The following is a 144,179-nucleotide window of genomic DNA, read 5'->3' on the forward strand; positions in this document are numbered from 1 at the left end:
AATGTACTGGCTAGAACATTACCACCCCCAGAAAACTTCTCCTCTGGCATTTTCTATTAATTACTAGGAGGATAATTCTTTATCTCTACTGAATGTAATGAATATACCAACATCACATAAGGAGGCATGACTCCTTATGTGTATAAAAGTTTTTTTTAAAAAAGTCTTTGTCCACCTTCTTACTTCTCTGTTACAGTTCTTGAAATAATACAAAGTATCTTTTCTTTGGGTCCTGAATTAATATAATCTGGAAACCATAAAGTGTCTTTATCATTTTCAGTTTTCTTGTCTACTGAAATATAGAAAACTTCTTAAAGACATAAAAGTTGTGCTTTCTCTCTCTTCCCCTCCTTTCCATCTTACCAGTAAAGGGCAAGAGAAAGATGATCTTTTCTCTAAAAACATCTCTCTTTAGATACCTCAACTATTGAAATACTTTTCTGTTTCCTCCTGCCCTTACTGTCTTTAGGCCAACTCCAAAATCTCATAATTCTGTAATAATTAAAGAAAAGTCTGAGCAATCGCATAATAGTTTTTGTGCTGATCAGTGCTCAGCTTATATGCCTGTCTGACTCCCTGCTGAAGAGACAGGGACATCTGTGTTTGTTCTTTTTCAGTTAATTTCTCATGTAACAGCTGGGATAGGCATAAGAAAAAAGAAGTAGGGATTCACCACATAGTTGATCTGATAGCTTTCCCCGGAGTTCTTATTATGAGAAAACAGAGGAGGATGATATTCAGGTTAGGCAGAGGAGCTGGCCTGAACACATGGGCCATGTTTAGGTTGAAGAGAGAAGTCTCATCATTTTGTGTGTTGGCCTGAAGTTGGGCAGTGGTATATCTTATAGTTCTTACGAGTATGACTTCCTCTCCCTGATTATGAAAGGACCAGCTGAGCCCGAAATTTCCCTGCAGCTACTAACCTGGATTGTTTTTCCTCTAACTGCCTCTATGATTTATCATTTGAATATTTTTCCATACTTTACTTTTGCCGTCCTTCTATTTCCATATGCATACTCTTACCTGTCCTAAAGTCTAGAAAAATTATCTGCGAGATATAGATGAAGTTTAATTGTTGAACAAAAATGTAGATTAATGTAAAAACCTATCTCCCAGGAGTCAAAAGACTTCATTTCAATTTCAGATTTACCACGAACTGAAAATCTTGGCAGAGTCACTAACCTTTACATTTATGAGTTGCAGTTAAAAATACTTGTCCTGCTTCTTGAGGTTCTTTTGCGGTTGGATTGAAGAATATGTATATTTCAATACTTAGAAATGTTTATAAAACACATAAGGTGTTAATCACTGTGGACACACACTCCAAATATCCTTTCTTAAAGGTAACAAATTACATAATATTTAAAAGTTCTTAACCTTTCTATTTTGTATCACAGAAAAGCTCACAGCTGAGGAAATAAATGATGGGTACTTGCAGAAGTACAATGGGAAGATGCTAAGTTTCTCTATGATTTACAAAACTTGTTTGTTATTCTTTTAGTTTCATCCTTTTAACCAAAAGATTTAAATTTTTCAACGTATACATTTTTGAGGGCTACATGAAAAATAAAAGACACGTTACCTGACATTGAGGGTTTTACATGTTGACAAGATGATGTGCCTACAAAAAAACAGAGCTCTAGGATGGCATGTATTTCCAAACCATGTGCAACAGAACACTGGTATGCCACAAAATTTGGTTGATCCTATCAATATTCTGTATTCTAAAATCAATATATTCCTGTTTCTAAAAATAAGTAAGGAGCTTCTATTTCAAGTTGTGGCTAGAGCCCACCTCCCTCATAAGACCCCAATACAATGAGAGCATATAAATAATTCTATAGGAACAAACAAAATAGAGAAGGCACTACAAAAGGAAAATATATTTTAATATATCATTTGCAGATAGAAAATATGCAGTCTGTTACCAGATTAAATAAAGTTATTTCCAGAATAAGTGAATCTACCTGCCTGGTAGAATCCCAGAATAGTCTTAATTCAGTGTAAATGGGTGTCATTGAAAGTGGAGGGGAAATGGTATTGGAGTATAGCGTGTGAGGGTATCTATAGCACAGCTAGAGCCATTCCACACTACCCAGTGCTTTCCTCCCCTCTCCATCCCATCCTTGCATATGGGAAAAAAACAGGCCAGCCATGTACGCTAGTCAAAAACCTATTGCTCTATGTAATTTGTCTGCTGACATTGGAAGGCATACAATAAATTTGAATTTTTAGAAAAGGCAGCCACGAGAAACTCAAAAAGGATGATATTCAGAAAAAGAGATCATGATATTATAGTGTGGAAATAGAAACAGCTCAGATATTTTAGTTTGCAACGATGTAGTTGAGAAATTTGCAATGCTTTTCTATATCTCTTAATAGAGTCTCATGATGTTTTCTGAGAAAGAAATATGTGGTTCAGTAAAAACAGTGACTTCTTGAAGGTCAAGTGGTTGCTAAGCAGAGCATTCTGGGTTAAAATCCATGTGTTAGGGACTCTACACCCATCCTTGGCCCCACTACTTACTACCGATGTGTCCTAGAGCAAGTTATTTTCTCTAAGCCTCATTTCCTTAACTCTACATGGAAATAATTATGTTACCTACCTCAGGGAGCTGTTGGAAGATTTAAAGAAAACAACATACATGAACCATTTGGCACACTAGCTGACACTTAGAAAGGTCTCACATGTTAATAATTAGCAGATATCTATATTGTGTTCTTTATACCAAAACATTGGATCAGAGACAATCTAGCTTACTATAAGAATAATTTTTCCTTACAAAACAGTATAATATTTTTAGATTTTCCAAAAATGTTTTCTTCTAATGTATCAAAATATAAACTAGAATATTCCGAATGTTAAACTTCCTCTTTGCTTACTTATTTGATGTACATACATACACACATATATATCTGATTTGTTTAAACTGTGTGCATGTGTGTGTGTAGAATTAAGCAAACCGGGTAGACAAGTCATACAAACAGAAACAAATAACTATTCAGAGATATTTTTGTACATTGGTCACTGAGGAAACATCTATTTTAATATACTTTCTATGACTCTTCTCCTTCATGGGGACTATAGGATGAAAGTTTTAGAAAACTTGCAAAGATAAGGTACTTATGTTAAAGGAACAATGAAATTATTTGAAGCAAGTTTTTAAGATGAAATATTTCCCAAATACATTTCTTCACTTTTACCAGTTATAAGTGGTTTAAAGGTAACAAAAGAAGTTATTTTCAAAACAACTGGTTTCATTCAGACACACAGTTTAAAGAACATATGCTATTATTTAAGGCAGTTTACATATAGTTACCAGCCCCCACATGACAATACTGTAAATTGTTTTCGTTCTGGGCATAAAGTTTAGAGTGTAGTCTCAGGGGAAAGGAGATTATTGAAACTGCTAGCAGTATTCAGCAGTACTGTGGGAAAGGTACAGAGAGAATGGCTGGATCTCTGCTGGGATGGAGATAATATGTGGCCAAGAACCCAGAGCCTAAGTGCACATGTCCTGTCCTCTCACAGTCATCTCTGAAAGCTACTCAGAGCAATAGGCAGAGCCAAAGGATAGACCAACACAAAGCCTTTGCTCTTTCTTTTCAATATGCTCATGTCCCAAACCCTGTGAGTTTCTTGGGTTGGGGATGCTAAGATTTATTTCATGCCCCAAAACCAGGTCAAAGAGAAACTATGTGAAGGAAAGAAACTTGCTGCTTCTTAAGCCCTGAAAGGAACTCACGGAAGCCAGAAGATCCAAGATTTTCTATGGCCATCCTTCTAAATAGGATCAAACACTTGCCTTCTTATCCTCCTCATGTTAGCCAGAAAGGTAGAAGTCTAAAAGACAGAGAAACCCTAAATATAGTGATGGTGATGTCTACTCTAACGATGTCATTGAATTTGGTCTTTCCTTGCCTTAATTCTCAGTATTTCCCTCTTCTGGATGTCAGGGGATTGGATAGGGAGCAGAGCCCAATATGAACATGTTTATCCAAATAGAACAAGATTTGAGAGAGCTGTCTGTCTTTATATGACTTCTTTCTGTGTCATTATCTTCTGCACAAGTCTGGTATATGAACCCAATACAAATATTTGGGTTGGTAGGTGTCTTAGTCTATTTTGGTGGCTATAACAGAATACGAGAGACCAAGTGGCTTATAAACAACAGAAATATATTTCTCACAGTTCTGATGTCTGGGAAATCCAAGATGAAGGCATTGTGAGGGCCTGCTTCCTGGTTCATATATGGTGACTTTTCCCTGTGTCTTCAAGTGGTGAAATGGGGAAGACAGCTCTGTGAGATCTTCTTTATAAGAGCACAAATCCTATTCATGAGGGCTCCACTCTCATAATCTAATCCCACTCCACCCCCCCGCCCACCGCCAAAGGCCCCATCTCTAATAGCATCACATTGAGGGTTAGGGTTTTAACATACAAATTTCTGAGGGGGACTTAAACATTCAGTCTTTAGCAGTGAGATTTTATATACAGCTGTATAGGTAAACTGTGGTCTTATTGACCAGCTCTTATGTTTCTCGAAACTTTAACATGTACCTTTCAATCCTTTTAATTTCCTTTTATCAAATTCCTGTCATTTAAAAAATTCACATAAAACTGCACTATTTAAAATTGCTTCTTTCAACACTTAAGAATACCAGCAACAATTAGAAAGCAACATGTATATTTTTGCCTGAAGAATATATTTTATGTCAGAAAACGGCCTTTTTGCGTGTTTTTTTCTGTTAGCAAATAAAAAATTCCTGCCTTTATCCTTAACATCAAATATTGCTCATGATTACTGTTTAATACTGTGTTTCTTCCAGTCTGCACTAAAGCCACACGGTAAAGCAGCTTTTGCATAAACTAGGTCAGTCATATTCATCTCCAGTTAGGGGTCAGGGTTTTTTGAACCATTGCTTTTAACTTCAGATAAAGTGGCAGAGAAAATAATTTCTTGCCCACTGGAAAGCACAGAAGGTAGAATTTGCTACTTCTACTTATTTTCTCTGGGTGGCTAGAGAGAGTTAATTATCAGGCTTAAACAAAATAACCTTGATCAAGGAGCTTATTTAGGAACCAGGTTGAGCATCTTGATAATATACTGTTTTTGTTTTTAATTTTAAGGTAATGTTTGTAATAGTTATTAGGTATAGTTGCACATAACTTTGCTCATTAAACCAGGTAACAATTTCAACCATATACAGATATACAAGCCCACAAATTTAGATGCATAGTGAGACCAGAGACATGTTCTCCCTGGTGGGAATGATGTAAATAGAAAAATCAGATTGGAATGCTTAAGTGCCTTTGCTCTCCAACTCACCTGTCATATCAACAATCAAATCAACAGGCATGGATCAGTTGCTTGCTGTGTCCCATATATTAGCTGGGAGCTCTATATTAGGCAGCCATATAATTTTTGTATTGCACATTGTTTCTGCTTGTTTGATGTCCAACATTTACATTGCAACCTCATTAGCTTAGACTCTCCCATACTAATTTTGAACTGAAATAGAAATGACATATAAAATAGATTATAAAGAAAATAAGTAGTTCAGAATTTTTTTAGTGTTGTAAAAAGCACTGTTCATAGTTAATGGACCGATTGAATGAGTCTTTCATTCACCAATTATTTACTTAATAAATGGTAGGCACTACAGTAGGCATTATTATCATAGAAGAAAGACAAGGCCCTGTCCTTGTGGAAAAAGTAAAATTTGCTTTAGCTAATCAATAAGGTGGTGAGCACAAAGTTGCCAATCGATGACAGTCATTTTGTAGAATCAGCCTTAACACACCACCCACCAACAAAAAAACTATTCTTAAAGTGAAACTTCTAGCCAACTAACATTTTTATTTCAGTTAATTTGAATGGGGGAATCTTGTGTTAATAACTGTTTGCCAGAGAATAGGGTCTGCAGTCTTTCTTTTATAGATTGAAAAGTTGATGAACAAAAGCGTTGAATGACTGATCCTTCGGTTATTGCTGCGTAAAGTTTAAGCTCCAGTTAGGAGGACTTCATAAGCAGCCTAATCATGAGGCTTTAAAGTTGTACTGACTGTAATGCACACTAAAAAAAATAAATTTCTGTCACAACCAGGTACCACACATGCATATTACTGGAACAAAATATCCATGAAAAATTCACACTTAGCACATACAATATGACTAAATACCTTCTGTCTTTTTCCATTTTATTTTTTAAATAATGTCGGTTGCAACCCAGTACATATATTTCACAACCCACCAGTGAGTATTAATTCAGTGAGCAAAAAAGAGATGAATATGTTCCTGTACATGGAAAAGTAAATATGGCAGTTTCTATGTGTGTATTTTTATTATGATTTATTAAAATGTTATCATTTTCTTGTAATGTGTGTAAGGTTTCACAAGTGATTGTAAATAATCCTAATTCTTTCCTGTGACAAGTTGTTTAAGATATGCACAATTTGTTCTTCATACTTTGAATTCATTAAGCACCTATTTCAGAGTTTCTTGTAATATCTCTTACAAATGATGTTCATGGTATGTATTTTTTCACTTCATATTTTCTCAGAATCTAGCACGTTGCCTAGTGTTAAAAGGAGTGTGTTGAATAAAGGAAAGAATGAATAAATTTTAAGTTTTGCCTTCCATGTTTTGTTGGGTGAACTGCACAGTAAATTTGCCTTTGAAGGAAAATTGAACTGGGCTAAATGGAGAAGAGCCTTCAGAAGGGGAAGCATGAGCAAAGACTTGGAGATAGGAAGAAGCACTGGCCATTCATATATACACAGTGGTGAGGTGGGTCCTAGGACTGACAGTGGATGAAGGAGCAGAACATAGTAAAGATAATATTTGGGGTGGGAGTAAAATATGGTGAGGAAGGTAAATGGGGCAAGGAAGGAGAGAGAAAATGAAAGCTGGATATGTTGCCTATTGTTGAATGCTCAATTCTGATTGTCCCATATTTAACATGCCAGCCTGCCTAGAGGCATTTAGTGGCTATGTGTTGAAGCTGCCCCATTCCTATAATGCGGCTATTAAGCCATTATCATCAGGGCTGGCAGAGCAATATCCACTGATGTAAACAAAGTTTTAAAAAATATGGGCCTCATGTACTTAGAATCAGTACTTAGAAAGGCATCTTTTAATCATCTTATCAAAAATAGATCAACACATTAAGTTTGTATCTTTCATAGCATTTAATCAAAATTTATAGTTATTTTGTTTAATTTCTTCATTGTTTCTTGCCATTCCATGAGATGGTAAGCTCCATGAGGTCAAAAACTTTCATATTCACTGTAATTAATCCTCAGGAATAAACACAATGCTTAGCACATAGTAGTTGCACAATATTGAAAAAAATGAATAAATGGAATGTGTACACAGATACCCATCACAAAAGAAATGGGAGACTAAGCATATATAACATTGTGTGTGAGCCTTTTGTTTTGAGTTCAACTGGAAAGCAAACATCCCCTTACTGAGCAAACACAACAGAAATTTTGATGTGATTATAGCAAGCCAAAACACAAATTGTCTATTCTAGCATTTGCTGAGTGGCTTACAGGGCTGCCAGCAAATCCATTAGAAACTCAGCTTATCTTCCATGAAGAAGAGGGAAAAATTGCTTAAGGCTGAATTGTTTCTTTATTATCTGGAAATGAAATGAATTTTTTCCAATTAACGGTATGGTAATTTTGAAAAATTTTATAAATTCAACATTTGATGTATATGTCCATGCTTTCTATTCCATATTTCTACTTTCAATAAAGAGCTTTGCTCTGTTTTATGTAAAAGTCTTTATCCCATGAGCATCTTTTGATGAAGTAATCTTCTTGCTATTTAATATAATTAATATTAGAAAATTGCAGATGAAAGCATCATAACAGAGAGGTAAAACACAATGCTTTGGAGTGAAGTATATGAGGTTTGAATCCCAGCAGTGTGATTTCATGCAAGTTATTATCCTCTCTGAATTTCAGTTTCTTCTTCTGAAAAATGGAAGTAATAAAGCAATACCGTAGCATTCTTACTAGGATGAACAAATAGCATATGTAAAGTCCTGGGCATAAACTATGAAACAAGCCTATAGGAGAAGGTATCAAAAAAATCTTAAATTTTAATTTCAGTTTTTAATTAGAAAGCAAGAAATAGTGGGAAAGAGGAGCAGGGAATTATCTTTTTTTTTGAATACTTCTAGTAAGAAGCACTTGTTAAAGTTCTTTTTTTTTGAGACTAAGTCTCACTCTGTTGCCCAGGCTGGAGTGCAGTGGCGTGACCTTGGCTCACCTTCACCTCCTGGGCTCAACCGATTCTCCTGCCTCAGCCTCCCAAGTAGCTGGGACTATAGGTGCGTGCTACCACGTCCAACTAATCTTTTTGTATTTTTTTTTAGTAGAGATGGGGTTTCACCGTGTTAGCCAGGATGGTCTCAATTTCCCGACCTCGTGATCTGCCCACCTCAGCCTCCCAAAGTACTGGGATTATGGGCGTGAACCTCCGGGCCTGGCCAAAATTACTTCATTTAATTAGTCAAATAGAACCTTTCTCCCATTTTCTGTTTTTCTTTACTTCTGGAATTCCTGTTTGACTGATACCTCTCCTCATTCTATCTTCTATGTCTCTCAACTTCCACATTTATTAATATTTCTTTAAATGTTTTAAAATCTCTATATCTTATATGTTCTATTTTGTTTTTCTTTTTGATCTAGCTTTGGTTCAAAAACGGATTCTATTATTAATCTGCTGCTTAATTCCTTTAATGACTTTTAAACCTTATGTATTTCTCCAATTTTCCTTTAATTTTCAAATTTGTCTTAACATTTAGACTCCTTTTTTAGAGCAGCAAATCATTTAAAATATATTTATTTTAAAATCAGTTGCTCTCTCATTCAAACATATTAGTGTGTTAATTCTCCTCTTTTATGTTTTATTCTTTTTTGATCAGCTGCTTCTCTTTATGCCTTGTAATGTTTGAGTTCACGTTTATTTTTACCCAAACTTTTTTCTGATGGAATCTCATGTGGCTTGGAGTGTGAGACTGGCCTCTCATGTGTGTTTGTGTTTATATTTTCTATATTTGTTTCTTGGTTTTGCATTTTGACACCAAGAAGTTGGTACAAATTGAAGTGTTAAATTTTCCCAAGGTGTGATCTATTTAAAAAAAATTATTATTAGAGACTTTAAACAAAATCTAGATTCAGAGAAGCTAAAAATACCTTGTTGCAGACTTTTCCTAATGGGTTGATCCCTTAGACCCTGAAAGTGCTACTTGCAAAGGATAAACAAAGCCAAAGCCTCATCCCCTATCCTTAAAACCTCATCTTCTATCATTGCAAGTCATTAATACATTTGTGCTAGCCATACCATGTTCCAGAATAAGTAAGACCTCCCCCACCACATGCTTAAATGGGATATATGCAGCCCCTCTCTCTCTCTCTCTCTCTCTCTCTCTCTCTCTATATATATATATATATATATAAAACCTATTTTGTATAACTCACTAAATTCTTCTATTACTTTCCTCTATGATGAACCCCCCAATGAATGTAATGGTAGTATAACGGCTTTCAGATACCTAAAATTTAAAAATCTTTTGAGATTGACTCAGAAATTTAGGGATCATTTTATTTTGATTATTATAATTTGTGCTAATGTCAAGAACCATATCATGAATAAACAAAATGACTTGGCTTGCAATTATTCTTAAATAGACTTTTATTTTTCAAGAAGTATAAGAAATTTGGGAGCAAAAAGTTAACTCAAAAAGAACAACTGGGCAGTGTTTCTGAGTAACCAGTATATATTTTTTAATTTGGCCCATTTTTTTTTTTTTGCAGTCTCTCATCAGTACTTGAATTATGGATTATAGAATCTTAACCCCAAATGATTAATCAAAATTAAAGGGGCAATCTTTATCTTTAATATTGTCCTGCCAAATACCTTTTCTTTTTAAAGGAATCTTAAATGTAAGAACATGTTAACAGATAGGAGGGAAATTTCTGTTTTATTTTATAATTTCAACTTTTATTTTAGATGGAGGGAGTACATGGGCAGCTTTGTTACATGTATATATTGCATGATGCTGAGGTTTGGGGTAAGATTGAGCCCACAATCCCAGTACTTAGGGTAGTACCCAGTGGTTATTCAACCTCCTCCCTCTCCCCCATCTAGTTTTCTGCAGTGTCTATCCGTTGCCATCTTTATGTGCATGAGTACACAATGTTTGGTTTCCACTTACAATAAGTGAGAATATGCAGTATTTGTTTTTCTATTCTTGTGTTAATTAACTGAGGCTAATGGTCTCCAGCTGCAACGATGTTGCTGCAAAGGGTATAATATCAATCTTTTCTTGTGGCTATGTAGTATTCCATAGTGTATATGTACCACATTTTCTTCATTCAATCCACTGTTTGTTTTGTTTTATTTTGTTTGAGACAGAGTCTCACTCTGTCGCCCAGGCTAGAGTGCAGTGGCGTGATCTCAGCTCACTGCAACCTCTGCCTCCCTGGGTTCAAATGATTCCTGTGCCGCAGCCTCCCAAGGAGCTGGGATTACAGGCACGTGCCATCATGCCGGACTAATTTTTGTATTTTTAATAGAGACGGGGGTTTTACCATGTTGGCCAGGCTGGTCTTGAACTCCTGACCTCAGGTGATCCACCCACCTCAGCCTCCCAAAGTGTGGGATTATAGGGGTGAGCCACCATGCCCAGCCTCCAATCCACTGTTGGTGGGCTCCTGGGCTGATTCCATGTCTTTGCTACTGTGCATAGTGCTATGATGTACATATAAGTATGTGTCTTTTTGGTAGAATGATTTATTTTCTTTTGAATATATACCTAGTAATGGGATTGTGGGGTTGAATGGTAGTTCTAAGTTCTTTGAGAAATCGCCACAGTGGCTGAACTAACTTACATTTCTACCAATAGTGTATAAGCATTCGGGGGGGTGGGGAGGAATTTTGATATACCTGTACCTAAAAGAATAAAAGCCATTGCCCAGAGAACACAGATACTAATGATAAATGACACCTTAACAAACAAGAAATCTCAGGCTTTTAGCTAAACTACTGTTAATTTCTGAAGAGGGAAAAATTAGGATTCTTTATGTTATTTGCTTATATTTATTTATAATTTGCAAAGATGAATTCCTTGTTTCTATAAGAAAGGCTTGTGTCATAATTAAAGTCATCAAGCAACTTACAGGTTTCCATATCTCTCTAAATGTTACTCAACACTGAGGAATTTAGCATAACGGATACATTTCAAATGCTAATGATCATAATCAATATAGAAACTCTAGCCTAAAAGAACATTTAACTAAAGAAAAGCAAATTTATAAATGGAAAAGCAGATGTTAACAGGCGTTTGAACTTTACTCTTACACACTGAGTTGAGCAAAGAAAGTGTGGTCTGCAGACAGTGAATGAGGAAAATAAAACCAAAAATTCCTCCCATATCTACATCCACAATCATATTAAAAATTTCCAGAGCTTTGATATCAAAGTTAAAATTTCTCCATTAAAATAATAAAAATAATGAGCAATTGCAATGCTATTATAAATAGGTAATTACTAATATTAACATGCTATCAAAGCTGATGTGAATATAATTAATATAGACATTTTGGAGAATACTTGGCAGTACTTAGTGAAACTAATTATGTGTATTCCCTAGAACCCTGAAATTCTGCTCCTAGGTATTCACACTTCAGAGAAACTGTCACGTAGAAGCACAAAGAAACATACGGAACACTTATTGCTAAGATTGGAAGCCAACATATTAGTCATTCCAGGGAAGAAAAAAGGTAAAATGTGGCAGATACCTAAGATAGAATACTATACAGAATTGAGAACAAAATTAACTAGATATACTTATGCAATATGGGTGAGGTCTTCAAAACATTGTTACATGCATTTTTCATGCAAGAAAGTGAGAAATAGAATGAGATATATCACAAGTATATATGAAATTTAAAACATACATAAATCAATGCCATATCTTATTCATTTATACACATTTATACAAATAAGCATATACAAATTGAAGATAAATATACTGAAGGGTAAAATCTCCTAAGATAGAAACAGGATTTGGAATAGGAGAAGGGAAAATGGTATAATGAAACAGAAAAGCTAATGAAGACAAGCTTTTCTATTGGGGCCTTACCCAGACTGCTATCAATAGCATGTAATAGATTAATCATTAAGATAATTTTGTACAACATATTAATATGTTAGGAATAAGGAGACATTCAATATATACAAGTCTTCAAAAATAAGGGATTACCAAGTGACTGTGAAATAAGTTACAAATAAAAGCCAGGTGTAGTGGTTCCTGCCTGTAGTACAAGCGACATGGGAGGCTGAAGTGGGAGTCAGGTTCAGAGTCCTTCAGGTAAGAGCTGTCCTGATCTCATCACAGAGAAAACTCAGCAGAAGTTTGTGGATTAATGGCGAAGCTGGCCTTCCCTGCACCCCGCTCTCGCCGCCGCGCTCTCCCTCCCTCCCTCTCCCCCTTTCCCCCCTTCCCCCCTTCCTCCCCCTTCCCTGCTTCCCCCCTTCCCCCTTCCCCCCTCCATCTTCCTTCCTTCCTTCCTCCCTCCCTCCCTTCCTCCCTCCCTCCCTTCCTCCCTCCCTCCCTCCTTCCCTCCTTCCTCCCTCCCTCCCTCCCTCCCTCCTTCCCTCCCTCCCTCCCTCCTTCCCTCCTTCCTTCCTCTTTCTCTGTCAGGCTAGAGTACAGTAGGCCTGTCAGGGCTCACTACACCCTTAACCTCCAGGCTCAAGTGATCCTCTCACCTCAGCTTTCCCTGTAGCTTGTACTACAGGCAGGTACCACCACACCTGGCTGGTTTGTTTATAGAGATGGAGTCTCACTTTGTTGCCCAGGCAGGTCTTGAACTCTTGGGCTCAAGTGATCCTCCCGCCTTGGCCTTCCAAAATGCTGGGATTGCAAGCATGAGCCACTGCACCTGGCCAGTATGTACTTATCTTAACTTTTCTGTGTTCTACATGTAATGAAAAATGCATGTATTACTGTAGTCATGCAGAGGGAGGAGTATAGGGAAGAGCATACCTGAACCACTCTCTTTAAGGGACAGCAAGATTTAATTGAAGACCAAAGCCATTATGAGGCCAAATATATTTTATGCCCAAACAGAAGGAACAACAAAAAGCTCTTCCTAAATTTTGAGGAGTATTATATTTTACCTTAAAAAAATAACCAAATGAAAATCTATATACTTAACAGTGTATCTAAGTAAAAGTTTGCAGATACACTGCTTTTCAGTGAGCACTCAATCCCTGGAGGATATCAAGATAAAAATGATTGGAGGTGTTTTAAGCCCATGAGTCCTTCTCCAAAATTAACTGAAAATCCGAGTTGTTCAAAGTATTTTTATTCTTCAGTTTTTGCGTTCTTAGTTCTTTAGCTTTTAATGATTTTTGGGGAGAACAATATTTTTCCTCCTGGGATCAGAACTTTTAATTGATCTGGATGCTTAATTTAAATTTCTAGCATTAAAATTAAAAGCCAGAATAATACCAGACTAAGGTCTTAGGATAAGGTTTTACTAGTCAGAGAATCTCAAAATCATTGTCTTCTTCAAAGAGAAAAAATGACAGTAAAGAAGGAAGGCATAGGTAAAACATGAATGAAAAGCTTCTAGGGTGTTTCAGAAATTTCAGTGACTTTCACTCTAATTTTGAGGCCAAATTACTTCAAGTAGTTTCCTTCGAAATTGTCATCATCTTAGAGAAGCAAAGGAAAATAGAGAAAACATGTTGAACACATGTCTCGCTCCTTTGGCTGAGCTAAAATTAGAAGCATAACAGAAGAATAAAGTTTTTCTTTAATTTGGAAATTGGAAAGCATTCAGTATGCTGTATGGTCATGGCCATTTCATTTAGAAAAACACTTCTGTTTAGGATATATATTTTTAAATTTAATGAGATGAAGTAATATTGTTATGGGAATACAGTTATGTGAAAGATACATTAAGGGAGACGACTGTCTTTAAAATCATCTCTTCTATGCCGCATCATCCTGGCAAGACAACAGCTCTGTCCTGTGTAGTTCACTGAGTCCTCTCCACATCAAAGTGCTTAAAACCAGTCACCCATTTTAGTAGCATGCAGTTAAACTGATGATCCACCTGCCTCCAAGATATAATCAGGAGTAACCCAACATATGCCTGTCTGTTTAACCCCCTCAACCCTGAAAGGCACAATTCATGGGTCATCTTTCATTACCTGCACTCCATGTAGCTTTGTACAGCCTCTGCTCCGACTCAATCTTACATCCAAACATGACATTCTAATTTTTTTCTCCATAACTCATGGTCTGTAATCAATAAAGCCCTTTGTATCCTCAACTTCTTCTCTTAAGGCTCTAAATAAAATCCGGCTCTCTTTTGAGGTCTCTGCTTGCCCTGCAGAATTCTCAAATGGTGGTTGTATTTTCTCTCTCACCTTATGTGGCACTGGACTTAGAGATTGAGTAGATGTAGTTCTGGCTCTTCACTTCTCCTTCAAGACAATTTCTCCTACTTTTTTCATATGCCAGCTCCATTGAAATGCCTATGGTTAAACAAAACCCCATTAACCTTCCTTGCTGCAGTCATCTGCTCTCCTTTTGGTAATTGCTCCCACTCCCTCCATTGAAGATTTTAGTACCTGCTTAATCCTCTTTCGCCACCACTCCTGTCATTATAACTGATGACTTCAGTATCCACAAAACGATCCTTCCCGTATTCTGGGTCTCCTCACCTCCAATTATCTTGTCTTCTAATGACATCAGCTAACCCATTTCTATGATTAGACCAAAGCTATTGCCATTTGCAATAACAGCATTCGTTTTATAATCTCCATTTTCAATGTTCCATAGGCAGACTCCCCTTTTATGGTGCCTCCCTTTATTTTTGTTGTTCCACCAGGCCCTCAAATCCATTGACACACCACATTAGCGCTCTGCATGACTCATTTCCTCACGTTCTTCCTTATCAGTCTTTGCTTCATTAGACCGATCACAGATAGCTCTCTCATCTTTGTTTTCCTTTTCTCCCTTCAGTCGTACCAACTTGATAAGACCGCCACACTGACTGACCCATCTTCTTAGTACCTACAATTTAACTGGAGAAAAATATTCAGGTTGACTGATCTCACTTAATTTTTTTAGTAACAGAGTCTCTGTCATCTAGACTAGAGTGAAGTGATGTGATCATAGCTCACTGTAGCCCTGAACTCCTGGGCTTGAGCAGTGCTTCCACCTTAGTAGTCTCCTGTGTAGCTAGGACCACATGTGTGCACCATGACATCCAACTGATTTTCTATTTTTAAAATTTTTTGTAAAGACAGGGTCTCACTATGTTGTTGTCCAGGCTGGTCTCGATCTCCTGGCCTCAAGCAATTCTCCCATCTCAGCCTCTCAAAATGCTGGGATTACAGGCATGAGCGACCACTCTTAGCTGAACTCAGTTTAAAATTATGACCACAAACCTTTAGTTGGCCACTGGGTTATCTAGAAATCCTTTTATATTTCCCAAGTCAATTCACTCCCTCACTTTCTGAGACAACTATTTTATATCTTCTCATTTCTCAAATTTTTAACAGTCTTCCTCTATTCTTAGCTAATAACCTTGCTCCATATTTTACTATTAAAAGAGATACAATAAGAAGGTAATGTCTCTATAGTTCTAGCATTAAAACTACCTACTTTCATCTAAACCCGTATACCTTGTCTTACTCCAACTGGAACAGATGACTCTCCAGGCTTCTATTTAAGGTCCATCTCTCCATATATACAGTAAATGACATTTCCTCTGACTCACTTATGAATATTGCTCCTGCACTTGATCCTTTTCCATCTTAGAGAATTGATTTCCTCCTCCCTACTTAATTTTTTGATTCTCTACGTAAAAATTCTGCGATGTCTTTTTTTTTTTAAATTCAACTTTTATTTTAGATTCATGGGGTACATGTACAGGTTTGTTACATGGGTATATTGCATGATGCTGAGGTTTGGGGTACAATTCATCCGATCACCCAGGTACTGAGCATAGTACTCAATGGTTAGTTTTTTAGCCCTTCTTTCCCTCTTTCCCTCTCTCCCCTCTTTAGTAGTCCCCAGTGTCTATTGTTGCCATCTTTATGGCTATGAGTATCCAATGTTTAGCTCCCAATTATAAGTGAGAACATGTGGTATTTGTTTTTCTGTTCCTGTGTTAATTCACTTACAATGTCTTCTATCGTAAAAAATTATCTTATCCCGATATCTTTATCCAGATACCACCCCACTTTTCTGCACTCCTTTAGAGAAAATGTCCTAAAATATTGTCTATATTCACTATCGCTGTTTTTCTTTCTCGCTTTTGACTCTGCTCTAATCAGGATTTGTTTCCATAAATTCATCAGATCTTTTGTCGTTATTGTCACCAAGTAAACTTCACCTTGCCGAGTCCATTGGCTTATCTTTCTCCTATTTTATTTGATAGTAGCAAAATCCATACTTGACTTCTTCTGGAAATACGTTCTTCATTTAGCCTCCAGGACAATATTCCCTTTTTTTATTCTCCTATGCTCTGGTTGTTCTTTACCATCTCTTTTGGTGAATCACTCTCATCTTCACAGCCTCTCAATATCACAGATCTTAGATGTTCAATTCTCAGATTTTTCTCTTTTCTATCTACTTTCACCCTATGTACTCATCTAATTCAATTGCTTTAAATGCCATCTTCAGCCCTGATCTTTCTCATGAAATTCAGACTCATATTCAATCTCTGCACTTGGATGTATAAAAGACATCTCAGATTCAATCCACCAAAAGTGAAATCTTGATTTTCACTCTGCTTTTTTCAGTCATCTCCATTTCAGTAAATGGATATTGCATTCACATAGTAGCTTAAGGACAAAAAACATAGAATCATCCTGATTCCTCTCCTTCTTTCACAATCCCCTCTCAATTTCAATCCAATTTAGTGGCAAAATGTGTGTGTTCTCTCTTTAAAATTAACTGGGATCTAATTACTTTTCATATCTTCTTTGATACAAATATACTATTATCTCAATTGAACTATTACAACAACTTACTAACTGGTCTTCATCCATTTGCTTTTATCTCCCTACAATCTATTCTCTCTAAAGAAGCCAGTGTTTCTTTAAAAAATGGAATTCCAATAGAATAACTTCCTAAGCTCAAAATTTTCCAAAACCTTCCCCAGCTCACTCAGAATAAAATGCAACTTGTTAACTTAGGGCCATACGTGATTTATTTATCCAAACTCTACTTTCTCCTCTCATACCTTATAGCTAGCGTTCTCTCATGAGCTCACTGTACCAGCCATACTAGCTTGCTGCAACCATTCCTCAAACAACAAGGTATGTTCCTGTCTCAGGCCTTTGAATTTACTAGGAACAGTTCTCTGACTCTGAGTTCTCCCTTATCCCTATAACTTACTGTCTCATTTTATTTTGGTCTCTGTTCTCAAATTACCTCTTCTGTGAGGTCTTTTCTGACCACCTTATATAAAAGAAGACCACCGTTATTCCGTCTATCATTTTATCTTGCTTTCATTTTATACCATTCAAATTCACTGGCTTTTATTTATTTTGATCACTGGTCTCCTCCAATTAAAATATAAGATTCATAAGGGTATGAACTTGGTCTTTTTTATTCACTGTCACTGCTTATTATCTAGAAAAATACCAGGTATGTAAAAAAGAGCTCAATAAATATTATTGCATGCATTGCATGCATTGCATGTATGAGTGAATAAATCCAGGAATATCATTTGGCAGCATGCAAAATAAACAGCAATTTTTGTTTAATAAAAAACCTTTGTACAATTCTTATGGTGAGAATAAATAACAATGATATCGAAGTCTTATTTCCGTAAGTTTTCTTTAAAATGAAAGTAAACCATAGTCTTGGACTTCTATGCATAGAAAATGAGACATTGAGTGGCTGTTTAGAGGAAGAAGGGACATTGTAGTCCTAAGTTAGAAAAGTTCAGAAAGTCTATTTGAAAGTGGCACTGATAATATGCATTTGAAGAAGCCATAGATTTGTTCTATAAAATCTTTAGAATATATAGAGAGATTACAATAATTGTTGAAGAGAGTAAATATTAGAGATATCTATATGGAGATTTTTAACCTGTATGATTCATGACATGAAGTTATAGTGCTTATGAAGGGAATTTCTTTAAGAATACTTATCTCTGCATAATTCTAAATATTCTGTACTTTGGACTAAATCTCACACCTCCATTCTTATCCAACAAACTGTTTCACTATAACTCAATGTATTTATTCCCAGAGATTATGACACAAAGAATGTCGTTGGTGAAAACTATACCACTCATTTCATGATTCAGTTTCAGACCCTCCACTCTTACACTGCCCTATTCAGTCCATTGATGTTACATCATTTGTCAATATGCCCCCATTTCTTTACATCCTTCCTTACCTGTTTTAGCTGTTAACAGTCTCATTACCAAAACTTCCTTCCATACCCATCTCCCTCTCTCCTGTCTTCTTTATTTTCAGTTCTTGTCTTTTGGAAAAACACCAGCACTAGTAAAGGCAACAGTCCATTTTTTTATTGGCTGCATTTGGGAAGCTGAATTTAATGGAAACATACATGTACACATTATGCTGGCAGATATTACTTTACATTTGTAATGACCAACATCAAGTGGACCTTTGGAAATGCCTTTGCTGGTCTTCTTGGCTGTATTTTTTTTTTCTTATCTCATTCATCTTTGCTCTTTATTTCCTTCCTTCTGTATCTTTTAGGTTTCATTTGTTTTCCTTTTCCATGTTCTTGTGATGGTTTTTTCAATCATGGATTTTTGTGTTTGTAAACTTTTAATATATGCTTTTGAGGCTATAACCTACGCATCTTTGGGGGAGTTTAACTGTATCCCACAGGTTTTTATATGCCATATTTTCATGGTCACACTCAAACTATTTTATAATTTCCATTGTGATTATTTCTTTGATCTATTTTTAAAAAGGTCACATATTCCAAACATTAGGAGATGTTTTCTAGTTATTTTTATTAGTTTCTAAGTTAAGTCCCCTTTGTTATACATGATTTAAAGCCTTTAAAATTTTCCGAGGCTTTAAGGCTGATCACATGAAACATTTTTTTAATATGCTGCAGGTCTATTTGAAATGACTTTGTACTTTGAAGTTATTTGATATTTGTTAAATGGATTGTTTAGGTCTTCTATAACTTTATCTGTTCTATCAGTTACTAAAAGAGATGTGTTAAAACCTCTATGATTTGTGTATTTCCTATGAAGTTATATCTAATTTACTTAATATATTCTGAGATTATGGGATGGACGCATACAAATTTAAAATTGTTACATTTTCTAGTAGACTAAAACTTTTATCATTATGAAATATTCTTATTTTTTTCTGGTAGTTCTCCTTGTGTTAAATTCTACTTTATCTAATATTAATATGGCTATATATCTTATACTACCTTCCTTTCCTTTAGAATTTGCCTGAGATACGTTTTTTCCCAACTTTCTGCTTTTGACTATTTTGTGTTCTGAGTAAAGATGCATTTCTTGTAGTTTCTATAACAGATGCTGTAAGGTTCCATCCATGTTCCTTTGGACAACATGACCATTCCTGTGCATTTCTGCTTATCTTCCAATAGCCAGCATTTGTGTCACATTTTGGAGAGCTGGCCACAGCCTGAGGGAGCAAGGAAAAGATGTTCATGGTATGCTATTCAACATTGTCCTGTGGAATTCTAAACAGTGCAATAAAGCCGGAAAAGTACAGAAAAAGCATGCAGATTAGAAAAAAGCATACAGAATAGAAAAAACAAAACTGTTCTTATTCACATATGGCATGACTTTCTACATAAAAAATCTCAAGAAATCTATAAAAATATTTCTAGAACTAATAAATGGGCTTAGTATGGCTGAAGTATGCAAGAACAACCAAAATTACCTGTTTTACTATAGATGAGCAGCTAATAATTGTAAAATAAACCATTTACAGTATTTCCAAAAATTAAATAATTGATATAAATATAACAAAGCTTGTATAGGATCTGTATCCTCTAAATTTTTAAAAATTCCAATAAATGAAATCACAGAAGATCTAAATAAATGTAGAAACATAGTGTTTATAGATCAGAAGACTCAACATAGTCAATTCTCCTCAGAATAATAAAAGATTTAATGCAGTTGCAATCAGTATCTAAGATTTTGTTTTTAAATATGAAAAACAGATTTTACAATTTATATGGAAAGACAAAATAGTCTAGCCAAAATAATACTGAAAAGGAGGAATAAAGTTGGAGGAATCACATCTGGCTTTAAGACTTACTATAAACCTATAATAATTCAAATGATAATGATAAAGCAATGAATACCTAGATTATTGAACAAAGTAAAGTGATCACAGATTGATTTAGAAATATGGTCAACTAATTTTTGACAAAGGCGCAAAAGCAGTTCAGTGGAGACAGAGTAATCTTTTTAACAAGTAGTGTTGAAAAAATTGAATATCCATATGGAAGAAAAAGAACAATGACCTACATTTTATAGCTTGTAGAAAAATTGACTAGAATAGTCATAGATCTAAATTTAAACCATAACATTATTAAACTTTTAGAAGAATATAAAGGAGAAAAATCATTGTGACCTAGGTTAGTCAAGGAGGTCTGAGGCGTTACAGCAAAAGCATAATACATAATAGAAATAAAAAACCACAATAAACAGGACCTCATCAAAATTTAAAACTTCTGCTCTCCAAAGTTCCTGAGAAAAGAATAAATATTAAGCTAAGGGCTGGGAGAAGATATCTGAATATGACATATCTAATGAAGAAATTGTATTAACATAACTCTCAAAACTCAATTGTTTGATTTGTAAGAAATCAAACAATTCATCTTTAAAAAATCAGTAAAAGACTTCAAAACATTTCACTAAAGAGGGTAGACAGATTGCAAATAAGGAAACTAAGTTGTGTTCTATATACTAAACAATTAGTATAAACTCATTGCAATGCAGATATAGCCCACTTTGCAAAACTGACTGCCCAAGTTACATTAGTAAATTGGCATTTCAAAGAAATTATAACTATTTGACGAGAAATTTCACATGAAGTTTTAATATTCAGGCTTTAAAGCAAAATACAGTGCTAAGTTACAGAATTCATAAACACAATCTTTGGCTTAAAAGTTGAACTTTTGAGTACCTATTACGGTAATGATGAGAACTAAGTAAAGACTGATTAAGCACACAAAAATCGGGGAATAAAATATCCTTGCTTTACTCTTTGTTAAATGTCACTTTCCATAAAAATTGAACAAACTATATTCTGGATTTCATATTTTAGGTTACATAGGCACATCAGAAATTTCGTATAATTTTCACAATCAATACTACTTTAGTAAACTTCTTATTTCATCAATGCTTTTAAGAATAAATAGCAAGATGGTAATTTTTTACTTAGCGCTCATTTGCTTACAACCCTTTCGCATATATGGCTCCATGGTTTCTGATGAGAAATCCAAAGACATTTGAATCATCGTTCCCCTCTAGGTAATGTTATTTTTCTTTGATTGTCTTCAGGATATATGTCTTTAGCTTGTCGGCAGTTTGATTATAATGTGTTTGTGCATAAATTATTATGAGTTTAGAAGTTTGGTGATCTCTCAATTTAAATTGATAGGTTCATGTCTTTCACCAAATTTGTGAAGTTTTCATTCACTATTTCCTCAAATTTTTTTTCTATGTTGCAGTTTTTATTCATCCCTCCTTAGACTATAATAATATGAATATTTATACTTTGTTATTGTCTCACATGCTTATTTTAGAAATTTTTTTTTCCTCTTAGTTCTGAGTGAATGCTTTTTTTTGACAGTGGTGATTCTTTATTTTTATTTTTATTTATTTTGATTTCAGTAGCTTCAGGGATACAAGTCGTTTTTGGTTACATGGATAAATTGCGTAGTGGTGAAGTCTGGGATTTTAGTGCACCTATCAACTGAGTAGTGTACATTGTACCCAATAGGTATCTTTTTCCTCCCTCACTCCCCTCCTACCCTTCTCCCTCCTGGGTCTTCTATGCCCATTACACCACTCTGAATGCCTTTGGGTACCCATAGCTTTGCTCTTACTTATAACTGAGAACATGAGGTCGTTTGTTGATTCCTGAGTTACTTCACTTAGAATAATGGCCTCTAGTTTCATTCAAGTTGCTGACAAAGACAGTATTCCATTCTTTTTTTATGGCTGAAGAGTATCCATGAATGAATACTTTTTATTGACCTATGTGCAAGTTGTCTGGCTCTTACTTTATTATCTCCAATTGTCTATTGAACTTGACTACTAAAAGTTTATTTTAGTTCTTAAAATTCTATTTGGTTATTCTTAACATCTTCTCTTTGAAATTTTCTTTCTTTGTTTCAAAAGCATTCACTATAAAATATTAAAGCATATCATAGCTGTTTTAAAGTGCTTTATGATACAGTTCTGATATCTGCGTCATCTTGGCATTGACATCGTCATTGTCTTTTTCTGGTTCTTAGCTTACCAAGTAATTTTAGATTGTCTCCTGAACATTTTGAGTATTATGTTATAAAACACTAGGTCAGCCCAGGCATGGTAGCTCACACTTATTACCTCAGCAATTTGGGAGGCCAAGATGGGAGAGGATCACTGGAGCCTAGTCTGGGCAATATAGCAAGACCGTATCTCCACAAAGTTTTTAAAAAATTAGCCAGGTCTGGTGGTCTGTGCCTGCTGTCCTAGTTACTCAGGAGGCTGAGATGGGAGAATTCCTTAAGCCAGGAGTTCAAGGCTGTAGTGAGCTATGATCACATCACTACACTTCAGCCTTGGTGACAGATCAAGACCCTATCTGAAAAAAGAAAAAATTTGGAGTCTTCTTGAAGTCCTGTGGGAAATTTTACTTTATTATTACTTTTAAATTTTGAGCAGGCCCTTGGTGTGGTTAGATTCAGGCCACAAGTTTTGACTAGACTTCTGTGATTATGGTTTCAACATTAATTTCATTTTCAAACTTTTTGCAATGTTTTGCATATCTGTTCCATGGTTATACTACTCACTGGCCATTTGGGGACCTGAGTGGTAGTCTATTCCATTGTTTACTTCTCAAAGTCTATGGAATTCTGTTAAAATCAGATCCATGTATACGCAGCTTGAGAGTGAGGCTGAAATTTCAAAGACAACTTATGGGGTCACTTTCATGAATGTTTTTCTCTTTTATCCTTCTTCTGCTTTATGGTTCTGCAATCCTTTCCTTTTCTTTGCCCTTGTCAGAAAGCTGGGATTTCATTTGCCCTAGTCTATCATACATTTCACATGATTGTGCCTGCATCTTGCACTATGCAATATAAAGATACACAGAAATAAAAAGCAATGAAGATTTGATTTATCCATTTGAAATCACAGTTTTTCTTATAAGAAAGATTACTCTCTATAAGAAAATTAGGCTCTTGTTGGCTCCTGTCTTTGCCATTGTTGGTGCCACCACTGTTGGTGATTGCTTCAGGGCTGAGGTGAGAAAAAATAGAAGAAAAAAGAAAAGAAAAATAGAGAAATTTCATCATCTTTTTATCTCCATCATAGTGTCATATGCACAAAAGGCATTCAATATGTGTTTGATGAATAAAATATATTAGTTTATTCATCCAACATGTTGAACAAACATGTTTCGAACATTCATTAAAGGTCACGTACTGTGCCATGCACTGGGATAATTGTCACACATAAATGAAAATGAATTTCATTCATTCTTTTCTGACTACTGGGAGACGCTTTTTCTCTATTTGAGCCAGAACTAGAGACCTTTTCCTGGAGCGGCCCTGTTAGTTTTGGATTGTGTTGAGTTGAGATTGTGAAGACTAGAGGAAAAAAAAAAACGATAAACTAATCAATAGTTCGGTGGTACTTTCAATTCCAGTCGTCCAAATCTAGCAGATATTATTTACTCTCCATTCCTTAAATAGCTACTTCATGCATTCTGTTCAGTTTGCATAGCTGTATTTAGTGAAAGAGACAGGATAGAATGGGCTTACTCTTTCTCACCCGGAAATAAACTACCATGTGAAACACTAAAATTTTTTTTAAGTGTTATCAGTGTTGTGAGTATCTTATTTTTACATCATTAAAATTTTAAAAGGATGGAAATGGAGGAAAGGCATGGAGATTTTTATTTTGGGGTTGATTAGCTTTACTCTGGTACATAAATTCTTTCATGCTGTAAAATTAGCAAAAACACATTGATTATTTGAGGGGCAATCGTACCAACATGTGCCTTCTCTTTAGATTCTTTAGATTTAGCTCTTTAGATTTAGCTCATCAATCTGAGAACATTGCTATCCTTACGTGTTTGGATTTCTATAGAAATAGGTTAGTGATGGTAACAGAAACTCCAAGATGAATGCTAGTTGCAAAGCATCTAAATAACTCTTTATAGCTTAAACCTTCACCCATTTTACCTGTGACAATTAGCCCAGTGCATGGCATAGTACATGACCTATAATGAATGTTCAAAACACGTTTGTTCAACCTGTTGGATGAATAAACCAATATATTTGATTCATCAAACACATATTGAATGACTTTTTCTGTGTAAGATACTATGATGAATAGAGATAAAAAGATGATTAAAGCATGATCCCTGAAATCCAGGGACTGTTAGAGTAGGAAAGATAGAGATGTAAATAACTCTTATTATTATAGGGCAGAATGAAACAAGTAAGAAAGACACTGGGGAACTCATCAAAAGAAAAAAATCTGAATGGGAGTATAATATTTCTATTGAACCTCATTAAAATAACACATAAAACCTACCTGATTAAAGTCAGCATAATTTCATTGAAAAAAATACTGAATTTGGAGATAGGAGAAAATGAATTTCTTTCCCTAGTTATGCTACTATTTGTCTCTTGTCTCGCAGTCCATAAACTGTGTCAATTTCCATCTCCATATCTGAAAAAGAAAGAGCTTATCCATATGGTCACTCACAATACAAATGTATTTTGTAATGCATAAATGCTCCGTCAAGAATTAGTAAATATTGATGTTTTGATATATTCATTTCTGATTTTTAAAAAGAATATAAAACATCACAGACATAGTTAGAGCCTCCAATCATTCCTTCCCATCTTCTTTCCACACAGGGAGTTACTATTTTTAAGTTGGTTTATATATTTCTGGTTTAGCTTTAAATATTTTGAGTACATTTTGGTCTGTCTACATTATTGTGTCATATATTTTTATAGTTTACATACCTTTTTGGTTCATTTTAAACAGGGTCGTGCTCTGTCACCCAGGCTGGAGAGCAGTGATGCAATCACAGCTCACTGTAGCCTCAAACTCCCCGGCTCAAATCCTCCCTCTTCAGCATACCAAGTAGTTGAAACTACAGATGCGCACCCACCATGCCTGGCTACCTTTGTTTGTGTATTTATTTATTCATTCATTCATTTTGTAGAGATAGGGTCTAGCTTTGTTGTCCAGGTTGGTCTCAAACTCCTGGCTTGAAGTGATCCTCCCGCCTTAGCCTCCCACAGTGCTAGGATTACAGGCCTGAGCCACCATGCCTGGCAACATAATTTTTATTATACTATTAATATCCTTTAGTAGCTTGCTTTTCAGAGCGATGAAACTTTGTTTTTTCATTTAAATGTATATACTAGTGATGTATTCTTTTGGATACATATAATCTAATTTATCAAATAGTAATACATTATAAGAATATACCATAATGTACATTTCTACTGCCTATGGATTAACATTTAAATTTCATTACTATTCTTTATTAGAAATCATGCATATATTCTTTACATTCTTGTTCCCATATAATGAATTCTCTATCACACATCTGGGACTGAAATTGCTGAATGCTAGTATATGTATGTCTTCGAGTTTAATAGATACCAAAAAAATATTTTTCAAAGTAATTTTACTGTCAATGTTTGAGAATTGTGATTTATCCAAATTCTCAAATTTATCAAAATTTTACCCTCCATTAATGTGTTTAAACAGTGGAATATATAATTAAATTTTCTGAAATTAAATTCTTCTTATAGTCTTGAAGTAATCCTTACTGTATGTATGAGACGTTGCTAGATTTGAAGAGCTAATATTTTATTTACAAATTTTGTGTCTGTATCCATCAGTGATATTTTTTTCTAATATTATCTTTGTCCAGCACCAAAGTTTCAGTGGTCTTATCTTATCTTTTGCTTATCTTATGCTTATCTTTCTGCTTTCAGATAAGCTTTGAAATTAGAGTTTATCTGTTCCTTGAAGATTTGGAAAAATCCAGAAAATCATCAAAACCCATTATTTTCTTCTGAGTAGAACTGAGATGTCTGTTTTTCTGAAGTCATTTGGAAATGCATTTTATTTTCTGAAATTTAGTTTTTCACTTAAATATCCATGTTTACTGGTAGCAAGTTATTTGCAAATCTTTCTTATTTTAAACTTTTATCTGCTCCGCATTACTGAATATATTGTAGCTCTGTCAGCCTTTAAAATGTAAATACAATTAATTTTCTATTATTTTTTGTATATTCATCAATCTCAAGATAGGTCTGTATATGTTACCTTTCTTTCAAATAACCAGAATTTTATTCTTCTGTTTCTCTATACTACTTATTTTTGCAATTAATATTATCTTTGCTATTTTTCCTCATCCTATATTTTTAAATATACTTTGTTATTTTTCTAGCGTCTTGACTGTAATACTCAGGTTATGAATTCTGAGGGTTTTTTCTTTTTAAAATACACAGATATAAGGCTTTAACGATTTACTTATCAGTTCTTTTAATATGGTATCTAAGAGCTTATTAGACTAAATTTCTGAAGAACTGTTTTGTTGCATCTCACAAATTTGAACTGTGTATTTTTCATCGCTCAGTTATAAGTACTTTATACATTTGATTATAAAATTTTCTGTGCATCAATAGTTACTTAGAAGTGTATTTTTACTTCTTGTATGTATTCTTTGGAGGAAGATACTTATTATTCATTTCTAATTTTATTGTGTTATCCTCAAAGAATGTGACTGTATAAACAAATTTTCTTATATTTCGTGAGGAATTTCTGAAGAGTTTCTCATATTTGTTCCATGGAAGAGAAGACCAATATGCCATCTAAGTTTTGGTTCAGATGTTGAAATAGAGAATACTGCACATGTGCCAAAAGGAAAAGATATTTAATATGTTACTTATGTAATGAGGCCCCGGAGAGAGAAAGGCAGCCACCTGAGCAGGTTAAAAAATATCTCGAGAAAGTAAGGAGGAGCATGGCTTGGGGGTCCTATTGTTTCTTTGTGTAAACACTTCATGAAAGTTGAGTTCAATACACACACACACACACACAAACAAACACACACACACTTCTCATGCAGTTCTTTTGGAAGCCCTGTATGGCTAACATGTCTTTAATAGCCAGTTGCGCATTGACTTCTGCCAGAACCTCAAAGATACTGAGGTTAATATTCTTTTTTTTTTTTAAATTTTTTAATTTTTTTATTTGAGACAGAGTCTCGTTCTGTCGCCCAGGCTGGAGTGCAGTGGCGCTATCTCGGCTCACTGCAAGCTCCGCCTCCCGGGTTCATGCCATTCTCCTGCCTCAGCCTCCTGAGTAGGTGGGACTACAGGCACCCGCCACCGCGCCCAGCTAATTTTTGTATTTTTAGTAGAGACGGGGTTTCACTGTGTTAGCCGAGATGGCCTCGATCTCCTGACCTCGTGATCCGCCCACCTCGGCCTCCCAAAGTGCTGAGATTACAGGCGTGAGCCACCGCGCCCGGCCGAGGTTAATATTCTTGTATAAATATTTAGATTAATTTGCCAACTTGGTATACTGCGTCTCTCAGGGCATCTTATCAATGGGTGAACAAGGTCTAAGCTTTTAATTTTTGGTGGTAATATCTTTCTGTACCTGAAACATCAAATAGAATGAGAACAATTTGCTGTGTCTGTCAGCCAATGGTATACATGGTTTACTCACTTTTCCCAAAAGTTGGAGTTCTCCAAGTGCCTACTTTTTGTGCTGAAGGCTTACTACCAGTTCCCTCATGGTCTCAAGGCCATGTATCATGTCCTCCCTTCGTTTATTAAGCTCCAGTCACATTTGCTGACTCCTGTATGTGGGCCCTCATAGATCAACTTACATTTTTGGTTGTGATTTCAGTTTTTCTTTTTGAAACCAGCAGTTTTTATTTTAGATTTTGTTAGTGTAACCACTTTAATATACTTTTTTTTTGTTCTGTTCTATCGTGTGTGTGTGTGTACGTGTCTGTGTGTGTGTGGTGTGTGTTTATAATGTATTATTGTGGGAGAAAGGAACAGGAAAGTGGTACTATCCAGTACAACTAAGGCTGACAGGCTACAAGAAACTTGGATTAACTAACTTCTTAACCATTTATTTATAAGTATTATTAATATGGTACCAAAGGGTGTTATAACACTAAGTGTCTTAGAAGCTTGATGGAAAATTTTCTAACCTTTGAAATGTTTGTCCTGTTAATTTCATCCTTGTAGGGCAAGATAAAAACAATATATTTCAGTCTTAGGATTTATTACACTGACTTATTTCTAGGTAAAGTGTTGATTTACTACAAGGAGGTTTATATATATTTTTCTCTATTTAAATTATCAGATAAATGCAATTATACAATCTTTTGTTAGGCTATTGATTACTATAATTATCACAATTTATTTGTAAGTTATAATGTACTTTCAAATTACAGACAAGTTCCTCCTTGTCCAATATTGTCTAAATATAATAGACCATGATATGGTTTGGATGTATGATCCCTCCAAATGACATGTTGAAATGAGATGCCCAGTGTTGGAGGTGGGGCCTAGTGGGAGATGTTTTGGTCATGGGGATGGATTCCTCATTAATGGCTTGGTACCATCTCCATGGTAATGAGTGAGTTCTCACTCTGTGAGTTCATGTGAGATCTGGTTGTTTAGAAGAGTGTGGTACCTCCTCCCTTTCCCTCTTGCACCTGCACTAATCGTGTCATACATGTTCTCTGCTTTTGCCTTTTGCCATGATGATAAGCTTCCTGAGGCCTATACCAGAAACATGCCAGCACCACATTTTCTGTATAGCCTGCAGAACTGTGAACCAAAATAAACCTATTTATTTATAAATTATCCAGCCTCAAGTATTTATTTATAACAACACATTGGACTAACACAGACCGCCAATGTTGACTAGTGGACAAGCAAATTGGAACTTGTTTTATATGCTTAATAGATTATTGTGGGCCCACTTCTCTTTGTTCTGTGTATAGGGAAAGAAAACAATGAATAAATTGAAGAGCTAGAACTTTAGAACTGTCTTTTTATATTGTTGGTTCTTCTTTCTGTGTCTTAAACACTTCTTTAATGAGTCATATTTTATTCTTATGAATTAGTCTTTTCTTAATATTGGGCCTGTACCAGAGAAAATCAGATTAAATTGGATCTGTCTGCCTTGAATACATTTTAATTTGGGGACCTTTACTTAAAGTGATCTAACCTCACAGAGCTTCTGTTCTTCCTTTGTCCCATCCAGTTACCTGGGAGCCCAAGATGGCTGACCCAGGCCCTATGGTAGGACAGAGCCTCAGGATGGTATTAACAGAGCACTTTCCAGGAGCAGACAACACATTGTGACTATCAACTGCTGGGTAAAACTAATTTGTCTCTCTTTCTCTTTGTCAGCAGGAAGAATTGGTTCTGACTTTGCCTCAGTTAGCACAAGAGTCAATCAGGGAATCAATCAATATTTATCAAGTACTACATTAATTGCTGTGTAAATATAAGCAAAAAGTATGATACTTAAAAATATCTGCCAGTAATAATAAAACCTAATTAGGACATACCTGTCTTAGATATAGCTTAAATAGCAGAGCAACATATAAGTAGAATTGAAGGAACACCAGATTCAGATTGTGGAAATCTGGGTCTCCCTTCCGCTAAGTCAACTGTGTTCTCGTAAGCAAAACTGAAATCTCTCCGTGCCTTTGTTTCTCATCTGGAAAAAAAAAAAAAAAAATCTGTACTTTTCTGTTTTTTGTTTTTTTTTTTTTTTGAGACAGAGCTTGCTCTGTTGCCCCAGCTAAAAGTACAGTGGCTCAGTCTCACCTCACTGCAATCACCACCTCCCGGGCTCGAGCAATTCCCCTGCCTCAGCCTCCAGACTAGCTTGGATTACAAGCATGTGCCACCATGTCCGGATAATTTTTTGTATTTTTAGTAGAGATGGGGTTTGACCATGTTGTCCAGGCTGGACTTGAATTCCTGAGCTCAGGCAATCCACCTTCCTCAGCCTCCCAAAGTGCTAGGATTACAGGCATGAGCCACCGTGCGTGGCCTGTATTTTTCTATTAAGTTGAAAAGTTTTTAAGTTTTGGAAACAATTTTAAATTAAAAATGGAAACAAAAGCAAAATGACTATGCAGACCAAATAAAACTTGTCAACAGGATGTTTAACCTGGGTGATAATGGTTTGCTGCTTTGCATTTGTGACTCAGCACTACTAATTCAAATTCTCTCTTGCTCTCCTGCTTTCAGATTTGAGGCAAATAAGGGTCTTGAAATAAGAAGGAAGCTTGAGGGCAATATCATGCTTTCAGATTTGAGGCAAATAAGGGACTATTGAAATAAGAAGGAAGCTTGAGGGCAATGTGGAACTAGAATTGAGTGTTGAAGATTAAGACTCAAGTAGACAGGCAAAGGAAAGATTATGGAGGTAAAGATGGGTATGAGCAAAGATGTGATAGTAGAAGGATACATAAAGCAGGTTATGATTGGATAAGAGCAAAGGATCACTATTGAGGAACTATGGGATACCAGAAAGAGTACCTGGAGAGAGATTAGTAACCCAGAAAGTAAGCTTTATAATCATATCAATGTACATTTAAATCTGAATTCTGCCTCTTACTAGCTGTGGGAACTTAGATATTTTACTTAACCTCGCTAAACCTTAGTTTCTTCATTTATGAGGATAGTAGCCACACCTGCTTTATATGTTTTCCATGAGGACAAAATTATATAACATGCAAAGTATACATTACTCATAAATGTTAACCAAAATTAAAATATGTAGAAAGGAAACAGATTGCTGAGGATTTTGACTGAATGGCTGTGGGATAATGACATTAAGACAGAGGAACCTGGACATAAACAGCTAGTAGAAATAATCCAGAAATTAAGATGGATATACCCAAATTAATTAAATTATTCTATTATAAAGACACATACACACATATATGTTCATTACAGCACTATTCACAGTAGCAAAGACATGGAATCAACCTAAATGTCCAACAATGATAGACTGTGTATTAGTCCATCCTCACACTGCTAATAAAGACATACCTGAGACTGGGTAATTTATAAAGGAAAGCTGTTTAATTGACTCACAGATCTCCATGGCTGGGAAAGCCTCATGATCATGGCAGAAGGTGAAGCAGGAGCAAGGGCACATCTTACCTGGCAGCAGGCAAGAGAGCATGTGCGGGGAAATTGCCCTTTATAAAACCATCAGATCTCATGAGACTTACTCACTGTCATGAGAACAGCATGGGAAAAACCCACTCCCAAGATTCAGTTACCTCCCACCGGCTCCCTCCCATGACGTGGAGATTATGGGAGCTATAATTCAAGATGAGATTTGGATGGGGATGCAGCCAAATCATATCAGACTAGATGAATAAAATGTGGTATATGTACACCATGGAATACTATGCAGCCATAAAAAATGAGATCATGTCTTTTTCAATGACATGGATGGAGCTGGAGGCCATTATCCTTAGCAAACTAACATAGGAACAGAAAACCAAATACCACATGTTCTCACTTAAGTGGGATCTAAGTGATGAGAACACATGGACACATAGCGGGGAACAACACACAACGGGGCCTTTCAGAGGGTGAAGGCTGGGAAGAGAGAGGATCAGGAAAAGTAATGGGTACGAGGCTTAATACCTGGGTGCTGAAATAATCTGTACAACAAACCCCCATGACACATGTTTACTTATGTAACAAACCTGCACATATACCCATGACTTTAAAATAACAGTTAGAAAGATATGGACAGTAGAAACTCTGTTGTTCAACCAGTGTCAACCAGCCTCTTTGATCCAGAGGCTTTTATGAAGGGGCATGGTACGGGTTGTGTGTGTGTGCATGCAGGCACGAGTTTGCATGACCGGAGTCAATATAATTCTGATTGATTTTAGATAAAACACTATTTATTCCAGTAATAAGTCTCTCTATACTATACTTGCTGGAGGAAAAAAACAAACAATACAAAAGAAAAACTTTGGGACATTGGATTTGATGTGAAGCCAAGTGGGCTTTAATTTGTGAAAATTTTGACGCAGCAACTGCAGTTTAGACTGAGAAACAAAATGCCTCCAGTAGACACAAGAACTATGTTAAATAAATTTTGTATGGCCATTCAGGATACTTACGGACAATTCTATCCTTTCTCCAATTGGTGTGTGCTGAGAAAATACAAACTGAAATACTTATTTTCCTAAACAAAAAGATACCGTGGTACCTAAGTCACATACTGAGTTCAGTAGATAATTGGAAACTTAGAAATAGCAGCCTTAAATTCTCTGTCACTATCAATTTGGCAAATTGCTTTACTCCCTATGCCTTACTTTACACATATGTGACACAGTTTATATATGAGCTAACTGCTTTTCTTAAAAAAATCATTATGAAGATCAAATATCAATTTCCTTATAAAATTAAGGGATTGAATTAACGTATTAGCAAAGATATTACAGAGAATGTGACTGATAAACCTCCAACCTGAGTGGGTTAATACAAGACATGTTTTATGTTTTTATCTTGCTGGAGTGACCATCATTCAAACTAAGACATTTTTTCAAGTGAAAGGGAATATATTAATTTGGGAAAATGGGCACAAAGAGCATCCTGAGCAAACCTGGGCACCCTGTATCTCCCTACACAGCAATTTAAAGTAGTTGTTACTGGTCAGCTAATCCTTTTTTTTTTTTCTTCTTCAAGTAATGAATCAGACAAAAATTTTTCCCAGATTTTGGCTCTGTAACCTTCCATAGGTGAATTAGGAAACCATTCTAGTGACAATGGTATTCTAGTAAACCTAGTGAATCTAGTAAATCTCTCTCTAAAAAAAAAATATATATATGTATATATACACATATACATGTATATATATACATATATACGTATATATACACATATATGTGTATATATACATATACGTGTATATATACATATATACGTATATACGTATATATACGTATATATATACCCAAAAAAGAAATGAAAAAAAGTCCTAATGATAGCATTGCTGATTTCACTAGATCAGTACTACCGCCATGGTCAATTTCAAGCGATCAACATTTTAATAACTGGCTCACAACATCCCCAAATACTTAATAATAGGCTCTTGTGTGTTGGTGGGATCCATCCCTGTGGTGTCACTGACAGAGTGTCTTCTTCATTCCCATTAGCTGTAACAGGAAGAAGGCATAGACTGTTAGGCATAGGAAATATTTATGTGGGCCAGGCCAGGAAATAGAACACATAATGCTCACCTGCAATCTACTCATTAGAATTCAGTCACATGCAAGGCCACAAGGAAGCTTGTGACATGTAGTTTAACTGTGTACCCAAGAGGAAATAAAATTGGGTTATATAAACAGCAACTACATAATTTTTAGTTCTGCCACAACTATTAAAAGAGATTTTTCTGCCACAACTAGATAATTTCTAAGATTATTTCTTGATATACTATAAAAATATAATTATGTACTTGCACTTTTCTGTCCCCTAATAATACAAACACTAAACCAAATATGTATTTGGGGTGGAGAAATTGCATGATCATAAGTAATCTAACTTCTATAGTGTAGACTTACTCTATTCTTGCATAGAAATTTTAAAAATTGTTGTCTTTATGTCTTTGTAGAATAGCTGTATATGTATTCCTCATAAAACAACTATTTAGTAGATTCTATTAAACATTGAAATGTATTGCAAAGTGAGAATCAAGGACTATTCAAATTGCACTTTTAGCTTTGATATTTAAATATAGTATTTTCTACTTGAATCACTTGGTGGGAATGATTGAATTGACATTATCTGTATTTTTTAAAAAAGATACATAGGTAGCTCTACTAAAATGGCAGTTTGAAGAAATGGAGCAAAATGAGGCCACCACTTATTCAGATAAAGTTCCCATGCATCAGCTTCAAAAGTGAACTTGTTAATTTTGTAGCTAGATCTCTGATGATTTTTTCATGAGATATATGAGAGAGTGCTTAATAAAGTACATAAAAATCCTATTTTCTTCCACTTGAATTTCAATCAATATTGATCATGAGGTTATTTGAAAGTACTTTGTGTGGGAAAGTATTGAATTGATGGAAGTAAGACAATTGAATATCAAATCTAAGTGTAATAGTACCATTATGTTTTCTACTGAACTCATTTTCAGGCCATAATTTTTCCCACATTAACAAATTCATTTTGCATTTTTTTCTGCTAATTGATTAATTTGGTAGACAATATCAAGATATTAAAATATTAGGTATTTTCAGATTATAAGTTTATCTGAAATTTGTCACTTGCATAGCATCCATGATATGGTTTGGCTGTGTCTCCACCCAAATTTCATCTTGAATTTTTTCTCCCACAATTCCCACATGTCGTGGGAGGGACCTGGTGGGAGGGAATAGAATCATGGGAGTAGGTCTTTCCTGTGCTGTTCTTGTGATAGTGAATAAGTCTCATGAGATCTGATGGTTTTAAACATGGGAGTTTCCCTGTACAAGCTTTCTTTCTTTGCCTGCTGACATTTGTGTAAGACATGACTTGCTGGGCCAGGCATGGTGGCTCACACCTGTAATCCCAGCACTTTGGGAGGCTGAGGCGGGAAGATCACGAGGTCAGAAGTTCCAGACCAGCCTGACCAACATGGTGAAACCCCATCTCTACTAAAAATACAAAAATTAGCCAGGCATGGTGATGTGAGCCTGTAATCCCAGCTACTTGGCAGGCTGAGGCAGGAGAATCACTTGAACTGAGGTTGCAGAGGTTGCAGTAAGCTGAGATTGTGCCACTGCACTCCAGCCTGGGTGACAGAGTAAGACCCTGTCTCAAAAAGAAAAAAAAAAAAGACATGATTTGCTCCTTCTTGCCATCCACCATGATGGTGAGGCTTCCCCAACTACGTGGAACTGTAAGTCCAATAAACCTATTTCTTTTGTAAATTTCCCAGTCTCAGGTATGTCTTTATCAGCAGCGTGAAAACAGACTAATACAGTACATTGGTACCAGGAGTGGGGTGCTGCTGAAAAAAATACCCGACAATGTGGAAGCAATTTTGGAACTGGCTAACAGGCAGTGATTGGAACAGTTTGGGGGGCTCAGAAGAAGACAGGAAATGTGGGAAAGTTTGGAACTCCCTAGAGACTTGTTGAATGGCTTTGTCCAAAATGCTAATAATGGTATAGACAATGAATTCCAGGCTGAAGTGGTCTCAGATGGAGATGAGGAACTTGTTGGGAACTGGAGCAAAGGTGACTCTTGTTACATTTTAGCAAAGAGACTGGTGGGATTTTGCCCCTGCCATAGAGATTTGTGGAACTTTGAACTTGAGAGAGATGATTTAGGGTATCTGGTGGAAGAAGTTTCTAAGCAACAAAGCATTCAAGATGTTACTTGGGTGCTATTAAAGGTATTCAGTTTTAAAAGGGAAACAAAGCATAAAAGTTTGAAGAATTAGCAACCTGACAAAATGACAGAAAAGAAAATTCCGTTTTCTGTGGAGAAATTCAAGCCAGCTGCAGAAATTTGCGTAAGTAACAAGGAGCCAAAAGTTAATCAGCAAGAAAATGGGGAAAATATCTCCAGAGCATATCAGAAGACTTTGTGGCAGCCCCTCCCATCACAGGCCTGAAGATTTAGGAGGAAAAAATGGTTTTGTGAGCCATGCCAGGGTCTTTCTGCTGTATGCAGTCTGGGGACTTGGTGCCCTGTGTTCCAGCTGTTCTAGCTGTGACTGAAGGGGGCCAAGGTACAGCTTGGACTGTTGCTTCGGAGGGTGGAAACCCCAAGCCTTGGCAGCTTACGTGTGGTGTTGAGCCTGCGGTTGCACAGAAGTCAAGAATTGAGGTTTGGGAACCTCTGCCTAGATTTCAGAGGATGTATAGAAAGACCTGAATGCCCAGGCAGAAGTTTGCTACAGGGGTGGGGCCCTCATGGGAAACCTCTGTGAGGGCAGTACAGAAGGGAAATGTGGAGTCGGAGCCCCCACACAGAGTCCCTACTGGGGCACCGCTTAGTAAAGCTGTGAGAAGAGGGCCGCTGTCCTCCAGATTTCAAAATGGTAAATCCCCTGACAGCTTGCACTATGTGCCTGGAAAAGCCACAGATACTCAATGCCAGCCTGTAAAAGCAGCCAGGAGGGAGGCTATGCCCTGCAAAGCCACAAGGGCAGAGCTGCTCAAGATCATGGGAACCTGCCACTTGCAGCAGGTGACCTGGATATGAGACATAAAGTCAAAGGAGGTCATTTTGGAGCTTTGAGATTTCACTGCCCCGCTGAATTTCAGACTTGCATGGGGCATGTAATCTCTTTGTTTTGGCCAATTTATGCCATTTGGAGTGGCTGTATTTACCCAATGCCTGTACCCCCATTGTATCTAGGAAGTAACTAACTTGCTTTTGATTTGACAGGCTCATAGCCAGAAGGGACTTACTTGCCTTGTCTCAAATGAGACTTTGGACTGTGGACTTTTGTGTTAACACTGAAATGAGTTAAGACAGTGGGGGACTGTTGGGAAGGCATGATTGGATTTGAAATGTGAGGACTTGAGATTTGGGAGGGACCAGGAGCAGAATGATATGGTTTGGCTGTGTTGCCACCTAAATCTCATCTTGAATTGTAACTCCCATAATTCCCACATGTCATGGGAGGGACCTGGTGGGAGGTAATTGAATCATGGGGGCAGGTCTTTCTCATGCCATTCTCCTGATAGTGAATAAGTCTCATGAGATCTGATGGTTTTAAAAATGGGAGTTTCCTTACACAAGCCCTCTCTCTTTGCCTGCTGCCATCCATGTAAGACGTGACTTGATCCTCCTTGCCTCCACCATGATTGTGAGGGTTCCCCAGTCACATGGACCTGTAAGTCCATTAAACCTCTTTCTTTTGTAAGTTGCCAAGTCTCAGGTGTCTCTTTATCGGTAGCATGAATGGACTAATACAGTCTGTAATATTTGACACGTGAGTCCATATCCAGTGGCTGTGGACAATTTGCTTCCTTAATGTCCATGATATATTCTCTGTTGTTGCCAGCAATAGAGAATAGTGATAACAATCCCTGATCTAAGGCCAAGATGTTGGAGACTGAGCCTCACCATCACTTAGTAGCTATGTGATTTGAAGCAAGTCACATTATCCTTTCTATGACTTAGTTTCTCTTCTGTGAAATGGAGGCTGTAAAATTTGATTCCATGCCTCACAGGTTTGTAATAAGGATTAAATAAGTCAATACATTAAAAAAACTTCAGTAATAACACATTGATATAGTTTAGATATTTGTCCCCTTCAAATCTCATGTTGAAATTTGCTCCCCAGTGTTGGGAGTGGAGACTAGTGGGAAATATTTGGGTCACGGAGGCATCTCTGTCATGAAGAGCTTAGTGCTCTCCTCTTGGTAATAAGTTCTTGTTCTAATTAGTTTTGTGAGAATTTATTGTTAAAAAGAGCCTGGCACTTCTCTCCCCACTGTCTTTCTCCCTATCTTACACAATGTTATCTTTATATGCTGGTTCACCTTCAGCTTCTACCATGAGTGAAAGCAGTCTGAGGCCTTCATCAGTAGCAGATGATAGCACTGCGCTTCTTGTAGAGTCTGCAGAACCATGAACCATATAAACTTTTCTTTGTAATTTCCTTTATAGCAACACTAATGGACTAAAACACACATGTCCAGTGTTTTATTGCATTGCATTATTGCAAAGCATTATTGTAATTATATTTGTTAGCTGTTGGTGGTGAGATTATTATTAAATACATCTCTTTAATTTTATATCTTTTCTTCATTTATCTGTATTTTTTTCCTAAAAGGAGCATTTGCTCATTTGAAAGCAAAAGCAAAACAAAATTACTTTCCCATAGTCTGATAATTCTCTCACTAAAGGAGCTGAGATGATTTTACTGATTTTAATTCCAAATGAGGTAGAGGCCATATTTAATATCAATTATTTTAATATATTATAATAATACTTCACAGATCAGGTTTCATGTTGTTAGAAAATTGACAACTGCAAAATTAGTTCCTGATCTGAATTTTAAGAAAATATGGTAATTGACTTTTTTCCATACTTTTAGCTAAATCACATGCATCATATTCTGTTAACATTTCTTCTGTCCAAAAATTTCCTTTGTTCTATAATCTTTGAGTCACTTTTTAAAGAACGCTATTTTTAGTTATTATTAAAACAAATATTCAATGGAATATTGGTTGGGTTTTAGCTTTTTCCTAGGTGGAAACAGCACTGAAGTTTGAATCTGTCACTATGACCTATCACTTTCTGGCTATTCAATTCCTGGGGTCTCAACCGTAAAATAGACTAACAATACTGAGTTTTAAAAAATGTGGGTACAAAGACATTTGTTTCTATTTATGGGAAAACTCTAAAGTGTTGACTGGACACAAAGGCTTTTGATGCTTCTTGTATTCTTCTCAAATGTGAATTCCATTGTCCAGTAGTATATCACAGTCTTTCTTAGAAGCCTGGATTTCTGGCCTCCTCTTACGAGCTACATAATGTACATGTAATTTTTCTCAGTAAGAAAATGATAGTTACAATTATAGTTAAAGCATTTATAACTTTATTATCCACATTAAAGCTAATGTTAGGTATTTGTCTGGCTGATATGATCACTGACCACTTTTACATTTATATACCATGAGAAATTAGCTTTGTAAGTTTGGTTGTCTACACACACACACCCCTAAATAAATAAGTTAATAAATAATTAATTAATTTGATACAGAGTCTCGCTGTGTTGCCCAGGCTGGATTGCAGTGATGCAATTATAGCTTACTGCAGCCTCAAACTCCCAGGCTTGAGTGATGCTCTCACCTCAGCCTTTCGAGTAGCTGAGACGACAGACATGCATCACTACATCCAATAAATTCTTTTTTATGTTTAGTAGAGACAGCTCTTGTTATGTTGCCCGGGCTGGTCTCAAACTCCTGGTCTCAAGCAATCCTCCTACCTCATCCTCCCAAAATGTTGAGATTATAGGCATGAGCCACTATGCCCAGCATGTCTTCAATATTTAAATGTTCTGACAAATCAGGATGTTATAGTAGATGTGTTTGTTCTCTTTTTTTCTATAACAACCTATAGTTGATGGAATTTAACAACTCCCTGGGATTCTTTCTGAAATCCAGATAATCAAACCCTATGGACTAGGATGTCCATAGGGGACCAAGAGATGAGGGAACAAGAGGTCAAGACTACAAAATGGTTGCAAATGTCAAACAAACATCGTGCAATAGCAATATTAGGATCAATGATACAGGGACAGTATGAGCAGAGAGTTCTTGCTATCAGAAGTGTTCTGAGGATCAGATAATGCATATGACAACATTCTGAAAATTATAGAATAGTATGCAGATAGGAGGTGATAATGTTATTGCTGCATGATATGGTATGAATATTTTGGAACAGGGTAGAGCCGGAGAGAAATTTGCTTTGGCAGGCAGTTAGTGTGTTGTTTGAGAGCGTGAGCTCTGAAGCTAGACTGCTTGGGTTTGAATTTTGGAGCCACCATTTCCTAGCCATGTGATTTGGGCAATTTATTTCATATTCCTGTGACTCAGGTTCTTCATCTCTAAAAATGATACCTAATTCACAAGGATTGTTATGAGGATTCAATTGCCTAATTTATGTAAGGTAATTTAAAAGGTTCCTGGAATATGGTAATATTATATAATGTTTGTTGCTGTTATTTTTATCTAGTCAAACTCCAAATTATTGAAATTAGAAAATTTAGAGTCTTACTTTTTTCCTATCATTTAATAATTTTCAATTTTAATAATAAGGATAGTAAACCTTTTACAATTGCATTTGTGGCAAATTTTTCTATCATATAGTGATTTGCCTTTTGTCTTAAAACTTATGTAGTCAAAATCATTGATCTTTTTAAAGGGATGTTTAAAGATAAAAAACCTTGAAATCACAACAAAATTTCATCTTCGTGTATTTCCATTTATCATTTACATGTACTCATTTTTACAGTTATAAACATCCCATGCATACTATTTTGTATTCTGTTAGTATCTTATAAAAATCTTCCTTAATTCTTTTTACTCTACATAATCATCACCTATAAGGGCAGCAATATATTAGCTCATGTTGGCACTGAATGTTTAAGTTGATTTCTCTCTTTCATTTCTTCTACTGTCAGAGTTGAATTTGTGATTCAACTGTAATAATTATATACAATTCAACTTTTATAATTATTATTACTAAATTTGGAGTACTGATTAGCCATTACTGTATTTTTGCAATTTTGTGTTGTAATATTTTCACAGTGATGGTTAATGCTACAATAAACCCATTTTTCCTTTTCATTGGAACCTCTCTTCAAATAATAAGAAAACCCAATATAGAAGTAATAAGTAAGGAGTTGTTCTGTGTAAAACCAGGAGTAAGATCCCAGAGCTCCACCACACCTACCACCTCTCTCACCCTTTCTCTGGTGTCTATAACAGAGACTATGAGTTCTGTGTAACAGTTTTAAAAACCACAAGCCTAAATACTTTATAATTCATTCTACTATATACTCTAAATATGCTTGTTATTCATACAAGACCATATGAGACCTCTGTATTTTTACCATTATTTAGTCCCTTAGTAGATTTGTTCACCAAGCTATACTTTAGGACTTTTGATTTGCACTTAAGGAGATGCGGTAAGCATGCTGTTGAAGAGCTTTTCAAGTTAATTAAAGATCATTTTTATGAGGCTCCGTGGAAGAATTTTTCTTATACTTTAATATTTAGTAGGGAGGGCAGAGAGGGGAAATGGACTTTATTCTATCCATTGGCATTTTATATTAGGGACAATAAATCTGTATTGGTCTGTTTTCACACTGCTATAAAGAACTTCCCTGAGACTTGGTAATTTATGAAGGAAAGAGGTTTAACTGACTCACAGTTCCATATGGCTGGGGAGGCCTCAGGAAACTTACAATCATGGCAGAAGGGGAAGCAGGCACGTTTTTCACAAGGCTGCTGGGGAGAGAAGAGAAAGTGAAGGGGGAATAGCCCCTTATAAAACCATTGGATCTCATGAGAACTCACTATAATGAGAACACTATGGGGGAAATTGCCTCCATTATTCAATCACTTCCCTCCCTCCACACGTGGGGATTATAGGTCCCTCCCTTGACAGGTGGTGGTATGGTTTGACTGTGTCCCCACCCAAATCTCAGCTTGAATTTTACCTCCCAGAATCCCCACGTGTTATGGGAGGGACCCATATGGGAGGTAATTAAATCATGGGGCCCAGTCTTTCCCGTGCTATTTTTGTGATAGTGAATAAGTCTCACAAGAGCTGATGGGTTTATCAGGGGTTTCCACTTTTGCATCTTCCTCATTTTCCTCTTGCTACTGACATATAAAAAGTGCCTTTCACCTCCCGCCATGAATCTGAGACCTCTGCAGCCATGTGGAACTGTAAGTCCAATTAAACCTCTTTTTGTTACCAGTTTCAGGTATGTCTTCAACAGCAATGTGAAAATGGCCTAATACAGGTGAGAATCACAGTTTGAGATGTGATTTGGGTGGGGACACAGAGCCAAAGCATATCAAAATCTTGTAATTGACTTCTCTCTCTGCTTTGATCAGAGTTGAGTTTGTAACCCAACTCTAACAATTATGCACAATACTTTTTTATATTAAATACACCTTCTTTGTAGTAAATTTACAGGGACTTTCTTTCCCACTGTACCTTTATTTTTTTTTACTTTGCCTTGATTCATTTTTTTTCTCCTGTGACTTATGCAAGTACTTTTATGACTATTTATCAGGTTAAGTTTCCAGTAGTGGATTATTGTGTAAACGTATATAAATATTCTAGTATCTTTTAGTATCTACTGTAGCCTTTGATTTGATGGAAGCATCTCCACTCGGCTTCAAAACCAATTTTATTATACATTTTTCATGAATTAAATGCATAAAAATGAATCTAATGTATTCAAAATGAACAATGAATATGAGGTAGGTCTCATGATTGTTGTGAGAATTAAAGGATATATGTAAATTATGTATAATAGCTATTTACTATGCATTAATAAATATTAGCCATTAATAGAGCATATTCTAGCTAACCACATTACTGGTGTCTTCAGTTGTGATTTAATAAAAGAGATTGAAGGTTATATTTGCAACAAATGTCTTGGTAATAGAAAACTTCTGTTCCTTTACTAATTGTGTCATTGATGTCTTAGAATCTTTATTGGACAAATGATCATCTTCTGTGGTACACATTTTAGTCAACTGCATTTTTTAACAACAATTTTCTTGTGCCTGTGCTGTAATTGTCCTTGTGAAATGGTCAAGAAATATGGTAAAAAAAAAGTATATGTATTTTAATGTTCATTCATTAAACAAAATACAACAAATTCTCAAATACGTGAGCTTTGTAGAGCTTTGTTTGTTGCATGTAATGAATGAAATTACCACACTGTTTATTTTCAACCAATAATTAGTTTTTAATTGTAAAAGGCAGGAATTACTGCCAGGACTTCTATTTATTGAGTTGACTCCATCATTGGGCCTGGGGATAATGCCGTGTTTACCATGGAGTACATGTTGTTTACCACGAGGATTACTTTCACACTCAGATAGTTCTAAATGGTAAATTAACTCAGGTAGAGGGTCTCTATTAAAATGTGCAGCCGAGCTAACTCTCCACAAACTGAAAAAGGAGATTTAATTTTCCTAGAAACAGACTGAACAATAAAGATGTGTCAGCATTGTTTGAAAATATGTACTCCACTCTATGTGAAATACATTCTATTCTTGTGTTCCTTGTAAGAAAGAAAAAAGAAAGGTAAAAAAGCCCACTTGTTATTCATCCAGTGTTAGAAAATTAACGTGTCTGTGGCTCACTATATTTTAGTTTTTAATTGCCTGTTTGACAGTAAACCTATTTCCATAATGCAGTGTATATATTTCATGTTTTATTTTAAGTATGTGCTTTTAATTCCAGATAACAGCATTTAGTTCTTTTTGTTTATATAGTTTATTTTGCATCATAGCATTGTCTATTAATAAAAATCACCATTGAAGAGGATTTTAAGGATCCTTACAGCCTTGTGAAATGTTTGCTTCCTTTGCTCAATATTTTTGAAGAAAGTCCAATTTAAAAAATATGGTTTATCTGTATTTTTAAAAAACAAAAAATCTAGTTTAGATGTGTACTGCCCTGCCCCATCCCTCCCCCACCAAAAAAGAAAAAAAAAAAAACAAAACACAAAACAGTGAATAATGCCCTGGGCCAGAAGTCTTTATTTTATTTTATTTTTTTGTATCATTGAAAGTTTCAATTTGTTATAAAATCATAAAAATAATCCAGATCCATTAAACATCAGAATAATATGTCAACATGTAACATACATTAAATATAAGTATAGGTTAATTAACTTTAGGCTGATTGGTACATACATCCAAAGCTTTGAGTTGTGTTCCTCAGAATCATATGATTAAACACAGTGGCTCCAGAAGCCACTGAAGTCAAGACAAGGAGACCTAAACGGGCTGTGATCTGAAGCCCCACACCACTGCATTTCTTATTTCTATGTGTTTGCTTTTTTAAAGAACAACAAAAAATTCCAAAGAGCATAATGCACTGACATTCAATAATGTTAATTTTACAGAAGAAAAAATTGAAATTTAGAAAAGGCAAAATACTCGCCTCCTTGCCTAGGTCATGACCAGCTAGTGGTACCTACATGTGTAGCCATGTATGTTTGCTTTCCCCTTTAACCTTTTTGCCAACCCCAGCTGAATTACCCTAGATTCACATTCATTTTATTATTGACAAGGAGTCACGTTCTGTAAGAGATCCTGATGGTTGTCCTCTGTAATTTTCCTTGAAATATAGTCATGTGCTGCGTAATGTTTCTGTTACTGACAGACCACATATGTGATGATAGTCCTACAATATTATGAAACCTACCATATTTTCATTGTACCTTTTCTATGTGTAGATGTGTTTGGATAAATAAATTCTTACATTATGGTAAAATTACCTGCAGTATTCAGTACAGTAACATGCTGTACAGGTTTGCACCCTAGGAACAATAGGCTATTCCATCTAGCATAAGGGTATAGTAGGCCATACCATGTAGGTTTGTGTAAGTACACTCTATTATATTTGGGTGACTAAATCTCTTAACGACACATTTCTCAGAATATATCTCTGTCATTAAGTGTCACATGCCTGTATATGGATTTTCCATTAAGTTATATTTTGTAAAATAATGAGATATAATTCACATGCAATGAAATGCACGTATCTTAAGTATATAATCTGATGAGTTTTGAGAAGTGTATACACCCAGGTAGCCACACAGTAGTGCAGAATATTTCTATCATCTCTTCCTGTTCTCCTCCCACCCTACAACTCTACTGGCAGTAACTAATTCTGCTTTTCTCCACTATAGACTAGTTTTGCTTATTCTAGAACTTCATAAAATGCAGTATATAGCAGTTTTTTGTGTCTAGCTTCTTTTGCTCAACATAAATTTTTTTTGAGATTCATCAAATAGCATTGCATATATCAGTAACTGTTATGTTTTATTGTGGAGTTGTTTTCCATCCTTTAAATATGCTATGATTTATTTATCCACTCTTTTGATAATGTACATTGGGTTTTTTCAGTTATTTATTTTTATGAATAAAGCCAATGGGAACATTTTTGTATGTCTTTTTATGAACATGCTTTCATTTATCTTGGGACAATATTTTAAAATGCAATTGCCAGGTTATAGTAAACGTGTATGTTTAATTTTGTAAGAAAATGTCAGATAGCTTTCTAAACTGGCTCCATTTTATCCTCCCACCAGCAGTGTATGAGTACCAGGTGCTACACATCCTCCCAACATTATCAGTTTTGAAAATTTGGGTTATTTTGGTGAGTATGAAGAAAGTATCTCACTAAAGTTTCAATTTGCATTTTCCTTGTGACTGAAGATGTGAAGCATTTTTCATATGTTTATTGGATAATTTTCTTTTTTGAAAAATTTGTCTCACAGCCATTTAAAAAATTTGGTTGTTTTCTTTGTATTGCTGATTCATAGGAATTCATTATATAGTCTGAATATGTCTGTTGTAAAATTCATGTCTTAAAACTATATTCTCCAATCCAGTGATCTGACTTTATTAATGGCAGCTTTCAATAAGCAGAAGTTCTTAATTTTGGTAAAACCTATTTAACCCTTCCTTTATTTTTTCTTTTTTGAATTCGTGCTTTTGTGCCCAGGAATTTTTTTGCATACTTCAGAACATAAAGTTGTTCTTTTATGACTCTCTTCAGAAGATTTATATGTTAAGTTTTAAGTGTAAGTTTATGAATCATCTCAAATTATTGTGTGTGGTGTGAGGTTGGGTTGAGGTTCACTTTCTTCCCCCACACTTTTAACCAGCATCATTTGCTGAAATGATTTTTTCCCCATTGAGGTGCATTGATCTCTGTTGAAAATCAGTTAACCATATATGTGTTAATCTATTTTTGGATTTCCTATTTTGCTGTATTGACCTGTAAATATGCTGTTATTCCAATACCATACTGTCCTGATTAATGTACCTTTATAACAAGTCTTGAAACTAGGCATGTAAGTCCTCTAAATTTGCTCATTGTTTTCAGTATGTTTAGGCTATTCCAGGTCCCATTTTCATTTGTATTCTACATTTAACTTATCAATTTCTACAAAAGTATAACTGAGATTTTGATTGAATTGCATGACATATATACATCAAATGGGGGAAAATTGAAAATAATATTGTTTTCAAAATAATGAATATTGTATGTTTCTCCAGTTTTTCAGTTTTTAAAAAAGTTGTCTAAGTGATTTGTTGTTCATAGTGCAGATATCTTGCACTGATTATTTGAAAGTTATTTGTGAGTATATTATGGTTTTTTGTACTAATATAAATGGTATTATCTCATTTTCCAATTGACTGCTGCTAAGAATAGCAATACAATTGAATTTTGTATATTGACCTTGTCTCCTGTGATCTTGCTAAGTTCCCTTATAAATTCTAGTTTTAAAATAGATTCCTTAGGATTTTCTACATCATTAAACAATAGTTGAAGACAGCCACTCTAGATGGCTTATAATTAAATACATTATAATTTGCCAACTGAATTACCCAGATAATAATTTCTATTACAGGTCATAGGGAAAAAATCATTAAATGAACATAAGAAATTCTTTATTAGTTACTATATATCAAAACATACATTTGATGATTGTTTAAATCACATTGTCTCCAAATAAAGGGACTTTTACTTCTTAATTGCTTGCCTATATTTCTTTTGCTTTTTCTCCCTGTCTTACTGTATTCTCTGAAACTGCCAATGCAAAGTTAAATAGAAGTTGTAATCATACATCTTTGCCTTATTTTTGATCTAAAGAGGAAAACATTCAAAATGTTACCATTCAGTAAGATGTTAGTTGTGGGATTTTCATAGATATCCCTATATTTCAGGTTGAGGACATTTCCTTCTAAGAACTACTAGTTCACTGACTTTTTTTTAAACATGGATATGTATGAATGTTTTCAAATACCTTTTCTGTATCGTGATTTTTCTCTTTTATTTTGCTAATGTAGTAAATTATACTGCTGGACTTTAAAATATTAAAACAGCCTTGTCTGCCTAAAACAAACTCCACTTGGTCAATATGTCTTTTAACATATTGGGGTTTTTTTTGGTTTGGTTTTAAGTTTATTTGAATATATAAAGCATACAAATATATTTGTGAATATTGTTTTAAGATACTTGGATCTACATTCTGGAGGAATATTTGTAATTTTCTTATAATATCTTTGTTCAGTTTTTGGTATCAAGGATATGCCAACTTCATAATGTAGTATTCCCTCCTCTTATACTTTGAGTTTGTGCAAGATTTTTATTGCTTCTTCCTCAAATGTTTGGTGGTATTAGCAATAAATACAAAACTGATGTTTTGATTTGTAGTAACTTTCTAATTAATGAATTTTGTATGTTCATTTAATGATTTTTCCCATATGACCTCTAGTTGACATTATTATCAGAGTAATTCTCTTGGCAAATTATGATGTATTTAATTGTAAGACATCTACAGTGGCTGTCTTCAAGTATTGCTTAATTATTTTGTTATTGCTGTTCAGTTTTTCACATGATCTTCTAAACCTTCTGTATGTAAGTTTCTTTATGGTAAGAAACTGTCTTCCATGTCTGGCATTCTCTATGATTCTTAGAACATTGCCATGGCATCTTAGGCACCAGTCACATTTTTACTGGTTTGATCTTCTGTCAAAAGTTTAAGGGGGCACATCCTTTATTTGTCTTTAAATAGATCTTTCCAGTGTCAAGGGATTCCCCTTAGTTCCAGTATTATTAAATTGGCTAATTATCAAATCTCTTATTCTTCATTAAAATAGGTTTTGTCATATCCGTTTCTCATTCCACAATAAAACTTTGAAGTATCACCAGTTTCTATAAGCAGGTACTTTAACTTCTGCATTTACCATCCTTGAACTTAATTTTTTTAATCATTCATTTTTCTCATTTACTTCTAAAACAAAGAACCACCCCTATAAATCAGCCCTTTCATTACTTATCATATTATTTATAGAAAATTATATATTGACAATTAAAAATGGTGAAATATGACATAATTTTTTTTAAATGAGGAAGTCAAAATCACAGAATGTTCAAAATTTAAAAATTGTAAACTCAAATATACTTAGAAGACAAAAAAACAAAAGGAACAAAGCTCTATTCTCTTTGAAATGATTCAGAAATAATCATGTGGTCCAATTCTGGCCATGAGATGCTAGAAAACATTGGCAGAAATTTGGAAGAGTCATATTTACAATTAAGAGAGAACTTCCAGGGAGCATGTCCTTCTACCCGTATGAACAGGAAGAAGGAACAATGTAGATCTTCTTCCTCCTCAGAGATACTTTAAGACCATTAAGAGAACCAGTCTTATACTGCAAATGTGGCTGTGGTTTGCAGAGATAAGTAATAACAAGAGGCCGGACACTTGAGGAAATTATTGAGTTTCTCAATCAACTAACCTAGAGAACTACCCTACACTTGTACTTTATTACATGAGCTAATTAATTACATCATTGTTTAAGCTAGACTTTTCTTGCAGCTGAAATATCCTCAATATTATGACCTCATAGCCCAGAAAATATGATAAAAATGCATAATGTGTGTGAATGGGTATGTATATGTTCTGGATTCTGGGGATTAACTTATTACAGTGGCAGGACTTAGGCAACAGTAGAGTGTAAACCACTGGAATGTGTACATGACACAGGGATAGATTTTAGAGAAATTATGAAAGATATTTAAAGACCTTAGTAACTGTGGTTTAAGTATTGTATTTAGGGAGGAAACCAGACTGAACAAGATAAAGAGGAAAGCTGGCTCAGGGGAAGTGGGTTGATAATATCAGACTGATTTTAATATGGATATGAGTTGCAGATTAATTACTTTAAGTGCAAACTTGAGAGTTCTGTTTCCATGGTTTGTAAAATTTCCTATGTGGCCAAAACCAAAAGAAAAAATATTAATTACTAAGTGGATGTGGTATTATATCAATAATTGTTATTTACCTAAATAGAACACACATAGTTGAACACAATTTAAAGTCATCAATAATTACTATTTTGTTCTTATTTTTATCTGTTTTTTTTTCCTGAGTGTCATCTATCTCTTAATATTGAATTTTGATGAGCCATAAAACCAGACCTTAGCAGAACAAATATAAAGATATATAATTAGCCTATTTACTCAACCTTGAAAATACTGATAATCTTATTATTTATGGAAAATTATATTTTAGGCAATCATAAAAATGGTGAAATATGACATATTAAAAATATTGAGGAAGTCAAAATTACAGAAAGTTTAAAATTTAAATATTATAAACTCAAATATGCTTAGAAGACAAAAACAAAAGAAAACTCTATCCTTGTATTTAGAATAATTTGAAAATAATCATGAGGTCCAGTTCTGGACATGAGATGCTAGAAAATATTGACAGAAATTTGGAAAAGGGCCATGTTTACAATTAAGATATAACCTTCTTAATTGTAAGGGAAAACAATTCAAACAGGGAAAAACACCCTGTTACCAATACTTGCTAAAATTTTAAATAAAAGAATCTAGGGCTATATTAGACCTACTTCACGTCCTCTGTATCTAATCAACACGACTAATGTATTTTCAGTTTGATATAACTGGATTTCTCAAGTATGATCATAGCCATACTTAACTCTGCTCTTCTCTGTAATGGCATTTTCCTGTGTCTTATTTTTCTTAGCGTTTATTTCAATGATAAAAGTTTTGGGAAAAAAAGCTGTTCCCAGTGCTGCTTTCTTTTTAGGACTATAGGATTCTTTATGTGTGCAAAAAGAAGAAAATAATGAAAATGATTTTTACAGTTTTCAAAACCTTATCACATAGTTGGTGCATAATATACACTACCCTCCTGTTTTTTTTTTCTTTGGAATGGCATAACACAGACTAATCATTGTTTTATTCAGATTTCTGGAAGTCCAGATATTCCCATTATTTTTTCTTTCCATTGTTCTCACTCGCGTAGCACAGTGTAACCTGTGAAGGCATGGCAAATTCTCTCTGCTCTCAGTTTTACCTGTCATCTGTCACCTCTCTGTGTGTGTAGTTGAATGGAATTAATGGAAGAGAGAAAATGGAACACTTAGGTCACCTTCTCCTAATCTTCCCAGTATTTATCACAGTAGGTGAAAGGCAACATCAAATCTTTCATATACTAGATTTTAAGGTAGATGTTATTTGATGAATTTTCTTAAGTATCTGATTTTTTAAAATGATCTTATTTCTCATTCAAAAATGAGTGGAGGAACAATGACAACAAAACAACCCCCCACCAAATTGAAAATGGGGTCAAAGCTGACAGCTTAATATATAAGAAAGCACAGTTTATGTTTTCCGGGTCCGGTAAAGAGAAAGACAGTGTAAAGAGAATTCATTTACAATTTGAAAATAATTCATTGCAAGTGTGCTTTCAAATCTATGCCAATTGTTCTTAGACCAGCAGAGTTATTTAGTAGTTATTTTTAAAAAAGTAATGAAAAGAGCCTGGCTTGTCAAAAAAGAATATTAGATTCAATTAATTAAGGGATATATTGAAAAGAAGCAAATAATTAAATATTGTAATTTGTGATTAGAATTTTGGATCATTATTTTGTGCCTCTATTTATTACACTGTTTTAGGCTCTGCAGCTGTGAAACAAATGTGGCATGCCTCAGAAAGGACCTGTGAAAGATTAAGCAGTGAATGGGGCACTGGACAGGAATTAGGATATGTGGACTCAGTTCCTCCTGCTCACACACTGCTTTTAACCTGTGACTCTCAAGTCCTTCGTGTCCAAATAAGATTAATAACCTTGAGATGTAGCGAGAGTTTATAGAAGCTCTTTGAGACCTATGATAGAAGATATAAAAACAAGCCAGGATTATAGCTCTGTGATAAAGAGTTTGCAGAATGTCATTAAAATAGAAGACATGAACCTCAGTGATAATGTAATATTCACAGATAATGACATAATTACAAAATGTATGCTATTGTTGAGACTGAGGGCTAATAGAACTAGCTTCCACTTTTTAAGGGTATTCAAAAGAAGAACCTATACCGAAAAAGACTGGAAAGATTTCAGTGCCTATGAAATAAGCAAATACGATACAAATGCAACTCAATAAAACATAATCTATGTTCTGTTAAGGGTATAAAGCTCATAGGTATTTTTTTTCAAAGTTCACAATTCTACTTTGAAAAGAAAGACTGACTAGATCAAGATAGAAAAATCAAGTACTGAGTTCTGTCCAAATCCCATGTGATTACAAAAAATATAAATAGATGGTACCTAGAGATGGAAATAAAGATCTAGAGAATAAAGAGAAAGTTAGAGGATTAATCCATAGCAATGTAGGAAAACATGATACACTGTCATCTGCAGAAGAATAGTTGATATCACCCAAAAGTAGAAAACAAATTGGATGATGCAGACATACAGGTGAAACCAGAACAACCTGCTAAATCACCCACAAGTGGACTGCTGTAAAGATAGAGATAGTTTGGAAGTAGCACAAGTGAAGTACAGCAATAGGAAGCAACAATTAGAATGTTTAATATATGTATAGCAATTAAGCCCTCTTTCCCTGACTTGGGCTTAATAGCAAACAGCAAGGATAAGCATCCCTGGAACAAAGCATCAAGCATACATACAGTGGCCCAAGTAGTAACAGACCCCAGGAGTGGCAGATAACCTCCACAACCAGACCACAGCTACGGGTGTTAAGAACTGTAGGACCCTTGGCACGTAACAACTCCATCCAATCCTCTGCTCTGAGAGACTTGGCAAACTCTAGCATGACTTCTGGCAGCTTAAGGCTGTGTCCTTACGATGACCCTACCTCTCCAACCTTTACTTTTAAAATGCCTGCCTCAGCTTACTGCTGGCAGGTGAGTTTATGGTTTTTTCCAGCCAAAATTTGTTGATATGCAGATAGGCTTCTGAACCCCCTATAGAGCAGTTACTTTAGAAAGCTTGCAATTATGAATCCTTTCTCTGCCTTTAAAGCTGTAAGTCTACAACCCCAAATGGTTTTCTTAAAGATCTCAGAGTTGTATTTTTGAAATGAGAACATTCAGGGAAGATAACTCTTGTTCCTACTCCCAGTCCCATGGGGTGATAGGACCTACTTTCAGTGGGCACCTTGCTTCAACTTGCCCCATTGCCTTCTGTCATGAAAGTAGAAGTTTCTTTCTTTTTCCAGTCAGCACTGATTTACAAATCTAGGTAGTCCCATGGTTAAGAGAGGTTCCCTTAACATCCCTCAGTGCTTTGTTCTTAGCACGCTCCAGCCTTTAAAAAACATCTAGCCTCATGAACACATGGACACAGGAAGGGGAACATCACACTCTGGGGACTGTTGTGGGGTGGGGGAGGGGGGAGGGATAGCACTGGGAGATATACCTAATGCTAGATGACGAGTTGGTGGGTGCAGCGCACCAGCATGGCACATGTATACATATGTAACTTACCTGCACATTGCGCACAGGTACCATAAAACCTAAAGTATAATAATAATAATAATAATAATAAAAGAAAAAAAAAAAAAAAAACATCTAGCCTTTTGTTTCCAGGGTTTAGTTCACACTGGACTCTTTGTCCGTCTCCAATAGGTACTGAATAAAACCTGTTCTGACCTCTTTAATTAGTACCTGGCTTTGTTTTTCTTTGCCGGTATACAACTCCAGGAATCATTGCCTACCTTCCTCCACACTGCCAGGCTATCGCAAACAAAATACCTAGTAGAGTCAGGTGAACAAATATTTGTAAAGAGTAGTGGTTTAAAGTTTTAAGTTCTGAAAATGAGTTTATTAATTTTTAAGTCCATCTCATTTCTTTTTGATAATTGTTCTACTTTGGTTAAATCACTCAGTTTCTCGTATCTAAATAAAGAAGTTACAATAATATAAGTTCAATAAAAACATACTTTTGTTTGTTTTGTACACTATTGCGTCCTAGGTGCCTAGTATCTATTTGTCAAAATAATAGTATCTCTTTTTAGTTTTCTTTGTGAAGATTAATGGACTTTAAAACTTATAATGTACTTGAAACTGTTCTTGGCATGTAGAAAACGCCGGAAAAATATTAGTTCAGTTATATGTTACTATAATATCAATAACAGCAACAAAAGGACATGAAATAAAAAGTAAAACAAGAAAACAAAAGTAATCTAAGTTAAATTTGCAGCTACTATGTATATATACATATGTGGTTGTGTGATTATATATATATATATCTGTCCCACATATATATGGGGAGAAAGAGAAGTCTCACAAAGCTAATAGAACAGATAATATATCCATAAAGAAAAAACTAGAAAACCTGTAAAAACTAAAGCAAAACTCACATTAACTGTTGAAATACTATTAGAATTCTCATTAAAACTGGATATAAAAAAGGAATTTGCAATAAGATACCTACTATTCAATATAGTTCTAGTCAGGCAATAATAAGAGTAATTGGAAGAAGCAGTATGAATATTGGCAAGGAGAAGACTAGATGACAAAATTTTAAACTACAAAATTCAAAGAATTTACAGGAAAACTATGACAAGAAACTATCAAAATTTAGTATGGTGGTTGATCCAAATATAACTTAGAAAATCAATAGCTTTACTGTATATACACTGAAAACAAGGTAGAGAAAAGTTCAAAAGGATCTCCTTCATAATAGCAAATAAAACTATTAAGAACATTTGAAGTAATCTCATAATGAAATAGGAGAGTTCCCTTATCTCCCTTGGCAGGGAGTACAACAGGGGTGTGGCTTGCTTCTTCAGTGCCCTACTGCTCAAACTCCTAGGGGAGCATGCAGACCAGACAGGCACATGGTCATGGGGAGTGATTTTGGGCTCTGACCCCACGGTACCATCTAGGGGTGAGTGTTAACAACTCCCAAAGCCCAAGTTGGCATGTGTTACAGTGCAATCTTTTAGCTTTGCTGTCTGCAGGTGGCTTGTGTTAATCAGCTCAATTAGACCCTCTGCCTAATCGCAAGGACAGAGGGCTTTCTGTATCCTGGGTTTTTACCCTAGTGTACCAAAAACATCGGATCACTTGTGGGCTCAGAGAATGAGTGCAAGGTTTTATTGAGTGGTTGAGGTGGCTCTTAGCTAGAGGGATGGGGATCCGGAAGGGAGATGGAGTGGGAAGTTGGTCTTCCCCTGGAGTCAGGCTGCCCAGAGGCCAGATTCCTTTGATGGCTGGCAGCTGAACTTCCCTGGCGTCCATGTCGTTCTACCGTCACTGGTCTACCAGTGTCTGCTGGTATGTTCTTCTGCTCCTCTCCACACCCAGCCACTTGTGTGTGTGCCCGCTGAGGTCTTGGGCTTATATGGGGATAGGACAGGGAGGTGTTGTGGTCCAGACTGGTCTTGGAAAATGAAACATTTGGGCTTGAAAAGAGGAGTGCCTATTCTCACTTAGGTCTGTGGGTACAGGCCTGAGGGTGGAGCCCTGGCCACAGACCCCGTTCTTCTCTACCTACCACTTCTGTTCCCCACTCCCATATCAATAAGTGATGGGTAAGACCTATGTGAATATAACCATAAACTGTACTGAACAATGTAATAGCCTAAAGAAACAGAATGTCATGTACTAAAGGAATAAGAAATAATTTTAAATTACAAAGAAAGCCCAGTAAAAACCTCAACAGGAAATCTGACTTCATTTGAAAGACCAAATACATACACACAAAAGTGAAAAAATTCTGAAAATAAGAGAAATTATTTTACACAATATATGAACTTCACGTGATAGTCATAACTTATTTTCACAATATATGATAATTATACATGATTATGGTTTTCTCATATGACAAATCTATGATCATTTAGACATATATCAGTGTGCTGATACTAGACAAAAATAGATAAATAGAACAAAATATAATCCAGAAACAGATTCATATGAATAGAAAAAGTTTAACATAGAGGAGTCTTGCTAGTCTGGCAGTGAAACGTTAGCCAATTCAGTGAATAGTATTAATAAAATTAGTTATTCATTTGGAAAAAAATTAACAAATTACAGTCATCTTGAAGTATATGTGGGAGACTAGTTCCAAAACTCGACCACCCCCCACCATAGTAAAATCTGAGCACATTTGAGTCCCATAGTCAGCCCTGAGGAAACCACTTATATGAAAAGTTGTCTCTCCTTAAACACAGATTTTATATTCCTTGAATACTGTATTTTGATCTGAATTTGGTTGAAAAAAAATCTGCCTATATTTGGACCTACGTAGTTTAAACCTGTTTTATTCAAGGACAAATGTATGTCTTTAACTGTCCTCAACGAAACAAATTCCAGATAATTTAAAGACTGAACATTATCAAAATATAAAAATGACATATGAAACAATATATTTTAATCCTAGAATGAAAGAAAGCCTTCTGTACAAGACATAACCAAAAAATAAAAGGTAAACTGAATTAAATAAAAACTAAAAATGTAAATCTTCTACAAGCAGGAACAAAACATGCTAAAACAAAAAGAACAATAAACGATGAAGATCACAACCAAAGTTTATAAACTTCAACATGACCAAGGAATGAAACAGATGATTTGGGTCCTACAGAAATGAATCCTGTTTTCATTTTTATGATGTCACATTTTTGAGTTGACGGAATCTCAAACACTCTCACTAATATCCCCAAGTCTTTAGAGGAGGGATGTAAGTGGGTGCTACTAGTATTTCTCTTTCCTGATTTGAAAGGAATGGAAATGTCTGGTGAAGAACTGGAGCAACTAGAAAGGAAGCACACATATCTGCATGTCTGAGGAACAGGAATGCTCCAGAACCCCCCACTAGATTGGCAGAAAGCCTCAAAGGTCAAGGGTACCTATCCTGGTAAAATGATGCACACTTGACTATGTAGAGCATACTCAATGTACAACATTTAACAACAACTAAGAAGCGGCAGCAGAATAGGTGATGATGATAGTGTTAACTATGTTCTGACACAGACTCCAAATCCACCAGCGAAGTTCTAAACCTTTAGTTTATTGTCTTACTTGGTCCTCAGAACACTGTGAAGCAGGAAAGAGTTTAATATTTTATGTCCCTTTACTAATGGGGAAGTTGGGATTCAGCACAGTTAAATAGTTTACCTGTGGCCACACTGCTGGCAAATGATAGAACTGGCATTTAAATGCACACCTGTATCCCCATCTCCAAGGGGGCACACTGTCTCAGAAGGTCCCACTTCTACACACGTGCTTCAGCTCTCATGCTACAGAGGAATGCACACAGCACAAAACCCTGCTCACAGACTGTAACTCAGAGAGGAACCCAAAGACGTCTCAGAAGGGAATAACAGAGAAATCTCCCACAGAACATGACAGCCAAAAAGCCTCAACAGAGCTGCCAAGCATGAGCAAAATGAAAAAGAAAAATGGTCTGAAATTATGCAAAGAAGTAACCAGAAAAGAAAGAAAAATAAGACAGGCAGGGAAAAGGGAATGGAGGAAGACTAGCAGGATTAGTTTTAGCTACAATCAAAAGAAACTCTGAAATATGGCAATTTAAACAACATAATTATTAATCTCTCATGTTAAAAGGGTCTGTAGAAAAATGTTCACATTTTTAAGACTGCTACCAATGTAATCGGAGATCCAGGTTTCAACATGTAGTGACAGCTCTAAAATGACCATTTAAATTCCAGCCTTGTATTCGTATTTCAGGCAGCAGGAAAAGGAGAAAAAAGGGCATACTGCACCTCTTAAAGGATTAAGACATTAAAGACATTTCTAATTACATAAAATGGCAAGAACATAACCTTAACCTCATAACCATACCTACCTCCAAAGGAGGCTGAAAAAGAGAATTTTAATTCAAATAGCCATGCACCCCAAATTAGGCCCCTATTACTCCGTAGAAGGGAAGAATGGACGTTAGGAGTAGCTGTGTGTCTCTGAAACAGGAGAAAGAAAAAAAAATCATAGTAAAAACAATCTACGAAAAGAAGACAATGTGAAACACATCCAAGACATGCAAGCTATTACACTGTAAGTGTTCCATGCTGTTGAACAAGTCAGTAAAAATATTAACTTGCTAAAATTAGAAATTCACTTCAGAATGAAATTACAAAGGAAATTGCAGCACTAAGACAGCAAATTGAAAAGTCAAACTAATAAGTAAACCAAATAATAGAATAGATAGGGCTGAAATAACATTAATAGTCTATAAAGATTTGTGGTAATCACAAAGAATGCAAAGATATAAATTAGACTGAATACAATAGATAAGAAAGACAGCAGTAAAAATCCAGCAGGAGGATAGCTTGTGTCTCTGGAGTAGAAAATTCAGTGGATACAAAGAAAAAAAAAAAGGTACTTAAAAATATGAGATTTCCCTAAAGTGAAAAATTTGAGAATTTAATGTTGAAAAGTATATGGTTTAATTAAGGAAATTGATACAAAACAATTGATATCAGTGTATATTCTTATTGTTATGAATGAATCTCTCCATCTTCTAGGTAAAACGTATGTATAAACAAGCAAGGGTGGGGAATTAAGTTGGTTCCAGATAAATTCACCACAGCATTCAGTGGCAGAATATACCAGAGAAGCATCTATTTAGTTTATGGAAAACAAAATATGATCCAAAAAGACTATACTCAGAAAAGATATGCAAATACAAATTCAACCAAGAAACGGCCTCAAATATAAACTAACTCAGGAAATAAAGCACCCATGCTACAATCTTGCAAAAAATCAAGAAGAGAAAATTCAACCCATTAAAAGATTAATAAAAATGAAAAAAATTTAAGAATGAAGAAGCCAGATAAAGCTGACAGTAAGATTGAATCTATTTAAACATTGAATTAAAACTAAAGTGCCATAAAAACTATAGTTGTACAATGGAATCTAAATATTAGTCTAATAATATAAAATCAAATTTATAATGTAAAAATTGGATAAGGCAAAATAAGAATGCTGATTACATCATAACAAGAACTACATTGAAAACTAAATCTTGTGGTTTTTGAAACGTATATCAGAAAAGGACTGGGGATACAGGTGTCCATTCAAATGCCAGTTCTATCATTTGCCAGCAGTGTAGCCACAGGTAAATTATTTACCATCTTAATGATCTTCATAATCGCTTTTTAATCTTTCATGGTACTTTGAAAAATACTAGATATTACAGTAAAGGAACATTTATTACATGTTTAACAATTTGTTTAGTTTTACTTCACTTTCTTATTTTTAAAAAATATAATACTTTTCAACAGAAATATTCTAGTTTCTCTAAACACATATGTCTTCATTTGCAAGAACAGAAAGCTGATTACTTAATAATTTTTTTATAAATGTTAGGGTTTGGGGTAATATTTTTCTTCATTACATGTTTAAGTGCTGCTTGAATTTTTTATATGTGTAAATCATGTAAATAAAAAAATAATATTTTAAAAGACAGAGTACATCAGTGAAGGTCTCTCTGATGAGACAAAATTTAAGAAAATGTCCAAAAGAAGCAAGGAGGCAAGAGCAAAGACTCAAAGAGTGAAATACACTGGACATATCTGAGGGACTTTCAAAAAGATGGTGTGTCTACAGTAAATTCAGCAAGGTATAGAGCAGTAGAAAATGAGATCATGTAATATTTTGTAGATCCTTGTAAGGCTGTTGGCTTTTATTCTGAGTGATATGGGAATCAACTGCAGATTTTGAACGTAGGAATTACCTGGTCTGACTTACATGTTTAAAGGGTTCCTCTGATTTCTTCATAGAAGATATACTGCAGGGAGACGTACCCGGTAGAAATCAGGCAAGATGAGAAGCTATTGCAATAATCCAGGGAAAAGATGCTCTACCTTGAACTATAGGGGTAGATGTGATGGAGAAGATAGATGGTTAGATTTCAGACATATTATTTAGGGAGATTTAATGTGAAATGCTGATGGATTTAATCTTAAGTTTGAGAGAAAATGGGTAAAATAACAGCAAGGATTTTGACTGGAGTAACTGGAAGAATAATACTGCCATTTGCTGAGATGGGGAAACCTGTGAGAGGAATGAGGAAGAGGTTCAAGAAGCGGCTCAGGTGTAGTCCAAAAAGCAGAGCATCAGTGAAAGCAATGAAGGTGGAGCCCCCAAATGACACATGAGAAGAACCTAGAAAGTGAGTTCCTGGACATCAAGTGATCACAGAGTTTCAGGAGGGAGAGAGTAAGCAACTGTGTCAAATGGTGCAGAAAGGTACAGGAAGATGAGGACTGAGAGTAAGACATTGAATTTAGCAGCATGAAAATGATGGATGCCATAGACAAGAGCTGTTTTGATAGAATGGTGAGGAATAACACCTGATTGTAATAGGTATAAGAGAGAACTGAAGGAGAGGATTTGGAAACAATGAGAAAGGGGTTTGGCTGAAAGGGGTACAACATCATGGGTTAGTAGGTGAATGGAAGTTGAAGATCACAAAAAATTTTTTCTTTTGGAGAAATTATGGCATGTTTATATGCTGGTTGAAATAATTCATCGAAGAGAGAAAAATGCTTTAGGAAACAAAACAAGAGTACTGCTGGGGCCCTATGTAGATGAAGGATGGCACCTAATGCTAGTCAAAGGGTAGACTTTAGGCATGGCACAGAGGGCTTACCCATAGTAATAGTGTGCAAGGGAGAAATATTTGGGTACAATAGAATTCATGGAAGAAACACAAGTGGTCATTAGCAGAGGAGAAGATGTTCAACTTCTCTAATACCAGAAATTAAACTTCTAAAATGAGATCTATTCACATATAAGATTGATCAAAACTTAAAATGTTGATACAATTTTAAGTGATGGGTGATATTCAAGAAATAGCCCCTTTCTTGTAATTATAGTATTACTATAAAGTATTAAAACCTCTTTTGGAGGGCAATGTGGCAGTATATCTCAAAATTTAAAACACACATACCCTTAGAACCAACAATTCTACCTCTAGAAATATGTCTTAGGGAATTTACAGTGCAAGGGCAAAATAGGAAAAACTGCACAAGTATGTTCATTGTAATAATTATGGCAATATAATAAAATGGGAACAGGCTACATGACAAAATAAGAGTGAGAAAATAACAAAATATGACACATTTATTATAGGAATAGGGATGCAGCTGTTATAAAGACTGAGGTACAAACATAAAACTCTCCAAAATGTCAAGAGAAAAAGAACTTGCTTATAGTAAGATCCCATGTGAAAGTGTATCCAAATTTGTTCTTCCTTGTTATTATTATTGGCAATAGAAGTTTATGAAAAAAGTGACCAATGGTGTAGTATAATGGTAAGTGACAGTGCTGATGTTCAACAGATATGGGTTTAATTTCTGTATACAGTGTGAGGCAGGTGTCCCATTTGTATTAGTACTTCGATAACATGTTCCTCTGGTCTTACGTGAAGGTTTTGAATGAGCCATTTTCAGCTTGGTGGGTTGCTGAAAGAAATTTAAGAACCTATCTTCTTAGAGTTTAACAAATCCACTTGTGTTCAACTCTACTTTTTATTGTACTTCTAGAAAGACTTGAAATAAACATTCTATGAACATTTTGGGACCTTCAGCACAATTTCTGCTGCCTCTTAATTTTTCCTAAATGCCATCCTGAGACTTGGCTATTTGCATCTGCTAATGAATTGTCATTCATCTTTCTGCTCTGTCCATTTCCAAAAAGCTTTTGCTATGATCTGCTTTTGTATTATTTTTGTTCTTTTGATTTCATGCGTTAATCTTTTTACTGTCCTTGTAAGGGACTTTTGGGAGAGGGAGTAGGTGACGAGTTACTGAATCTGACATCTTTTACTTTAAACTCCCCTATCCCTACTAGGATAATGTGCCTTTTTCACTGTTAGCAGCTGGAAAGTTTGAAAGTATGAGTTCCTCTTAGATGTGAGAGGAGAATCAGATAAAATAGTTTCTGTTCTTGAGTCAAAGTTTCAAAGATGGATCATTTTGCTTATCACCTTGGAATTACCATTATTTTTATCTGCTGGGAAGAAGTAAGAGATGTTCAAGGGTATGCAGAGCCTCAGGTGACAGAGTTACAGTTTCTTCCTCTTCTGAAACCCTCTTGAAGTTTTGTTTCTGTTAACCTGGGTGGTGCATCATATGTTGTTAATATGAGAGAGACCCTTCTGATACAGGTTGTGCTGAACCTCATATCCTCACCAAATAAAGTCAACATAATGATAAGCCACTGAAAGTTAAATCATTGTCTACTTCACTCCTAAGCTTCTGTGATTCTTCTTGAAAGAAGGTGAGGAGACTTTTATATTATTTTGGAAGCCCCACTAGAATCTGGAAACAACATTGCAAAGAAAAGGTCAATATATAGACAGTTGCGCTTAAATAAGAGTAGCACCAGATTTTATATCAAGTAGAAATTGACAGAAACGTTACCGTTTTTCTATTTTGTAAGCAAGTGTTTATATATATACAATCTACATATGTATAAATATGACCTATACATAATATAGAGGGAATTCCTAAAGAAATACATAAATATGACAAAAGGCTTTCTCCTTGGGTGATCTTCATTCTTCTGTTTTTCTGCATTCTTCCAAATATTCTGCAGTTAATATGCATATGTGAGTGTATTTCTGTGTATATGTTAAGTCTTCAAATATATTTCTTACAGCTTACCACATAAGGCAAATATATTACTGACTGCTGATGGGTTTATAATAATTTTTGCTGTGGTGAAACATAGAAATTGGCAATAATTCAACCAAAATTTATTGAGCATATATTATGTATCAGGCACTGTGCTATGAACTGTTACAGGTACATATTTGAAATGACATGATTTTTGCCCACGAGAGACTAATCCTTTACTGAATTTAATATATCTAATAATAGATAATAAAAAAGGTTCAATGAACCATTTTGCAAATTGTACAGTACATGAGAATCACCTGGATAAATTATTAAAGACGCAGATTCTGATCCCTTCCCCGGTAGCCGTGTAAGCAGGAATTTACATTTTAGTAAGCACCTCAAGATGGCTCTGATGTAGGTGATCCTTCAAAAAATACCAAAATTAATGCTAATGAGCACAGATTTAAGAGACACACATATTTGGTATGCTTTCTTGTTTCTGGCTGTTTCTAGGAATATAATGGGGAAACTTGTTTAACCTTTCATCTTCAATTTTTGCACATGCAAATATAAATAATTTGAACATGCAAATATACTTACCTACATTATAGAGATATTATGAGTAATGTAAATGACAGTCCTATGATATCCAACCCTTTTTAAAGTATATTGTTTGTGCTTTCTGGTACATAGCATGACAGCTTTTTATCAATTCTAAATAAGTGCTAGGATTGGAAAAAGGAAAGAAATGCTGAATCTACTGTACCAGGGGAACAGAAAAGCTTCATGCAGAAAAGGAATTTGGATTGGGTCTCAAATGTTGGGAAAAATTTTGATAAGCTGAAATAAGGGAGAAATGTATTCTAGTTAGCACAACATGGTGGTGAGAAACCTAGGCATGATTGGGGATCTCTGAGCCGTGGACATGACTGGAGCAGAGAAGGCTTTAATTGTCATGGAAGACAAATATGGAGACATAGCTTGTGGGTAGATGATAAAGCATATTTAAATACATACAATTTCTAAAATGAAAAACAAGTAAAAGTAATATAAAAATCAAACTAATGAATTTTAAAGTACTCTTAAATATGACAACTTTTAAATGTAATTTGAGCAAGGAATGATTAGTGCAGTTTTAACATGTGCTGCTCATGCGGATGCATCAAAGAGATGCATAGAAGTAGGGATATCAGTTCACAGATAATGTGGACTAATTCAGATAAACAGTGATGAGTGTCTGGATTTAGGCAGTGAAGAGGAAACAGAAAAAATGAATGCATATGAGGAGAATTTCTGAAAGGAAGCTAGAACTTAAAAGGCAGATGAGATGTGGAAGTTGAAGAATAAGATATTTAAGTTGACCAAGAAGTTTTGAGGGTCGATTAATGGAAAAACTGTCATATCATTAAAATCAAAAAAGCAAAAAGAAAGTAGTGTCAGAAAAATAATCAGAGGAAAAAAAAACCGAAGACTGACTTCAGATTTGGTTATGTTCAGTGGAGGTGCTAGCAGAATGATCAGGTGGCAATACTCAACAGGAATTTATCAGTGCAGGAGTAAAGTTACAGGTGAAGAATTGGAGGAAAAAAAGAATCAAAAATTATTCTCAGGATGGCCAGAATTTGAAGATACAGGAATGGATGTAACCTTTTTCTAAGCATCATCATAGCAAGGCCAAAGTATTAATTGTATTGTGTGCCAGACATTGTCCTAAGCATTTTTCATCCTTTAAATTATTTACGTTCACAGCAGCCTTGAGAGGAAGGTGCTGTTATTGTTACCATCTTATAAATCGGGAAAGAGAGGCCCAGAGAGAGTATTTTCTATGTGTGTTGTACAGTTAGGATTCAAATCCAGACAGGCTATCTTCAAACTATGTATTTTTAGTCTCGAAACTGTGCTGTTCTCAATAGAAATTATAGTTTGAAAAGAGGTAAGTCCATGACAAGAACTTTTAGGAATACCCATGTTAAAATCGGGCTGGAAAACACAGACTCGAGAGTCAGGACAAAAAGCGAGACAACCGGAAGATCAAGATACAAAGAGAGGAAAGAAAAGAGCAAAGACGCAGCTGATTGGTCATGACAAATGCTACTCACAGGACTAGGAAGATGCTCCTAATCTTTGTTTGTTTGCTTTTTACAATACAGGAAAGGTATCTGGTGATTACAAAATCGTTCAATAAAATATGACTTTAAGTTAAATTCTACCTTTCATTTCCTCCCTATTTTTCAACCTAACCATATTAAAGGTTATTTATAACCCTTATTAAAAGCATGCAAACATGGAAATACGGCAAAATTAAATCTGCGAGAAGGCTAATCTGGCTGGATGTGTTGGATGTTGCAGTTTGCTTGGCCCACCTCTTCTCATCTGGTCTCTCCCCATTGTCTCCTAACACTCTCTCTCTGCCTGTTTTTTCAGAGTTTGTTTTGTGTTGCTGGTTTTCAATTTTTCCATCATGCACTCCTTCACAATTTCTCTTTAATACCTTCATTCAGATTATGTGGAAAATCTTTAGCATAAAACAAATGTAACAAAAAGAAAAATTGTTTCAAAAATCTTAATTAGGCTAACTTTAAAAATAACCCATATTATATATTTGAACACATTATTATTAACGTCATCCTTGCTTATTTTTTAAGGCAGTATTTGGCATTTACACTGATTCCACATGCCCATTTTGACTCATGTGTGCTATGAATTTGACCGCTTGTCTGAATTCTTTTAATCCTCACATAACAAACCATTCCACTCTGCCCCTATGGGCTCAAACCAACTTCTGGCCCTGGAACAATTTTTGTGTCTAACCTAGAAGTACATTAGAATTTAAACTGCTCATCAGACTGTAGCTGGCAACAGACTAAAAGGTTTCACTGTGATGGTTGAAAGATCCCTAGTACTTATCTCCTTTTGGTTACCTCAATTTTTAACCCCTACTTTGCACACTGTCCTCATCTCACTCTAGCTCCATGCAGATTTGAAACTCATCTCTTTAACAGGATTTGATTTTTTTAAAAAACATACTCACACATAAACTTCATGAGAAAAATGTTGAAGGTTTACAGAAGCAGTTTTGGAAAGGATTATTTAATTTAATTTAATTTAAAATTCCAGGGTACATGTGCAGGATGTGCAGGTTTGTTACATAGGTAAATGTGTGTCATGGTGGTTTGCTGCACCTATCAACTCATCACCTAAGTATTAAGCTCAGCATGCATTAGGTGTTTTTCCTAATGCTCTCCAGCCCTCAATCCTACCCTGAGAGGCTCCAGTGTATGTAGTTCCCCTCCCTGTGTCCATGTGTTCTTATTGTTCAGCTCCCACTTATGAGTGAGAACATGTGGTGTTTGGTTTTCTGTTCCTGTGTTAGTTTGCTAAGGATAATGGCTTCCAGCTTCATCCATGTCCCTGTAAAGGACTTGATGTGGTTCCTTTTTATGGCTGAATAGTATTCCATGGTGTATATGTACCACATTTTCTTTATCCAGTGTATTATTGATGGGCATTTGGGTTGACTCCATGTCTATGAAAAGGCTTTTAATTGAGCCCTGTATATTGTTTTTCTTCCTTCTCTAACTCTCCTTTCTTCTAACTATTTTTATTTTCTCTCCTTCTCAGGAGAAAAACATTCCTTTAATGTTCCTCGGGTAGAATTGGATTCATTCCTTCCTCTAAAATTTTGATCACTATTGGTGCCTTTAATATTTGAGCTTTTTTTTCCCCAAAACACTTGTCACTGCTTGCCTTTCAAGCAAATACAGCATCTCCCTAAGGGGCAGTTTTATGAATAATATTTTCTCCAACTGATCACAATCGTGAGAACTGTTTCTAGGCTTTTCTAACACACACATGACTTCTGGGTGCTCTACAACTTGCCTTCAAATGGGCTTCCTTTGGTTGCCTTGCTGGAGTAGACAGTTGCTTTAGATCTCTGTGTGTTTTGTCTGCTGACTCATGGTCATTCTGCATATGTCATCTGAGTACGCTCGTCTGTCCTGACCCTCATTTGGTCACTTATCTCTGAGTGCTCCTATCTGAAATAGTTCACTCCTTTCCTTATTCCACATTATGACACCTGGCTTTTGCCTCACCTTGTGGATCTACTTGGATTTTCAAGCTTAGGCTTTCCAGTTTCATTCACTTTATTGCTTCCTGAATCCAAATTTTGACACCACGGGAGTATTAAATAAATGTAATCAATAACGAATGCTCACAACTCTTCCTGCTTTAGAAAGCCCATAGACTGGTACTGTACAGTGTGTCTTTCCTAGGCCATTTATACTCCTGCTGTGCTAAGATGGCATCCTAGGATATGTTTGAAGGCCATTGTCCACAATGCATGCATCACCACTAGGCTCTGATGGCATAATATATAATTTTGGAAGAAAATTCAAAGGAAATGTGAACTGGGTTAAACTTGGAGGTGGCTCTGTTTTTTATTTGTTGTTTTTTCTCTTCTTTTTTTTTAAAAAAAATAAGTCTTTTGAAACTAATTTCTTATCTTGCCTTAATTATAGCAACCAAGAAAGTTGTGAGCACCTCATTTATGATTAAGAATATAATCACTTCATACAGGTTTTATTATACCTCTTCCCAAGAGGACAATCTATAATCCAATAACTATATTTATTTACTCTGGGAAAGTTTTTGCAAATGCCCACCAGGAAATATGCACAAAATGCCCATAGCATTAGAGTTAGTGACAAATAACTGAAAACTGCTCGAATAGTCATGTTTAGAAGAATCCGTAAATAATTTTTTTTTTTTTTTTTTTTGAGACGGAGTTTCACTCTTACTGCTCAGGCTGGAGTGCAGTGGCATGATCTCGGCTCACTGCAACCTCTGTCTCCCAGATTCAAGCGATTCTCCTGCCTCAGCCTCCCAGGTAGCTGGGATTACAGGCATGCGCCACCACGCCAGACTAATTTTGTATTTCTAGTAGAGACGGGGTTTCACTGTGTTGGTCAGGCTGGTCTCGAATTCCTGATTTCAAGTGATCCACCAGCCTTGGTCTCCCAAAGTGCTGGGATTACAGGCGTGAGCCACTGCACCTGGCCCAGTAAATTTTATTGTTACACAATGAAATACTGTACAGCAATAAAAATAAGCTATGGATATGTGCATCTACATAGATAAACACAGAAGTATATTAAGTAAACAATCCCAGAAGAATATATAAAAATGACCCTGTTTTTATATGGCTCCTAAATACATAAAATGTAAAATAAAGTAAAATAGCATGTAGGCAATTACGTTTATTTTTTCTTAGCGACTTAACCAGGGAAGAGTGGGATTTCCAGCAATTATGAGGAAGAAGAAATGGAACTGAATTAAATCAACCTTTTAACTTATAAGCCTTTACTATAGTGAACTGTCATTCTCTCTAGCATCACAGAAGTTGGCTGCATCAGTTCTTGAGAAAACCTGAACAATTATTTTCCACCCAGTAGAAGAGAATATTGATGAACACATGGCTAATTATGATTTAAGAACTTCTCTCGAGAAGTTTTCTGTAGTGCATAAGGCTAAAAACCCACTGACCTAAGGACACACTAAGGGATGAGTGATTTTAGATAGTGCAAAAATTAAAGGCATAAGAAGGAAAAGTGTGTTTATAATATCATGCAGGAAAATGAACCAAAAATTTCTTAGTAAAACTGAAAACAAGCATTAGTAATCAAAAGAATGTGAAACAAAACAAGTTGACAATTTGGTCAAATTTCAAAAATTAAGCTATGCAATTAAATGCTGTACATTTACGTACACTGTTGGAACAATGTAAATTGATCAAAGCTTTAGAAAAGCATTTGGCAGTTTGTAGCAAAGATTTTAAAAATATTTATATCCTATGACTAGTAATTATTTGATTTGCAACATAGATGTAATTGCAAGGTTATTACATTATTATTTATCATGCAAAAAATTAGAAAGAACTTGATTGCCCAATAATAGTAAAATGGTAAAAGTAATGACGGTGTATGCAGATGATAAAATATTATATAGCCTCTTTTGAAATTTCTCAAAAATATTCAAAGACAATATATTTGATATAAATTGAAATTGGTAATGTTAATAGGAAATTGAGTTATAATTTTAATGCTGTCAACTATGTAAATATAAATGAATATATTTATGGAAAATGTTTTCCTTCAGATAGTAACATTAGCGGTGAGTTTCAGTCTATTTATATTTTCAAGGTTTTACAACTTATCTAAAGTGAAGATGGGTTTTTTTATCTTAAAAAATAAGAAAAAAACTTTTAAAAATGATATATTGCAAGCCTTAGAAAATTTTCCTTTCAACTCTTTCAGCTAAGCCTTCAGTGTAGCAGAAAGAGCACAGGCTAAGCATCAGGAGATCTAATTTTGTCAGTAACTAACCAGCTTTGTTAGAAAATCTCTTTGAGCCTATGTCTTTGTCTTTAAAGTGTCCAGCCTATCTCAGAGGGTTTTTAAGGGCATCAAATGGCATAATGTGTTTGTACTCTCTTTAAAAGTACAAAATACTATACTAATGCTGTTGAGACAAAGCTCTCTTCCCAAAAAGTGATTGGAAACGCAGGAATTTTTCTCCCTATCTTTGTCAGAATATCACAGATTGTACTAAGGTAAAAAGTATGAATATGATTCACATATCTTATGTTGAATGAAATGAACCTTAGTCATCAAAATAGGTGAAGTGGACAAAAAATCCAAAGATCCAAACATAAAATTACTTTAATTTCTCATAGTTAAGAAAAGTAACTAAATGTTACCACTTGGCTTAGTATTCCAGGAAAGAAGTAAGGTAAAGAGTCTAATATGGAGATCTGTCACCCAAGTGGAAATTACAATATCTAAAGGAAGAGAAAACAGAGAAGAGAAAGAAAATACTATGAACCTTACAAACTGGGCTGTACTAACTTGATGAAATGAATGCCTCAACATTCCTACCATAAATTTTTTATGGGCACCTGAAAATAATGGATTGGTTGGAATATGGTGGGCACAGTAGAAAAAGGAAGTTGATTTTGGAGAAGCCTAAGAAGGATGGGAAAATTAAGGATGTATTGAATATGAGCTCTGAGATAAATTTGACTTCCACTCATGGGTGATACAGGAAAGATTTAATCTAACATCTTCTTGCTAATAACTCAAGGGTCTTCATTCTGTCAGTCCTGTCACAATTGAAAGCCAAGTGATTAAGAATTGGGCATGCTAATTATCATGTAGAATACAGACACTCTAATTCCTGGACAGCCCGGAAATCCCACTTCTCAAGGAAGGAAAGAACTAAAATCACAAGGCAGAATCACCGTGAATGCCCAGGAATGTCATGGTTTCAAATTGGTGGTTTCTGTAATTAGGCACATGTTCATTTTATTAGATTATGTGGAATATATTATGGAAAAATAGTTTGCTTTTTGATTATAAAAACACAGTGCAAACCTATACATTAGTACTGAGTCAAGAGAAGTTGAATAAAATAAATAAGATCATCCAAATGCCTTAAAACTTGTATTGTGTTGCTCAAAATCTTTTATGATTTTCCTTACAGTAAACAATGAATAAGATCTTCCTCATATCTGTTAGATCTGTAACAGTAAAATTGAGAGTACAATTGAGATACCATATGTGATAATATATTGAGCCATTTTGAAGAAAAGTAAGACTATTGGAACTATTCTTTCTCATAGTTTAATGTGTGTGTTTTTTAAATTATATGTTAAGTTCTAGGGTACATGTGCAGAATGTGCAGGTTTGTTACATAGGTATACATGTGCCATGGTGGTTTGTTGGACCCACCAATCCGTCATCTACATTAGGTATTTCTCCTAATGCTATCCTTCTCCTAGCCCCCCACTCCTTACAGGTCCCGATGTGTGATGTTCCCCTCCCTGTGTCCATGTGTTCTTATTGTTCAGCTCCCACTTATGAGTGAGAACATGCTGTGTTTGGTTTTCTGTTTATATGTCAGTTTGCTGAGAATGATGGTTTCCAGCTTCATCCATGTCCCTGCAAAGGACATGAACTCATCCTTTTTTTCAAAGGACATGAACTCATCCTTTTTTATGGCTGCACAGTATTCCATGGTGTATATGTGCCACATTTTCTTTATTGAGTCTATCATTGATGGGCATTTGGGCTGGTTCCAAGTCTTTGCTATTGTAAACAGTGCTGCAATAAACATACGTGAGAAAGGAATTTCTGACATCTTTTATTCCTGAGAATGATTTTAACTATGTTGAACATTCCTCTGAGTGCTCAAGGATCACAGATCACATACATATCAAAGTGCACAGGTATCGTGGTATCAGGAAGATCATAAACACCTAGAGAATGCATATAAATAGAGTTGGAACAGTATAATAGAAAAACATGTAAATATGAAAAATTAATTTTATTGGAGATGAGTTTCATGAGGATTTTTTTATTTTTAAACTCAGATATTTTACCAGATTAGGTGACATTTTAGATACTGGAAGTTTTGTACTCGGTAATATTTGAAGATAATGATTACTGAAAAGAAACAATGGACTGAAAACTCAGAAAATAAAGTATAAACAGTATATTATTAAATATGAGAGAAGATTTATCTATCTGATCTATTATAGATAGTTGTAATCCAATGAAGGAATTGAATTAAATATTTCACAGTAGGTCTAGTCTGGAATTAAAATCGTAAAATAAGAAGAAACATTTACAAGGGATTTGAAACTGTGTATCAGTTCACAAAGAAATGTTATTAGCAATAGGAAGGACCACTGATACTTTAAAATTTGAGTCATATTGTGACAGTATGGAAAGAATTATAAGTCTAGAATAGAAGACCTGGGCTGTGGCACTGACTTTGTCTGTTAGAAGCTGGTTAACTTTTGAAAAATTCACCTTTCTCAGCCCCAATTCCCTCACTATGAAATGGCTGACAATAATAATTTCCCTAACAACTTTAAAAGCCTTTTAAAAATAATTATCAAATACATAAAATAAAATAATCTGTTTTAAACACATTAAACTGTAATGAGTTATACAGATGTAAAATATTGAGAAAATAGATATACATAAAAACAATGGCTGTATATCATATATTAACTATTATTTGTGAATTAAGCTTTGTGGAGATAATCAATTTTAAATGTGTTATAAGAGTATACTATTTAAAGGAATTTTATGGGAAATCATTTGTGAAACTAATAACTAGATTTTCACAGAGCAGATTCCTGTAAAGAATATGTAACATTTTATATCATAATAGAAACATAAATAGGTTTGAGAGTTTTACCTTTAATAAAAAATAAGAACATTGTCTCCTTGGGTTTTTGACTCTCTGTACTTTGTCCAACAAAGTCAAAATTTTGAATTCGATTTGGTGTTATTTTTGGTGAATAATTGGCTGCTAAGGTTTTTAGGATATTTAGGAACAGCATCACGAGAAAGGCCAACTTAACAGAACCCTTTGGCCCATACTGTAATTATTTAATTATTTCATTCACTTTGTTACTAATATTTATTTTATGAAGCTTATGGAGGGTGTACCTCATATTTCTCACATATTCCACTAGATTCAGAGAGAGTTATTTGCTAAATATTAATTTTAATATTGTCAGTGGTTAAATTGTTTAAAGTTGTATAATCACTCAACAACCCATTCCATTCCTCTATGTAGAGTTCATTCTGTCCCTAAATGGTTTTCTCATCTATATTTTTGTGAAAAATGTAATAGTAGAAAAGTTTAATTTTTGTATTTTCCAACACATAATTCAATCAGAAAAGTCAAATTTAACTTTTTTTCCCATGCCATTCTTTGTGTTTCTGCTTGCAACTAACTGGTAAGCTTCTTTTCTAAAAAATAATTTCAGCTTTTATTTCAGACATGTGCAGGTTTGTTATATGGGTATATTGTTTTGATGGTGAGCTCTCGGATTCCTCAAAAATTTCTTAGATGCTAATTGAAAGTGAAGATGACATATATAAATTTCCATATAAATAAGTTAGTTGGATAATGTGTTCTAATATACGTGATATATCCCACATGAACAATAAATGTTTTTGCTTTAGTGAAAGTTATGTGAATACAAAATGAGCATGAAACAAATTTGCATCCACCCTCATGATTGTGCTGTGATTTTTACATTGAATAATTGCATACAATTTTATTTATATTTATACAGTTACAATGACCTAGAGAAAAATCATTGAAATATTTGGGTCAGGAGTATTTTACTTGATTTCTTTGTATGTTATTATGGGCTTGAATAATTTACAGAAGCAAAAAATTTCAAATTTCCTGCAAACTGGAGCATATGACCATTCAGGAAATTCTATTGACCTCTGTTTTTGTATTCCTTTTGACATTCATTTAAGGTTTGTGTTAGACCTAACAATCCATAATAATCTGGAAGTACTGTGTAAGTCTTTTGGTGTCTTTCATACAAATTCCCGTTAAGAAGAGAGAAAATATATGTCCCAGAGGTTACAACATTGGGAGAACATCTTATGCCAGGCTTTGCTCATGCTCAGCTCTCAATGAATGTTGAACTGAAATCATTTCTGACAAAAAATAACTATTAGAGACTGATAGAACAAAAGAGAAATTGGCTTGGAAAAAAATATCAAGTTTAGAGGACTACTGGCCAAGAATCATAAGAACATAAATATAAAGATCAAAATGTGATAATAAAAATGTGATGTTCTGAAGATCCTTAGGTGACAGAAATTTGAAAACCAATGCAGTAGATGATTATTCAAGGTCTATTTGTTTGTTTGTTCGTTTCTCTTTAGAGATTTTGGAATAAAAAACAAGATTCTCAGTACCACTTTATTTTTTAACTTGTTAACATAAAAATGTTTTTGTTTATGTGTATCTGCAAGTAAACATATATAATTGATTTCTACTTTAGAGAACAAGCAAAATACAACAATTGCCCTGCATATCTGAGCTGTTAGCATCTGAAGCATATAAAATGGATGTTCCACCAAGTGTCTTTCACAAGGCTCTCACTGACCTGAATGAACTAGGCAATTGGAGTTTGTCTCCTTTTCTCTTTGGTCCATTGATTTCAGCCTGGACATATTGATCCTAGACTTTCTAGATGGCTCACAAACAGCTCAGGTTAAATTAACTTGAGGACAGTGTTTGAAAATGCAAAATCACTCTCTCTTTTTCATGACTGTTATTAAGCATTGTTTCCAGAAGATCAATCTTTTAATTATATTGAGCCTCCCTACTGGTGGCTTTCAGTAACAAGAAGTGTATTGTGCACTGATTGAAAAAACAAAGAGAAGAAAAAAATTTCTTATAGCACATTGCCTTTACAAAAAGATGACATCTCCAGGGTATTGAATAGAGTCTGATATTTATCAGTATATCTAAAGTGAGTCCTACATTTGCCATCAGAGGTTTACCTTCATGAATTCACAGTTGATAGGAAGAACTTACACTAGCAATATGCTAATATTTATTGTGTGCTGTATAACAGGAACTGTGTTAAGTATGTTAGATAAAATAAACATAGAGGTTGGATTTCTTATGGCTCTTCTGTATTTTAGAAGTGTGGAAATAGAGGTTCATTTACATTAGTTAGTTTGTCAATGGCCCTATGGAAAAACGTGACAGAGCTATGTTAAATTACTTCTGTCTTAATCCAAAGGTAATGGTATTAACTCTGATGCTATTCTTTTTTATGTAGTATATATTTTTTGTTTAAACAGCTTAATATACTGTCAATATTTTTACCTTTTGTATTGTGTCATTATTACTAGTAAAGAGAAAGAGGCAGGGATCATTATTACCACTTTGCAGTTGAAAAAAATTGGGACAAATAATGAGTGCCTTTGCCAAAGTACATAAGAGAGGAACAAAATTAATATATATATATACACACATACTCACTGTGAGTGTCTTTTTGTTTCATAGATACTACATTACAGATGCTGAAAATTCTTTGCTGCTTCCTCTATTGTAAGGTGGAGTCTAATTCTTTCTTTTAAACCTGGGCAGGCCTTGGTGTTTTGCTTCAACAATGTAATGCAGTGGAAGTAATGTTCTGAGGCTTTATAAGAAGTTTTGATAATTCTTCCCAGTGGTGACCTGATCACTCTGGGAGAAACCAGCTGTCCTGTAGGAAGCTACTCTGAGCTCACCATTATTGTATTTCTTTATTTATTTTTTCCTTTCTTTTTTTGAGAGGGAGTCTTGCTCTGTCATCCAGGCTAGAGTGCAGTGGCACGATCTCGGCTCACTGCAACCTCCACCTCCCAGGTTCAAGCGATTCTCCTGCCTCAGCCTCCCAAGTAGCTGGGATTACAGGTGTCCACCACCATGCCCAGTTAATTTTTGTATTTTTAGTAGAAACGGGTTTCGCCATGTTGACCAAGCTGGTCTTGAACTTCTGTCCTCAGATGATCTGCCCTCCTTGGCCTCCCGAAATGCTGGGATTACAGGCGTGAGCTCCTGCACTCGGCCTGAGCTCATCATTCTGTAGGGAAGTCAAAGCTCGCTATATGGGGAGGCCACAAGGATAGGAAACAATGCCTGGCTAGATTCAGCTGTTTTATCCATCTCATTCCAGGAACTAGACAAGTGAATGAGAAGCTATTTGGAGCCTTCCAGCCCTAGCAGCTGCAAGGTAGAGAGGCATTAAGGAACGCACCCAACAACCAGGACAAAAGCCCCAGGTAGATTGCCTCAAGAAAGCAATTCCAAACATATCCAGCCATTGGAATCATTCTGCCTGGGCCCCTTTCGGCACAAGGGAGAGTGCCCAGTGAACCAATTGCTCCAAGGAACGCTAGAATGCAATGGTGCCTTGTGATGTCTCAAGTTACATTTATCTGCCCCATAATTGAGATATGTTATTATGGTTTTAAATATTTTGCTTCTGTGCTATGTTAATAGCACAGATTATAGAAAGGCAATATTCTGAGCCACCAAGGCCATGTCTAAGCAAATTTGAATACTAACTGTAGGCTTTAGGTTCACTGTTTCCTAGGGAATTTTAACTTCTCAACAGATACTTGTTTTTCCATGATTCAGTCTTATCTAAATGTGGGGACTTTAGAAATTGTAAGAACCAAATGAGATGATGGACTTAGGTGTATTTGGAGAAGAGATACATGAATAAAAGTTCTGATAATAGAAATTTCACATTGCACACTGTCATATCTACCAGGAGGTTTAAATACCTTAGGTACTAACAGTCTGGTTTGAGGTGTAATTTCTCTTCATTACCCTGACCTCTCTCCCCTTGAATATTTTTGCTATTTCTTGGGGGTTAGATTATTCAGACATGGTGGTAGTGGTGGGAAAGATATCTATCCAAGAGTGTCTGGGAGGTAACCCTGTCTTCAATAAAAGGTGTGAACAAAAATTCTAGGCAGACTTAATTTTACACTTCTAAGCGCTTGTCATCAACCCAGAGACTTGTGAGATCACCCACAGGGTAATATCTAGTCATAGAAGCTACAGAATATATTTATCTCTCATCCATTAAATTTCTAACCTTTGAAATGTCTAGGACCTATATTTTTCTTAGATTAGAGAAAGGGCTAAAGAGGAGTGCCATATTATACAAAAGGGAAGGAAAGAGATGTAATACCTTTTCACCTCTGTTATCTCTTTATGCTGATTCTAGTCCCACTTCAAATATAAGCTGGAATGAAATAGCAAGTTATAAAAAGCATTAATGTCACTGGAAGCAAAAAGATGGACAATGCAGAGTTTTTAAGGACATTCCTTTGAAGACTCTGACCTATATGGAGTAAAATTCTAGCGTCTTTTTCTTCTTTCTGAGGGGTTTGAGTAGCAACATTTGACATACTTCTGTTACATTATTACCATCTTTCCAAAATGTTTCCTAGTCATTTATTAAAAATCTACTTGGCTTTAGCAGAAGTGAGAGCAATACTTGTAGGGCATTGAAATATTGAATCTATAATAGGTCTCTCAAAAATTGTTGATGAATGCCATGGACAGATGTGGCTACAAACATTTTATATTAGCAGACTTTTCAAAGCTGTGTGCTAGACCTCATGTCAGTTCACCCTAGTGTTCTCAGGATTCACAGATGTATGAAGCATTGAGTGGGAAATATGTAGTCAAGTAGAGTGATGGAAGAAAGGGTGCTTTCTTGCTAAATATTTACAAGAAACAAGCAACCCCATCAAAAAGTGGTAAAGGATATGAGCAGACACTGCTCAAAAGAAGACGTTTTTGCAACCAACAAACATATGAAAAATAGCTCAACATCACTGATCATCAGAGAAATGAAAATCAAAACCATGAGATCCCATCTCAGGCCAGTCAGAATGGCAATTATTAAAAAGTCAGGAAACAACAGATGCTGGTGTGAGGCTGTGGAGAAATAGGAATGCTTTTACACTGTTGATGGTAATGTAAATTAGTTCAACCATTGTGGAAGACAGTATGGTGAGTCCTCAAGGATCTAGAACCAGAAGTACCATTTGACCCAGCAATCTCATTCCTGGGTATATATCCAAAGGAATAGAAATTATTCTACTACAAAGACACATGCACACATATGTTTATCGAGCAATATTTACAATAGCAAAGACATGGAAGCAACACAAATGCCCATCAATGATAGACTGGATAAAGAAAATGTGGTATGTATACACCATAGAATACTATGCAGCCATAAAAAGGAATGAGATCATGTCTTTTGCAGGAACATGGATGAAGTAGAAGCCTTCGTCAGCAGACTGACACAGGAACAGAAAACCAAACATCGCATGTCCTCACTCTTAAGTAGGAGTTGATCAGTGAGAACACATGGACACAGAGACAGGAACAATGCACCCCAGGGCCTGTTGCGGAGTGGAGGGTAAGGGGAGGGAACTTTGAGGATGGGTCAATAGGTGTAGCAAACCACCATGGCACACGTATACCTATGTAACAAACCAGTACATTCTGCATGTGTATCCCGGGTTTTTCTTTTTAGAAAAAATTTTAAAAATGTAGTCTATATGTTTATTCCAATAGTGTCCATGAGCACATACTAATCTAGAATTCAAGTCACTCATAATGTGCATTGAAGATATTTCCTCAACTTTAGATATAAATTTACATTCAAGAGCTCAAAAATAAACATATCTAGTATGTTTATAGACACCAGTATTTTGAATGTCTCTTTTATGATGCTTGATGAGATATATGAAAAGTCCAACTGATTTGAAAATGACTGAATTATCTCAAGGCTGTACTACAATAAAGTTAATTGGTTTACTTAAAAGCTGATCTGTTACTCTTGTACTAAGAACAATGACCAGATTCTTTCTTATGTCCTACAAGGCCATATAATATCTAACACACATCTCTATCTTGTACTTCAGTTTGTTTCACTCTACCCTGCTCTCCATATACCTCTACCCCAGCCTTCTTTTAGTCTATTTAATGGTTCATTCACTATCCTGAGACAGCCAATTTCACATTATTTTGGCCTCAGTTAAGCAATATTTATCATATTAAATTTCACTACTGTGAAATTTGCCATTGCCTCTTTTCTTTTGCCACCTCAAGCTGGCAATTTAGATTAAAATATAGAAGTAAGGTAAACACTATATCACAGAAATATAAACCATGTTAACATTCTCAATTGAGTGACATCAATATTGTCATGTGGTGAACTCAGTCTTGAAGACAGCCCATAAAAAGATGTTCATACTCTATTTCATGGCTACTATGAACGCTATACAATCTTCCTAAGAACTACAAAGACTGAACGCTGGAAATTGTGGCAATATATTTTTCCTACAATTTAGTTGGGAGAATGAGTTATTTCAAGATGTAGAAAGCACTTTACTCCTGGCAAGACAATCCACTAGTACAAATTATTCACTATATTGATATAACAATTGCTGGCGTTTAATCTATCATTAATCAGTTCACTGATCATAGAGTGGTGGTAGATCACTGTGTGATATGTATACTGTTTGTGGTATAGTAATCTCCACTGTTATAGAAGATAAATTTAAGTCAGATGAATTGAAATCAGAGTGAATGTCGCCTTACAGACTTTTCCAACAGAGTGTCTCTGCTGGAATGCCCGATATGCTCTCTGTCTTGGTGGTTGGCTCCCAAAGTCTATTTCTTTGAGTTGCACTTTTTGTAGACACTTAATCTAGACTTTTCACTTACAGCCCTCAATCTCAGTCTCAGTTTCTTCAGGTCGTATTGTTTAGTATCTTATACTTTCATAGGCCCAAACTTTTTCCTTCAGTTCACTCCATATCATCCTACTCCTCTCAGTGCCTGTCATTTTTCGGAAAATGCCGAATGTATTATATAGCTACAGTACGTGGTCATATACTATATACTATTACTATATCTATGGTAGTCAAGACTGCATGGTATTGGCTAAGGGCTAATCACATAGATTAAAACAGTAGACTAGCTAATCCAGAAATAGATTCGTACAAATATACCCAACTTTTCTGACAAAAGATGTACATGCAATTCAATCAAGAAAGGATATTCTTTCAAAATGTGTTGAAACAATTGGACATCTATAGTGAAAAAAAAAAAAGAACCTCAACCTAATTATCAAATCTTATTCAAAAGTTAACTCAAAATAGATCATGGATTTAAATGTAAAACATTAAAATATAAAACTATTAGGAAAAATATATAGTAGAAAAATCGTTGGAATCTAGGGAAAGGCAAAAAGTTCTTAAGAGTTCACACCATAAACATATTCCATAAAAGGCAAAATCGATTAGCTAGACATCATCAAAAGTTATAAAATTTATTTAAAGATCTTGTCAAAAATAATGAAACGATAGGCTACAAAGTGGTGAAAATACCTGCAAACCTCATAGCCAACAAAGAACTAGTATCTAGAATGTACCATAAACTCTTTTTTTCATAAACTCTTAAAATTCAATAGTAAAAGAACAATCTAATTAAAAAATGGGCAAACAAATGAAGAGGTATTTCACCAAATATGATATTCATATAGCAAATAAGCACATGAATAGATGTTCGATATTACTAGCCTTTAGGGAAATAGAAATTTAAGCCACAATGAGATAGCAGTATATAAGTACATACATAGCTAAAAAATAATGACATCAGCAAATTGCAGTGAGGATGCGTAGAAACTGGATCACTTATACAGTGCTGGTAGGGGTGTAAAATATACAGCTATTCTGGAAAAGTTTGGCATTTTCTTTAAAATGAAACAAGAACCTACCATATGGCACAGTAATTGCACCCCTGGATATTTGTTCCATGTAAATAAAAACTTGGGTTTACACAAAAACCTGTAAATAATTTTTATGGCAACTTGACTGTAGCCAATAGCTGAAAACAACCCAGATTTCCTTCAATGAGTGAATGGTTAAACTGTGGTACATTCATACCATTGGATACTATTTGGCAAAGAGAGGAACATACTATTGATCCACCCAACAACCTAGATGAATCTCCAGAAGATTATGCCGAGTGAGGAAAAAAAACAAAAAGCAATCGCAAAAGATTACATTGTGTATGATTCAACTTATATAATATTCTTAAAATGACAAAATTATAAATATCAAGACCAGATCAGGGATGTGGGATGGGAAAGGGAAGTTAGTGTAACTATAATGGGTAAAATGAAGGAGGCTTGTGATGATGGAAATGTTTTCTGTCTTGACTGTATAAATGTCAGTATCCTGCTGGTGATATTACACTACAGTTTTGCAAGATGTTACCATGGGGGAGAAACTGAGTAAAGGGCACATCAAAACTCTTTGTATTGTTTTTTTAATTGAATGGAATTTACAATGATTTAAAAATAAAAAATAATTTTTAAAAACTCTAGATACAGCATGGAATATGGATTATAAGATGGTAAGACTGAAATAAGAGATGGTGAGCTAGCTAATGGAGTGAAGGGATGGGTGTGGTTTAGGACTGGGAGGTTGGCGCACTACACTTAGCACAAGCTATTTGTAACTGCTGCTAATAATCTCTCAGATTTGTTTGTTTTCCTCACAAATTAAATTTCCTAAAGAGTAGATGTTTTGCAATGAATGTGAAAACTTTATATATCCTATTGTTTTAAGAACTCTAATTTTATTTGACATGCATGAATGAGAGCTTTGAATTATATTGTACAGAAAAGAATCAGGTTTTGATGTGAGTAAATATCCTCATTTTACCTGTTAATAAGCATTTTCTACATTATGCTTTCGTTAGGCAAATGTAGTATAAATTTAGTGGGATGGAAAAGCATATGTGTGTGTGTCTTTGTATATATGTGTGTGTATATATATGTCTGTGTGTATATATACACATACACACTACATTACATAACACAACATAGAAAACCACACCTTACCCACACACCCACCCCCTCCAATCTTATAAGCAAGTCTCTTTGTACTATAGGGGAAGAGCAGTTCTATCTTGCACCATCAGATTTTGGCTAACTGCCCTCAGACCCATGCAATAGAATATCTAGCACCTAAATATTCCAGTTCATTTCATTAGTGTGCAATGAGAGACGAAATGAGCATCTGGAAATTGCAGCTCTCTCTGAAAGGCATAATTTTCTATTAATTTTAGATGAGAGCTTACTGGCTCTCGAGTAAAATACACTGCTGAATTCTTTCAACCTAAAGAAAAATAAAGGCAGACTTTAACATTTGGGGGAAGATGATAGAGATGATTTAGGTAACTACATATTCTTGGATAATTTCATACATATTCTGACCTGAAAGTGAAGGAAAAGAAAACATAAAATATCACATCATTTATAATGGAGAGAGCTAAATATCACTGCATGTATTTTGTATTGTATTTTCTCCCTCTGCTGGCCAAGTGGCTACATCAACATTAAATAAAAAAGATTTTTTTTCTCTGCACTGTATAATGTGGCTCTAAAACTAGAAATATCTATTGAGAGAAAAATGTCATAAACTTTCTTGTATATTGTTTTCACCTTTAGTGCCCTCAAGCATTTGCTACACTTTCCCCTAAAAATAGAAATAAATAAATAAACATTTTATCCTTAGGAAAGACTTATATTAGCAATGTCTACCTTGGTGTGATTTTAAGCCAATATGCTCCCTGGAAGAGTCAATTCAATTTCACATTTATTGGGTCTACATGTGTCAGGTGTTCTAGGTGCTGGGCACATAAAAATGAATAAAGCAGTGTCCTTCTCCATCTCTCAGGAATACATACCCTGGCAAAGAAGGGAGGTCCATAAACAGTTAAAATTCAACATAAATGCTGCAAGAAAGAATTGTATAAAGTGCCACCGAATTGCAGATGAAGAAAGAATTGGTAGACTGAAGAGTCGGGGAGAGCTACAGGAAAACAAAGAGACAGACAATTGAGATTTGAAGCTTCAAGTATTTTGCCCTGTGTTCTACACTGGGGAGGGTCTTTGGGGATAATAAAACGTAGCCAAAGCTATGGAATGGTGAAATTTTATTTTGGGGTAATGATGACCAGGCACATAAGATAGAGTTAGAATTTGTGGTTGAAGTGGCTGGAGCAGAGGCTGGGAAGGCAGTTTTAGAACAGAAATTTAAGAGCCTAGATAGACACTCTAAGGAGTTGAAACCCTGCCTTGCAGCAAACAAGAGACCACAATTATTTTTAAGCAAGTGTTTTACAGGATTATCTTAGTATATTTGCATTTGTGGCTTGATTTTTTTCATTGTGAAAAGAATTTACGGTTTCAGTAAGAAGGGACAGACTTTAAAAGAGGTTCTTTCTTAAACCACCGCTAATCATAGGAGGTAGGAAGCTGGGACTATGTGTGTATTTAAGGCTGAGATGCAGGTCTTGGCTGCTCCCTCAGTTTATTTACATTCACACTTTGATGACCTAAGGAAATGAATTCATATGAATTTGACAGCAGAAGTGAGGGAGATGGAAGGCATAATTTCTCATAGTAATTCTACAAATGCCTGATGTATAAATAAATATTATAAAATTGAAAGTATGTTATTTCTAATGTGCTAAAGGACAGTTTCAGACTGGTTGATGCATAAGTTGCATTTTACTTTGACTGTAGCATCTCAATTTGCTTCAGAAGTTGCACCTTTTATTCTATGTTGTATTAAAAAATTAAATCTATAACATGCAGATGGAAATGAAGGCAAAGCATTTAAGTTTCTGGTAAATCAACGTTCTATTTCTGAACATGGACTCAAGGTCACTGAGGGTCCTGGGAAGTCTTTTGTTTGTTTTGTACCCTGTAGAAGCAAGAACATGTTATATCCCAAACTGTGAAGATATTATTTTATTTTGCTCCAGATGATTATACCCCTTCCTTCTCTCTCCCTCTCCTTCCCCAACTCCCCTGACAATGGTCTGGTAATGGTCTGTAGCCTGTTAGGAAATAAGCCGCACAGAAGAAGGTGAGGAGCAGGTAAGTGAGCATTACTGCCTGAGCTCTACCTCCTGTCAGATCGGTAGTGGCATTAGATTCTCATAGGACTGTGCATGCAAGGGATCTAGATTTCATGCTCCTTAAGAGATTCTAATGCCTGATTATCTGAGATGGAACTGTTTCATCCCAAAACCATCCCCCCATCCCACCTCATCCATGGAAAAATTATATTCCAGGAAACTGAAACCAGTCCCTGGTGTCAAAAAGGTTGCTGACCACTGCTGTGCTACTGTAAAGGGCATGATTTTGTTTTGGTTTTATGGCTGCATACTATAATGGTATAATGGTATAATGTATGTACCATACTTTCTTTATCCAATCCACTGCTGATGGGCACCTGAGTTGATTCCTTGTCTTTGCTATTGTTAATAGTGCTGTGGTAAATGTACAAGTTCAGGTGTCTTTTTGGTAGAACGATTTATTTTCCTTGGATATATACCTAGTAATGGGATTGCTGGGTTGAATGGTAATTCAACTTTCAGTTCTTTGAGAATTGTCCAAAGTGCTTTCCACAGGGGCTGAACCAATTCACGTTCCCATCCACAGTGTATAAGCATTCCCTTTTCTCGACAACCTCACCAACATGTTATTTTTTGACTTTTTAATAGCCATTTTGACTGGTGTGAAATGGTATCACATTGTGATTTTGATTTATCTAATGATTAGTGATGCTGAAAATTTTTCTTCCTGTTTCTTGGCCATGTGTATGTCTTCTTTTGGTAAGTGTGTATTCGTGTTTTTTGCCCACTTTTTAATGAGGTTTGTTTTTCTTGTTGATTTGTTCGAGTTCCTTCTAGATTCTAGATATTAGTCCTTTGCCCGATGCATAGTTTGTGAGTATTTTCTCCCATTCTGTTGTTTGTCTGCTTACTCTGTTGACAGTTTTTTTTGCTGTACAGAAGCTCTTTAGTTTAATTAGGTCTCAATTGTCAAGTTTTGTTTTTGTTGCATTTGCTTCTAAGGACTTGCTCATAACTTTTTTCCTAGGCCAGTGTCCAGAAAGACATTTCCTAGGTCATCTTCTAGGATTTTTATAATTTGACATCTTACAGTTAAGTATTTAATCCATCTTGGTTAATTTTTGTATTTGGTGAGAGGTAGCTGTCCAATTTGATTCTTCTGCGTATGGTTAGCCATTTATCCCAGCACCACTTATTGAATAGGGTATCCTCTCCCCATTGTTTTATTTTTGTCAAGCTTGTTGAAGATCAGTTGGTTGTAGGTATGCAGCTTTATTCCAAGGGTCTTCATTCTGAAGTATTGGTCTATGTGTCTGTGTACTAGTCCATGTACTAGTACCATGCTCTTTTGGTTACTGTAGCCTTGTAGTACAGTTTGAAGGTGGGTAATGAGATGCTTCTGGCTTTCTTCTTCTTGATGAGGATTGCTTTGGCTATGCAGGCCCTTTTTTGGTTCCATATGAATTACAGGATAGTTGCTTTTTATTCTGTGAAAAATTACCTTGGCAATTTGATAGGAAAAGCATTTCATCTATAAATTGTTTTGTGCTGTGTATTAGTACATTTTCACTCTGTTATAAAGAATACCTAAGACTGGGTAATTTATGAAGGAAAGAGCTTTAATTGACTCACAGTTCCTCATGGCTGGGGAGGCCTTGGGAAACTTACCATCATGGCTGAAGGGGAAGCACACACCTTCTTCACAAGGCAGCAGAAGAGAGAGAGAACAAAGGGAAAAGAGCCACTTATAAAACCATCTGATCTCATGAGAACTCACTCACTATCATGAGAACAGCTTGGGGGAAACCACCCCCATGATCCAATCACCTCCCACCAGATCGCTCCCTCAACACATGGGAGTTACAATTCCAGATGAGATTTGGGTGGGTAGACAAAGCCAAACCATATCAGGCAATATGGCTATTTTAATAATATTGATTCTTCCAATCCATGAGCATGGAATGTTATTCTGTTTATTTGTATTGCCTGTGATTTCTTTCAGCAGTGTTTTGTAGTTCTCCTAATAATGACAAGATTATTTAAAATGGCAAAGTTATGCTTATTGTAATGCCTGAAATTGGGCATTAAACTACTAAAATAATAAAAGTGGCTGAACTTAATTTTTATTGAACATGTCTGTGTGTTTTGGTTTTGAGTGGAAATATTTGGATGCGTAAAAATTTAAAATATAAATAATAAATTAGTACATCTTTATTACATTTACTTTCCTGCCTTTTAGCAAAATGACTGATTTTGTTGGAATAATCAAGATTTTCACATCATTTCCATTCTAACAAGACAATGATATAAAAGATAAAAACTGACATGTGAGGCCGGGCGCGGTGGCTCATGCCTGTAATCCCAGCACTCTGGAAAGCCGAGATGGGTGGATCAGGAGGTCAGGAGATCAAGACCATCCTGGCTAACACGGTGAAACCCCGTCTCTACTAAAAATACAAAAAATTAGCTGGGCTTGTTGGCGGGTGCCTGTAGTCCCAGCTATTCGGGAGACTGAGGCAGGAGAATGGAGTGAACCCGGGAGGCGGAGCTTGCAGTCAGTCGAGATCGCACCACTGCACTCCAGTCTGGGCGACAGAGCAAGACTCCGTCTCAAAAAAAAAAAAGAAAAAAAAACCTGACATGTGATCAGTGTACAAAGTTTACATGTTTTCAGCAATAATGTAAAAGATTGAAAATTTTAAAATTTTTGTATGTGCTTTAAATTTTTCTCTGATATTCAACATTTTCTATTAAAGTCAGAATGCATTATACAAATTATGATTAGTTAATATAAAGATTTTAATCACATATTGAGGAGGATGGGATTTTTATTTGATTTTTCTGAAGTAGTAATTGAACCTTAAGTTACTTTTATGGGGTACAACATGATATTTCAATATATATAAATTGTGAAATTATGAAATCAAATTAATTAACATATTCATATCTCATTTACGTTTCTTAGCAATTTGCAAGTATACATTACTAACTAATGTCACCATGCTGTACAATAGATCTCCAGAACTTACTAATTCTGTCTAATTGAAACTGTACTTTTTACCCCCATCTTTCCATTCCTGCTAACCCCCAGCTCCCGACAGCTATCCTTCTGCTTTCAGCTTCTATTAGTTAGTTTCATATCTAAAAATTACATATTATTTGTCTTTCAATGCATGGCTTATTTCACTTAGCATAAATTCACCCAGGTTTATTCATGTCATCGCAAATGACAGGATTTTTTTCTTTTTAAAGGCTGAATAGTATTCAGTTTTGTATAAGTGCCACATTTTCTTTATTCATTCATCCCCTGATGGGCACTCAGGTTGATTCTGTATCTTGGTAAATGTGAATAGTGCTGCAATGAACATGGGAATGCAGATTATCTTTTTGACTTACTGATATTACATCTTTTGAATAAATACACAAAAGTGGCATTGCCAGATCATATGGTAGCTCTATTTTTAATTGTTAAGGAAATCTCCATACTGTTTTTTTACAGTGGTCATGCTAATTTACATTCCCATCAAAAATGAATAAGTTTCCTTTTGCTCTACACCTAACCTTATTAACTTTTAAGATACAAACAACCAGATTTGTAATTCTAGGGTTCAATGTCCAATTAATTGATAATGGAAAAAAGTAGTGTTAGGCTTATGCTTATATTTTACTAACCCACGTATGTACAAATTTGGGTAGTGTGATTTATTTAATATTGACAAATTGTTCTCAGCCTCCATTGTAACTTTTAGGAATAGCACTCTAATACATGAGTATTTAGAACTACCAATTGGAATGCCCCAAAAAGGAGCAAGGAAATGGATACTTGGCACTGCTGGGAAAAAATACTTTGTTAAGCAAGAATCTCTTCCCTTTGTGCCATCTAAGAGGATGCATTTGACAAGTTAATTAATTTGACTTTTTTGTTGTTAAACTAAGCACTTTCAGGCTGTACTGTAGGCAGCAGCATAACCCATAAACCTTCATGACATTTGGATGCGGCTTTTTTTGCCCTGAATAGTGTTAGTTATAAGGATTAATATTTGGGATTATATATTGGGCTCTGTTAGCCTTGAGCACCAGATTCCAATGGCAGGTGGCCTCTATGTCTTTAATGAATTTTTCTGAATATGTGTTTATAATATGCAGGCCATCTAAAGCACAGGGCTCAACTAAGCAGCATCTCTAGCCAGCTCTATAGGTGGGACTACTGGCATGATTCAGGGGAGTCTTGTATAATTTATGTTTTGATTCTACATCATTTTCATTCAGATTTTCCTCAATTCCTTAGTATCTACACATATTTTCAAGTGCATGAGATTTTGGAATTGTTTCCTGAGTCAACTTTTTTGGCATAGTTTTCTCCTCTCCTATTCTTAGTTGGGTGGGAAATACAAAGTGGAGCAGAGGTCACTGTGCAAAGTACATAATACCATAGGGTAAGGAATTTTTACTTACATGGTGTAACTATTTTTATGTATATCTATAAACTATTTATAGTGTTTCAAATAATGCCATTATGAGTTAGAATGACTTTTGAATAAATTTGTTGTTTGAAAATTGGCCATTTTATAAGAGTGAGTCTTCACTGAGGCTGAAGGCAGTCAGAAAAGATATATAAAAAGGTGCATCTTTGGAATTAAGCAATGAGAGGCAATTGGAAAAATCAGTACAAGGTCACAGAAAATTAACACTAAGAAATAACATTCAGAGAAATTAATATCTCAGATCTGGTGGTCAGTCAGAGGAGAGGAACCTCCACAATTAAGTAGAGAATTATATTTGGGGTAAAAGGGAACGTTTGTGAATTTGTCATACCCATCACCCAGAGAAAATGCTATTATGTTTATGATGGCAGAAACTGCCATACTTAGGAGTTAGTTTCTGCTGTTTTGCAGATGAAGTTTGAGCCAGTGACTGACAGTGCTGCAATTATTAAACACAAAACCCAAAATTTGTTATAACTAGAAGAGGCATGGGAAGCTATACAATCTGTTTCCTTCAGTTCACACGTTAGGTATTTCTCCTTTAATAGGGTTTTTTGTTTGTTTTTCTTTTTTCTTATTTTAATCAATACATGTTATCTATACATATTTATGAGGCACATGTGATATTTTGATACGTGCATACAATGTGCAACAATCAAATCAGGGTATTTAAGACATCCATCACCTCGAACATTTATCATTTCATTGTGTAGGGAACATTTCAAATCCTCTCTTCTAGCTATTTTGAAATATGCAGTATATGGTTGTTAACTGTGGTCACCCTACTGTGCTGTTGAAGACTGGAACTTATTTCTTACTCCTAGCTGTGTGTTTGTACCCATCAACCTCTTTTCATCCCCCTCTCACCCTTCACAGCCTCTGATAACTGTCATTCTACTCTAATAGGCTTCAATTGATTACTTCTGAGTTTATTTAATAGCTACGTATTATTTTTGTAAATTTTACTTTTGTAATTCTCAGTGAGTCAGAAATAGTTATTTTAACTGTGCTTCTGTGTTAGCAAATAGTAAAGGGTTTTATTTTTATAAACTAAATATCTCAATTCCAAATTTGTGTTATCTCTAAATCTTATGTATCTGTTGAAGGTTTTTCTGTTTTTCACTCTTTGTTTTAAAAATAATTGATACTTTCTCTCTCCTAGCGGCAGTAAAATCTCAGGATGCAGAAAACACTCCACAGCTGAGATAGGAAAAGCTAGTTAAAAATTGCTGTGAAATCTTTAAAATAATAAATGGCAACAAATATGTTTATAAGGAAATTGAGAAGGGAAATTTTGATAAAGTCGCAGAGTTGGTTGAAATTTTAGCAGAGATATCTGTATCGCAAGTAATGAAAGAGAAGATAAAGAAGATAAATAACATGTCAAAGTATTATTTTATCAAAAATCCTGTGACAGTTTGATAAGTAAATATTGCGGCACTAACGTTTTATGAAACAAAGTTATAGCTTGGATTAAAACCTCAGGAAATGTCTCGTCTCTTTCCCTGTGTCTTGGGCGAAGCAAGAATTGACCGTGGTTTTATTTTTATTTTGTTTGTATTTGTTTGTTTGTTTGTTTATTTATTTCGAGATGAAATCTTGCTCCATTGCCCAGGCTGGAGTGCAGTGGCACGATCTCGGCTCACTGCAACCTCCGCCTCCCTGGGTGCAAGCAATTCTCCTGTCTTAGCTTCCCGAGTAGCTGGGACTACACGCACCTGCAACTACACGCACCTGCCACCATGCCTGGCTAATTTTTGTATTTTTAGTAGAGACAGGGTTTCACCTTGTTGGTCAGGCTGGTCTCGAAGTCCTGACCTCAGGTGATCCACCCACCTTGGCCTCCCAAAGTGCTGGGATTACAGGCGTGAACCACCACACCTGGCCAGTTGTTTTATTTTTAGGTTAAGTTCCTCCTCGTTGTATTGGCCTTAAGGCTTATATGCATGGCTAATGGGGCAAAACAGGGCTTGAATATTTAAGGAGAGAATATGCACTTGCAAACCTCACTAATCCCCTACTTTTCCTGTTCTTTTTTTTTTTTTTTTTCTCCTGAGACGGAGTCTGGCTCTGTCGCCCAGGCTGGAGTGCGGTGGCGGGATCTCGACTCACTATAAGCTCCGCCTCCCGGGTTCATGCCATTCACCTGCCTCAGCCTCCCAAGTAGCTGGGACCACAGGCGCCCGCCACCACGCCTGGCTAATTTTTTTTTTTTTTTTTTTTTTTTGCAGAGATGGGGTTTCGCCATGTTAGCCAGGATGGTCTCAATCACCTGACCTCGTGATCCGCCCGCCTCGGCCTCCCAAAGTGCTAGGATTACAGGCGTGAGCCACCGCGACCGGCCTCCTGTTCTTTTTAATCTCAGTGTGACATTACCATTTGTCCAATTGCTCAGTCCACCCAGAAACTCTATAGTTAATTTAATCTCCTTTTCCCCATATCCATAATCAAGCATTTGTTCTGGTAATTGTTAAATAGCTCCCTAATCCACTAGTATGTCTTGACTTTCTCTACTTCTACCTTAATTCAGGTGCCATCACTCATTATTAATCAAGATTTATCCAGGACCTACTTTGTGGCAAGCATCATATTAGGCAGTGGGCATGCAAAGATGCATAAATCACAGCCCCTGCACGTGACAGTCCCAAACTCTCCATCTCTCTGATTTAAAACAAAATATATTTAAAATATAGATGAGAAGGAAAGGAGGAAATTGTATGATATTAGTGGGATTTCTGTTGATTTCCCAAAGGCTTATTGAGACAGCATCCTAATTAGTTTTATTATCTGTAGAGTCTCTCACCTCAAGACATTCTTCAGACTATAATGGGGTGCCTATGCAAGATGCAAACCTCTTCAGGGCAACCTCCTAAAATTCTTCAATGGGTCCCTATGTAATGAATAAATTACTGGGTTGGTGCACAAGTAATTGCAGTTTTGGCCATTATGTTTAATACTGAGCAAGGTGACATGAAGCTTTCCAGGGTCTTGTTAGGTTTTCTTCTCTGTCCTTAACTCTAATACTATCCCACTCTAATAATATGCAACTATCTCAAATTTCTCACATTTTCTATGCTTCCTCCTTGGCACACATTGTTTTCTCTTCTCAAAAGCGCATTCCTTGTCCCTTTCTGCAGACTCTGTATGACCCACTTTAGTTTATTTCCTCTGAACCCTTTCTCTGTCCCTTCTCACATGCTGAAAAGGACGATCACCTTCTCTTCTGAGCTTACTTGTCACGTCTAAGATAATTAATTACTTTTTGCCTATTTCACTCACCCACTTGGTGAATATTTTATTCATTTAAAACAATTCCAGAATTTGGGATAACACCTAGAACATAATAGACGCTTAATACAAATTGCAGCAATAATAACACTCAAATTCATGTAGAAATTTTGAACACATTTCAATCTCATTCTTATGATTTTAAAAAGCCTATTTTTTACATGTAATATTTTTGTTGAGCTATATACTTGTTATGCCTGTTATTTGTTACTGTTTTTAAATTTAGCTATAATTTTGATATCTAACATTTTATGTCATCTATTAAATCTTGACAAGTATATCCAATTTAATGAGCTAAAGTTGAAATAAATAAATCTAGCATGTATTTTAGATATTAGGACATTAATGCAGTCTTATTATAAGCTTTACCACAGGAAAATCTCAGAAATTAATACAGGCAATGTAAGAATGCCAAACAAAGCATTCTCTTTGGTAGAAGGAAACCAGAATAAGTGAGAAATTGCCCAAAAAGAAAAGGGCAGGGTTGATGCTTACATTTATTGCTATCCTTGAACTCCTCACAAGTAATGTGAAGGGGACGTGCATGAAATTGTTTCTCTAACCTACTTAATCATATTTCTTATAAATATCAAAGTCCTAGCCTTGGTGTAAGACAAATAAGCTTGCAAACTGAGATATAGGTACTAGATGCAGATCACTGACACAATATCAGGCAGTCTAGTCAGGGGATAGAAAACACACCAGTGATTTAAATAGAGAAAATCTAATATGAAAAATTTAATATAAAAAAGAATTAACTAGGCATAAAATTATTAAGTAGGTAACCAATGGGGAAATAGAAAATAAAGCAAACAAAAAACCCCCCAAGTTATCAGAAAATTGCTACCACCACTAGAGAATAGAGGAACAAGCTCAGAGTAATATAAAACATAGGAATTTAGAGAAGGGATGCCTGAGACTGGGGCCCAGACCTCTTGGCATTCACTTGCATCTATGGGAAGAACTGTTGCTGCTGGGATAAAGAAGTACTGCTGGCATGACAGCAACTAGAACAGCAATCAGGGAGGATGAAGGCAGGAAAGACTGTCTTTCTCATTCCTCCAGCCTTGCAGGCTCACTCTGTTCACCCCAGTTGAACGCCTAACAGGAAGCCAGATGGAAAAACACACATGTGTTTGCAGAGTCCCAGGCCAGCATCAGGAAACTGGGTTTAGAAATGTGGGCTTGGGCCAAGAGTGGTGGCTCACACCTATAATCCTAGCACTTTGGAAAGCTGAGATGGAAGAATCACTTGAGCCCAGGAGTTTGAGAGCAGCCCAGGCAATATAGCGAGACCCCCATCTCTACAAAACATTAAAAAATGAGGTGGGCATGATGGTGCATACCTGAAGTCCCAGCTACTGAGGAGGTTGAGCCAGGAGGATCGCTTGATCCCAGGAGTTTGAGGCTATGGTGAGCTATGATCATGCCACTGCACTCCAGCCTGGGTGACAGAGTAAGACCCTGTCTCAAAAAAAAAAAAAAAAAGTGTGGATTTGGAGAGGAGAGGTAATAGCCTAATAATCTGCCTGCATGCTTTGATGAAACTGGTGGTAGAACAAATGTGTTATGGAATGAATATATGTTAATGTGCCTCAGAGCTCTTGCACACTGCTAGCCTCTTTCTGTCCAGTGGCTACCAAGTGGCTGCCCTCACCTGTCCACAGCCAAGAGTATGTCCCTGCTGTGCAGCCCAGGCTTGACTCTGAACATTGCGTTCATACTCACTACACTGTACTCACAGCCAGCTCTCTAGAACATGCCAGCCTAACACAAACCAAGCACTTCTCATGGTTCTTGGATAAAGAAATAATCTGGCTAGTGGAGCCAGAAAAGTGACTGTAAGAGCTAAATCAGTCATGGGTTATTAATTTAGGGTTCAATGATTTCTGAATTAATGAAAATAAAGGGAAAAACTAACATAATAAACTATTATCAAACATGTTCCTGTCCTGAAGAAATATTAACATTAGCAATAATTTTCATCTTCTCCTAGAGATGGAAAAGGGGAAGAGGGACATACACACTTAAGTCTCCAAAAAAATATTAAATCCCACACTAGCAAAATGAGATAGTGGATGGATAATCCACAAATGGGAAGGAAAAGCAGGCTTTTAAACTCCATTTCAATTGAATCACTTTTTAAAAAAAATCACTGTTCTTCTCCATCTTTGTATATTTATTTGTTATTTGAGAGTAAGAAATCACCCAGCTAAGAATCAAATCAATACCTGTCTTACAAAACAACTTAACCTTGAGTACTGCTAATGTTTCTACGAGCCTCCTTTAAGCTAGTTAAAACTGCCAGGCAGTCATGAAAATTAATACAAGCTCACTATCATTGAGACATGAAGAAGGCATAACAAGCCTAAAGAAATAGGATAAATGATATCACACTCGTGCTTATAAACATTCAGTAAAAGTCATTTAAAGATTTTTACTATCTGATTGTAACTTAACTTTCCAGTTTCATCTTATATCGCTTTTCCAAGGTCTTCTATGCACTAACACCCTGAATTACTCAATGTATTACAATTGAAATGCAGTATGTTCTTGTTTTTCCCTATGACCAGAAGGCCTTTCTATCCCTCCTCCCTCCTGCTTGGTGAAATCCTTTTACATCTTCATCATTACTCCCCTGAAAGCAACTCCACTATGAAGACTGACATTATTTTCTCCTTCACTCTTTGGTGAGACTCATGTAGCATTAATTTCTTTGTAATTATTACATTTCTCAAATGTAAGATGTCATTGATTGTAACACACCCCATTACTTTGTATACCACTATGAAAGAGAAATGCTTCACATTGAACTAGGATCAATTTTATGGAGCATCTTGATTTCAGAGGTGGTAAGAATGTAAATAAAAGGTGTATTTTAAAATGTGGTCGTTGTATACGGAACTGTCTTTCTTGCTAGATTGCTCAGTTGTGAGCTCCATGGCAGCAAGAAACAGGACTCAATCCTATTTTGTCCCTAACATCAAGAATACTATTGAACTCATAGCAGATCCTTCAATAAATATTTGTCAAAACTAGGATGGAAATAAAACTATTAGCAACACCTATTTAGCCTTGGCTTTGTTCTATGATGACAGCTGATAACGTGCATGGTCCAAATAAGTGATAATCATAAGACTCAAACTTTTCTTGCAAACCTTCAAAAAATAGTTGTATTTGCAGGATGACTAGGCAGTTATATATGTAGCTTAATTTTAATAGAAATGGGAAGGCCCATGCTCCCCAATCAGCCATTTGCTATTTATTGTTGCCTGAAAATCCCACCCTTAGGAATTCCTTCCCTTGTAACACAATGTACAGTTTCCTGAGGGGAAATCTCATTAAGCTTTATCAGACGGCATCACTATTTGAAATAGTTCACCAGGTTCCTCTCCAGCAACAACAACAAAAAAAACCAACTTAAAAATAATTCTGATAAAATAGAGTCCTTCAAATTTATTTTTAGTATTTCCCAAGGAAGGCAGATTTGGAGAAGAGGTTTGAGAGATAAGGACAAGAGGACACTGGCTTCAGCAGCAGCTCAGGAGGTAGAAGTGGAGACTGGCAAGACAGCAGGAGGCAAAATCAACTTCGATAAGAAACTGTCCTTGGCCAGAATGCTACCTTTCCGAGAAATAATATTTTTATTTCTCTTCTTTTCCACTCTATGGTCCTTTTCATTATTTCTGTTAATCGTTTCTATTCTGTCCTCTTGTCATTTACAACACTTACTTACTTTGTTTTAATGCATATTGCTCCATGACATTCATTTAGAACTTATCTTTTCAATGCTTCTCCTCTCCTTTCTCGGTCACCATTTCTCAAGCTTCTGAATGTTTTCTACTTTCCTTCATGTTAGTCTCCTAGCTTAAGAACTCTACCTGAGAATTAAGTGCATGACAATTTGATAATGCACGTATCTCTGGAATTTTTTTAGCTTTTTCCTCGTCCTGAGTCCCACTGTTAGTGTTCTCTGCATCAACTTGAACTCCACTGGCTCTGTTTTCAGTGACATGGGGAGCAACCTCTCAAGTCAAACTATGTCCTCTGGGAAAAAAATGTGGACTTTCTCTTTTTTATTCCACATATATGTTCTTTTCTATTTTTTCTTTTAGTCGTTACAGCTATGACTAAGCTATTGGACTAAATATGCCCTTTGATGTCATGTAATTGGCTTAAAATATTGTTTCTGCACCTGTGCATTTTGTTTCTCCTCTCCATATTTAAAACATTCACATTAAAAATACCCTGTTGTTTACCTTTGGCAGACCTATGTATCAGCTTAAACCTCTCTAGTTAGGGAAAAGGCTCCCCGCAGATGTCTCAGACACAGCCAGTGGAATGCACCCATCAATATCAAGAATTAACACCTTGCATTATATGAGACTGCAAACTTTTTCTTAGTGCTTTTACTTATAGTTTTTATTTTCACCTTATTCTTGTGTAGCTGAAAATTATGACATTGCTAGTGCCTTTTTAGTCATTCATTTTTGTCTTTTCTGGCAGTCATTCCATTTCTGAATAGCATTCATGTAGTTTTTATCACTATAATTCTGCATAATCAAACCAGCAATTTGGTGAATTTTTTTATGAACTATATTTCTTTCAAAACATCCTTTATTATCCCACTTCTAAAACTTCTATTTAATCTTCAGAAGTTGAATTACTGCCAACATGTCTTTCAGAGTTATCCCCAGTAATTTCATAATGATAGTTCTCCCAATGTGATCACTAGGTAAACACTCTGTGACTTCTTTCCTTTAATACGTCTCTTGACAAGGCACCGTCATCCTTTGGAAGATTATTAAGTTTCCTTTTCTGCTGTCTTCCTCTATGAGGCTGCTTCTGTTCACCTCTCCCCAGCCCCAAGTCTGACACATTTCTCTTAGTGAATCTTTGGGAATCAACAACAGCTATCATTCAAATACTGGGAAGTCTTTTTTTTTTTTTTGAGACGGAGTCTTGCTCTGTGGCCCAGGCTGGAGTGCAGTAGTGCAATTTCAGCTCACTGCAACCTCTGCCTCATGGGTTCAAGTGTTTCTCTTGCCTCAGCCTGCCGAGTAGCTGGGACTACAGGTGCACGCCACCATGCATGGCTAATTTTTTTTTTTTGTATTTTAGTAGAGATGGGATTTCACTAGTTGGCCAGTCTGTTCTCGAACTCCTGACCCTGTGATCCACCCGCCTTGCCTTCCCAAAGAGCTGGGATTACAGGGATGAGCCACTATGCCTGGCCCATTTAAAGCCTTTAATACGTCTCTTGACAAGTCACCATCATCCTTTGGAAAATTATTAAGTTTCCTTCTCTGCTGTCTTCCTCTCTGAGTTTGCTTCTGTTTACCTATCCCCAACCCCAAGTCTGACATTTCTCTTATTGAATCTTTGGGAATCAACAACAGTTATATTCAAATATTGGGAAGGCTTTTAAACATTTCTCACTTTATTTTTTTTCTGTAACTTTTGTTTTCTCCCCTTCTTGGGTATTAACTATTCACTTTCTCCCCTAGGCAGAGTTCTAGCATGGCTCCTAAGATTCCTTCCCCTGTTGTACATACCCTGTACAATCTTCTCCCCTTGAATTCAGTATACCTGTGACTATGTGGGATATGATTTAGTGATGTGGCTAAGTAATGGCAAAAGGGATTTTGTTGATATAATTATAGTCTATTCAAAAGGGAGATTGGCTAGGTGTACCTGATCAAACAGATAAGCTCTTACAAGAACAAGTGGCCAGGTGCAGTGGCTCACACTTTTAATCCCAGCACTTTGGAAGCCCAGGTGGGAGGATTACTTGAGGCCAGAAGTCCCAACCTGCAATGAGCTATGATCCTCCCATCACTGCACTCCAGTCTGGGTGACAGAGTGAAACCGTGTCTCAAAAATTAAAAATAAAAAAAGTAAAGAAACAAAAAGCCACAGCAGATGATCTCCTGCTGGCCTTGGAGACACAACATGCTATGTTGTGGGAAAGGCCATATGGTAGAAACTCCAGGCAGCTTCAAAGAGATGAGTGACCTCTCCACTGACAGTCAGCAAGAACACTGGATCTCAGTCCTACAAACATGAGGAACTGAATTCTGCGAACAACCAAGGAGCTAGGAAAAGGACCCTGAACTCCAGATGAGAAGTCAGTCTGGCTCACACTTTCATTTAAGCCTTGTAAAATTCTGCACAGAGAACCTAGCTGTAGGGTACCTAGAATTCTGACCTGCAGAACCTAAGTTGGTGATAGTTTGTTTCCAAATAATGGAAATAGCGAACAAACAAAAAGTATTCTTTTCTTCTCCTTTTGGTGACTCATCTCTTCTGGTGACTACTCATTGTCTTAACTACAATCTCTTGAGAGCAAAATGCCTCAAGCCCTACCAGTATTTGTCCTCTCTGTTGGGTGGGTTTGTTTTTCTCTACTCTGATATTCTGACCTTCTGACTTTACTTGGTCTATTTGCTCTTCCCCTCCTGGAGATTTTTTGTTGTTGTTGCAATTTTTAAAGTAATAGACTTAACCTAATCCGCTTATTTGCTTTCTCTCATAAGAAACAGTCCTTTGGCCTACTTCTCATTAGTTAGTGGAGTTGCATTCAAAAGCAAACCTGCTGTGATAACATACTTCCTGATGTTCCAATGAAATTGATTCACCCATTCATTTACTATTTTATTGATAGTTTTCATTCAGCAGTTAGAATGACAACCTAAAATGTCAAGTAGTCTCTTAGGCACTGTTGTTACAAAGATAAACAAGACAAAGACTTCAGTTCTAAAATACTCATGTTATAGGGGAGATAGGGTGGTTGCCAGAATCAAATAAAATATTAAATAGGACATTAAAAATTATACAAGTTAAAGACAATACTACTTAGAATAAAATCTAAATATATACACACATAAAAGAACAAAGAATTTAAGGCATGTATGGGACTAATGGTAAATCAGTTAAAGATAAAAGGAGGGAGAATATGGATTCAGTGTAGTATTTTATTTTCAAAATATCAACTGGAATTTTGTTTTTCTTTAAAGCCATTATATCATGTTGTAAGCAACTATTATATGTAGATCAATGTATCAGGCATTTGGGAATGAGTAGTAAGGAGTTGCCAGGATGTAGGAACACAATCTTGCCCTCTAAAAGTGGACTCTCCATTTTCTGCATAATGATCACATTGCCTATTCTTATATCCTCTAGAGTGCCTTTCCTCATCCAATGAACAAATATGCACAATGGTCCAGGCCCAGACCAAGAGCATAGAGTTGGTGGGGAGCAGCACATCTTTGTTTCATTTTCTGTCAACAAGCACAATTTGACCTGCAGCATCCTGTAAAGGCAGAAGGTGTGCAAATTACCATAGCCCTAGGATATGCAGTTAAGCATGAAGTCAGCTAAATGGATGTCATTGAATCTGGGTAAGACACACTCCAGCCTGAACAGAAAACAAATACGTTTTATACGAATAGTGTGAATTTTCCATGGAAATGAGAAAAGGGAATTCCTAGGAGAACATATTTTCCTAGCCTATTTATTTTTGCCCTGTAGGAAGACGGTAATAGGAGATATTTTAATAACATTGTACACTCAAAAAGGCAGTGCTATTTTTGAATGGTAATATAGTATTTTTTTGCTGGAGTCATAATCAACGTCTGACTTTCAAAATATGTACATCATCTTGAAGCCAGATTGGCCATGATGTTTACATGTCTTTGAGCACCATTTATGCAGTTGAAAGGTAATATGGCGAGTTATAGATGTTTATGCCCGATAGAGTAGACAGACTCATGTAACATCTGTGAGGAAATGTGAAATCACATAGATGAAAAAAGGTCATTTTGCACAGCAATTGTATCCTAGGTGTCTTAGGTTGTTTTGTGCTGCTGTAACAGCATACCTGAGAGTGGGTAATTTACAAAAACAAACAAACTAACAAAAAACCAGAAATTTATTTTCTCACAGTTCTAGAGGATGAGAAGTCCAACATCAGAACTCTGGCATCTGGTATCAGCCTTCTTATGGCATCCTCCTATAGTGGATGGCAGAAGGCAAGTGGGAACAAACATTGTGTCCTTACATGGCAGAATAATGAAAGAGAGAAAAACCAGTCCTGCAAACCTTTTTTATAATGTCATTAATCCATTTATGAGGGCACAGCCCTCACGATGTAAACACATTCCGTTAGGTCCCACCCACCGACACTGTTGCATTAGGAATTAAACCTCAACATGAGTTTTGGAGGAGGCAAAAACATTCAAACCATAGTACTGGTAACAATTTTTATGTAGATATCTATTCTTAACTGTTCAATGTGGAAAATGCTAATGCCTTTTTCCTCTTCCAACCTAGTATGTTACCAACAAAACTGTTATATGAATAGTTTCATTTAGGCAATCCTAAAGTCTAAAAATGCATTTTAAATATTGTACAATAAAAATCCATAGTAAAAGTTTTTAAAAATCCTACTTTATCAATTATTTGACATAGCCAAGTTTTAGTCACAAGAAAAAATATTACAACCTTCTGAAACTAAATATAATTGGGATCTGCCTCATTAAAGTTAGGGCACTGTTGTTAGACTCTGCACAGTGGTCCCTTTTTAAACACTAGATGCAAGTCTGTTTATTCAATAAAGGTGGTTATTAACTTCTCATGGACAAACAGGACTAAAAATCTTCACAGAATGTAATGGGAACCGAAAAGCCCCAGCCATGGAGAAAAAATTGCAAACTAAAAAATCAGAGCATTAAATGGAAGAATTCATAAATGAAAGCTAATGATCAAACTGTAAAGGTCTCTCCTTATCAAATTTTATTTATGTAGATTCTATTTATTCATGCGTATTTTATTTTGTTTTTGTATAAGAGAATACAAACTGTTTTTCCCTACTATACTGTCACTCAACATAGAACACTTCTGTAGTCAGATATGTGGGGTTTTTCCCCCACATTCCAAGCAATCTTCTAGGATACCAACTAGATATCCGATAAGTCAATCTAATGTCAATGCTATCTACATGGATAGAGTGTCAGATCCCACAGGTTGAGGGCTCAGCAGAGCAAAACTGCTGCCATTTCAGATGCCAGTCGAAAGTAGTAGATTGTAACTTATGCATCTGACCAATGGGTTACAAACAAGGGTTATAACAATCTCGTTTTTGGGTTTGATTAATTTGTGAGGATGGTTCATAGAACTCAGGAAAACACTTATGTTTACCTATTTATCATAAAGGATATTACAAATAATACAAATGAACAGACAGATGAAGAGATGTTGATATAGTTTGTATGTTTGTCCCCACCCAAATCTTATATTGCATGTAATCCCCAGTGTTGGAGGTGGGGTCTTGTTGGAGATGTTTGGATCACTGGGGTGGATTCCTCATAAATGGCTTGGGCCATCCCCTTGGTGATAAGTGGGCTCTAGCTCTCAGTTAATATGAGATCTGGTTATTTAAAAGCATGTAGCACCCCCTCTACTCTCTCTCTTTTACTATTTCTTTCACCATGTAAAGTGCATGCTCCTGCTTTGCCTTCTGCCATGAGTAAAAGCTCCCTGGGGCCTCCCCAGAAGCTGAGTGGATGCCTGTGCCATGCTGCCTATATAGCCTGAAGAATTATGTACCAATTAAACCTCTTTTCTTTATGAATTGCCCATTCTCAGGTATTTCTTTATAGCAATTCAAGAACAGCCTAATACAGAAAACTGGTACCAAGGGGTGGTGCATTGCTATAAATATACCTAAAAATGTGGAAGCAGCTTTGGAACTGGGCAACGGGCAGAGGTTGGAAGACTTTAGATGGCTCAGAAGAAAATAGAAAGTCAAGGGAACGCTTGGAACTTCTTAGAGTTAAGTGGTTGTGACCAAAATCCTGATAGCATTATGGATAATCAACTCCAGGGTGCTGAGGTCTCAGATGGAAATGAGGAACTTATTGGGATCTGGAGCAAAGATCATGTGTGTTATACCTTAGCAAACAGCTTGGCTGCATTCTGTTCATGCCCAGTTTTGTTCAAACTGTAGAAGTTTGAACAAAAGAGTAATAATTTAGAGTATCTGGTAGAAGAAATTTCTAAGCATGAAAGTGTTCAAGATGTGGCCTGGCTCCTTCTAACAGCCTATGCCTAGATGAGGGAGTAAAAAAAAAAATGACTAAAAGTGGAAACTTATATTTAAAATGGAAGGAGAGCATTAAAGTTGGGAAACTTTGCAGACTGGCCATGTGGCAGAGAAAGAAAAAGCTTTTTCAGGAAAAGAATTCAAGCAGGCTGTGAATCAACTACTTGCTAGAGATAGCTGCCTAACTAAAAGGGTGCTCCATGCTAATATTCAAGACAATGAAGAAAAGGCCTTACAGAGTTGTCACTGGGTCACTGCCTAATGGAGCTGAGAGAAGAGAGCTACCCTCCTCTAGATAGGAGACTGGTGGATCAACTGGCAGCTTGCATCCTGCATCTGGAAAAGCCACAGGCACTCAACAACCTGTGAGTGAAGCTTCAGGGGCTGAATCCTGCAAGGCTACAGAGGTGGAGGTGTCCAAGACTTAGGGAGCCCACCCCTTGTATGAGTGTGAGCTGGATATGGGACATGGAGTCAAAGGAGATTATTTTGGAGCTTTAAGATTTAATGGAGGGATGGGGCTGGCCAAGATGGCCGACTAGAAGCAGCTAGTGTGCACCACTCTCATGGACAGAAATAGAATGGGTGAGTAAACACAGCGCCTTCAACTGAAACATCCAGGTACAGGCATTCAGATTCATCAAGAAAACAATTTGATCCACAGAGAATGGAGAAAAGCAAAGCAAGACGATTGCCCACCTGAAAGCAACATGGAGCCAGTGGAGACTCTGCTGTCCAGGGAAGTGGTGAATGAATGAGGGACCCAGGCTTCTTCCATGGACATCTGCAACTCTCAGGTCAGGAGAGCCTCTCATGAACCCACTTCACAAGGGCCTTCAGGTGGACACACAGAGCTATGCAGAGTCTTGACCTGAAAGTAACATGGAGCCAAGGGAGACTCCACTGTCCAGGGAAGTAATGAGTGAATGAGGGACCCCAAGGATCCACACTTCTTCCAAGGATATCTGCAACTCTCAGGTCAGGAGAGCCCCTCATGAACCCACTTCACAAGGGCTTTCAGGCTGACACACAGAGCTATGCAGAGTCTTAGTAGAGCAAATGCTCAGGCACACATGGAGCCCCAGGAGCTTTAGATACCCAGGCATCCCAGCAAAAGTGGCTACAACTGTGGCAGAGTAGGAGCTTAGACCCCCATACATACCCATAGGAAAGGGACTGAATCCAGGGGACTAGGCAACAATGGTCTGAGGGCCCTGATTCCATAGCACCTCACAGGATAAGACCCACTGACTTGGAGCTCCAGCCAGTCACCAGTAGCAGCATTACACTCATCTGATTTGGAGTTCCCAGAGAGAGGGGTAGGCCACCATCTTTGCTGTTTGGCATCCTTAGCCTTTGTTGCCTTCATTGCAGCTGACCTATAGAGAAGTGGCCAGACAGCTTTTTTATGTGGGTCCCTGACCATACTTTTCCTTACTGGGTAGGACCTCCCAACTCAGGGTCTGAAGCTATCCTCACTGGTATTTTCCAGCTGGCAGTGGTTCTGAACCTCCCTGGGATGGAGCTCAAAGGGAGAGGGATGAACTGCCATCTTTGCTCTTTCACAGTTTTAGCCATTGTTGCTTTTGGGCTCTAGGGAGTGGGTAGCAACTAGGGACTGAGTGGTCCCCTAGCACAGTGCAACAGCTCTACAAAGAAGTGACCAGACTGCTTTTTCACATGCATCCCAGATCTCATTTCACTGGGCAAAATCTCCTGACTGAGGTCTACAACCATCCCTGCTGTTGTTTTCTGGCCAGCAGCAGTTTCATACCTCCCTGGAATGGAGCTCCCAAAGGGAGGGGTGGGCCATCTTATTTGCTGTTTTAGAGCCTTAGTCACTGTTGCCTTCAGGCTTTGGAGAGTCTGAAGTGACTAGTGGCTGGAGTGGACACCCACACAGCACAACGGCTCTAAGAAAAAGAGATCAGACTCCTTTTTTAAAGCAGGTCCCTGATCCCATTCCTCCTCAATGGGCAAGGCCTCCCAACCAGGGTCTCCAGCCACCCTCCTGGTGTCTTCCAGCCAGCAGCAGTTTCAAACCTCCCTGAGATAGAGTTCCCACAGGGAGGGCAAGGGCGTTGTCTTTGCTGTTTAACAGCAAACATGTTTAGATGTTGTTGTCTTCAGGCTGTAGAGAGTCTGAGGTGACCAGGGGATGCAGCAGACCCCAGCGCAGCATAGCTGCCCTACAGAAAAGTGGCCAGACTGGTGTTTTTCTGTGGGTCCCTGATCCCATTCCTCCTCATTGGGTGGGATCTCCTGACTAGGGTCTCCAGCCACTTCCTGCCTGTGTGTTAGGGCCAGCATCAATTTTGTACCACCCTAGGATGGAGCTCACAGAGGAAGTGTCGGGCCTCTATCTTTGCTGTTTCACAGCTTTCACTGTTGATACCTTCAGATGCTGGAAAATCTTAGGTGACTAGATACTGGAGCTGACCCCCAGCATACTGCAGCAACCCTATGGAAAAGTGGCCAGACTGTTCATTTTGTGGGTTGCTGATCCCATATCTCCTCACAGGGTGGGTTCTTCCAGCCTGAGTCTCCAGCCACCCTCCTCTAGGGCTATTTAGCCAGTAGCAGCTCTTCAACTTTCTGGCACAGAGCTCTCAGTGGGCATGTTGCCATGTTTGCTGTCTCACCACCCTTGCCATTGCTGTCTTCAGGCTCTGGAGAGTCTGCAGGGACTATAGGCTGGTGCAGACCCCCAGCACAGAGTACTCAACTCATGGAAAAGGGACTGGACTGCTCTCTGTGCAGGTCCCAGTCTTCACTTCTTACTGGGTAAGGCCACGCAACTTGGGACACCAGTACAACCACTCTGCTTCTGCCTGATCACCTGAATCAGAGGCTGTTCAGCATTTCTCCAAGGAGGATATCCCAGAGTAAACTCACAACTCCTCTACCACTGCAGTTGTAGGGTATCACCCAAATAGCCCTTGGGCTGGGAAAGGAACAAAGAGCCTAGTCGCTATGCTGGCACTGCTGGCACACTGCAGACATTATACAGAGAGGAGTCCAGCCTCTCTTCCCTGGGAACCCCTACTTCCCACTATTCACCAGGCAGGGCCCTTGGCTCATGACCACAGAACAGTTACCCCCACCCCATGGCTAAATATACCCAGTTGTAGTGGCCCAGAGTTTCCCTGGGGAGAGAATCCCAGAGGTATCCAACAGCACCTCTGCCCCTGCCACAGCAGTGGTTCTATCCCTCCTAGCCTTGATATGAGGAAAGAAACAAAGAGCCTGAGGACTACACCTGAGGCTGTAGCACACCACAGTCACCATATGAAGAGGAGACTAGTCTTTCTTCCCAGTGAGTCCTCATCCCCCTTGTCCCCAACAAGTAAACCCCAAGCAGTACAGGTGCCTCACCTCAATGGCTAAACTCTCAGTAACTAACAGCTGCACATTTCTCAGAGGTGGAGCCCCCAGGGGCAACAAAAAGCCCCTCTGCCACTGTTTCTATGGTGGTACTAACCCCGCTACACTGGGATTAATGAAGGAGCAAAGACCCTAAGTGTCCTATCCACACCTCCAATGAGCTGCAGTTGACCCAAGGAGAGGAGGCCAGTCAGCCTCCCATGGGTCCCACCCATTGTTCATCACTAGGCAGGGAACCCCTGGCTTGGGCCCACAGCATCAATCTCCCATCTCAGGCTGATGGCACTGAGCAATTGCTGACCTGCATGTCTCTGGAGTGGGTCCCCCAGGAGACAAGTAAAAGACTCTTGGCCACAACCACTGCTAAGTTCCCTTCATCTGCTGTCTCCAAGTTGGGGAGGAAACATAAACCCTGAGATCACTCCTGGCCCAGCCAAGCTGTGATGTATAGTCCACACTCAAGTGGGAGAGGAGCCCACAGTTTCAGAGCTTTGAGAGGGAACATGACTGCAACTGTGAAGGAATGTAGGGGAGCCACTCAACTGAGAAAGAGTCTACCAACTGACCAATACGTCTAACCACCACCTACTGGATCACACCTCAAAGTTTCAACACAAAATTTACCTCACTAGCATGACCCTATGTGCAACCAAAGACAAGAAGTCTGCTTCAAAAATTACCCTGCGCAAAGCCTCAACCCTGTGAAAACATAAAGAAGTCTGCTAACTGTACTCAATCTACACCACAGTTAAAGGAACACTGATACAGAGATGAGAAAGAACCAATTCAAGAACTCCAGCAACTCAAATGGCCAGAGTGTCTTAAGTCCTACAAACGACTACACTACTTCAACAAGGGTTCTTAACCAGGCCGAGATGGCTGACTTGAAAGAAATAGAATTCAAAATATAGATAGAAACGAAGATCATTGAGATTCAGGAGATGTCAAAACCCAATCCAAGGAAACTAATAATCACAGTAAAATAATATAAGAGCAGACAGACAAAATAGCCTAACTGTCAATAATAATTGTCAATAATAACTGTCAATAATAAAAAAGAGCCTAAGTGATCTGATAAAGCTGAAAAACACACTACAAGAATTTCATAATGCAATCACAAGTATTAACAGCAGAACAGACCAAGCTGAGGGAAGCATCTCCAAACTTGAAGACTGGTTTTCTGAAATAAGACAGTCAGAAAAAAATAAGGAGGAAAAAAAGAAAAATGATGAACAAAACTTCTGAGAAATATGGGATTATGTAAAGAGGCCAAATCTACGGCCTCCCTGGAAAGGATGAGGAGAAAGCAAACAACTTGGAAAACATATTTCAGGATATCATCCATGAAAAGAACCCCAACCTCACTAGAGAGGCCAAAAGTCAAATTCAGGAAATACAGAGAACCTCTGCAAGTCTACGCAAGACTTTCCCCAAGACACATAATCATCACATTTTCCAAAGTTGAAATGAAAGAAAGACTGTTAAAGGCAGCAAGAGAGGAAGGACAGGTCACTTACAAAGGGAACCCCATCAGAATAACAGCAGACCTCTCAGCTGAAATCCTACAGGCCAGAAGAGATTGAGGGCTTATATTCAACATTCTTAAAAAAATCTTCAACCAATAATTTCATATCCAGCCAAACTAAGCTTCCTATGCAAAGGAGAAATAAGATTCTTTTTTAGATAAGCAAATTCTGAGGGAATTGATTACCACCAGACCTGCCTTACAATAGATCTTGAAAGCAGCACTAAATAAGCCACTGGTTATTCAAGAAAGCTTTTAATATTTATCTGTGTTTCAGTCACCAAGTGTTGGATACCCAGAATCATAAATGCTGCTCTGTGATTACTGTCAAACTGAATATTTCAAAAATATGATCATCTAACAGAACAAAAAAGGTCCAGCACTTACGCAAATCATACAAGTATCTTAAAACACTTGACACAAAATCATGAAACATCAAGTTTCAGTGAAGATCTTGACTGATCTTGTTCCTTTAAAATAATGATGGTCTATTCTTCAACTTAGACTGAAGTATAACCAGAAGTAGGGTAGGACTGGGACTGAGAAATACAATCAACGACAAGTTGCAAAATATATTATGACTTGCAAAGAAGATAAACTATAGCAAACCTAATATGCAGCAGAAGTATCTAAGCTCCAGTTACTTTAAAACCAGCTTCACAGAGCCATCATACAGGAAAAGACCAGAGCAATACTAATTCTAATACTAATTCTCCATGTCAGTATTTCATGTTTCACAGTTTACATATTTCAAAGAGAAGATTATAACTGTTTCAGAAACTCATATGGTTTATAAATCTCGACCAATCTGTATCAACTACTATGCTAATTCTGACCTAAAATCAGCTTTCGCTAACCCCAGTCCTCTTAAGCTGATAAGTATCCTTAATATATCTCCTTTTGGAGACCACACTCAGACCCTGGGAAGAATGTGTTCTCTCTTATTCAGCAAATTTATAGAGGTCAGCTTTTTGAATAATCAACAAATTTCACTGGTGACCTTTATATGGAGATTTTGACAAATAACTTTATAATTGATGTAATAATAAAAATAATGATGATATGAGTTTTTTCCTTGCCTAGAGATTAATTAAATACATAACCTTGTTATTCCTTGAATGGTACTCTGGTCCTCATGCTTAATTGGTGAGATGAGGGTTTATACCCCACATTTATATTAAAGTGGAGTTTATCTCCTTTGCTGTTACACAAATGACTGGATTTTAATTTGGTTAGAAAAAATTATCAGTCTCAGAAAGTCCATAAAAAGTGTTTTAGTATACACATTCACAAAAGTGTTTCAAGAACTTCTTAAAACTAGTTAAGCTGTTTCCCACTATGCTTATGGGAGACTTTAACATGGACTGTAAATGGACTCTAGGGTTGATGATCTTTAAAATGGACTGACTGTCCCTATTTTTTGCTCCAGAGCTGTATTCATGAGAAATCTATAGAGAGGCCTATGAATTTTCATAGCATTTTATAATCATTAGCAAGTTAATTTGTGTACCACTCCAGTGAGAGAACCAAATACGGCTACCCCTTTTTAAAAAATGAAGAAAGTGAGACATAATAGAGGTCAAGTTTCATTTCCAATCCACTGTACAAATTAAGAGGATTTTTTTCTGTCCCTCTCTCCCAGCCATCTTCAGAGTAAGCATAGACTCTTGCACTCATAATATTGTTATTTGTTTCAAATCACTAGTGTCCAGACACAGAAGATACATTCATAATGTTTAGAACACTAATCCATCAGTGGGAATAATCCCATTAATGGGGTTAGAATATGTTTTATCTGTAGAGACCAATACAAATACTAATTTGCTGTTTCAGCATAAAACATTACATGAACCAACTGCTCAACACACATAATGGCTCCAGTAGTGACAAAACGGTTCATCCAAGAAAGCAAACAGTCCCTCCATTCAACTATCCCCAACTACTGCCAGTTAGTCTTCATAAAATAATAGCTTCTAATTGTAGCTTCATATAATAATTTTAAAAACTTTTCTTCATTACCTTTTTTATAACAACAATCAGAGAAATTGGGTTGGCATGGAGTATATGCAGATGAGAGCTAGATTGTGCCTTGATAAACTGTGTTTACCAATCAAAGTGAAATATCCCATGGATTTTACATACGTTGCCTCATTTATTACTTAAAACAATCTTGATGCCAATAGGACACATATTATTCTCTGTTGAACCAAACAAGGAAACTGATACACGAAGTACTTATGCTACTTTCCTGAAACAAGCAAGTAACAGTGGGAGTAACAACCCATGCTCGTGACTGGAAGTGAAGTCTCCAACACATCACTGTCTCTCATGTCTAAAGCACTCTCCAAAGTCCGATGGTCACAACTCTTGGTACAACTTGTTCTGGTAAAAGCAAGTCTGTGATCACTATCCTGTGAATAGAATATATTAGCTTAAAAGCAAAACTTCCAAAAACTATTGCCACTTTAAAGAAATTCCTCATATACAAATTAACTGCCAATTGAATGTTTTAGATCACTGTAATACCCTGTAGAGGTACTTAATGCCACTCTGCTGGTCTGTTTCAAAAGGTACAATTTTGATGCTAGGAATTTTTTTTCTTTTTTTTTTTTTTTTATTGAACATTTACTTTATGCTAGCAAAATCTAAGTACGTTATAAGCATTATTTTGTTTAGTAGTCACAGATTCCTGTTATATGATTGAGAATCCTATGAATTAAAGAAAACTGTATGCTTGCAGAGGATCATACAGTTAATATGTGATGAATCTTGGATTGTGCCTTTTTCTTTTTTTTTCTTTTTATTATTATTATTATTATTATTATTATTATACTTTAGGCTCTATGGTACATGTGCGCAACGTGCAGGTAAGTTACATATGTATTCATGTGCCATGCTGGTGCGCTGCACCCACCAACTCGTCATCTAGCATTAGGTATATCTCCCAATGCTCTCCCTCCCCCCTCCCCCCAGGAACTTTTTTTCTTCTGAATTTTAAATTTCCAAAATGTGATACCATTCTCTTTAAAACATTCACATTATTTTATATTCTAAAATACACTTCTGCATTTGAATTTTAGCAAAGTGGGTCATCCTTATTAATACCTGAAGAAATATATTACTGGTTTCTTTACTGCTTTAAAATGCATTGTAGTTATCTTCTATTATCATAAACAGTCATATTAGAGGAATTCTTAATATCACATCTCTAATGCATATCTGAACCAGCTCTTCTGCATCAGACAAAATTATTCTGAGAAGTGAATGGGGTCCACTCTTCAAAGGCACACATTTTGAGAGATTTTGTATCACTATGGTATACAGCAGTTAAGAGCATGTCATTTAGTAACTGATGTACTTGAATTATTAAACATGTCTCTTACCTCAAGTTTCCTGTAGTGTGTTCCACATGTAAATAGGGCTAGGGAATTTAGCTAAAGAAAATAAAGCTTAGAAGCTTAAATATATGACTAAAATATGTTTAAGCATAAAAAGGGAAATAAAATATTCCAATAATCAGGAAAATAGATTTTTAAACCTTAGGTGAGATGTTAATAAATAACTCATAAAAACAAATCAGCAAGGAATGCAGTGCCTAGTCAAGGAAACTTCAGATAATAACAATAACAGCTAACATTTATTGAGTATGCTGGATACTGCTAAGCATTTTACATATACTATCTCATTTAATCCTCACACAAACTCTAGGGTCGTATTACTATCTCCATTTTATACATGAGAAAAAACACTGGAGTTCACATTAATGTACTAGGGCTGCCTTAACAAAGGACCACAGAAAGGGTGGCCCAAACAACAGAAATTTATTGTTTCACACTTTTGGAGTCTAGAAGTCTAAAATCATGGTGTTGGCAGGGTTGGTTCTTTCTGTAAACTGTGAAGGAAGGATCTGTTTCAGGCCTTTTTCCTTCACTAATAGATGGCTCTTCCCTCTATGTGTATCTGTAGCCAAATTCCCTTTTTGTAAGAATATTAGTTGTGTTTAATTAGGATCCACCCTAATGACCTCATTTTAACTTGATTACCCCTATAAAGATCTTAGCTCCAAATAAGATCACATTCTGAGGTACTAGATTTGATTCAATAGATGTTTAGGGTCTCTACTGTGTGCTAGGAAATATGCCTAGTATTGTGGAGAGAAAGAACAATGCAATATCTGGTAAGACATAAGGATGCATTATCTGGGCCCTCCTCTCCTCTCCAAAATGAGGTCAAGACTAGCCCAGCTACCTAAACTCTGCCAAGGAGCCAGAGCGGCGAAAAGCTCTGTAGAATCCAGATTAAAGCAAAGAGTTCCCAACATGAACGGTGAGTGAGATCAGCCAGAAACTACAAGAAGTATATATTCCAATACCCAGGAAGGCAAGAACCGGGGTTGAATTGAGACCCTGTGAGACCAGGGAGATGAGATGGAGATCAGAAAAATCAAGTTGTGATCAAACAGGATGGGAGGGGTTTTGTAGGACTGCTTAGCATTTCAATTGGTAGTAGCGTCAAGAGTTTAGTGATGACATAATTAATCCTCCAAACAGGGAACGTTTTGGAATGAAAAGGGGTGTGTATTAGAGTTCTCTAGAGGGACAGAACTAATGGAATAGATATATACTCGAAGGGGAGATTATTAAGTATTTACTCACATGATCACAAGGTACCACAATAGGTTGTCTGCCGGTTGAGAAGCAAGAAGAACCAGTCTGAGTTCCAAAACTGAAGAACTTGGAGTCCGATATTTGAGGGCAGAAAGCATCCAGCAGGATAGGAAGATGTAGGCTGGGAAGCCAGGCCAGTCTCTCTTTTCACATTTTTCTCCCTGCTTAATTCTAGCCGCCCTGGCAGCTGAATAAGTTGTGCTCACCCAGATTAAGGGTGGGTCTGCGTTTCCCAGCCCACTGACTCAAATATTAATCTCCTTTGGCAAGACCCTCACAGACACACCCAGGATCAATACTTTGTATCCTTCAATCCAATCAAGTTGACTGTATTAACCATCACAGGGTGTTATATATAATTCAGTGGGGACAATAGGCATACATAGATGTTGTTTTAGGCCACCCGAAAGGAATAGTTACCCTGGACAAAAATATAATGACTGAGAAGGTTAGCTTAGCTTAAGAGTTTTAATTGTTTCAAAAACAAGTAAACACACAGTAGAATTCAACTTTATGAGCACCATTATACATCATACTTATGCGCAAAGAAGGCATAGAGAAGAAGATAATGAACAGTGGATGGGGTCATCGAAGGAGCAACTTCTCAGTTGAGTTTTGATTGACAAATTAAAATCCCAGCTATGAATGAAGAAAAGGAAAAGCTTTCCGGAGCAAGGAAATAATATTGCAGTAGCATGGAGGCAGAAAACATTACAATGAGTTGTAGGATTCATTCCTTTACTTAACAAATATTATTTAAATACCTATTGTGTGAAAGACACTGATTAAAGCACCAGGGATCGGAAGTTACCAATATAGTATAGGTACTTACCTTCTATTAGAGGAAGATAGTCAATTTTGGAAAAGTCATTCATCCTTATTAATAACTGAGTAATGAAGATATTACTATTTCCTTTATTGCTATTTTTAAAATTTATCTTCAATTCTAAAGACTTAGTAATATTAGAAGAATGTATGATATCACATCTCTAATATATGTCTAAACAAGCTCTCTTCCATCATACAAAATTATTTTGGATAATAACCAAATGGTTATGTAATTCCAGGTATATATCTAGAAAATGAAAGAAAGTATACATAAGATGTGAGAAGACCAGGGATGGCATTTTAGATGGGATGGTCAGGGTATCTGACCAACTTTAGACTGCATCCCCTCTCATACTGTTGCCATGTTTTGATCTTTTCATCATCATGACATGGAAAGTACAAAACAAAAATAATATTTAGATACTCCTAGTTTGCTTTATGTGCTCTGCCTAGAAGGGAGGTCATTTCGACTTTCCACACAGTGCTAATTAGCAGAACTGGTATTCTTCACTCACATTTGGGAGCAGAAAACAGATTTTTTTATTTTTTGGTATCAAATGACAGATCATTTTTCTAGGAAAATTCCAGGTGATGGTTCTCTAGTCCAGAAAATGGAAGGGATTCTCTGGCCTCTGATTAAAGTGTTTAAATGTCACTGTTTACATAGTCATAATGAATCAGAATCAAGCCAGTGGCTTAATCCCACAGAAAACCCCTGCTAGATTCATCCATCTGAGATATTTACTTTCTTTCTCCTCCTTCCATCTCTTTCTTCCTTCATTTATTTTCCTTTCTTTCACCTTTAATTTTTTTTCTTTCTTTCTCTGTCTCCTTTTTAATTTGGTAAATATATTGAACAGATCAGCACACAACAACAGATTTAAGGAGAGGATTTACGTGGATTATTATTCTACCTCGAGACAAAGGCAGTAATTTTTAAAAATAATTTTTGTACCTTTTTCTGTGTTAAATAAGGAAGGCCCAGTGATGTTAATTGGAAGAAGGACTATAATTTAATGTTTACATTCTCTTGAGAAGAAAAAAAAATGGTATTGTGGCAGGAGCTGGGAAGATCAGACTTCTTGTGAAGATTTTCTACACCATCCCCATAAAAATAGTTTCACGGCATTGTGAACTGATTGATGCTGCTGTTGTGACCCTGAGGTAGGGCCTGATAGGAGACAGGGCTGGAGAGACTGGCAAGAGTACGATCAAAAAGGGTCATGAATGGCAGTTGGAGGAGTTTGAATGCTATAAAAGAAGAGGAAAAAAAAGAAAAGGAAGAGAAATGATAAATTTGGGAATTGTGCATTCTTTTATCTGTAGCACCTTACACAATATCTGGCAAGAAATATCTTGATACAGTAGAATTTCTTATATTCAGATAACTATTCTGGGGGGAAAAAAAGGGTGTTGAAAGGTTTTAAATATGGCTGTCCTTAATCTAAGCTCTTTTTTCCCCAAACAATAAGATTTAGATTTTAACATCTCTTTTATGAAGTTGTACAGTCACTTCCCACAAATATCATTTGCTTAAATGCAGATGAGCAATTGTCTTTTTGGCTTAACTTTAACCCAGCAGTGCAAGTAATCTGACAGCTTAAGAAGAATTACTAAGACCAAAAACCTTGCATTAGACTTGTATCTACATTGTCAATCTCATTTTCTGTTGACCGCAAATCATAGATGTGACCATATAAAATTAAACCTTCTATGCCTAATCGGAAAGAGGTGCTCTTAGAGATGGTCTCTTCCAGCCCTGCTAAATAGATTATAAGTTTTAGTTTTTTCTGGGACTAGGAAAATAAACTATGCCTTTGTCTTAACTAGTGTGCTTCTTTTCTTCATATTTTCCTTTCCTTTTCTTCATTTTCAAATTCTATATCAATGTAGTAGAAGGAAGTACCGATTTAATTTTATTATTGACTATATAAATAGACCTTCCTGTATGTTTGGTTTTTAAGTGTAAAGGAAAGCTTCATTAACTACTATCTCTATAATCACAGCAATAATAATATGACCGTTCCACACTGCTTTATGTTTTTATTATTTTCTTTGCACATAAATAAACTGTTAAGAATTATAATACATCATGAACAGTATTCTGTAAATTATAGTAATATACTGTACTTCTTTGACCTTTTCAATATTGTGTGATTTGGTTGACTGGCCTCTCTATTTATAGCCCTGCTGAGTAGAGGGGAAGGAATGAATATCCTGCTGCTAATGAAAATATCATATATTGAAAGAGTCAAATGATGATACTGTCTTGGTCTGGATGACTATATTTCACAAGATACACAGCATTAGGCATTGTAATTCTGATAAATCATTCTCCTGACAAAGGTATAATGGGATTAGAAATTGCCAAAATTAGTTAATTTACTGAAAAGGCTTGTACCCAGGCCAAAAAGAGCAAAAAGAGTGTGATGATTTTATTTTTTAACAAAATCTCATTAAAGTCACATTACTTGTAATTCTCTGTCAACAGTTAAGATGGTATGTGTAGTACTTACATCTGTAGGTAGCATGAAGAATAAGGGAGAATTTCCTTGTATAGCCTTAAAGAAAAATAATCCAGTACATTTTCTTTCATTGGAATATTGCCTTACTTTTCCCTTTTGAAAACAAACAATGTATTCTTTAGGTTTTACAACAAATGGTTCTAGAGACTGAGATAATGTTAAAAAAATTATATTATTATTCATACTATTGTCTTTTTCCTACATGCATATGCCAACACATGCCAGGTTGCCTAACTAAAGAATACGTAATGTCACTTCTCACTATTATGAGCTCTTCATTAAACAAGTCGTTATTGTTGTTATCCAACTTATTTCATAATATTCCTTTAGATTGCAGGAAAGGGAAGGAGGATATAAGCCAATTTATCCCAACAAAGAGAACCTCTTCTGTGTTAGTTTGTGTGACTCCTTTGTCATTATTTAGAAATAACTTTTGCCCTGAGAACGTGTAGAAGAGAAGATGAGCTCTCTTGTAATCCTTGCTATTTTTTCATGATATATTAGTGCATGCAGGAGCAGTCCTAATTAATACAATGACCTGGCTCATTTTGCTGGCATCTGAACTCTGCACCAAGACAGCAGTGCATTCTCTATAGCCCAAGCTTTTAGAAACATGGCTCTGCACACTTCCACTCTATTCTTAGTAGTTTTTTTTTTTAAAAAAAAAACTCATTGTAAATGAAGAGCTTGCACTTCAAGGAGACCTGCAACCTCCCCTTCTGTGAAGCAGCGGAGTTCTACTCTGTTGTACAAGTTCGTTTTCAATTAGTGTCTTGGATTTACTCATTTGAAAAGCTTATGGGAAGCCATTATATGTTAAAGGATTTTAGACAGGTTAGGTATGATTTATAACATAAGGTGGAATTAGACAGGTTTAGTTTGATTAAACAGCACATCTGTTGGGGTGGTGGAGGAGAGATTTATGAAGTAAAATCAAGTTAAAGGGAGAAAAATGAAATAGCTATGTTTAGTATGGAAGAGGGTAAACAAAACCTATGTGATTGAAGATACTTAATCATGTCTGTGAATATAGCTTTTTGAATTCCTAATATATGCTCAGGTACTTTCGAAACCTTGTCTTATTTCATCCTCACGAAGATTCTCCAAGATAACCTGCTATTCCCATTTACAAAAGAGGAAAATGAGCTTCTGAGAAGTTGAATGGCTTACTTGAGGACAAACAGCTAGGCTGAAACAGAGCCACGAATCAAACCCAGATTGTTGGTATTGTGTGTTTTCCTGTCTCTAAAGTCTATACTCTTCATTTCTCTATACTGTTCTGCGATTTGTTAGTCTATTTCTCTCAGACTGCTCACATGTGGCAGTGCCTTGAGTCTCACCTAAAGTAGTAAAGATATTTCAATCTGCCCAGTGCAAATAAACAAGTTGAAATTCCTGCTTAAAGCATAGGTTGTCTACAACTTAATGAGACACCCATAGGGCACCATATCAATCAAACAATATTTCTTTAGCACCGAATATCAGTGTGCTTCTTCCCTTAGTCTCCACACTCAGACACACATATAACAAACAAATCCCTATTAATGTTTATACATATTATTTATACCCTGTCTTGAACAAGAAAGGATTTCAGTTGGCTTCTCCATTGAAATTCTCTACTATAAATACTAATACTTTCATTTGGATACAGGAGAACTGTTATCTTTACTATTTACCTGATTAACAAAATATAACAGCACAGGCTTGCAAAAACTATGAGAGAGGAGAGATTGATATTTTTACTCAGCAAATCACTCCTGACAATAAAGGTAATCACCCTGCCTTTCCTTAAGACTGATTCTTTACTGTTAAAAATTACAGTAAATACTCTTTTATCATGAAGTGCAGGACTCAAATCAGAAATACAACTGGACTAATCCAGATTAGCTGATTCTTTTATCTCTACTGCCAACAAGGTACTCTATTGTTGAATATGAAAGGAAGTTGCAACCACTTTTTTTATTATTATTATTATACTTTAAGTTTTAGGGTACATGTGTACAATGTGCAGGTTAGTTACATATGTATACATGTGCCATGCTAGTGTGCTGCACCCATTAACTCGCCATTTAGCATTAGGTATATCTCCTAATGCTATCCCTCCCCCCTCCCCCCACCCCACAACAGTCCCCAGAGTGTGATGTTCCCCTTCCTGTGTCCATGTGTTCTCATTGTTCAATTCCCATCTATGAGTGAGAACATGCGGTGTTTGGTTTTTTGTCCTTGCAATAGTTTACTGAGAATGATGATTTCCAATTTCATCCATGTCCCTACAAAGGACATGAACTCATCATTTTTTATGGCTGCATAGTATTCCATGGTGTATATGTGCCACATTTTCTTAATCCAGTCTGTCATCGTTGCACATTTGGGTTGGTTCCAAGTCTTTGCTATTGTGAATAGTGCCACAATAAACATACGTGTGCATGTGTCTTTATAGCAGCATGATTTATAGTCCTTTGGGTATATACCCAGTAATGGGATGGCTGGGTCAAATGGTATTTCTAGTTCTAGATCCCTGAGGAATCGCCACACTGACTTCCAAAATGGTTGAACTAGTTGACAGTCCCACCAACTGTGTAAAAGTGTTCCTATTTCTCCACATCCTCCCCAGCACCTGTTGTTTCCTGACTTTTCAATGATTGCCATTCTACCTGGTGTGAGACGGTATCTCATTGTGGTTTTGATTTGCATTTCTCTGATGGCCAGTGATGGTGAGCATTTTTTCATGTGTCTTTTGGCTGCATAAATGTCTTCTTTTGAGAAGTCTGTTCATATCCTTTGTCCACTTTTTGATGGGTTTGTTTTTTTCTTGTAAATTTGTTTGAGTTCATTGTAGATTCTGGATATTAGCCCTTTGTCAGATGAGTAGGTTGTGAAAATTTCCCCCATTTTGTAGGTTGCCTGTTCACTCTGATGGTCATTTGTTTTGCTGTGCAGAAGCTCTTTAGTTTAATGAGATCCCCAGGTTTAATTCTAGGGATTTTATGGTTTTAGGTCTAACGTTTAAGTCTTTAATCCATCTTGAACTAATTTTTGTATAAGGTGTAAGGAAGGGATCCAGTTTCAGCTTTCTACATATGGCTAGCCAGTTTTCCCAGCACCATTTATTAAACAGGAAATCCTTTCCCCATTGCTTGTTTTTCTCAGGTTTGTCAAAGATCAGATAGTTGTAGATATGTGGTGCTATTTCTGAAGGCTCTGTTCTGTTCCATTGATCTATATCTCTGTTTTGGTACCAGTACCATGCTGTTTTGGTTACTGTAGGCTTGTAGTATAGTTTGAAGTCAGGTAGCGTGATGCCTCCAGCTTTGTTCTTTTGGCTTAGGATTGACTTGGCGATGCGGGCTCTTTTTTGGTTCCATATGAACTTTAAAGTAGTTTTTTCCAATTCTGTGAAGAAAGTCGTTGGTAGCTTGATGGGGATGGCATTGAATCTATAAATTACCTTGGGCAGTATGGCCATTTTCACGATATTGATTCTTCCTACTCATGAGCATGGAATGTTCTTCCATTTAGTTGTATCCTCTTTTATTTCATTGAGTAGTGGTTTATAGTTCTCCTTGAAGAGGTCCTTCACGTTCCTTGTAAGTTGGATTCCTAGGTATTTTATTCTCTTTGAAGCAATAGTGAATGGGAGTTCATTCATGATTTGGCTCTCTGTTTGTCTGTTATTGGTGTATAAGAATGCTTGTGATTTTTGCACATTGATTTTGTATCCTGAGACTTTGCTGAAGTTGCTTATCAGCTTAAGGAGATTTTGGGCTGAGACAATGGGGTTTTCTAGATATACAATCATGTCGTCTGCAAACAGGGACGATTTGATTTCCTCTTTTCCTAATTAAATACCCTTTATTTCCTTCTCCTGCCTGATTGCCCTGGCCAGAACTTCCAACACTATGTCGAATAGGAGTGGTGAGAGAGGGCATCCCTGTCTTGTGCCACTTTTCAAAGGGAATGCTTCCAGTTTTTGCCCATTCAGTATGATATTGGCTGTGGGTTTGTCATAGATAGCTCTTATTATTTTGAGATACGTCCCGTCAGTACCTAATTTATTGAGAGTTTGTAGCATGAAGCGTTGTTGAATTTTGTCAAAGGACTTTTCTGCATCTATTGAGATAATCATGTGGTTTTTGTCTTTGGTTCTGTTTATATGCTGGATTACATTTATTGATTTGCATATATTGAACCAGCCTTGCATCCCAGGAATGAAGCCCACTTGATCATGGAGGATAAGCTTTTTGATGTGCTGCTGGATTCGGTTTGCCAGTATTTTATTGAGGATTTTTGCATCAATGTTCATCAAGGATATTGGTCTAAAATTCTCTTTTTTGGTTGTGTCTCTGCCAGGCTTTGGTATAGGATGATGCTGGCCTCATAAAATGAGTTAGGGAGGATTCCCTCTTTTTCTATTGATTGGAATAGTTTCAGAAGGAATGGTACCAGTTTCTCCTTGTACCTCTGGTAGAATTCGGCTGTGAATCCATCTGGTCCTGGACTCCTTTTGGTTGGTAAGCTATTGATTATTGCCACAATTTCAGAGCCTGTTATTGGTCTATTCAGAGATTCAACTTCTTCCTGGTTTAGTCTTGGGAGGGTGTGTGTGTTGAGGAATTTTTCCATTTCTTCTAGATTTTCTAGTTTATTTGTGTAGAGGTGTTTGTAGTATTCTCTGATGGTAGTTTGTATTTCTTTGGGATCAGTGGTGATATCCCCTTTATCATTTTTTATTGTGTCTATTTGATTCTTCTCTCTTTTCTTCTTTATTAGTCTTGCTAGCGGTCTATCAATTTTGTTGATCCTTTCAGAAAACCAGCTCCTAGATTCATTAATTTTTTGAAGCGTTTTTTGTGTCTCTATTTCCTTCAGTTCTGCTCTGATTTTAGTTATTTCTTGCCTTCTGCTAGCTTTTGAATGTGTTTGCTCTTGCTTTTCTAGTTCTTTTAATTTGATGTTAGGGTGTCAATTTTGGATCTTTCTTGCTTTCTCTTGTGGGCATTTAGTGCTATAAATTTCCCTCTACACACTGCTTTGAATGTGTCCCAGAGATTCTGGTATGTTGTGTCTTTGTTCTCGTTGGTTTCAAAGAACATCTTTATTTCTGCCTTCATTTCGTTATGTACCCAGTAGTCATTCAGGAGCAGGTTGTTCAGCTTCCATGTAGTTGAGTGGTTTTGAGTGAGTTTCTTAATCCTGAGTTCTAGTTTGATTACACTGTGGTCTGAGAGACAGTTTGTTATAATTTCTGTTCTTTTACATTTGCTGAGGAGAGCTTTCCTTCCAACTGTGTGGTCAATTTTGGAATAGGTGTGGTGTGGTGCTGAAAAAAATGTATATTCTGTTGATTTGGGGTGGAGAGTTCTGTTGTTGTCTATTAGGTCCATTTGGTGCAGAGCTGAGTTCAATTCCTGGGTATCCTTGTTAACTTTCTGTCTCATTGATCTGTCTAATGTTGACAGTGGGGTGTTAAAGTCTCCCATTATTATTGTGTGGGAGTCTAAGTCTCTTTGTATGTCACTCAGGACTTGCTTTATGAATCTGGGTGCTCCTATATTGGGTGCATATATATTTAGGATAGTTAGCTCTTCTTGTTGAATTGATCCCTTTACCATTATGTAATGGCCTTCTTTGTCTCTTTTGATCTTTGTTGGTTTAAAGTCTGTTTTATCAGAGACTAGGATTGCAACCCCTGCCTTTTTTTTGTTTTCCATTTGCTTGGTAGATCTTCCTCCATCCTTTTATTTTGAGCCTATGTGTGTCTCTGCACGTGAGATGGGTTTCCTGAATACAGCACACTGATGGGTCTTGCCTCTTTATCCAATTTGCCAGTCTGTGTCTTTTAAGTGGAGCATTTAGTCCATTTACATTTAAAGTTAATATCGTTATGTGTGAATGTGATCCTGTCATTATGATGTTAGCTGGTTATTTTGCTCGTTAGTTGATGCAGTTTCTTCCTAGTCTCAATGGTCTTTACAATTTGGCATGATTTTCCAGTGGCTGCTACTGGTTGTGCCTTTCCATGTTTAGCGCTTCCTTCAGGAGCTCTTTTAGGGCAGGCCTGGTGGTGACAAAATCTCTCAGCATTTGCTTTTCTGTAAAGTATTTTATTTCTCCTTCACTTATGAAGCTTAGTTTGGCTGGATATGAAATTCTGGGTTGAAAATTCTTTTCTTTAAGAATGTTGAATATTGGCCCCCACTTTCTTCTGGCTTGTAGAGTTTCTACCGAGAGATCTGCTGTTAGTCTGATGGGCTTCCCTTTGTGGGTAACCCAACCTTTCTCTCTGGCTGCCCTTAACATTTTTTCCTTCATTTCAACTTTGGTGAATCTGACAATTATGTGTCTTCGAGTTGCTCTTCTTGAGGAGTATCTTTGTGGTGTTCTCTGTATTTCCTGAATCTGAATGTTGGCCTGCCTTGCTAGATTGGGGAAGTTCTCCTGGATAATATCCTGCAGAGTGTTTTCCAACTTGGTTTAAAAGAATTTATTGAATATCCAAATGATAATCGGATAGGATGCTTATGACTGAAGAGATTTGGTCAAAATAGTGTTAGCTATCCAAGTTAAAAATTTTTTAGTACAGGCGCCGTTGCTCATGCCTGTAATCTCAGCACTTTGGGAGGACAGGGCGGGTGGTTCATGAGGTCAGGAGTTCAAGACCAGCTTGGCCAACATAGTGAAACCCAATCTCTACCAAAAAAATACAAAAAATTTGCCAGGCGCCTGTAATCCCGGCTACTCAAGAGGCTGAGGTAGGAGATTCACTTGAATCCAGTAGGGGGTGGTTGCAGTGAGCCAAGATTGTGCCATTGCACTCCAGCCTGGGCAACAGTGTGAGAGTTCATCTCAAAAAAAAAAAAAACAAACATTTTTAATATGAAGGTGGTGGCTCATGCCTGTAATCTTAGCACTTTGCGAGGCTGCGGTGGGAGAATTTCTTGAGGCTAGAAGTTCAAAACCAACATGGGCAGTATAATGAGACCCTGTCTATATAAAAACTTTAAAATTTTTTAAAAATATTTTTTCAAAGAAAACAAATACTGTAATGATTTTAATTGTTTGAAGTATTTAACTACAAAAAAAGAGAAATGTAACATTATTTTTCTTTTTTTCCCAAATCTCATTGATTTCTGTACATATGTAAGAGATTATGCAGATTTTTTGTTGTACAATTTCACAGAATCGGTTTTCTTTACGGTAAGTGAATTATTAACCAAACTTGATATAGTATTATATGAGGTAATTCCACTTGGTTGCAACAAATTTAACCGGTGTATTAAGTTGAATCAAGTTACAGTAAATAACATCACATTGTGTTGCAAAATCATTTTATTTATCTTTACATCAATGCATAGAACAATTATGTTTCAAATGGCCAGTTGTAAAATTTTAGCATTATATATTGGTGCTATTTTAAGCCTACATGGGGACAAGTAGCTGAAAAGGGTGCGAGGTTTGTGTCCTTAAATATTCTTATATGGAGAGGAAAAAGTAACAAGACTAAGAGAATATTTGCTACCTAAAGGCAAAGACGCAGTAGGCTGGGCAGACTGTTTAAACACCATTATGTCTGCTTTGTGTGATACTTGGCTAAACCATTAAAGAAAATCCACAAAGTATAATAATAAATAAATAAATAACTAAATAACTAAATAAATAAATAAAAAGAAAATAAGCAAAATGGAAAAAAAAAAAGAAAATCCACAGCATGTGAGTTCCCAGTTCTTTCTGCTGAGTGTTTCTATTGGAAGATATTCACCACCCAGGAGTTCCAAACACTGAATTATTCAATGGAACCTTGGGCAGCTCCTGCTTCAGTGGTGAGCATATAGAATGTTATGTCTCCCTATACCTATCTGTGGGCTTCCTTGATTATGGGCTGTGCTTAGTAAGGAAAACAGCCCTACACATTTTACTTCTGCTGAAGCTTGGTAAAGAGATTGTATATAGTACAGTTGTTTTGTTGCTGCCATTTTAACTGATTTGGCATTTTCAGTGGTACCCATAAGCAGTGTTAGAGGTAAGTATCTATCAGTTCTGTGGTAACTGATTCCTGTCAGAATCTATAACTTGACTACAGGAAAATTCTCTTCGAGCTAAAATCTGATATGCAAAAATCTCAGTCTGAAGGAAGAGGGGAAAAAAAGTGAATTCTTCATATGCTGGTTGATTCTAGCCACACATTTGTCTAAAGCCACCCAAGATAATTTTTATGATTCTAATCTTTTATTTTAAATTAGGGAAATCAGAGGAACTCAATTTTCTGGCACATATATTTGATATGCAAAAAATAACTATTATGAATAAGTAGAATTTAAAATGTGGCATTTGGCCTCTTTAATCAATTTCAGTATTTCGTCTCAGATTCTTCAACCTCAGAGTCAACAGTTGGCAAGTTTATATGTCAACCAGTAATATTTTGGGGTTAAATAGTTTGAAAATAGTTTGATGCCTGTTTAAGTGTTTGGGTTTTAGTCTTGTCTTTAAGAAGTTTATATTCTATCCAGAGTGATAAAATGCATCACAAAATATAGAGCAAAGTAATCACAAGTTAATAATACGCTGTAAATTACCTCTCCTTTTCTCCCAGTTTTAGCTTTACTGTTTCTCCTTGGATTCTCACAATTCTACTGTATTTTTTTTTTTTTTTCCTCTCTCTGGTTTCTTCACAAACTTCTCTGCTCTCCTCCCTACTTCTAGAGATCCAAATGTCATCAAGTCTTGGAAAGAAAAAACAAGGTCATTCTAAGTAAATAAGATTATAAATAACAAGCTCCTAAAGAATGTCTAGCTTGTAGCACATCTCTATAAATGGTACATATGTTTGTATTATTACTCTTATGATCACTTTAATAATTATACATAAAAATACTCTTGAGTTAGCAAGAAAGAGTTAGTGAATGTTTTGATAATAATCAAACCAAAATTATTGAGCCTCTACTATGGGAAAAAGTATCCTGCTTATTTAGAGTTTATGCTTTCTTAATTACGTTACATTTACCTGAAGACCTAGTTTCATTTTTCTCACACCTGTACTTGTCAGGACATAAAGAACATTAGAAGCTCCATTTCCAGAGAATAGTCTGAAATTTGCTCCATTATTCTAATCCCCTTCTCATTACTTGAAAGGGTTTGGAAAACTCACACTCACCAAAACACAGCTTTCCTATATCTTTTACTGGGATATAGTTTCTCTTTACCACTTAGGACTTCTTATCTTCATTAGATCTAGAGCTCTATCACTGACCCCTAATTGGAATCTCACCCAACTGTTGTCAACTCCTTCTCTATCCCTCATTTTCCTCATTTTGACTGGGCTGCTTCTTCTAAATAGTAGAAAAATATCCAAACAAATATTGCTACCCGTCTCACTTTTAATACCATGTAGCTAATACTTTTTCCCCCGTGTGATGGGATCTCTTGAATATGACCTCCGGTCTGTGTAAGCATGGTTTACCATGCTTATTTCAAACTTTTAATTAGGTAGTTGGCCATTCCATGATACTTGGTCCTACATCTAGATTGGTTATTTTAGCCAAGGTTTAAGCTTCCTTCCCTCCCTACCATCCTGGAACCAATCTTTGAATTTCCTTTGCTAACTGGCAGAGACAGATCTCTAGTGAGATCCCTACCTTTCACCATATACAAAAATTAACTCAAGATGAATTAAAGATTTACATGTAAGACCTCAAACTTTTAGAATCCTAGAAGAAAACCTAAGAAGCACTATTCTGGGCATTGGCCTTGGGAAAAAAATTATGGTTAAGTCCTTAAAAGCAATAGCAACAAAAACAAAAATTGTTAACTGGGACCTAATTAAATAAAGAGATTCTGCACAGCAAGAAAAATAATCAACAGAGTACAGAGGCAACCTATAGAAGGGGAAAAAATATTCACAAACTGTGCATCCAACGGAGGTATAGTATCCAGAATCTTTAAGAAACTTAACAAGCCAAAAACAAGTAACCCCTTTTAATAGTGGGGAAAAGACATGAACAGACACTTGTCAAAAGAAGAGATACATGCAGCCAACGAACGTAAGAAAAAAAGCTCAACATCACTAATCACCATAGAAATGCAAGTTAAAATCACATGAGATACCATCTCACACCAGTCAGAATGGCTATGATTAAAAAGTCAAAAAGTAACAGATGTTGGCAAGGATGCAGAGAAAAGGGAATGATTGTTCTTTGTTGGTGGGAATATAAATTTGTTCAACTCCTATGGAAAACAGTGTGGAGATTTCTCAAAGAACTAAAAATAGAACTACCATTCAAACCAGCAGTCCCACTACTGAGCATCTCTCCAAAGGAAAATAAGTAGTTTTATCAAAAAGATACCTGCACTCATATGTTTATCAGCACTATTCACAATAGCAAAGTCATGGAATCAAGTGTTCATCAACAGTGGATTGGATAAAGAAAATGTGGTATATGTTTGCCATGGAATACTACACAGCCATAAAAAATGAAATCATGTCCTTTGCACAACATGGATGCAGCTGGAAGCCATAATCCTAAGTGAAGTAACACAGAAACAGAAAATCAAATGCTGAATATTCTCACTTATAAGTGGGAGCTAAACAATGAGTACACATGGATATAAAGATGAAAATAATAGACACTGGCTACTGCAAAAGGGGGGTGGAGGGAAGTGTTGAAAAACTACCCATTGGGTCCTACATTCATGTATGAGTGATGGGTTCACTAGAAACCCAAACCCCACCATTAGGCAATGTGCCCATGTATCATACCTACACATACACCTCCTAAGTTTAAAATAAAAAATGAAGTTATTAAAAACCTATATTTTACAAGTAGATAATGATCAATTGTTTATTAAGGGGCTATATAAAATTGGCTTTTATATACAAGCCACATCGATGTTTTTATTCTGAATCTCTGACACATGATACTTATTGTCTATATTATTCGTTTCCCATTTTAGCATGTATTTAGATGTTATATTTCACTAAAATTTTAATTGTAATTTTGTTTTAATTTCACTTTCATATTGTATGTCTTATTTCTACTATTACCTTGTAAAGTCATTCGTTCAGGATATGAAAGAAATATCATCTTTATACTTTTAATTTTCTCAATGTACCTAGAATAATTAGCTATAGTAGAAAGATTAATAGGTGCTGATTTTTTATTGATAGATTTAACCAAAGATTGGGTCAATAATGAAGCCTAAGAAATTTCCAGTGAAGTAGGCATAGCAGCAGCAACTATACTGGAATTTTTTTTTTTTTTTTGGGAAATATTCCCATACATTGCCAATGTTGACATTTGTAAAAGCAGTTTTATTTCAAAGGGAATCTTCATTCTCTTTATTGAAAGATAATTCTTGAGGGAAACTTGAAAAATTATATTTTTCCTTTTGAGTCTGATCATCTGGATTAGAGTGATGACTCATGACAGACAGGTCAAATAGAAGGCTAACATATTGAAACTCAGAGTCATCTTAGATTTCTGCAGGAAGAATAGTAGATATCTGGATCAAACTCATTCATCATAAGAAGATTAAACATAATATTAATGCAGGTATGTTCCTGCTAAACTCTTCTTATGTACCCACATTCCTTTTAAAAAAAATACAGATACATAATTCTAGCTTCCTATCTCCTGTGGCTCTAGAGATATAAAATAACATAGATGTTATGTTTTACATAAGAAAACTTTATTAAACCACTTGGTTTGAAATAGCTATGTGGTAAATTTCCTTGGGTACACAACAATGGTCTCAAAAATCACCTGTCTATCCATCCATCCATCCATCCATCCATCCATCCAGATAGATTCCTTTCTTTGAAGAAGAAAGGCAACTGTCTACCATTGCTCCCTCTTTCCTGTAAGTAGGAGTCATTGAATAGCACTAACACAAGCATCTTACCTCCCAAATAAGTTATTTTTGTCATTTACCTTCATCACTAACCTCCAAAACATTGCAGGGCATATTGTTGGCTTCTGTTTAAATATTAAACAAATTAAACAAATATTAAGCATTGCATAAGTAAAACTATTTTCTTACAGATCTGGAACAAAAAAGCCTATATTTCAAGAATTTGCCATTTAAAAAATATGGGTGAGGTACTACTGAATTTATTTATACAAGTCAACTATTAATCTTTGTAAAGAGTTTTCAAAGAAACAGATAAAAAAGTATACATGCAAATCACTTTGATATAAAGAAGAACATGTTGATATAGTAGGACATGGGATTAGAAATGATAATAAATGCTATAACATTTCAAATAAGGAAAGTATCAACTCTAGTTTGGCTAATCAAACAAGATACCCTAGAAAAAGAGGTTGAGCTGGGTATCAAAGCCTGGTAGCATTTAGAAGTTAAATATTAGGAGATGGGGAACTACAGGCTGAGAAAATAACAGGGCCAAGTCACAGATATAGAAAAATCTAAGGGAATTTGGAGTCTTGAAAAAGCTAGGCCTAAATTCTGCTGAATTCCAAGCATTAATAGATTTTCATGTCGAATGATTATTTTGAGTGTTCACTATAACTGTTACCACACTCTGTAATTCAATTTAGAAACTTCTTGCTTACAACCTTGCTCACTGATTCGTGTGTGTGTTATTGGCTGGCCTCACCAGCTTGATACCCTATTCCATCCCTTTCATCTTTTACTTTGACTCCTGTTTCTGAGGACTTACAATCTTAAAACATTTATCCTTGAACTTCTTATGTTTACTGTCCTACTGCTCTGTGGCAACCTCACTGGCATGATGAAATGGCACATGCCATGTTCAAAGAACACTAAATTGACTATTGAGAAGAGAACATGTCTGTGGTCAAATCGTGGGAAACAAGATTGAAAAGGGAAAATAGTAGAGGAGACTGAGTCAGACGGATTTTATTCAATGGGTCAATATTACCTCAATTTTTTTTGGCCATGCTTTTCTACTGTTTTGTACTTAGTCTTTCTTTAAATTGGGTCATTAAAAAAATGTTGTAGTCATCTTGAGCAATATTAGCCATAAAATCATTGTTTAAGGTGATAATTAAACTTCTTATGAACAAAATACGTAACTACTAAAACCAATTACTTTTTTCCATTGTAACCAGTGTTACGTGTCCCGTTTTTTGGTAAATGCTGTTATAAATTAATGGGCAGCTATTGAAGCTTTAGTCAGATAATTTTAGCAAGATTTACTCTGTGGTAGTATATAAGATGAGAGGTGAGAAAATAGCAGTTTAAGGTAAATATATAGTTATGAGTTAATAAAAACCTATATTAAAGTCTTCACTAAAGGAGTAAACAAACAATGTGAGAGAAAATAAATCGGTCTTACTGATAATTTAAAGTAGTTGGTAAATGTAAAATGATGCTAAATGTTGAGTCTGGGTGCCTAGGAAAATGATGGTAAATAGATGTTGACATGGGTGTCAGTTGCCAGTGATGACAGCTGTAACCATAGGAGGAGCTGAGGTGTCTAAGGGGAAGTATGTAGAAAGGATATAGCAGAGGATTGAAGAGACAATCTTGAGGGGAATTTATATTTGTTCTGTGAAAGAAGGAACAAGAGGCAGCAATGGCAGTGAAGAAGGAATGATCAACTGTGTAAGGAAGGAATTGGTATAGTGTGTTTATGTGCACATGGAGAAAGAATACAATTTAAAAATGACGTGGTAGCTGAAAATAGATCATGTTATATTTTGTCAACATTTAACAGTGGCCAAAATGTTTTTTAAATTGGGCATCAAGAGGAGAAGTAAGGGATCTGGTGAGAACATAAAGACCTGATCAAACACAGAATCTAAAAATGTTGGTAACAGGCAGTTTGTGATAAGGGTATCTGACTGCAGATGACCTGATAAAGGGACTGAGGTTCAGATGTAGGGGAATAGACAAGTGGAACAGGAAAAAGCTTGGCTTCAGCTGAGGAGGACATAGGGTCATGGAAATGTCATAAGAGCAAGGATACTATCATGGTAGGAGTAAAATTGAGATTCAGTAACCAATATTAGTTTTCCAACATGACTAGGACCAAAAAAAGTCAGAAACCTATAAAATACATATCTTGTCAATTTGATCATGTGATTGAATGGAAACTAGGCTGTCAGTGTGATTTTGAAATATAGTGAATTTTGACTTTAAAAGCAAACTGCTTTTAAATTCTCCAATCACTGAATATTGGTTGTGCCTGGTTATAAGGAGAAAGTTAAAGACACACAGTGACAAGGAGATTTTATAGAGTGCGAAAGCCATGCTGAATTTATTTCTTCTAATTGTGTTCCATGTTCCCCTTTTATGAACATTCCCATATAAAATGGTGCATAATATTTAATGAATACAGGCCTATAAGAGCTCCTGAATTTAAATTCTAAGTAGGCACATGAATAGAGTTCAATAAAATTATTTTATTGGTGTAAAGGAATGCACCCACAGATGCTTCCCTACTTCTTTGCAGTTTAATTTTTTTTTAATACAGAATCTGCTATGGTAACAGAGTAATTAATGTTGCCTGTCTAACAAGCAAAGTCTACTCACCAAATTTACAGCTAAAAATGCAGCTCCAGTCAATTCTTACCGTGTCTTAACATCATGTTTTTCGTCCCTATCTCATTATTTTATTAATTAAATAAGATTTGTTATTTTCTGGCTTGCAATTCAAAGAGCTCACAGAACTTCCCTAGTTCAAAATTCAAAGGCTTTGTACTATTTTTATATTGAAAAAGAATCAATTTAGTTTGGTAAGAGATTATGTGCAGAGTAATGGTCTAATCAGAGACCTAAGGGCTTTGAAATATTAAGTTACTTTTCTATTTCAAGTTAGTCTTCTTATCATCTTTTCCCCCATTAAACTGGGATCAAAGTAGAGAATTCCTTTTATAAAGGATTTAAATGGAAAGAGATGATCTCCAAGAAAGTCAATGGTTGATAAACAGCATTTGTGCAGATGTGTTAACTAATAAGTAAAAGTCCATTAGTGTATTTTAATAATACATATTCAATTATAACTCACCTGGGCCACAACATCTAGTCACTAAATGACAACAGCAATATGTGTACTTGCTCCTTTAACAAATATCATACATGCCCTCTTCAACTGCTTTGTTCAAGCAATACCAAGTGGTCATGTGTCAGAGCTTGTTTTTAAGCCCTCTTAAGTTCTTTATCATTCATTTTGGGGTCCAGGCTACCCAACCTTATCTGACCTTCAATTTTTCTTCCAAGAGCTCTTGCCTGGACTTAAAATTTTAATTTATTTCACCCACTGAAGCCCATGTTCAGTGCTGTGAATCAAGGGTCAAGTTTTAAGTATCTACTGAAGATATAGAAGTAAAATGGAAATAAATGCTCCTTGAAACTAGAAGGTACAGTCTTTTGAGTATTTCATGAAAAAAGCCATTTTCTATATCATTCCCATTTAGCTAAAAGCATTTTGTTTAAATGCCTGAAAGTGTCTTGGGTGAAGTAATATGAAAATCTCCTCTGAAACACTAGTGATATAAAACTAGCAATAAAATCAATTCTCCTTTAGCTGGTTGGTCCATCAGATCAGTTGAGCACACAACATGACACATGGAAGTACAGCCATCTTGCCCCATCAGAGAAGAGGTGTTTTTAGCAAGGAGAGCTGCTATATAAACTTAGAGTTGGAATCAACCTTGTATAGCCTAGCAAGCCTGATTAGAACTTCTTGCTAGATATTATATGATGATTAGTTAGTTGCATCACAGACATCTCTAAGTGGGACTAATGCAGATGAAAAGTTGAAAACTTGTAAATTTTTTGTCTATTTCATTTTGTCTATCTCTACAGGCTTGCTATTCCATCTAATATCCTTTCTTAGCCAGCTGTTTTTGATGATGGAAAAATGGAAACTATTTCTTGTTGTAACCTAATAATATTCATAGTAGGGAATAAAGACAGTGTCTGCTTCTTTGGACCTGTTAGGAAGACCACATTCCATCCCTGTTATTATTCAAAATGAGTGTAGGTACTTCTTCTTGCCTCATCCATTGCTCTATTTCTCATTAGTTACTTCTTTCCCACATTTGTTTAGTTTCTAATATTTTTCCTCTTTTCTTCTGTGATATATCTAATTTTTACACCCAAAGTCAGACTTGATGTCTCCAGGTTTTCACTTGAACTGTCTGTAGCTGTAGTTTGTGTTCACCCTTCTCTTTAAGCAACTCAAACGCACAAGACTAAGCCCCTTTTGAAAACTGCTTAGCTGAAATTCCAAGTGAGGCACTCCAGCTCTCCTTTAAAGTAGGGAGTCAGCAAACTGCAGCCTGTGAGCCAAAAGTGGGCAAGGCCTGTTTTCGTAAATAAACGTTTTATTGAGTCACAGCTATGCGTATTCATTTACATATTATTCATTGCTGATTTTATGCTACAGTGACAGACTTAAGCAGTTGCAACAGAGACCATGTGGCCTGAAAAACCTTTTTACAAAAAAAAAAAAAATGCCCCACCTCTTGCTCCTAGAGAGTTTGGACCAGGAGGCACAGAGCTGACTTTTATTTTTTTCTCTCTCAATCTAGGAAGTTTATGTCTTGTCTCTAATAAACATTCCCAGGCCAAAAATGAGCTCCATTTTTTCTTAAAATAATTGTTAGATAATTCATATAGCTCTATGTCATAATTCTATTCCCTGTGTATTGGACTTACATATGTCAGACTTCTAACTAGATTATTTTTCCTCAATTATTGAGAAAGTATTCATCACGTCAATAAGAAAAACTAAGATCTCACTTCTCAACTGACTTATAGTGAATTTAATGTAAGCTAATTCTTTTTTTTATCAGGAGTTTTGATGGAAAATTTCATATTTCTTTTTCTTTTTAAAAATGTGAGCAGAAGACAACCTGGGCCTGCATTTCTAATTGATGACAATTGACTGGTACTGAGTAGCTGCTGTCCCCTGGAGCTAGGCCTGTGTCCTCCACCAGGCCCTGGTCATCAGCACTCGTAGCACATACACATATGCCCTTACCCCTCTGGCCCACTCATTGCTCCTGTGGGCAGCTAAGTGTGTAACTGCTCAATGGGTTCATCTTGCCCACTGCCTAGAAAGAGCCAGTTTAACAAGACGAGAATTGCAATGGCAAAAGAGTAATTCATGAAGAGCCAGCTGTGTGGGAGACTGGAGTTTTATTATTACTCAAATCAGCTCCCCAAGCATTCTGGAATCAGAGTTTTTAAAGATAATTTGGCAGGTAGCGGCATAGGAACTGAGGAGTGCTGATCGGTCAGGTTTGAGATGGAATCATAGGGGGTTGAAATGAGGTTTTCTTGCTGTCATTTGTTTCCTGGGTAGGATGGCAGAATTAGTTGAGCCAGATTACTGATGTCAGCTGCAGGGTTTGCAAAATGTCTCAAGCACTGATAATAGGTTTTACAATAGTGATGTTATCTCCAGGAACAATTTGGGGAGGTCCAGACTCTTGGAGCGAGAGGCTGCATGACCCAGAAATTGTAATTTCTAATTTTGTAGCTAATTTGTTAGTGTGACAAAGGCAAACTGGACCCCAGGCAAGAAGGGAGTCTTTTCGGGAAAGGTCTATTATCAGTTTTGTTTCAGAGTCAAACCATGAACTGCGCTCCTTCCTAAAGTTAGTTCAGCCTATGCCCAGGAATGGACAAAGACAGCTTAAGGATTAGAAGCAAGATAGAGTTGGTTGGATCTGATTTCTTTCACTGTCATAATTTCCTCAGTTATAATTTTGCAAAGGCACTTTCAAGTGTGGGATGATCTCTCTAGTTTTCAGCACTTCCCGAACAGGTGTAGAGCCACAATTGCCAGGACTATTGTTCTAAATGGGTATTTTAAGGCAATCCTGAGCCTTATTTTTCTTTTTCTTTTTGAGGTCACAAATAAGCTTGATATGCAGCTTCCAATCAACCCAAGACACTATGAAGAAGATGCTTACCAAAGCCAGACCTCTGAAATATCCGACATATCTCTAAAAGTTTTTCATTCTAATGAGAGAAAGAAAAAATAGGAACCACTAAAGCCATACCAGTAAAGATGTGTTTTATTAGCAGGATTGAATGGAAAATGGGAATGTATCAACATAAGTATTTATGGATGCAAAAGTTTTAGAAAGCCTAGAAAGAATAAGAGCATTTGTGCTGCCTGAGGCATCCCAAGATAAAGTACACTCATCATTTTGAGTAAGAAAGATATCATCGAGGGAATCAGTAAAGTTTATCTGATCCTTGCTTCATGGGAACAGTTCTGTGATCTCCAAAATGGTCACTGCCTTTTTCATTTGGTAGGCTCGCATCATTCCTTCCACACTTGCCAGCTCATCCATGTGGTTCTTGCATTGGTTTGACTTAAGTAGGAATTGGGAGGATTGAGAGAAAGGTCAACTCTTTTCCCTGCTTTGAATAAATAAGCTTTGTAAAACTGACAAAGGAAGGCAAGAGATTAGGCACAGGAAGAACTAGGAGGCATCAGAGATTTTTTTTTAAAAAAAAGCAAGAAAGAATGCTTCTCACTCAGCTTCAATAATGAATGTCCGTGTTCTTTAACTGATTGACAATAATGCCAAATCAAATTCTCTCCCTCTCTTTAACACATATACACCACACTCTCTCTCTCTCTCTCTCTCTCTCTCTCTCTCTCTCTCTCACTCTATTCTAAGAGGAGAACAGAGCTAAATACAGAAGAAAAAGAGAACCTAGCCCTCAATGATAAATAATTTAAGGATTTGTCATTATCTTGCTTGAAATCAGAAGAGAGGAAGAAGAATACATAGAATGCCTATTTTTAACAGTATTTTGTCTACTTTTCAGGTTAAATATTTTCCCTTGTTCATCAAATGATGCTAATATATCTTTACTATGTTAGGATGTATAGTCATCCTCCAATATGGAGAAATCCACTGTCCTATGAGTCTCAAAAGGTAAGAATTTGTCCTTTTAAAAATAAAAATATCTCGTCTGCTTCTGCTCTTATGTAATGTTCTTAGCATCTGCATATAGAACTAAGCTTTTCAAAACCTTTTATTTTATAATTATACTGTGCAATCATGTATATTTCATGCTGCACAAGTATCCTAGAATAAAGAATGAAATGCTATGTGAGGAAATCTATGTTATGAAATGTTATGAGTGAAATAATTAGATCTAGATAAGACCTACATGAAAAAATTGCTCATATTCTTTCTGCTTCTATGTTTGTCCTTAAAAATGCCTCACAAGACCTAACCACAGAACAGTAATATGAGTAAGGGAAGACAATGGAACTGAGACATACCCTGGGTTATTCTCATATTTGAAATTGATCTCTGGAGGAGAAATTACATAAGACACTGTTGTAAGGAGGAAAACTGTGTGGTTTTGGAAGACAAGAAAATGTCTCAAATGTTTCAAGAAAGAAGAGTGTTATACTTTCTTTGAATGGTGCTGAAAGTTTGGATAAGGCCATGGATGTGATAGAATGTGGATTGCTATGGGCCATGGTAAAAGCAGCATCACTGAAATGGTTGGCTTATAAACCCTGCTGGATGGATTAATAAGAGAAAGGGATGTGAAGGAGTAGAAACATCTAGTGCAAAAACTTCTTCAACAATTTTTTAGGCTTTCTTCCAGGATTTTTATAGTGTTAGGTTTTACATTTTAGTATTTAATCCATCTTGAGTTGATTTTTGAATATGGTGTGAGAAAATAAAGAGCTTCTGCACAGCAAAAGAAACCATCAACAGAGTAAATGGACAACCTACAGAATGGGAGAAAATTGTTGCAAATCACGCATCTGACAAAGCACTAGTATCCAGAATCTATAAGGAACTTAAACAAATTTACAAGCAAAAAACAACCCCATTAGAAAGTAGGCAAAAGACATGAACAGACACTTTTCAAAAGAAGACATACATACAGCCAAAAAGCTTATCAAAAAATTCTAAACATCACTAATCATTAGAAATGCAAATCAAAAGTACAATGAGATACCCTCTCCCACTGGTCAGAATGGCTATTACTAAAAAGTCAAAGAATAACAGATGCTGGCGAGGCTGCAGAGAAAAGGGAAGGTTTATACACTGCAGGTGGAAATTAGTTATCTAATTTATTAGAATCACTTATCTAATTTATTAGTTGACTAATAAATTAATTCAGTCATTGTGGAAAGCAGTTTAGTGATTTGTCAAAGAATATAAAACAGAATTAACATGGAACCCAGCAATCCCATTATTGGGTATATACCCAAAGGAATATAAATCATTCTACCATAAAGGCACATGCATATGTATGTTAATTGCAGCATGATTCACAATAGAAAACACATGGAATTAGCCTATATGCCCATCAATGGTAGACTAAATAAAGAAAATGTGCCACATATGCACCATGGACTATTACACAGCCATAAAAAGAATGAGATCATGTCCTTTACAGCAACATGGATACAGCTAGTTCCATTATTGTAAGTGAACTAATGCAGAAAAAGTAAAGCAAATAATGCATGTTCTTACTTATAAGGGGAAGCTAAACACTGAGTTCACAGGAACACAAGGGAATGAGAGAAACCAAGGTCTACTTGAAGGTGGAGGGTAGGAGTAGGGTGAGGATCGAAAAACTACCTATGAGTGACTATGCTTACTACCTGGTGATGAAATAATCTATTCCAAGCCTCTGTGATACACAACTTAGCTATATAACAAACCTGTACATGTACCACTGAACCTAAAATGAAAGTAAAAAAATAGATTTTGTTGTGAAGGACAGCAGGGACATGGGACATAGAATGAGAGCAAAAAACGTTAAGGAATTTTCTCTTCGTTAGGAAGTTACAGGAGCATTTTTGTATACTGAAGGGCATGAACCATTAAAGAGAAATAATAATGCAACAAATTGGAGGTGATAACTGAATAAAATTGTTCTTATAAAGACAGATAGGGGTGGAATCCAGGACAAAAGTAAAGGAGTTGCTCTTTAAAGAAGGACAAGAGAACTGTTGTAATTGGAGGTAAGTCAGAGAGAATGGTTGTAGATGCAAGTCATTTGAGAGATTTGACAATTATTTGGTTGCTTTTATTTTTCTTCCAGTGATTCAAGAAGCAAACTGAGGAGGTATTGGGCATTTGGAGAGAGATGAAGAAATGTAAAATAATGATTTTGAAGAGGAGTACTTTTGGGTAGACTTGGGGGCTAATTTGAAACTAGTGGTCATGAATGTAAAGGTAGACGAATTATCAATTTCATTACCTTGAATTTGGGCTGCAGGCACCAATTAGGTTGATAATAGACTTAATCAGATTTAGGAATTCATTTTAAGGACATCTCTTATCATTGTCTTTTCTAGATAGAGTTATTTGTTGTCTGAAAATCTAGTTTCATGAAAACTCAAGACAATGATACCCATAGGAAGGAAGATGGAATAGAAGAATTAACCCAGATGTGAGTTAGGGTAGTTACGTTCACAGAGGACCTTGCTATTGAACATTCAGGTGGAAACATTAGGAAAAGGGTGGATCCTAGTCAGGCTTTTACATATTCTATCACCATGTGTATACAGACACTGTGTCTCTTACTTGGTTTTAAAATAATAGAAAACATACAAGTCCATTTCCCATGAGTGGAAGTTAGCAGAAGTAATAAAACTAATGTGATTAAAATTCAAAGATGAGGTGAAGGGTGCAGTCCTTTCAGGCTATGGCAAGCCTTGGCTCAGGCTTTTAGATAGACTCTCTTAGGTCAGGCTTCAGAAGCAGCCTCTGAAAAAAGAATTTATATGTGACTTCTTAAAACGCTTTTTAAATATCTGTATAGTATTCCACTCTGTGAATAAAGCAATTCATCCTTTTTTTGGATTCTTAAGTAATCTCTAAACAGAAGGAATAAAGGGCTAAGCCAAAGAGTAGACAATAAGTGATTGGTACCAGCCTGTTCATAGATGCCTTCATTTAGGTACTTAAGATTGTTTCATGAGTTATTTGTCCCTCAACAATTTCAGCAAACCTCGATATCTTCTCAGAGGAAATCCTGTGTCACGTGATCAATGGATATGGGAAGGCCAGTGTTTCTTCAAGTGGGAACTGAAGTAATATTAATTGCTGCTGTAGCTTTTCAGTTTCTCAGGCAGAAAACATGAATCCTCCTTGACACTTCTCTTGTTCCCCTCATACCTTTTATCCAGTATGCCAGGAAATTCTATGGTCTACATCCATAACGCAATCCAGTACTTCTCATCTATCTCCAGTGCTACCTTTTTGTTTAATTCACTGTTACTGTGGGACTGAATTGTTTTAATAGTGTCCAACTGATCTCCTTGCTCCCATCTATTCTGAATACATAGCCAGAGTGATTCTTTTAAAAATGTAAGTCAGATCATGTCACACTTGTGCTCAAATGATCTAATGCTTTTTCATCTTCCTCAACCAAAGTTCTTACCATGACCTACTCAGCTCTAGATGATCTGGCACTCTGTCGATTGTCTGACCTTGTCACTTACATTATTTCTATGTCTTACCCAGCCTAATCCAGGCTCACCAAACTTCTCGCTATTCTTCATACACAGCAGGTAGGTTTCCTCTACATATATCCTTTGTACTGTTTCCGTTGACTAGAAAAACAATTCACCAGATATGCATGTGTCAATCTTTACTCATTCATCTCTTTCAAATCTTTGCTCAGTTGAGCCTTTTCAATTACCTTTTAAATTTAAAACATCTCTTTCCTTTCTTCGTGTATACTTCTTACCCCTGGAACTCCTGCCTAACCATGCCTGGTTCTGTTTTGTTTTGTATAACCCATTTTCTTTTACGTTCTCCATCTCCTTTGCTTATTGTTTGTTGTCTATTTCCCCTCTAGAGTGTTAGCCTCTTGTGGGCAGACTCTTTTTTCTGTATTGTGTGATATATTCATGGTAGCTGGAATATATCAACCTTAAAAGAATGCTTGTTGAATAAATTAATGAAAACTTTTCAATATCTCTATAGTATTTCACTGTGAATAAAGCAAATCCCCCTTTTTTTGGATTCTCAAGTAATGGTAATAAACTCAGATATAAATATATCTACCTCTAATTACTGCCTTGGTGTATGTAGAGGACACTCTCAGTACTCTGCTCAGATCAACCTTGCATCCCTTCAGCAGGTTCTGTGTGCCCCTTTTCATCTCCACTGTGCTTTTGCTTTCACTACTTGCACTGTGACTTTTCTGATTTCTGCCCTGGGGCCACAGAATCTGCTTTGCACACATGGAGCAAGTAGCTTTGCACACATGGAGCACCCTTAGTGAACAACTGACTGATGCAGGCACAGGTGTTAAAGCCCAGGTCCTTTGCCACAGATCAGGGTAAACTTTGGGACATAATTTATACCGCAGAGTGCACCTGTGTCATCAGGCCACTACCACCACGGTGGGTCATTGCCTGATTTTGCACTCTTGCTAGGACTCTTTCTCTCTGTTCTACTTCTTCGATTATATTTCTAGTTTCTCCTGGGGCATTTTCTTTAAGAAGTCACTTACATATAAATTCTTGTTTCAGAGGCTGCTTCTGAAGCCTAACCTAAGATAGTCTATCTAGAAGCCTGAGCCAAGATAGTCTAGCTACTTGAATTATATTTCTAGAGAAAGGATTGTTGAATAAGGCAGAATTTACATTTTAAAATTCTAATGATACAAACTTCTAATGAATCATTAGGATACAAACTTCTAATGAAGCTTCAGGTTCATGGAAAATAAATAAATAGAATTATATAATGTCTACTTTGGTTGAGAAAAGCATATGCAATATATCTGGCAGCTAAAACATTACAGATTTCTAATGGTTTCGAGTCTCTCAGAAAGAAGTCTCTCCTGACTTTTGAATCCAAAGGATTTTTCTGTACAGGTTTCACTATTTTTTTATTAAAGAAAAATGTTTGACAATAACACACACAGACACACACACACTCACACACCCTCTTTGGGTCTTTCCTTCTGAGGACTTTATACCGTAATTATACTGAAATGAAATATACCCATATGAGTAAATTTAAGCCAGTCAGAAAAAATTTATCCTTATGATCATTTAGCTCTGACAGAGGACCACAGGCAGCATTTTTGGGGACATTGCTCTTGTCCCAAGTACTTGACTCAAGTAGGGAAGAGTAGCCAAAGGATGAATAAAGAAACATTTATTCTTGGGCTAAATAGCTAGGCAGGAACATATATTAGAGCAATCACAACTTCTCAGTTTTGAAGACTGAAGGGGAGAAAGGGGGATTATTATTGCATCTCTCTGGATGGTGTCCAATTTAAGATTTTTAAAACACCTTTGTAGCTGCAGTTATCTTTTTGCGGGTGAGTTGATGGAGAAAAGGGAATGATACTGTGCTAGCTTTTCCCTAAATAAGGGTACTTACAACATTTTTTATAACTGACTTCTGCACACACACTGGGTGAGAATAAAACTGAATAGCTGTTAAATGGAGCAAACAAGAACACCTTAGCTGCATTAATGAGAATGTTTCCTTTAAAAACATTTGCAGAATTATTTTCATACATGCTTTCCAAAACCAAATCTATTTCCTGTTCATTAAATATTACAGAAAAGTATATGTCTACAATTCAAAGTAAGAAGCCCCTTTCTCTTTGTTCATGCTTTAGATATCTCCATTTGTTCTTCAGTGAGAACCACAGCCTTGAAAGCACAGAATACATGAAATATTCCTGTGTAAACTTCTTTGGCTAGAAATGTTAGTTCAGTATAACAAGGCAATTGAGAAATATTTAACTAAAACTACCAAAATAGTCAGCAATATATTTAAAAATTCTACCTATTAATTCAACTCATTAATCCTCATTAAAATTCTAGAGCTTTAAATACATTAAGCAAATGTCTACTGGTGTGCTTCTATAACAATTCAACAATGCATGTTTGGTTCTCCCTTCTCCCTTTCCCCTTCCCCTTCTCTCTGCCCTTTACTAGTTATGTGTCTTTGGGCAGGATACTTCAAATCTGTGTCTCAGTTTCCTCAGCTCTACGATGGGAAAAATAATAGTACAATTACTGTGAGGATTTACTCAGTTTTAGGACTTATATTGATCAAACTCTTAACTTTGATGTGTAAATTACTTAGAAAGGGTTTGATTATTTCCAAAGAGACTCTGGAACCCAATGACCCAGAGAGATGGAGAGAGACTAAGGAAGGAAGAAAGAGAGCAGCACTTTCACAATTCTTCTGATAATTCCTAAAAGAATCTTACCATTTTAGGAACTTTTATCATGTTCCTACCCGTGCTCCCAAGTCTTCTGAGGTCCCCGTTTCCCATAAGTTAAGTACAAAGTTATGGCCTGATATTCAAGGATTGTCTGAAATATTGACTCCATCTGTCTTTCTGCCCTTCTTACTGTCACTTCCCTGTGCTTCACCCCAGTGGATTACTTTACTGTATTCTGAATTTTTCCAACTTTACATTCACTTCTTGCCATGTTCTTCCTGGCATGCTCTTCCTGAACATCTTTGACTATTAAAATCTTATATTTCAGAACTCATCCTAGATTCTCTCTGCATAGGGGAAGGCTTTTTTCAGCATTTACATACATCCACATTCATTTCCTGTCCTCTTCCCCAGCTTCCTCAGCAAACACAGGTGAATTAATTATAACTTCTTCATCAATTGAACTTCATTGCAATTTGTGCCTATATCTTTTTGCCAGTCTGCAACTATGTCTTTGTAATGTAGTCATTTATATTCTTCTGTATTAAGTTAAAAGCTCTTTGAAATAAAAATGATGCTTACTCAATATTATTCATGTTTTCTTGGAAATTCCTACCCCAGTGCCTTGTAACAATTAAGACCATAATACATATTAGACAGTTAAAATTTAATTGAGCCATTCATCTCAATCAGCAATTTAGAGCCCATCACAGCCCACATCCACCATGTATCTGTAATCTACCAACTTTATAAACTGAAAACTTAGTTTATATCCTCTACCTCCTTACCATTTGCTCATGTACTCAGCATTAGGTGTTATCTGCATATAAGTTGCCAGAAGGGAAGAAAGACTTTGATTATAGTTGTCATTTTTTCTCTTTGTTGGCTTCTACGGGGTTTGTTTTTCACTGAGGCATTCTACCAGCAGTCACATACCCAGCTAATGTTTAGACTTACAATTATTTGTGTCATTAGCAAATTTATATCACCTCTCGTTAGAATACGCCAAACTGTTCATACTGAAATAGAACCACAAAACCAATAAAACATCACATACAATCTAATAAAATAATCTGATAAGAGCAGAGGGGATTTAACTTCAAAGAGAGAAAGACGACTGAAGACAATTTTGCCAGGTTATCATGTTGCCTTTAGTAATTTGTTTGAAGACCGTGCTGGCTCTGAAGTTGATGGTATGGAAAATGAAGTGAGAATTAATCATGGGGGGATGTCATGGTACTGGGGAGAGTAGAAACCAAGAGGTAATTGGCATTTTTTTTCAAAGGCACTTCAGATTAATTCTGCCCACAGGGAGTTTGTAGAATTGTAACCAGAACCTAACAGTAATACTGACATATCTTTGAAAAGATTTTATCGTTCTTGCTATCTGGAACTTGGGAATTGGGTGCTTCCAAACCCTCCAGGAACTATGGCCCTTCAAGGAAGAAAGAATCAATTATTTTTTGAGATGCTCATAAAGAGTTTTAGCGATGTAAAGAGGTGACTTTACTAATTCATTTACTCATTCATTCTTGAGATGTGTAATGAGAATCTACTATATACCTGGCTCTCCTCTAGGTGCTGGAGGACACAAAAATAAACAAAATAAATAAACCTCTCTACTGAAATGAACTTCTCTTCTAATGAAAGGAGACAGAAACACAATAAAGGCCGGGCGCGGTGGCTCACGCCTTTAATCCCAGCACTTTGGGAGGCCGAGGTGGGCGGATCACGAGATCAGGAGATGGAGACCATCCTGGCTAACACAGTGAAACCCCGTCTCTACTAAAAATACAAAAAATTAGCTGGGCGTGGTGGCACGCGCCTGTTGTCCCAGCTACTCAGGAGACTGAGGCAGGAGAACGGTGTGATCCCGGGAGGCGGAGCTTGCAGTGAGCCAAGATCGCCCCACTGCACTCCAGCCTGGGTGACAGAGCAAGACTCCGTCTCAAAAAAAAAAAAAAAGAAACACAATATAAATAAAATATGCAATATGCTAGATGGCAGATACTACCAAAGATAGCTCTCACAGAGAATACGACATTTAAGCAGATACCTGAAGAAGGTAAAGAGAAAAGCCATTTGCATAACTAAGAGAAGAAAATTGCCCAGGAAGTATTAAGAATCTAAGGAGGGAATGTGATTGGTTTGTAAAAATGCAAAAAGGCTATTCTGACTGGAGGAGAATAAGCAAGAAGAGAAACAGGAGATGAGACTAAAGAGATAAGACAAACGTAGATCATACACGGTTTTACAGGTCACTGTTGGGACACTGGCCTTAGTCTGGCTGATATGAGAAGTAAAGAAAATTTTAAGCAGAGGAATGACATATTTTTAAATGGTTTATATGTCAGCAGAATCACTGTCTGCTTTCCAGTGAAAGGGAAAAGCAAGACTGATTAGAAGTTTACTGCAATAATCTAGGCAAGAAAGGAGGTAGCTTGCACCTGCTTTGAAGTAGGAGAAGGGGTCAGAAGTGGTTGAAATCTGGATTTATTGAGGGGTCTGACGGGTAGGTGGGAAAAAGCCTTCATGGATGATTATAAATTTTTAATTTGAACAATTAGTGGTGTCAGTAAATGGATTTTCAAGTTACTGAGATAAGGAACACATGTGGAGATGAAGGTGCAATGAGTTTGAATGTAAGGAAGAAATTAAGTGATATCCCTATGGCAGGAATGCCTTGAGTTTGTACATGGAACTGCAAATAATTTAGGTTACATAAAACATAGTGCATATGAAAGGAGATATATTTGAAGAGGTAGACTAGGACTATATTCCATAGGCAATGGAGCCATGATGGTACTAAGCAAGGCTCTTGAGTGTCCTTTACAATTTCCTGGACAGCTAAGACTGTTTTTCTTCAATATAAGAGTTCCATATGTGAGTTGTCTGTCCAAACCTCCAAGGTCACATATCAAACTCAAGGTGGATTTTCACATACACTTTTAAAAGACTCTGGGGGCTCAGCCTGCTTTGAATCACTGCCCTTTAAATCACTCTTCCCTGAAGATTGTGGAAAGGAATTGGCAACCCAGCTTTTGACTCCATGATGTTGCTGTCAGATAACAAAAGAGGTATCCCACATTTCCGTATTAATTACTATGATGAACTAGCCAGGAGGCAAAACAAAACAGAACAAAAACCCATAAAGTCAATCTAAAGAAATCTTACAAAGCTCTTCTAGGCATGGTCTCTGCTCTTTAGCTTTGACTCTCTCATGAAATGAATAAAGTGCTTTCCCAAGTAACAGGGACATGTGACAAGAACTAGAAGCTAGTCCCACATACCCCCTGGCTATTTGAAAAGGTTGGGTTTCAGTGTCAAAAGCCCCCAGCTGAGCAAGGCTAGCTGCTCAGCTAACGAGTATAGGGCCCAGATTCAACTCTCCATTTATTATTTTAGAACATAGTAGACTGACTAGATTGATAGGTTGTTTCTTTAATAAATGCATTGGAAGTTTAGCAACAACCAGCATTTGGAAATTTGTGATTTTTAAAAACTCATTCATTCAAGTAGGTGGAATTGTATAAAGTTTGCTGCTTTCAAAAGCAGTAGAATCTGCCAAAATGTAAAGTCAAGGCAATGAAAGGTAATAGTCTTAGAACTGAAGTATCACTATTGTTGGGAGAAAATAATTGTTTACTTTTACTTTTCATTCTGGGTCTATCTCTGCTGTTGACTTAATACATGACCTTAGTCCAGGCAGTTCACCTCCCTCCATCTCATCTTTTGAACTACAATAATAGCAACAATTTTCCTTTTAAGGCAGGTTTGGAAGAACAGCTGCTTGTGATAAAGAACACTCAGTTACTGAAGCACTGCTTACACAAATATTTTTATGAATATTTTTTCGAGAAACACTCTGAATTATAAGCATTCAGATTTGGCCTTGAAGGAAGCTCTTAAGCTGCCTGTAGTTCAGGAGTTGAATCTGATTTAACCACATCATCTAGGTTTTTTTTGTTTGTTCACTTTTGTTGTTTTAGTTGCAGCAAATAATCATGTACGTGAGTAATTATGCTCTGAAAGAAAGAGGACAGTACTGAGTCTCAGAGGGGTTCTAGATTTAACCTATTCGCAAACCATTCCTTTTAAAAATCTTTAATAATGGAGACATTTAATGTGATCCCCCATTTTTTCAGTAGAGCACTGTCCACATCTCCTCTCATTATTATATTTTTCATGTAATAATAGCTGCTAAATGAAATAGCAATAACTAAAGTTTCATGAGCAATCACTACGGACCAGTGCTTTACATGTATTGAATCCTCACAGCACTTGGACTATTATTTTTCCCATTGTAGATCTGAGGAAACTGAGGTACAAAGAGATGAAATAACTTGCCCCAAATCACATAGAAAGTAAAGGGAGAGAATGGGAGGGATGCATAAAAAATTGCTTGCCCTTTCCTCTCTCTCATTCATTTCAACAAAAATATTAATTTTGTGGAATATGTTAATTGTTAATTCATCCATCCATCTATTCATTTGTCTGTGCTTTTTTGGCCAATATCTTTTGAGCTTGACCATACGACACGTATTCTGCTAAGCACTTTGCAGACTTTATTTCATTGAATCTTCACCACAATTCTGTTAAGAATCCTACATTTGTCTTCATTGTATGGACACAGAAATTGGCTTAGCAAGGTCAGATAAAGTATTCAAGGTCATAAAGATATAAACCTGTGTCATATGACTGTTACCATTTGCTGGGAAACATTAGTGCTTTTCTTTACGAGAGTACTGTCAGATTTGTTATATTGGATTAAAAACACAAAGGTTGCAAACCTCTCATGGGGTAGAATCATGTTACATATTCCTGCAACATTTTGTATGTGCCTTCAGTAGATGCTTAGGAAAACTTGCTAATTGAATTAAATAGTAATTAAGGAAAACATTTTTTTTAAATATCTAACAATTTCCTTAACATCTAGGATGGTTAAGGTAATTTATCACTCAAACCATGACACTTCTGAAAGTGGAATGGTGTTCCTATTCACAGAGGGCACTGGCTTAAACTAGAACTATTGTGAGCTGACCCAGATGTGTAGTTACCCTATGAACATCCCGTAAGTAATTTGTAGATGAGTTTTCAGAGCCTGAACATTTTATATAGAAAGAAATAGTAGAAAAATGTTATTTCAACACTTCTATTCCTTTCTCAACAGCACAAAATCTTCCACTTTTTTTCTTGGCAGAAGCAGAAATGGAGTGTATTAAGCTGTTCATAGATACTTCTTGCATTTTATAACATAACATTTAGTAAAAGCTAGCATATGTACCAGCCAAATAATTTCTAGATTTAAACTAAAGAGTGAATAAAAATGTGCACCCTGCCTGAGGTTTCTAAAATATCAAGCATTTGATAAATGGATATTACCTTTATATAAACCATTTCAATTTTTAGCCTTCATTTTTACATCACACACAACACACACACAAATACACAATTATCGGCTAGGGAATGATAAATTTGAGTGTGCAAATGGAGTGACTATGAATTAAACCTGAAATAATTTATAAACTGCAACACTTAATTCAAGTGTGTGTGTATATATACACACATACTATGTATGTATATATGTATATATGTATATACATATATGCATCTATATGTGTGTGTGTGTGTGTATATATATATATATAGAGAGAGAGAGAGAGAGAGAGAAATAGGGCAAAACCAAAGTTACCCTGAATATACAGCATCACCTTTCATTTGGATTACAAAACGCAAGCGATTGTACACAGCTTTCCCTATGCATCAGTTATGCCAAACTAATTTTATATCACATCAAAAACTGATCTAATTGTGGCTTAACAGCAACTAATGACTGGTAAGGGCTACATTCAATAACAAATATTCTTAGTATTCTTGCTTTAGAAATTACCAGGCATAGTTTATTAGAGAAATAGTCCCTGACTAGGTAAACACTAAAAGCTCAATCATTATGTGATGAAACAGTTATTTTCATGTAGCTGTTTCCAGTAAATCTAAAAAATCTGGGCAGTGATATGTGGGGACAGGCAAACTGAGTAGTGCATTTAAGCTACATAATTTGAATAGTGTCCATTGGGAACCTGAAAAGACTGCAAAGCTGCAAATTAGGCATATAACTAGTGTGAGCAAGAGTGATGCTCCTGTTTTTACTTTGTGTTTAATAGTTGAGTTGCATTTGTAAAAGATTTCTGAAGTCCTTCTGTGAGTGTTCAATTAGAATTTGTGGACAGAATGCTCTTATCTCTTATAGGTGTCGCACTACTGACCCTACAAATATACCCACTACCTACATATGTACACACATGCTCCTTGTGTGTCTTGGTAATGTTTCTCCATTAATATTACATCTTAGCAATAATTCCAGAAATAGAAAATATTTAAATGTGG

General features: G+C 36.2%; 1 long non-coding RNA gene across 1 annotated transcript; it reads right to left on the reverse strand.

Annotated features, from left to right (window-relative positions):
- Window positions 1–19,029: 19,029 nt before the first annotated feature.
- LOC129030725 (uncharacterized) lies at window positions 19,030–97,713 on the reverse strand. Its single transcript, XR_008500741.1, has 4 exons — window positions 97,576–97,713; window positions 29,883–30,034; window positions 24,842–24,979; window positions 19,030–19,700 (listed from the first exon to the last, which is right to left on the reverse strand). It is a non-coding gene; the product is annotated as an uncharacterized LOC129030725 (long non-coding RNA).
- Between the last annotated feature and the right edge of the window lie 46,466 nt (window positions 97,714–144,179).

This window comes from Pongo pygmaeus, chromosome 12 (assembly GCF_028885625.2).
Source record: "Pongo pygmaeus isolate AG05252 chromosome 12, NHGRI_mPonPyg2-v2.0_pri, whole genome shotgun sequence".
In the NCBI taxonomy this organism is placed as follows: domain Eukaryota; kingdom Metazoa; phylum Chordata; class Mammalia; order Primates; family Hominidae; genus Pongo; species Pongo pygmaeus.